The sequence below is a fragment of the Plectropomus leopardus genome, chromosome 8, assembly GCF_008729295.1.
Source record: "Plectropomus leopardus isolate mb chromosome 8, YSFRI_Pleo_2.0, whole genome shotgun sequence".
Taxonomy (NCBI): Eukaryota; Metazoa; Chordata; class Actinopteri; order Perciformes; family Serranidae; genus Plectropomus; species Plectropomus leopardus.
This window is the reverse complement of record NC_056470.1, coordinates 850,290-994,468: the sequence shown is the minus strand read 5'-3', so window position 1 is coordinate 994,468 and position 144,179 is coordinate 850,290. Positions and strand designations below refer to the sequence as shown.

The following is a 144,179-nucleotide window of genomic DNA, read 5'->3' as shown; positions in this document are numbered from 1 at the left end:
CTGACTCTTTAATGCCGCCATTAAATGTTGACTCTTCACTTTTCTTAACTGACCAGTTTGGGCTGCGTGTTTTCCAGAAATTGGCAGAGATAAAAATGGCAATTTTGAAGTGGGGGCATCTGCAGATTAATTCCATACCTTAAATTGCCTATTATGATCTACCAAAGTTAGGCATATGATATGAAATGAATAATGCCCCATTTTTGTTACATGTGCCACCATCTTTTCTGTTAGGGAGCGGATCGAGATAATTACACTGCTGCAGACTGGTGGTATTTCAGAAGTGCATTTTGCCTAGGAGATTTTGTAGACTAAATTTGTGCTTCTGCCACAAGTATGGAAAATAAGTCGACAGCTGATTAATTTTTTTTTTGGTCTGTTTTAATTGTGTTATTTCTTACTTTGTTGTGCTGTAGCCTACAGACAGTTAATACTGTTGAAGTCATATTATGAATATTTTTCATAATATATTTTTTACAGATTACACCTTTTTGTTTATTGACAGCATTCTTTTATAGGGACAAAGTCTTTTTGATTTTATTTATTTATTTATTTATTACTGTGATTAAAGCTTCAACGGTTAAACAAATCAACATGGAAATATAGTTTTTCACAGAAAATCCACCTTTCTGCTGGGTTAGGCCTAATTTAGTTTAGTTCAGTTCAGTTTAGTTTAGCTTAGTTTAGTGTACTTTAGTTTGTTTTATTTCATTCTATTTCTTTCTATTATTTATTTTTTTGTTGTTGTCTTTTTTTTAATACAAAAGTGTCTTAATCCTACTAAACTCTTTTGAACAGCACATACCAAATGTTTTATCCAGATCAAAACCAAGACTGGATTATATGATCTCATCTGATTTCAGAGTGCTTTTTTATTTTTTAAACAACCAGTTTTCAAGATCTGATCCAAACCAATCAGATTACTTCTGAATAACGGGGCCTTGACACTTCATTATGCTTGCCTATTTACCCTTCTCTACTCTGCTTTATAGGCAAAAGAGTTAAAAATAATTTATGTCAGACTTTTGACTTTAATATTATTCTAATCATGCCCTTTTGTTAACAGAAGTGGGCTCTCATATTGATCCCTTGGATGTTAACAAGGCAGTTTCTACATCCTGACAGCTCATGCATCACTGTGCTGGTCATTTGACATGATGAATCCAAACCACTGCTGCTTCACTTGAATGAATTAAAGACTATCATGAATCCATGAGGAGCAGACAGAAAACATCTGTGTACGTGTGTGTATTCAAGCACATACAATATTACTTGACAGACAATGTGAAAACAAAGCAGCTCACACAGCTTCCCATCCTGAGAGCTTCAATCCATCCATAGTCAACTGAGTGGAAGGGTCACTTCAGCCTCATGGAACACAAATAGCTCATTTCTCTCGTCATTTTCACCACTTTATTCTTGTCTGTTTTCTGTCACCTTTGGTAAATTGAGGAAAAACTAGCAAATCTCTCTTGAGGGTAATCACGGGGTCTTTACTATTTCTCGGTACATTGATTGTTTATGCCACACAGCAATTCAAACAAATTTTTAGCCATGAAATTGGATGATCATAGACAGGTCAAGTTCTCCCTCCAGCGTAACATTTATCAGTTTATCAGCCTGCATGTCGTTTAATTTATGCTCCGCTCCAGCTGCCAGGTAAACACCAGAGACGCTTTTCAGACTTGCCAACCAAATGTCACCGTTTTTTTTCCAAGTGGATGCAGCATTGAGGCGAGATTAGAGGGTATGAGAAATGGAGATCTCTCAAGAGTGAAAGCGAAGAAGTCAGAGAAACTTGTCAATCTGTTCATTGTACTGCTAACCAATGCTGACAGCCTGGTGGTAGCACTTATTTAAAGTATGATTGGAAGCCCAGTATTTGGACTGATGCGTGAACAGAACCAGGTAGAAAATAAAAAAACAAAACAGGAACTGTCAAAAACTGCAAGTAGACTTAGATTAACCATATCCACCTGCATCAGGCTTTTAAAACTTTTTTTTTGTCTCAGTGCCTCTGCTTCTGCACTGTAAAATCTGAAAACTTTATGCTGCTTTTAAAAAAATACAAGTTAACAGAACTATTCATTTCAATTTATGGTTACTTTATATAAACATCTTTAAAGTTTATATATATATGTATTCTGCTGGCTGCAAACTTGTATATTCTTCAGCATGTTCAGAAAAAATCTCTGTGATGATCAAGTTAAGTCAGACAGACTTGGTTCACTGAAGTTGCTAACACTTAGAAAGAACAATTTCATTTCACCTGTCAATTTTAAGTTGCAACAACTTCACAGAACTAAGAAAAAATAAGTTAATTAGCTACAAGTTAAGTAAAATTAATTAGATAGAAAGTAAACATAAATTCAGATATATAGTTATATATACTTTGCTGGGTCAAATTACGAAGCGATATTGGCTCTGGGATACCCCGCTAACTCACCCTTTGCTTTTAAAGGGATACTGTGCCACTTTTCAACCAGCTTTGTATGAAAACACTATGAGTAATGTGTGTAGATGAACCCCACAAACACAGACCAAAATATGATCAAACTGCAAAACTAAGCAGTGCTGATCAAATAAAAGCCAAGATTCTGTTACTAAGTGGCTTTTCGTCTGGCCTCAAATATTTTCAGAAATATATTTTAGCTTACTGTTTAATTGTAATTCAAAATCTTTTCTTGCTGGCCGGCTGTTGTTCTTAAACAGGTGTGAGTATACGTTTCATCACCCACCAGTGGGAGCGTTTATTGGTCAGGTGCAGTGCAGTGCATTCTGGTAGTTGTGGGATTTTTTTGTTTTCTCTGGTCATGTTGCAAAAGTTTCAAAACTAATAGCATCTTTCCACTGCATAGACATCCTAGTTTTATTAAATATATTTATATAGCTGGCTGGTTTTTAACCTGGCTAGATTGCCATGGTAACTTGTACTGCAGAGCATACTTGCTCCACAACAAGTCATGCTCAGAGTTCCAAATTGAAATCACCTTCATATAATCACATGCTTTGGAAATAGGGTCACTGTATTATCAATAGTCAATCTATGAGCAATACACAGTCTCATAAGGGAACACATTTTATGCTTGTTAAGCTGCATTGTTATATTAGAAATGTTGGCAGAATGTGGCTGGAGACCAGGCTGGTCAACCCAAAACCCACAGGTCAGGCAGGTTCGGGTATGCTTAAGAGACAAAACTTATGGGTTTTTTGTGGATGGATTAAACACTGACAAAGCACTGTTCCCAGTAAGACATTGGTAACTTATAGAAACATTTACCCCTTTTCCACCAAAATTGCATGTACATGGGCTTTTTAAATGTGGATGTAGACAAATGTGGATGTTTGTTTGTCACACTTAATTAAATAAGAATCTTAGATTATGACTTGAGCATGTATGGCCTCATTTGCATATAAAATGTGATTTGATACGTTCAAACCAAACTATGCTCTTACCACTTTGGATTATGTTAAATACTTGCTCCTGAATTGCTGGTCAGTTTTACACTGCTGGTATATTACTGCCAATAGAAGACCGAAATAAAGATGATAGATAAATAATTCAGTGTAACAGTATTCGGAATAGCCAAAGCAAGATGATAACTGTCATGGTTCCTGCATCTCCTCCCCCTCACTGCCAGTAAAATTCCACTCACCTTCCTCCGACCTGCTCTACCTGCAAGCCCCACCCACTGCTGCAGCCTGCTCTCCCCACAGCTGCAGCTCATCAGCAATCAACCCGGTATTTAAGACACTCCAGCCCACACACACATTGCCAGATCGTCCTCTGCAGCATGCATGTCTTTCCAGCACTCTCCAAACAGATCATCTGTTGCCGACTCTGCCTGTCCCCGACCTGCTCTCCTCGCCTGACTCCTTGTGAACCTACCTGCCTTCTGTCCCCGACCACGTGCTCAGTTTCGGCATTCCGGAAATCTGACGGATTCCCTGGTAAGGACCTCTCTGCTCTGCTTCGACGATTCTCCTGCCTGATCCCTGCTGGTACTCTTGTTTCCGTGGACGGACTTCCTGGTAACCGAACCCCTGCCTGCCCTCAACCACTCCTCCGCTCGTTCCCCGACAACGCTCACACACGTGTTGTCGGCTCGCGGAGCTACAGGGTTTCCTTGTCACCAGCCACCCAGGGTACAAGCTTCGCGTCTTCGCTTCGTGTGATTCCCAGAGACATTGCTACGAACTCTCAGTCTGTATCCTGTTTACCATTCGTGTTTGTATTAATAAAGGTTATTACCAACTGCCAGTGAAGCGTACTGTACTACATCTGGGTCCTCCATACACCCGTTACAGATAACCACCAGTCGTGACACCACTTATCTCTGAATGAGTTTTTAGGCTCTGTCGATCCCGTTTGACAAAGAAAGCTTGACACGGTCAAACTGGCTTCGTAGTACAGCTCTTAGCTGTCTATCAGTGGGATATTTTGATATTCTGACCACACTTCAACACAGCTAAGAGAGGCAGAAGAGATGCTTGATGGTTATGAGAGGTCAAAAAAATGTCAGGTGAAAAATACCAGAAAGGACAAAAATACAACAAGATGAAATTACAGGTTTGGAGCAGGCAGGCATGCCAAAGATTGAATGTGGCCTTATACTTAGAGACTGATGTAAGAATAGCAGAGGAATTGAATCGAATGTCAAGTGATTCTTTCTGGAGACGGTGGACACTGAGCTGTTCAAGACCATCCTGGAGATGCAGTTATATAAGCTCTGACAATAAGGCTCAAGTATGCGGGAGACGCTGCTCTGTATTTATGGCAAGAGAACAGTTTATCAAGACAAGTGAAGTGTGTCGTCTGAGCTCAGAGCCATTAGTGGAAAGTTGCAATTTATCAAAATGTACAGATGCGCTACAATATGTGGAAATCTCCAGGAAGGCTGGAATGAATCTAATATAAACTGTGTGTGTGTGTGTGTAGGGAGAGATATTTAGTAAAGCTGTGCAACACGGTACAAGCTAGGATGAAAAAACACATGGACAGAAAACAGAGACATAAACATAAACACGGAGAGAGGTTGGGATGAAAAGAACACTATGAACATAAGTCAGCTAGTTATATTTCATATTAACAAAGCCTATATCTCACACATAATAATAATTACAATAAAAATAACAAATTTATTATATAGCACCTTTAACAGCACCAAAGTAGGGTAGTGTTAGGATAAAATAAAAACAAAAGGAATAATAATACAAGATGCAGGATGCATAATGTCAATATATAATTAACATTATGATTAATTAACATTAACAAATAGACCAAAACCAACAAAAGCAATAAAAACAATGAAACCACAAATACGAGGAAATGAAATAAACCTGATTAAAATAGGTAAAATAAATGAAAATAAACAAAAGGAAAGAAATAAAAAGACAACATCACAAGCACCTCTATAAAAATGGGTTTTTGAAGAAGTCATAGTCACAAAGACTGTTTAAAATAATGGACTTAGCTACCGTGATGTTACCCATTGCTTTGTGAATTCCCGTTTTCAAGCCTTGAGTTTGGCATTTTGAAGATAATGCTTATGCTAGGTGCAGACAGTGCATTTATAACAGTGGTTAACTGCAAGACACCATGAAGCTTGAAGCCAAGCTTTTCATAGTGGCTAAACAGTGGTACTGGAATTTCCGGGGTCCATCACATGATGCCATTGAGCCCAAAAAGACCTCTACCCATTGACTCACATTGGGAGAGAGACGTCTATAAATCAGTGAATACTTTTTTTTTAGCATGACAAGCTACGAAAAATGACTCTTTTCACTATCAGGCTGAAATGCATTCAGTATGATAACCTTTTCAAAAGTCTTAAGGAGCTGCAAGATTAAATGATTTTAACTGTTTTTAAGTTAGCTGAGCGGTAAACCAGAAGTCAGCAGCTCTGCTGAGTGGCCAACATCCACCAGCAGAGCTGCTGACTTCTGGTTTTGGTCACACTTGGCTATGTTTGGCCATGCTCAAAGTTTCTGTTATATGTGCCCAATGATGCGGAAACAGCTGCAATCATACTGGTAGTTTTATACACACCATTTGAACCATTTTGTTTCATAAAAAGGAGCAATAAAAGAATGAAAAATTGTTCTTTATTAGTCTCTCTTGGGGAAATTAAAATTTTAATGTTTTGGTTATTTGTCATTTTACATACGCAGAAAAAAGAAACATGCATGCACTTTGGAGAGATGCAAGAGTGTTGGGGACACAAAATAGTTCCAAGCGGTGAGGGGTTTGGTGCTTTGCTCAAAAGCACCTAGGCAGTGCCCTGGTGGTTAGCTGGCACCAGCTACAACGCCACCCTCTTTACTGTGGTCCATGCTGTACTTGAACTAGGCAGCATCCCTATTGACTGATCTTCTGTTACTTCCTCCATAGAATTAAGGGTAGATAAGTTAATGCACTCTTGTTTAAAGTAAAGAAAAGAAAGATGCTGTAAAATATCTACTCACAAATCGTTAATAGGTGATCCCTCTAATAAACAGACTGCACAGCATCAGACAGATACAAGGCCCAGAGGTAAGACAACAAGTTTTTGACATCCACAGAAAATCTGCCAGAGAACAAGGACGGCTCACACACACACGCACACACGCACACACACCCACACGCTTCAGGAAACAATGCAGCAGAGTACTTTACATGCACTCAGCAAGTCAAGCCTCAAAATGAAAGTGCGAACTTCAAAGATAGGGACAACTTCAAAGTACAAAAAATGCTGTTTTTCTCTTATGTTGCAAAAGTCGTAAATTGTGCCTCTTACAGTTACAATTCTTTGTAGTGGTAACAACTGAGGTTGTCACAAGTCCACATTTTACTGTCCCCAGAGCTACAAAAAATATTCGTAGCTTTTGGGACAGTACAATGTTTGCTTGCGCCTCCCTGAGAGACTCTGTGAAAATGCATGAGGTGTTTGTTGCACATGATGTGTTCAAGAACTGTCAAGAAATTGAAAATCCAAGGATAATTTCTGCTTTTAAAGTTTCTGGCTGTGATAATTGGTGTCATTTCTGTGTTTCTTTTATTTCAGCGGGCCTGTGGTTTGGAAGGTGTATTTCCCTTAAAAATCACAAAACATTTTTAGAGGAAAAAACTGCCAAAAAAATTTAGAGAAAAGGAGAATGGACCCAAATTTTTAGAAATATTGGGCAAAAAGAATTGAAATTTTTTTTTAAAAATCGCCAATAGTTTATAAAGAAAAAAGACACATGCCAATTTTTTTAAAAATTACCCCAACATTTAAAGGGAAAAAAAACACCAACAGTTGAAAGAAACAAAACAAAAAAAAAACACACACACACATCAGTAATGTTAGAAGATAACATGCCTTCCAAACAGGTATTCTTTAAAACATTTTGGCAATTTGTTTTTCCAACAGAGGTCCAGACTAAGCTCCTGATGTCTTTAGATCCTTTAAACGCCCCTGGTTTTAACCACTTGTACCTTATTCTTGCAATATGTTTTATTTCATTGTGTTTTAAGCTCACGTGTTATTTACTTTTTGTCAAATAAAATTAAATAGATGGTAATTCCTCTTATGTGTGGTCCTTGAACTAATGACTAAGGAGGAATCTAGACCCCGCAGGTAAACCAGTTCAGAACCATTCATCTACAGCTACTGTATGAGCCAAATGAAATATTCTGCTATAGCTGCACATTGATTGGCTCATTAATACAGTGCTGTCTTTCCTACTATTAAGCAGGCAGTGATGCATCTCTGGCAGTTTTTGAGCAGCGGCAACAGGCATCACTGTCACTGTTAGGCACAGTGATGCTCAACAGTTGGTGAATGTGCCACTACAACAAGCTGTACTGTACTTATCTGTGAGAGACATCCTTGAACAAGGCAAAACCCAATCACTGCACACATCTCTGCTGCCACAGAGGAGGATGAAGAAAGAATTGAAAGAAAGAATTGGTAGAACACATATCAGGTCTAAATCCTGCAGGAATACTGAGAATAATAAGCAGTGTGTACCATAACAATTACAAGAAGAGAGGTCAAATATTGGAATTAGCTTTGTGTAAACTGAGGCATGTTTTCATTTTCCATCACTGTGCAAGGCATCCATTTCCAAGATGGCACAATTCTTAGATAAAAGCATCATAGGTTCTGGTCTGATTAATATAATTTTAATCATATGTTACTATAACAGTATTTTATCTAACTGTAAACCTAATTAAATATTTTGGGTTTTGAATATAGAAAAACATATGCTTAAATCAGTATATAAAACAGTTCAATACACACAATACAAACCCCCAGGCCTACAATACACCAAGCAAAACATAGCCCAGCTAGAGGATAAATGAAGTTTAACTGTATAATTTAATTAATTTAATGTTATAGTTGTATTTTATTAAACTTTGTAATGTTACTACTTTATGTAACTTTGTTTTATGACAGTAGATACTGTATTTGTAACTGTAGTTCTCTTAATAATTGTGTATTTTAGTAGTTTAAACTAGTTTAAAGGAGATTTTAAATTATCGAGATATTTTGTATTGCGATATGGCCTAAACATATTGTGATATTTTAGAAAATCACCCAGTCTTTGTTGTTATTGTGCTAACTGGCTAACTAGCTTCATGGCAGTTTTGGTTTTCTGTTTTGAATGACTACAAATGACCACCATCTGTTGGTATGGAGGGGTATTACCTCTCACGTAGGCTCAAAACATACATGCTCGTTGGCAGTCAGTTTGGTGTGTTCATATGCAACTTTCTGGCCGATACATGACAAGGTAAAGGCAATGTCATTTGGTGTCTGGGCCCTGAGGGACTGCTTCCTTCTTCCTTCTGCTTGACACATTGGTCGTGATTTATGCTTTTCCAAATATGTGACTTGTATACACATTTCTGGCTCGTGTTTATGTGCAATATGTACTAATTTCAGTGCAAAATATAATCACATTACACCCTGGGTGCAGATAGCATTGTTGGCTACAGACACCTGGGTGCTGATAGCATCTACCTAAATGATAAAAAATTAAAATACTGGAAATGTACATAGCATCCATTGAGGAATTCATATGTGAAAGTTTGCCGTGAATGCACTGTTTGAGAAGCATATGCTGTGCACGTCAAGGGTGAAGTTGGAGGCTTTACAACAGACAGATATCAAATCCTGCATAAAGCTTTTCCTTTGTTTTGTCCCTTGGAGAGGATGTTCTGTACCCGAGAACGAGTCACAGTCTGACAGGGATCTCAATGGCAGATATAAGCATCACAGACAAAGTGGGTTTTTTTGCAAACATTTATCTACTGCTGTATTTGAGGTGTGCCCACATCTCAGGGTATATGCTGCCACTGATGAGAATTACACAGAATTACAGTGTGGTAAAAGATGCAGCTTCATTATCAATTATCTGTATGTTTGATTGGTATTACTGCCTTCAGTTTGGGTGGGAAGCACTTGTGTGTGGATTTCTATTGCACTGATTGCAAGTGGCTGTGAATAACAAAAGTGAATGACGCTGAATAAGCTACAGACCAATGTATTATCATGGCGTACTCTCACATTTTACACAGAAGGGTGTTCTCTATGAGTGTTTTTGGAGCTCTTTCTTTATTAAAAGATAAGACAGAAAATAATATTCTAAGTGTTTGTGTGGGGTGGGAGCGACGGAGGCAGAACATTCAGGATCTAAATATTCAAATAAAGCGGAACATTTCATTCGTAGGTGCCAAAGTAAATGTAAGATGTCTGCTTTCAATAGTCATTATTCCTCATAGCATTAGTTACAGATTGTTTCAGAGTAAAAAGTATTTAAAATTTTATACATAAATATATGACTTGAGTCTTTTATACGACACAAATCAGCAGTTGACCCTGCACTTGATCTGATACACATGGGACATATTTACTGTAGCCACAAAAGAAGCGCAATTTAGAATATTGGAATCAATAATCCCTCTGAGTGGACAGACGGGACAGTCTGCCAGTCCTGGCCTTATTTGTCTTGAAAGGATGCCACGAATACAAATAGACTCATAATGTAATCTATTCAATGATTCAATATTGCCTTTGCTTTTTACAATATATCGCTTTCCCACACTTGATACAGAATGACAAAACATTTTTTTTGTCATCTTCATTCTTTGGGGAAGTTATTTTGAGGTCAGTCTTTTCCTGTAGGCTGTATGGACATAAATACAACATCACAATGCTTTTTTTCATACTAGATAAAATTAATTTTTTTTTTTTTTTTTCATCTTCAATTGATTTCTTCTTTGTCTGATTTCATTCATAGTACGTGGTTATGTTTAAGCAACAATAGCACTAGTCAATGACAGGACGTCAACAAACGCACATGTTGGGATGGATGCAAAGGGCACATGGTGATAAGATAGTTATAAAAAAAAATGACACTTCTGAGAAGAAGCGAACACCAGATTCCCGCATGAAAGTCCAGAGTTTGTTGGACCCATACACTGACTCTCCTGCCCTTGCACTCTGTAGATAAAGTCGTTACCAGCAGCATTTTCTTGTGTAAAACTTTGGTGAGTTTCTGTAAGTGATAAATGCACAAAGTTTGATGAGTCATGCAGCCTATGCAATGGAGACTATGATAATAATAATAATCATACACAGTTCGTGTTAAACCATATTCTGAGTCATTATGTGACTCATCCTGCTTGTTTAATCATTTGGAATCGTTTGTCGCTTTTTTAAACACCCAATAGAAAGTCCATGATCTACCGGAGGCAGATAAGCCCAGGCTTGGAAAAGTGTTTGAACGTCCCTAGAAATCCAGTTTTTGTCAGATATTGGTAGAATCTGTGCTGGTGGATTAGTCAAGAAGAGGAGACTCCAAGAAAACAATGCAAAGTGTGGGGGGTATGGGGCCCCTGGTAGCTCACCTGGTAGAGCTGGCTGCCCTTATACTGAGGCTGTGTCGTCACCACAGCCAGTTCAACTCCAATCTTTGTTGCATGGTAACCCCCGTCACACTTTAGCTTTCTGATACATCATAAAGGCAAAGAACACTCTTTAAAAAAATATGTGTGTGTGGTTTTAATGAATTTTGTTGCTAGGAATATCAAGCATTTAAAATTGAAACTTAGTTACTTAATAATACATTGAAACTATGTAATTACATTGAATTTCTGTAGCAGGAAGATTTTTAGTTATAGGTTCTAGCAGGTTATGACCAACCAAAGCAATCACAGCAGTGCCTCAGTCAGGACTTATGTTCTTCTTTTCTTGATCTTAACTTAGACTTTGCATTCAGGCTGAGTCTCCCTTTGTTAATACAATGTTGCCCTTTCATTCATTTGAATGCAGCCGGTCTGGTGGTGCAGCTGGAGTGCCAACGCAGAAGGCTGCAAAAAGAAAGAAAGAAAAAAATTCACAGGGTCATCCAGCCAAAGTAAATTACACTGTTACCTTCTAATTGCTGTGATCCTGGCTCAAAGTGTTAGAAACCAATATGTCACATATTGGCATGTGGAAATGTTTGGCTTTGAGTGTAATACTGTGTCCAGCTGTTGGATTGACTTGCTGAGAACTTTGCTACCTTTATTCAAGGTCATCTTAAGCTTTGCCAGGTTATAAAGCTGATGTTGGCCTTGTTAAATTTCCTAAACATCCAATATATAATATAGTATACATAGCTGTAGATGGCTGTTGGGAACTTTTACTCAGAGCCTTGTGGTGGCACAAGAAAAATGTCCGAAGGTCACCAAAGTCATTATGAGTCTGTTTGTACCAGGTATTAACAAGTGTCTTGGGAAATCCAACACATTCTCATCCCAACCTGTCACATGGTACTGCTTTGTCAGTGACCCTTTGCATCTCCTCATGACATTTACAGTATCCTTCTGTGTCAGCGGTTTATGCTCTGGGATGCCATTACCATAATGTCAACAAATGCACGTGGTGGGATGACATTGCAAGGCCCTTTTGTTTACTCAACAGCACATGGCAGCCAGTGTAGACAAGGTAGAATTACTGTCATTTGTCTTTAAAGTAGTTTAAGAAGAAATGAAATTAAAGTTTATCCTAAATCCTGCTACATCTTTTTGGCATTGAAGGAGGAGTTGAGGAGTCTCACAGCCTGGAAAAAGAAGCTGCTCTGTAGTCTGGTGGTTCGGTAGCAGATATTTCTGCATCTTTTTCCAGCAACCAACACGGACTGTCACGATGGTTGGTATTAGGTAGCAAAGTCATGGATGGTTAAGTTTAGGCCAAAGAGGCACATAGTAAGGTGTAGAAAAAAAACACATCTACACGAGAAGCGAACTGCACACTCTTGCACGAAAGTCAGTTGTTTGTAGGATCCACCCACCCTATTAACACAGTCACACTCCTTACATTACGTTATTACAAGCTTTATTATTACCTGACGCCATCCTTCTGCATTTTATGCACACACAACCAGTCCTGTTCGGCCACTGACAGAGCGGCACTTTATGAGTACGAGTGTGCGAGTGAGAACGGGCTTGGTGATCCCATTACAAGTGTAAACGACCACCAAGATCTGGTCACTCAAAACATTTGTGGGGTTTGTGAGATGCATTTGATCACAAATCTTTTGTAGTGTCGACGTAAATGCGACCTGATGCGTCCAAAACAAGGATTTTGTCATTAATGCAGCATGCAGTGGTTTGGCCTTTTTCTAACTGAAGCCGAAGACTCACAGCAGCCTCAGTTCCCATTTTATGTTGCCAAATTCACTGAAAGCCTTAAATCACAGTGTCCTGCGCCTCACTCCCCATTGCTGCAGACCACCTCGCCAGGAGGAGAGCGGGCAGCAGCTTTAGACACGGACTCCCAATCAGCATCTGCAGCAGCATGAATCCAATCAGCACAAACCCCAGCTCTGGGGGACTGGGCAGCCGCGAGTCGCCGCAGGATCTGCAAACTTTCCCTAGCTGCTCACACACTGGCTAGACCACTATCCTGCTGTGACACCAAGCACTGGGGGTTTGCGCTTGCATAATTACAGCCACCAAAAGAAGGTCTGACTCCAGAGCTGCTGTTCACTCTCCTCCTGGTGAAGCAGTCCACAGTGGCGGCGAGCGAGGCGGAGGGACCATGTTGGGCCAGCAGCAAATCCATGTCTCATTTTTGGACCGATTAACAGAAGGAGAGAGTGATGCAAAGAGGGGCAGAGCACATGTGCATGAAATAAATCAGTATTTGGGAAACATTAGGTTACTGTATGAATAAAGCATTTGCAGATGTCCATGGTTGTCTAATCGAAGGACCAAGGACAGGGAGGGGGAATCTGAGGAGGGAGCTAAAGGGAGACATTGTCTTTTTTTTTTTTTTTTTCAAATTCTGCCCTTTTTTGGTCACACATTCTCATCCCAACTCGTCACATGGTGCCGTTGTCACTGGCCTTCTGTGTCTATTCATGACATTTTAGGCATCCTTCTGCGTCAGCTGTTTACACTCCAGAATGTCAACAAATGTGCATGGTGGGATAATGCGGCACGGATCTAATGTGTGCACAACAGCACATGGCAACCAACATGGACTGTCATCATTGTTGGGATTAGGCAACAAAGTCATGCAAAATGAGAAAATGAGTTGTTTGTGGGAACCATTCACCTCCTGAAAGTGCACTAGTGCAACTAAAATTAAGTTGTTACAAGCAGCATTACTTGTCTTTCAGCGTTTCATGCACATGTGACCCATTCCATCTGACTGTATTCTCAAGTGAAACCGCCCTTGCGAATTGCATATGGATGTGCCTAGTGCCGTCTGGGCGTCTGTGGGCATACAATGAAAACACCAGTGGTTCTGTCCGAGCGCATTCACATCTGATGCCCTCCAGCTGTGTTCTGGTTGGACGTGGAAGGTGCCCTTTGGGGTCATGCTCGTACGTCGAAAGCACTGACAGAGTGGACGTATTGTTTTTTGCCTTTTCCATAATCCTGCCGGCTGCAGTTTTATTGCTGTGATAAAAATATTCACACAGTCTCCTTTCATTTATGACATTAAGTTGTGATATAATTGTGGTACAAATATATAAAAATATAATGTAATTATTATTTGATGTGGGCAGGTCTCTAAAGCCCTTTGTGTTGTTTTATTTTTTTTGACTGACTGACTGTTGCTAATTAACGTACTGCAAGAAAAACAACAAAAGTAAATACATCAAGGCAATGCAGCGATTTTGTTCTGATGTCAAATCCATATTGTTTAATATTTTAAATAAAAAATCAAAGATTTATGATTGTCATGCTGCTGCCCCATATAAAGGGTGCTGTAATTGCTCAGCACTGGAAAACATTAAAAGGGATGTTGAAGAAGCAGGTCAGTGGGCAGGAGTAGGTGCAGGAATTATACAATTATATGAACCCCTTTGAAACCTGAGTAAATTAGCTTGATTTCTTTCAAAGGCATGAGAGGAAGAAGGCAACGAGTAATGTAACAAGATATGGCCAAAAAAGTGGCAAATTTATAAAAAAAAAATTATAAAAAGTTACCAAAGAAAATTACCTAAAAAGCAACAAAAAAGAAAAGTTTAAAAAAAAAAAGAACAAAAAAAAAAAAAAACAACAAAGAAAACAAGAAAATAATAATAATAATACTTTTTTTTCTGTTTTAAAAAGATGTAATGATAAGAAAAAAACTTTTCTGGACATTTCCCCAAGTTTTAATGTACATTCCCCTCATTTTCTTGTCAATATTTAATAAGTATAACCAATTCCCTCATGTTTCCTCATGCATCATTTTATTATGGCCAGTGTCATATAATATTAGTTGGTTAGGCGTCTACTTTACACTAACTCTAATGTTATTGGTTGAGGCTGTGAGTTCACGGGTCAAAGTTCACTACAGTTGAACTTAATGTGATGCAAAGGTGCAAATTTGCCTTGCAGCTGGAGGGTAATCATTTATTTTCCCCTTTGCTCTCATTAAATTGAACGAGAGTTGAATATTCGTCGGTATTTATTTTGCTCGTGTGACAGCACCCTAAGGCAGACACTGACCGTTTACCTTCTCAGCTTGACGAGCTGGAAACTCCCATCTGTTCAGGTTAACATGGGGTGAGCTAAACCTGTATAATGCTTTCAAAGAATACAGAAAAAAATAATATTGAAGATTATCTGTTACTGCTAAAAATCATAATTTATCATTTACCCTCCTGACTACTTGGCAGTGCCCAGTCATTCACTGATTACAGCATCTCATTATGCCACCTGTTTCAAATATCATTGATAAAGTAAATGATATGCCCTAATATCACACATGCAAACAAAACAAATTCAAGAAGTTTATTGTCATATGTATTGTAAAAACACAGCTATTTACACCATACAATGATATTCTTAATTGCCAGTCTTCCTTTATGCAAAACACAATAATAACGCAAAAATAAATAAATAATGATAATAATGATTCCGAAAACCCCCCCAATAATAATCAGAAAACATACACTATCCTATACCCCTTTGTTGCTTTTTTTCTTCAATATTATTCCATTATATATTTGGTGAATTAAAAATTACATCAGCATGATTTTTTTCATTTTTTTTCCTGAGACATTTTCAGAGTCCTGCAATGGTAAATGTGTGTGGAAATAATATAAGTACTGGCAATACTAGAAATTCCATGGTCATACATTAATATATGTTGGTATACTGGCATTTTTTAAGCATTTTAACAGTAAACATTTTGTAATTTTGTTTTATCATTACCATGAATGGCCATCTCAGCTGTTTGGTAGAGGCCGATATTTAAAAAAAAATATGGGGTACGTTAAAAAAAACAAAACAAAAAAAACATATTGATTTGTTATTATAGCCTTAAGGACATAAAAAAGGCAAAAACATTTTTTATCCATTGCTTTTTATCCTTGAAGACTTAAAAAGGTTAAAAAGCAAGATGTAAGCTGGGCTTCTTTATGCAGTGGAAATAATGCTCCAGTATCATGTGGCCAAGCTACTTAGGTGTTTTCATTGTTTTCATTATTTAGATTTTCTGTTTTATTTTGTTATTCATCTCTCCTCTTGTTTCAGAACCCCACTTCCTGCCCTCATGTGTTTCAAGCCTCTGTGATTGTCCACCTTGCCCTGATGTGCTTCACCTGTGTCCAATTAACCCCACCCCCACTTGTGTATTTAATCTGTGTGCTTCCTGAGGGCTGTGCCAGTTTGTCTTTGTCTGTTGGACACAGCATTTCAGCATCAGTGTTAGTGTCTCTGGTTTGCTACATTTTATTTAAACCTTTTTAAGTCTTTTGCCTTTGTCTTTAATATTGTCTGCCCACCTGCCTGCCTGTGTAACACACCCTTTTGAGAAAGTAAAGACTTTGATTTCTCCTCTGAACTGTCTCCTGCATTTGATCCCAACACCTCTGTGAAACATTCTTGTCACCTAGCAGGGCTGAGGCACCTCAAAAAAATTCAGGGCATCAAATTTATGTGCAGCATTTTACTGAGAAAAGACACATTCTCTATTTGTAACACAGTAAAATATGCACCAGTCACAGTTAATTTATGTTCTATCTTCTGCCAGCGTAGTTCTCTACTTGGCAGTGTTGCCTCTGGTTGAATCTAAATTTTGGAACTAATAGCTCTGAATTATGAGCTGCTGCTCTGCTGCTGTAAAGAATTGGGCTCTTTCTTTGTCTGTTTCTACAGACATATGATCTTAGTTGAGCATGGTGCTCAGTGATCTGGTATAAATCAGTCCAGGTTAGTCTAATCAATCCTGTACGTGCATTCACAGAGCTGAAATAGCCAGAGGCAAAATATTAAGGTGAACAAAGATGAAGGACATACCTTTATCTTGGATTGGTGTGCAACATACAGATCATGGGGCCCAATATTGCAGTCTCTTAATGGTGATCACAAACTATTACATTAATATTTTAATCTATGAAGCACATCAATAAGTATTTTTTTTTTTTTTTTATTACATTCCTTGCTTCTCTCTTATATTATGGTTGGTTAGAGACCAACTGACAACACAACTTGCTCAAGAGTGTGGCTAGGGGGAGGCTTGAATAAATGCTTCTGTGAGTCCTGGTTAGACAAGAGATGTTGCCAGAGCACTGTTACAGTTCCAGGTGGATGACTCAGAAGTTTGGGGGGTGTTTTGTTTCGTCATTGTCCACTTCAATAGGTGGGTTGTCATTACATATTCACACAAAACTTTAGAGATATTTTCAAAATTTCGATAAAATTAAACAATTGCGAGATGACTGCGTTTCAACTGAGTGATGTTCTGCGACGTCTCCTCTTGCGATACCATTCCAAGAAGCATGGTGATGGAGGTTCAAAACATTCAAAGGTTTATTTCTTTTGCAGCTGATGCACGAGCCGTCAATATTTCCATCTGAAGGCAATACCCCTACGTATGAGGTATTTCTGGGAGGTGATAGTGATTCACAGAGGAGTTATGCAATGAGATAACACCTCTTGCATTGTGCCCGAGGGAGCCAGTTCCTACTGAAAAGCACATAGCCATAGCATCATGTGACCAAGAAAAGCCAAAAATTTCAATTGCAGTTTTGCAAAATATGGCTTTTTAGAATCGCCTGAAATACCACCTCATGTTAGTGTATAAACTTTTTGTGAGTTGTTTCAAAGTCACAGTTCAAGTCAAAAGAACATGAAAAATTGCAAATGACTATGACACTTCAACTCACTTCTATTGTTGATTCTGCCAAATTATTTTGTAATTTTGTCATCATTTTTATAACCCTAATCAACTAAATCACCTTTACTGATTAAAAGATATTTTTTCATCACGCAATCAAAACATGAATCCCTCCCAACCTTTAGCGTACTCTGATTTTACTGATTATTCCCAACCATTACTTGCTTCAACTATCATCTTTAGAAATTGTTTCTCTGGTGAACATGTTCTCTGCTGTTGTCACTCCTCGGCTGTTGATGGATTGGATATTAACAATGTGCATGAGGTCTATATCTAATCCCACTTGATCCAGTTCAGCCTGTAAAGCCTCTTGTTCTTTGCAGACCTGTAAATTCCTCACTGCTGCATCAGGGAGTCTGTTGTGGTCCTGTAGGTTCATCGGTGCCGAATTTCCTGAGATCACAGAATCAATAGCACTACGACAGCCCTCAATGCTTCAGCAAGGCGGACTCTGATGGAGATGGAGTGTATTTGTGGCAGTGTTCCACCATGTCTGTGAAATACAAAGACCTCTTGAGTTAATGAAAACATAATGACAGCCCTCAAGCATCCTCTCAGCGCTCTGTTGATTGTTTTTATTGACTATTGGCTCATGCATTTCGATTTAACCAAGTATCCTCTTGCTCAGGTGTAGAAATAAAAGCATTCATTATTCCAAACAGTTCATATTACTGGTTGCAGCCAAAAGACAAAGAGGATCAATCAGTAGACGCTGCTGCTCATATCTGGGGATCTGGGTTTGTTATTTTCCAGTCTCTAATTAGGTTCTCCTCGTTTAATTAGGAAGAAATCATTACCCATAAAGGAATGCTTATTTTTCATATATAATTTGTTCACTGATAGTGTGAGCAGTGTCTAAATTAACTGCATCACCTTTGTAACGTCCCTCTCTGCACCTCTCAAGGTTTTATGTCTGCGCAGATTACAGATCCAAGCACAGGCGGAGGTGCATCCAAGACATTAGTACACACACAGGTGGTAATTTACGCAGCATGGTGACGGATATAATCTTCTACCATCTCCACGACACACAAACACAAGCAGCCTGAAAGGTCCATTTAATTAGTTACATGGTATAGATTCAAATATGAGTCTTGACTCATGCCGGTTAGCATAATTACTCTTGGCTTGGGGGCAAAGTGTTACAAATTTGAGCACTGAGCAAACAACAGAGACCATGAACTCATTAACACACACCGTGAGTAACAAGAGTTGCAGATAGGTGTGTGGATATGAAAGTGATCAGCCTGAGATTTACCCACAGCTCCGGCTCAGCCAAAAGACGCCTGGAGCATAAAAATCAGTGTGGGTCAGGGGGTGATTTCTTGCAGACTTGTGGAAGAATTTGGCTAATTTTGTCAAAACTCTGCAAGCAAATCCTTTCTCAAAATGGCATTTATTTTTGGCAACAAAAAGATACGGACAGACACACACACACACGAGGTGGGTTTCCATTAACTCTCAAATTGCGCAAATGGAAATTGCAAATATAAAATATGCCTTATGGAGACACAGAAAAACTCCCTCTAACGCAAAAACTTTTTTATACTCGTATGAGGTGGTATTTTGGACAATTTGAAAAACCCATATTTCATATATCTGCAATGGAAATATTTTTGGGCTTTTATAGGTCACAAAATATGCTCCCTCATGATGCAGCAGAAATCCCTCCTATGTGGTCGCTGCCATGTATAAGGGGCTTGCCTTTTCATTATCGCTTGCATAGCCTACGTCACCTTCACATTTTGGTTTTGTTGTAATGCTTCATGTTTTTATAGCAGCAACATGCACATTACTGAAACGAATGAAAATATGAAGGTTCCTTCTAGGACTTACATCCTTGTGCAATTACACTGAATTTGGCAGAAGTAACAAATTACAACTGAGCCTATGGGCCAGGTCAGATGTAACAGACAGAGGGTTAACTGTAAGACTTAACTGTAAAGTTTTGGATCATCTGATTCAAGATCCCGCAACTGCCACTGGCTTTGTGATATCTCTGACCACAGTAGACTCATGTCACTTGTGACTTGGACTCACTGTGTTCCCCAAGAAGGACCGAGATGAGATCAGTCACCTGCTTATAGCTCATTAGCAACGAGCAGATGAGATGAGGTGTAATGCAATGGTCAGGACAAGAGAGTAGAGATGGCACAAAGTGAGACATATCATTCTGTTCTCATTCTGAAGTCATCAAATACTGCTGCCTTGACAGTACTTTTGCTGTTCCCCAAACCAAAAGCCACCTCTCACATCCACTTTATATATGCAGCTGAGCGGCATCTGCTGAGAATGTGGCAATAATCCACTCTGTATAATACATTATACATGAAAACATGATTCACCTTTTAACAGTCCCTCTAGGAATTTGGGATGTTGTGATTGTAACAGTTTGTAACAGCCAAATGCCATGAAGTCTAACGACCTTGCAATTTTGTCCAATCACTCCCACTTTACTGCAAATTTGACTAAATTCATTGTACAGCTGTGCACAGCGTGTTGATCCACTCAACCCCTCTCTTTGTCTATCTCATGAGAATACTGCTGCACCTGTGACAGGATGATCATTTCTGATGCTTTTTATTATGCATGTAAGACCCTAAATTACATATAGTGCATAAGTTGTCTGTGATTTGGGTTCCCAGAGGCTTTAAAGGCCTTATGGGATATTATTTTGCAGCAGTACAGGTATACATAAAGGCATTTTTTTCATGAATACAGTATATACAGTATGATAGTGTACAGCACTTAAATTTTTGAGTAAGACTCAACTTTGGGATGAAATGAATATTGTATTATCATTATTATTATTATTATTGGTTTCTTAAAAAACATAAATAGTAAGTATTTTTTCTATTGCTCTTTTTTGTGTGCTTATTTTATGTATATTCTTTACTGGCATATTATTCTACTAAATTCTCTCATGAATTTTGTTTAACGCTTCTAGGAACCCAGATCACCAAAACGTTCTCAATATGTAATTTAGGCTCTTACATGCATAATAAAAACATGAAAAATGATAGACATTAGCCTCGATCAAAAACTGAAATATTACTATTTCAGTGGTTTTTTTTTATTGTTTTTTTTTTTTTTTTTGATTTTTTACTGTTTTCTGAAGCTGGGTTGATCTGGGTTTGGTTATCCCCGATCCATATTACGTAATATGGACAAAGCCAATTTAAAGTCAGGTGTCACTTGATACTAATAAACGCCTACTGGGAATCCCTCAAAACTCCTTTCATTGTGGTAGATTTTATGTTGCCAGATGTGGCAATGTCATTCTCGAAGTCTTCAACTAATGTAATGTTATATGTGCAGCACACAGTGTGTATGTTTCCTGGCTTTTACCAACATTACATAGATGGACACCAGTGAGTAGGTTGCAAATGGTAAAGCAATAAAATAATATGAACAAATCAATAATATGGTACTAGTGATAGCTAATCTTACAGTGCCTTCATTAATCACTGCATTCATAGTTTTGACAACAAATAGGTGCATCTCAGCTCGCAGGTGCTTCATTATGCTTACTGTATGCTACATTAATATAGGGAACAAAGCATTTTATAAACTCACCATTCAGTGAAATGCATTATTTTGAGAATGACGGTACATTTGGAAACACTCACTCTGAGTGCCAGACCACACTCTGGCCCAAACAAACTGGACTGTGCGTAAATGCAGAGCACTGATAGAATATACCATTGGGTTAGACCATTGGATTTAGGAACGCAGCCACAGTCAGAGGCTGGAACGGATAGAGCTGCAGAGTCTTCTTTGCTCATGGCTGTCATTGTGGAGGAGAGAGACCGTTGACAAAGGTGGAATCCAAGGAGGTGTCAATCAAAACATGCTCTGCCACGCCCACACAGTCTGGAGAAATGCTGTCCACAAAATGAGCTGTTGTCAAACTCGCTTTTATAATAGTTAAGAAGCTTTAATGTTATTATGCTGAATTGTTTTATCTTGACTATGTGGACCACTGTTTTATTATTTATTTGTATTATTCCTTGTTCTGTCTAACTCAGTTAGCTTTATTTGTTCATTTCAGAAACCCATCCGTCAGTCCCAGTCTTTGTGTGCTGGTGAGCAGGAGTATGTTGACGAGAGAAAACAAGTAGTCCTGGAGTCACTCAACAGGCTGGGAATCAACTGTTCTGCAGTAAGAAAAAAAAACTTATTTCACTTTAGGAAAGACTATATAATTTAGTCTGTCTCTCTTTGTTTTTTTCCTGTAAAAAAAAAAAAAAAAAAGATTTGGAAAGTTTCAAGTCTGCACAAATGTCCTACACATGAATATTACATGATAACCTCTCTTCACAGAACACTAATATCTGCATAAATATACCTGCATAATGACTATGACCATCGCACAAACTCATGGTAACATAGTAGATCTCAGCACATCCTTATGTCATGTGATTTGACTCTTTGACAGTAACCTAAATAATAATCTGTACTGTTGAGGCTGCATTGATGTAGGTAGCAGATACTGTGGCTTGCAACTAAAAGACTGAAACTATATGTCATAAGATATGTTTGCTATATAATATGGGATGTTATCATACAATCAAAAAAGATATTTGAGCATGCCTAGATTAATCTGTTGGGATTACCCAATACATTTACATTTTTTTCAAGCCTTATTCTGTTATTGTTCTGTTACTTTGCCAAAATGATGGTTTTGCTATGGCTGCTGTATAAATCTACATATACTAAAATTAAAGTGGTAAAATGTTGCTTACTTAAAATATGATCAAACATGCAGCGGTTATCAAGGGTTCAAGGATACTTTATTATTATTCTGACCATGAAAATCAAGTACTCAATTCCATGTTTAATAAATAAATAAATAGATACCTATAAAAAGGCAATATAAAACCAATAAAATGCATTAGAATAATGGCAATAACTGAGCAACAGGAGGCAACAGCAGCATTAAAAAGTGCAGCAGCTTGATAAAGTGCAGTATGTGATAATCGTCAATTGTCCATATTTTTGAGTTTTTTAGTGATAAAGCTCTCATAAAATTAGTGTACACTACCTGCTCAGCACCAAACAGCAGACACACAAAGCTAGCTTGTGGACACAGAGGAGTGTGTAACGGCTAAAGTGCGATAAATGTTTCTCAGGAGTTGATGGAGACCAAAACAGAGCTAAAAACTGGACATAAACTGGACTTTAAATTCATCAGGTAGCAGGTACAACTATTGATAATGCTTATATTTTTGTTTTGGATAGTGATGAGATGCCAAGACAAAAAGAAGCTAATTATCAGGTAATTTTCTTGTAGCTTTTCTCAAAATGCAAATTGCAAATTTTTGGTCCATGTGTTGTTGTATACTGCCTTCCTTTTGTGTTTTGAAAGGAATCAAGCCCATTCGCTCAAGTTTGAAAGGGTTGATGCCCATATTTAAAAATAAAACAAAACAAAACAAAACAAAACAAAACAAACAAAAAAAAACACTGAACAAAACTTGACAGAGAAAAAGAACATTTAACGCTCATTCAACAAAATATAACTCTTGAACTAATTTGAACCAGTAAATAAATCTAATGCTTGAACAGGTTTTTGTCTTCTCCAGTCTAACTTTAGCGCCCCACTGACCCCTGAGGGAAGTGGATGAGATAAGAGACATCCTGTCCTGCCGCAAACATCATATTTAGGGAATACTGTACATCCACTCATCCTGACGTGGAAACAGGCCAAACTGTGACCAGCTGACAGTTATAATTAGTGATGCTTTATGTTCAGCTCCTCTGTGACAGCCTGTCAGACCAAACAGATTGAACTCTGTAAGAGACATTGGCCCCGGGGCCAGAAACATAGAGACATTTCCTATGTTTAAGAAGAAGGACACGTCCTCCTTTTGGTTATATATATTTGGTTATAAGTGGGGTTACATGAGGTACTTATACACCGACAGTATATCACAAACAGTTCATGTCAGTCTGCAGTTTGGAGAGGCATGCTTGAGTCCAACACAGAAGCTAAGCAATGTACTGCTGCGGATGGGGGACAGCAGCTAAGTTTTTTTTAGCCACCCCCCAAAAATATCCATCATAAAAAAAACAATTTGACTTTAAGTGTATGCTATTAGTCATTTTATATCATCTCACCAATCTACAGAGGTTGCTCATGTTAAGATCCAACAACGAGGATCATAGACGAAAATTTAATTTCAAAAGTCAGTAGGCTGGCACTACATTACAGCAGATGTGTGTTTCAATATATGGAGTCAAACTGAGGAATTCTCTGGATAATGACTTCAAATGCAGCTCAGATATTCAGTTTACAAGATGGTGTGAAGAAAAAATAATGGGGCTTTACGAACTTTCTGAGTAATGTCAAGAGGACTGTAATAGATTGTTTCTGTTGTTATTGCTAAATTTAATATAATATGTGAAAAGGAATGGTAAATACAAAAAGGTTGGCCATTTGTAGCTTCTGTTATTAGAAAGAAAGAGGCAGGTATTATAAGACTTTCTTCCTCCTGCTCCTGTTTGTTCATGGAATGTGTTGAAGTGTTGAGCAAGTAAACCAGATATGAATGAATGAATGGATCAAATGAGAATATTTTCATAGCTTTGCCTCTCCGCAGATGGCCCGTTCCAACAGAACGAGACTGGAGAATACTGGCTTGATGTCTTTCAAAAACATAGGAAAAATGCAATGAGCATCTTAAGAAGAAATAACCCAAAAAATGGCAAAAAATAGAAAAGTACAAGAAAATTCTCTGAAAATGAGAAAAAAAACCCCAAAGACAAATAATGTAAAGGAAAAACAAATCAAAACAACAAAAACCAAGGTAATAACCTGATGAAAGTGCTTAAAAATAATTCTCTAAAATAATTTTATGGTAATTAGAAATGTAGTTTCTTGACCTTTTTCCCCTAGCATTTTAATAATAATTTTCCATATCTAAAATTACTTGCAATTTGCAGAACAGTTCTTACTAAGTTGCCTGTTGCTGTCTCTGTCTGTGCCCATAACTAGCTTTTTTGTACAATTAAAAAATAAAAATGACAAAGACATGCCCATAGACAAAGACAAACCCACTGGGCTTATTTGGAGCCTCCACCTAAAAATGTTTTTACAAATTTAAAAAAGTTATTTACGGACTATACAGAACACATCATACATTAAATAATATGACTAGATGGCACGTACAAAAAATAAAAATAGTAAAATATAACATAAAATAAAAGCAAAAAAATCAAATTAAGCTTGTTAAAATGTACAGTTTGGTGTGCATGCATTGCACTATATTGGGTACAGAGAGATTAAAGAGTTTGGAATCTGGCAGGCAAAATGACCTCTCAAAGACTTTCTTGTAGGAAATTCTGGCCCTTTGAGTGTTAATTCGGTGGTCCCTTGAATTACGTTTTAGGGTGTGCTTCAAAAATGATTTGAATGCCTCCCTCAGTTTCCACCACTCTCTCTCTTTTATAAATAATGAACAGTCCCCAAGAGTGTTCTTCTTTTGTACCACTGGGTGCTGAGAGATGCTCTCTCTCTCTCTCTCTTTCTCTCTCTCTGTGTGTGTGTGTGTGTGTGTGTGTGTGTGTGTCACAGAGAGGAGGACCTGCTTTGCTCCATTGGTCCCAGCAGTGGCGGCTGTAGCGAAGTTCCCATTAGAGGAACATTTCCTTTCTGCCCATCCACTGATAATATCCTCCACACTGAGACTGCATCATTAACACTGAAGACACAATCTGATACACTTTAGTGAGGTCTCCAGCTGTTGCCCAACATTGTTTCCTCTGTGACTGAGTGAGAAAGGGGGGAAAAGGGCCATGCGCGCGTGCCCACACACTCACACACACACACACACACACACACACACACACACACACACACACACACACACACACAGGACAGCTACATGAAAACCAAAAAAATGAGAAAGGATGTCTCTTAATTGTACTTGAATTAAATGATTTTCTTTTTGTTTACGTTATTTTTTGGTTTCCAAGGTGAAACATGAACTCCATTCAGTGAATGGCTGTGCGTCATCGCGGCAGGTCCAATGGGGAGCGCGCCTCCTGTCGTGCCGGATATAAAAAAGCTGCTCTCCTCTGACTTTCTGCGGCTGAATCAGTTTACTCCGAGACGTGAAAACCAACGAAAGTCCACTCACTTTCACCACTTTCTGTTTCCATGTTTCCACATTTAAAGGTGTCATGGATTTAAACTTTACGCTCCTAGGGGGCGACTTGTCAAGCTTTGGCGCACTGGCGCAGAGACTGTTTGGGAATAACTCGGTGTTTCCGTTTGAGAACGCCACCGCCGCTTCCAAAACGGATGAGGAAGACTTGGAAGTCAACACGGATGTTTATTCCAGGGTGATCGTCACTGTCATCTACGCCGCTCTGTTTGCTGTGGGCTCCCTAGGCAACTCCATCACCCTGTACACCCTGCTGACCAAAAAGACCCTGCAGAACCTCCAGAGCACCGTGCACTACCACCTGGCCAGCCTCGCCATCTCCGATCTGCTCATCCTCGTCCTTTCCATGCCCATTGAGCTCTACAACTTCATCTGGTTCCACCACCCGTGGGTGTTCGGGGACGCCGTGTGCAGGGGTTACTACTTCCTCCGGGACAGCTGCTCATACGCCACCGCACTCAACATCGCGAGCCTGAGCGTGGAGCGCTACATGGCCATCTGCCACCCGTTCAAAGCCAAGAGCATCATGTCCCGCAGCCGCACCAAGAAGCTCATCAGCGCCATGTGGATCGCGTCCTTCGCGCTCGCGGCGCCGATGCTCTTCGTCATGGGCCAGGTGACGCGTCAAGGGGAGAAGATCTGCACCGCCATCGTGTCCCCCGTCAGCATCAAGACCGTGCTTCAGGTGGGTGTTTGAGAAAGTGTCTCATGAGGTTGCCTGTTGGTTTTACGCACAGATATGTCCACAGTTGCTTTTTAAACACCGGGGAAATTAAAAGGGGAAACACTTAAATCACCCAGGACTGCCCATCATCACATATAGTACATGAGGTGCTGGTTGTTACTTTCTTTACAGTGTACATAGATATGTGCCATTGCGCACGGCTTTACGCCTGAATGTGTTTCCAAAATTCCACTTTGTGCGCACCCAAATTGTTGATTTTCCCTGGAAACAGCAAAAAGAAACGTTATCATAGCGCACGCTGGATGAAAACTAATACATGTATTTAACTACTTTAGGCTATAATAAAAAATAATTTAGCTCCATGGTTGTGAGCAATTTCACCTCACTGCAGGTTAATTTGTGCCACGAGCGAGGCAGCCTCTCAAACACCAACAACATGATGCTTATTTCTGCCAAATGAATCCATCATGATGCTGAGCGCACGGGAAACGATCAGATCCTCAATGATAAATATCTAAAAATAATATTTGATGATGAGCACAAACAGCTACTAATGATGCGCAAACTTAACCCTTTGAAACCTGGGCAAATTGACTTTAAGAAATGAAATTTAGCAAAACATTTAATTAAAGTACCTTAAAATTACCTGAAAATAAAAAATAAAAAAATAAAAAATAAAAATCTTGATAATTATCACTAAAGTTATCTGGACATTTTTTCCCTGACAGTGAAGAATATTTTTCAAAATCTACTATTTTTGTTTTGTTTTTCAGTTTGCAGGGAATCTCCTGCCAAGTTGCTCATTGTCCTTTCCCCCATGTTTTTGAAAGAAGTCAAAGCAATGTGCTCAGGGTCCAAAGGGTTAAATACGTAATACAATAAAATTGATGTGAGTCCAGGTGTCAGAGGGTTAAAGCAGCATCCAGGTGTCAGAGGGTTAAAGCAGCATACAGGGTGCTACAGGTGTGATATTTTCTGTCCTGTTGGCTCAGTTACTGTGGTTCATTTTTTATGATTTGTGCATGAAATGATTGGTGGTTCATGCATTGATGGAGGTCTCCTCTGTAACTATTTTGGTCATTGACCAAAAATACCAAAGATCAGCTTCTCAGTTTGACAATATGTTTCTGTATCTTCCCTTGCATTATAGCAAAGTGAATATGTTTAGGTGGATATGTATCATGGTGATGTAATCCATATGGATTCTTCTGTCTCTACTCTGATGCCGCTTGATGTAGTCACTCTGCCCTTAGAGTTATTACTAGAGATAGCTTTAGGATGCATCATTGTATATTGTATTGGGAAAATTGGTTGGTAGTCACTGGCAGCAAGAAGAGAGAAGCACTGCATTATTTCAATTTATAAAGCACTTCTCAGTAAACTACCTGGATGTCTTGCTGGTCTTTTACAGTGTAGAGCAACGTCTGACTTCACTGGGTCTCAAGACTATTTAGTCCTTGAAAATCATTATGTCAGCATTGAAATCGGAAAAAATGGCTTTTAAATATTATGCTGCCTAATGTAATCAGGATGTCTGTATAAAAGAGAGCTTGCTCACAAAAACTTAAAAAATTTAAGGCACCCTGAACACTAACTTTTAGAAGTAAAGAAAAAAAGTCTATCTTTTACAACAGAGATGCAGCTTTGTTTTGTAATCAAAAATTGAAATGACACACCTCCTTGCTAAATTTGTAAAATTTGAACCAAGCTTAAAACCTGTATCATTAGTTATGAGTTTGTATTTCCAATTTATTGTATATAGTTAATATAGTTAAGTATATACACTTAAAACATTTTAAATGTAATGAATTCCATCTATTTTTATGTTAAAATTACTATTTTATTGCATTTTCAGTTTTTACTATAGCATCTTACTACTGTATCTCATGCGATTGTTAAAAATCTGTCTCGTCACGCGGCACTAATGATACATGAAATCTATGAAAAAATTCATATTCCTCTGCCTACTCTATTGCTTTATAATGCTTCTAATAGCCTTACCGTACATGAAAGAAAACAACAAAACAGAGCGGAGGAGTCTCTCATGCAGCTGTCAGTCAAGTTAATCACCTGCTCCTGAACTGCAGCCAAATTGAGAAACTAGGCAGCGCTGATTAAATATGAATCAAGATTCTCTTACTGCATTAACTAAGCTATGTCTCACTTCAGACAGCTCCAGAAACATCTTTTAGTGTACTGTTAAGCTGTAAAATGAGAACTGGTGTTGGTGACATGATCATTTCTCCCGAAATTTGAATCATTATGCTGCTGGACAACATCCAGTAAACAAATTTTTTACGTAGCTTCACGCTTATGTCAGCGAAGCTGAAAAGTGTCACACAGTCAATAGATGCAAGTACACTGCTACATGTAGCCACATGCTTAGGTCAGGAAAATATGTAGGCTCATCTTGGTAAATAATGTTTTTGATTTTCCCTCGATATCAGTTCCTTTTTTTTGCTGGAACATGTGCGGTTTTGTTTTGTAGCAGTACATTTTCACAGTAGAAAGTGTTGCTATACACAGTCCTTCCCAAGCTGCAAGTACACTGCTACATGTAGCTTCATGCTAACATCAGGGATACGTAAACTTGGTTGCCAGTATTTTTAATTTCTCCCTGATTTTGGATCATATTCCTACTCGAACATGTCCAGTTTTATTTTGAAGCTTTGCTTGGTGATTTTGCATGATAGAAATAAATAATAATCTCTGTCATTCCCGGGGAGACCTTGGAATTACCATCCATTGAGAGCAGACAGTTTTTTCTGGAGGGGGGTTTAAAGAGACAGGTGCTACAACAGGGCATTTCTGAAAGAGGGTGAATACAGGTGTTTTAGGACAAATGACAATAGTTGTTACCGGAAAAGCATGTATACATGTTCTAGTAGAACCCCAAAATGTAAGCAGGAAATTTTAAATAAGCATGATAGGTTCAACCTAATGTATAGTGAGTCATAAGCAAGTGGAAGTGAGAAACAAAGACACACACACGCACGCACACACACACACACACACACACACACACACACACACACACTTTTTCCATACTCTGAGCACAGCAGCCCCCTCAAACAAAAAAGGCCATTTCTCATGTCTGTCCCCAGTGCTCCCTGAGACAAATGGTTTTGCCTCGCAGGTCGAATAGGTTATATAAATGATGAAGACAATCTGCCCGACTTTGTTTACAGTACACATACTTGGCATTGACTCAGAACCTCATGTGTGATTAGGGTTGTGTGAGAATTGGAAATGATTAGGTGAGGCGCTCTGTCATTCCGGTGTAGCTTCGGAATGAGACAAACGGAAACGTTACATCAGCTGGAGTGTATCTAATGTCTGTCTTCAGTGTTTGTGTAATCATCACAATCATCATCATCATCATCGCTTTCATCTGCTGCAGTGTCTGCTGCGTCTGGCTTTACTCTTTCCTGCTTTCCTATGCCACGCTGATATTTTCCCATCAGTTCGACTTGTCTTTGGTTCGTCCCTCTGTGTCTCGTCTTTATTTGGTGTTTTTTTTTGCCTCCTCTATTCATCACTCCTGCACGACAGTCACTATCTGAAGCAGTGCCAAGGCTAACAATTGTTATCCTCTGATGCTTTCATTGAGGTTATTGGCATTCGTGAGCCAGGCTTCAACAAGTGCTCTCTGTCAGCGAGGAGACATTTTCCCACACAGAAGTCTTACCCTATAGAAATCACACAAGAATTTGTTATTTTTTCCACTTGATGGAACAATAAATAAGTAGGGGCATATGAGTCTGGGAACAATATACGGACAAGGGAGGAAAAGATCAAGTTGCTCCCATAACAGTTCAGAAATGTGTGTGTTTGTGAATATACTGTGCAGTGAATGTATATGAAAGATGCACTCTGCCTGTTTGGACAACAGGGGGTGGCACTGTGGGGAGAGAAGGTGTGTGTGTATGTGTGTGTGTGTGGGTGTGTGTTTGAAAAATGAAGTGAAAGGGAAAGATGAAGAGGTCAGAGAGCAAGCGTGCAGTAAGAGGGGGACCTCATAATGTGTAGATTAACAGCAGGAGCATGCACAGCTGGGGTTAGAGGTTCAATTCCCCCTTGCAATTAGCCTAAAGGCTAATATTCAACTGCAGTGCTTTAAAACTAGACTTTTAAAGGCCAATTTAAATAATGCAGAACATCTGAAAACTGTTTGAACTTTTTGAAACTGTCAAAGGAAGGCTCTCAAAAATGTTACTTTTTTATCCATTAATGAGTTCTTTCATTTTAAGCCTGAAACCAGAGCAAATTGGCTTGATTTCTTAGAGGGGCATGGAACAAAGGCAATGACTAAATAAAAAAAACCCAAATATTATCAAGATATTAGTTTTGAAAAAATTACAAGAAAATTTGCCAAAAAATAAAGACCAAAAACAAGGAAATTACATGAAAAAAAGTGTTAACCAAGTGTTAACCAAGTTGCTCATGTTTCGAAGCTTTAAGTACTTGTAAAAGGCATCTAAAATATTCCAAGAAAACTGATGTCGATCCACATTTCAAAGGGTTAAATTTGTAACTCTTAAAGGGACAATTCACTCTCAAATCAAAAATCCATATTTTTACCTCTTCCCAGTGCTTTATAAAGCATCAGCCTAGATTGTTTTGTTATGAGTTGTGTTGCTGTGTGTAGTGCACAGCACGCACCACCAGAGCTCAGTCCCCGTGGAACAGGCAGCTGTGCTGAAAGTAGGGCTGCACCTAATGATTATTTTTTTATTGATTAATCCATCGATTATTTTTTCGATTAACAGATTAATCTATCAATTATTTTTGTTATTGATTGAACTATTATTTTTTTATTACTCGAATTAATATAACAACAAATTTACCAAAAATATCATTTTAAAATGCTGCAGGGCATTATCCCCCCCCCCCCCCCCCCCCAAAAAAAAAAAAACAATTAATGCAAGAGCTTGTTCCCCTCAAGTAAAAGGAATGTAGTGCAATTTACATTTAACAGTCCAAGTGAAATAAATAAAACAATGTAAAAGTCAAGTCACTTAACAAAACACTTACTTTTTGGTACAGTAACAAAACTCAAACCAGCAGTCCAATAAAACATCTTACAGTGAAATTAATGCAATTTGAATAACACTATAACTTTTCTCTAACAGAAATAATCATAACTGGTACATTCTTTCTGCAATAGTCCAGTCTTAACTGAGCCTTAAGGCATATTGCTGCCTGCTGATATGAGTGCTGTAATTTCATATTTATAAGCACATATTCCTCTCATTTATGAAGTTATACAAGCTCCTGCACTGCTGGCAATCCCATCCTGTAAATGTTTCAAAATAAAATGCATTGTATCAGCATTGTGTCCACAGAGACACAGTCAGATAGCTTTTGTTTTGAAAGGGAACCAAGGAAGTTAAGGTAAAACAAATATCTTTGTATTTCCTCATCTCTGTGACAGTGAGACACTTTAAACTGCAGTATAAAGAGATATAGAGTCAACAAACAGGAGCGTCACGTCTACATGTGCTGCAGCTGACACGCAGCTCAGACGCGCCAGTCTGGCGCTGCTCAAGCGAGCAGTGTGTATGCTTTAACATGATACACGAGTGCCGAAACAAATAACAACACGATCGGCACTGCTCACGCTCCCAATACGTGCGCTGTGTGAAACGTTACGTGAATCGACGTATTTACGTAATTGATTATGTTGACCCGTCACCTCGGCCCTAGCTGAAAGACACAGTGACACCTAGTGGTGGAAGGAGAAGTTACAGGACTGAAAAAGCCGGCGGCCAGCAGGCAGAGAGAGACTGTGGGGAATAACAGCATGTTTTTTACATCTAACTTGGTGAATTACGGATTTATTTCGACCAAACAGGAGCTGGTGATTGTTGGAACAGTGGACTTATTAACTAGATTACTAACAAGAGCAACCAAGACACTTAGGGTGAGCTTTGTGTAATGTATTTTCTAATGTGTTAACGTGGCAGTTAAGCTTCATCAGTCTTCTATGGCCAAGAGAAAGCTGAATTAAAAAGGTGTACATCTGTATTTCTCTGTTAGGTGTGTGAATATTACTTTTCTTAACAGGTTGTAGGTTTCTATTAACCATTTGTTAGTTTGAAGACCTTAAAGTTGTTTGTCCGGGGTTTGCACACTATACTGTATACTCAAGTGAAATTACAGGTAGGTATCCATCAAGGACAAACCTTAATTTGACTTTTTAAACTTTTTTTTTTAAAGACTAATAAATACACCTTGTACCTTGAATTACATGCAGTTTTTCCTCATGTTGTAAGCGTGATATGTTATTTCAAGGCTTTTTACACTGATTTCTAAATGTATTGAGTTTCTTCCACCACAGATAAAAACAGAACTAGTAAACATAATGTTAGTGCGTTAACAGACACAGGAAGAATGTGTGAGGGAGGAAGAGAGAATATGAATTAGAGAGAGGCTGAAGGACTCGATGAGCAAGAAAGGATCTGTATTTAACTTCTTCAAGGCTGCAGCATGTGGGGAAACTGGAAGTGAGGTTAACTCACTGAAGTTAGACGGTAAGATGAGATGTTTCCAGCCAATTTGGATTTGACATGCTGTGCGTTTAGCCTGCTGCGGGTGTGTGCACTTACCTTGGCCCGTGTACCTGCAAGCTTGTTTGCTGTGGTTGCACTGAGTGGTTTCCTGCTGTTCAGGAGTCTCTGCTGGGGTTGGACAGGGTCATGTTGTTTGTGCAGCAGTTTGAGTCAGAACCGCAGAAACTGACTCATTCATCCAGAGAACTGTTGGGAAGTTTATATTTCTTAGAGGTTGAAAGTTGCTTTCATTATGTTTTGAAAATGTCTGACCCTTCCTGCTGGCAAACACATTTTCTCTTTGCATGGATCAACTAATGGAACAATTAAAAATTAATAGCATAAAGTTAAAAGCAATCCATGTATCATTAAGGGTCAAGGAATGTTTGTATTGCAATTTGAATAGTAGTTAGGGCTGTCAAATGATTATTATTATTATTATTATCTGGAGGTTAGATGTCAAGGGACCCCTGTGAAAGGCAATGCCATTTTTTCATTGCCAAAATTTTAGACTAACTTTGAAGTGTTATTTAGTTCCTTTACTGAGAAGCTAGCAAATACATTTTCTGTTTTTGGAGCCTGACTGTTCATTAGGAGCGTTGTTGAAATATGTAAAATGTTTTGTTATTAATTGCATCCTTCGGTCATAAATGGAGCAGCAGAATGTCAGATGCAGTTAAAGTCATATTTAACCATTCATTCTGCTGGGTCTAAAAAATTGCTTTCACTTGCAGCAGCTGCTCCTCTCATCCATCGATCTGATCTGATCGGCTCTGAATGTATTGGCGGATTAATCATCCACCCCACGAATTACAAATGGCTGAGGAAAAAATAATTCAAAGAGCTCCTCCTGTGCTGTGTTCACAGACCAGCAAAAACCTCCGTATTCAGAGAGGGGACACAGAATGATACAAATACATTTAACAGAAAAGAAATGTTTGCTGTTTGTCCTATTCATTCATAAACATTTATTTTGTTGGCTGGGTTGCACACACACTATACATTAGGCAACATGCCCCCTAACTTTACTTCAGGACTCCAAATTATAACCATTAAAATGCATACAGGTATCTTCAGTGCTTCAGACTGTCTCCAGGAATGGGCTCACAAACATTTCCTGCTGACAGAAACTTCAAATATTCTTGCTGAGAAATTTAGAATTCAGTCTGAAGATTGCACCAGCTGCCTCCAGCATCTCAGCAGGTGAAATGACAACTGAAGTGCCTTATGTTGAAGTGTATGTCAGGCTAGTATGAGGAGAACTTTATGTTTGTGTGTGCAAGAATGTCACATGCATGTCAATGCAAGTGCTCACCTACAGTATGTCTAAGCCAAATTGTTTAATCTGGTCCTTGCAGACACTTGTGCACATGGCAGGTCACATTTAAGAAAGTCTAGCTGGGAGTTTTATGACAACACTGCACATTCCCACTTTCAATTCCTCAAATACTGACACACTTAGTCAGTGGCCCTATTCATCAAGTATGACACTCCAGTGTCAGTTTTGGACACTCATGGATGACATGTCGATTTATACTCATCAAATGCATTGAGTCTTGTCAAAATAAACTTGTATTCCCAAAAAATGTACAGTTTCCACTTGTTTGATGCATTCAGGTTCTTTAGAAAAAATAAACTTAAAATGTTGGTTCAAAAACCCCTTTGTTTTAAGGTTTACTTCTTTACGTATAAGCAATATAAGTACATGGTTAGGTTCAGAAAAAAATCATGGTTTGGCTTTAAACAAGTGCATTTTTCAACAACATAATGTAACCTAAAGACAAACTTCACATACCTCCTTGATTGACTTTTAGTTTCAAATCGTACATGAACAACAATTTGTGTCTTTCATCCCACCCACACCTATACAGACTTTCTTGCTTTTTATACTATGGCAGTTGCTTGGAGTGTCATAAAATGCCACAGCCTGATGCATCTCATAGCACCTGAAAGGGTGCCTCAGTATGTCGGAATCTGACACCAAGGGCCAAACACCTATTACTTCTATTTTCTATTACTCAAACTGCACAAATTAATATTGCGAATATAAAATATGCCTAATGGAAAGATGTCAGTATCAAAAAAACTAAAAACTAAAACGTTTTTACACTCACATGAGGAGGTATTTCAGGTGATTTGAAAAAGGCATATTTTGCAGAACTGCAATGGAAACACTTTTTGGCTTTTCCAGGTCACATGATGCTTTGGTTGTGCTATGAATGTTGGTAGGGACTGGCTCCCTCTGGCATGAGGCAGCAGGTACTACAAGAGGTGTTATTGCATTGCATAACTCTTCAAAAGATGAGCGGATCATCTGGAAGTTTTGAATCCACAATTCCTCCCAGTAGTCCCTAATACATGGCCGCTCCCATGTATAAGGGGCTTGCCTTTTCATTATCGCTCGCATAGCACACCTTTGCCACATTCAGTTGGAAATAATGACTGCTAGTGCTGTGGCTGCAATAAAAATAAACCTGCTAATGTTCTGAACATTCATCACCATGCTTCTTGCAATGCTATCGTCAGAGAAGTCGCATAGCATCACTAAATGGAAATGCAGTCAATTGTTTTATATACATTTTGAAAATATTGTTTAAGTTTTGTGCAAATCTGCAACGGAAACCGGCTTTTTAACATGCATCCGTCTCATTGTTGTGAACATGATATCACACAAACGCCCTGAGGGAATTTCTTCAAATTTCCACTTAATCTTAACCATGAACTAATTAGAATTTGGTGGTTAAAGTTCAAGGTCACCTTCCATCTGTCTCATTCTCATGTATGCAATATCTGCAGAAGGCCTTGAAGGAGTTATGTCAAATATGCCACCAATGGCCAACTTGGACCCAAGAATGAACTGATTAGAACTTGGTGGTTGAAACAATGCAGTTGCTTGTTGCTGAGAATCTACAGGCCTGTTGTTTTTCTTTCAGTCAGAGATAAAGTAATGCAGGAAAGTTAATTTGTTTATAGAAAAATTGACAAGTTTTGCTCATTTGTTAAGATAATACAACAACAGTATACTTAGCATTAATTAACAATATTTAAATAGGATGGTATTCAAACATGGCATATTAATACAGTAAACAGTTCTCCTTCTTACAGAGCTGAAAAGAATGTGAGACACTAAAAACTATTATTCATTGTTAAGCCTTAACATCAGACAGGATTTGATAGATTTTAAATTAAGATAAAAACAGATGTAATTCCATGATGGTACATACTGACACCACTGTGGGCTATAACAAACTTTTCATCAGATACATCATATGCATTCAGAGAGTATTGAGACCTTCCACTTTTCTCACATTTTGATGAAAACTCAAACACTTTGTAGACACACTTTGGTAGACACTGAAATGTAAGATAAGGCTGTAATATAACAAAATGTAAAAATAGGAGATGGAGGATACTTTCTGACTGTCTGTATAACAAAATGTGTTCAAGTTAATTTTCTTAAATTGGAGGGATTTTAATCAAATTCATCTTGGCTTTATCAGATGAATCTGCTCTGGATGCAGCAAGTGAGCCTGCAGCTGGAAAACAAGCAAAATGCTCTTTAAAAAAAAAAAAAAATCAGATTTCCATCCAGAGACAGTGATAAGACTCCCCACATGATCCACCCAAAATATTTTTTTGCCATATTCTGCAATCTTCATAGGGGCATCTTGCCTCAATTATTTTAATTTTAATCAGACAAAGTTGCCATTAATCCACATTCTCTTGAGTCTGAGTTTTAATGAAATGCAATGTGGACTTTTTTCAGCAGTTTAAATCCTTATTAGTAATGCAACTCTCAAATTAATTCAAATAACCCAATGAGTAAAAAAATCCACAGAGGCAGAATTAAAAAAAAACAGGGTTGAGGGAATTTTTCCATCAACCTGTGACTCATTTTAACACCAACTATTAGAATACATTTTAGGAACTAGGGCACAAATTGAACTGGAAGAGGAGCTCAATCTTTCTGGTTTGAGCCAAACCTATCCCTCTTTTTTGTCATGAGGTAATACAACACATTTCCCACACAATTCAATTGCAAACAATGCATACTGCAGAATTTGGGCCAGAAAAGGCTGCAGATATTGCTTCCAGTAATTACACAGCTCCAGTGTACTCATGAAATGAACATGGGATTGATTTATTGCTCACATTTTTTATGAAGTATTACATGTTAGACATGCTTTCTGACAAAAAGTTCAAGCACGAGACTGAACATCAAGGAAACGGGTAGTGGTTGAAAAGCTCCCCTGAATCAATTGAAGTGTTATTCAGATCACCTGAGGACTGACTCTTCAGTCAGAATTGACAGCAGCTTGGTGCATTTCGCCTTTGGGCCAATCAATTTGTGGCAGCGCCTTCTCTGAGGGCTTAAGAGCAGTGAGAAAACGCACTCTCAGGACATTCTGATCCTCCCTCAGTCTCATGCAGACCTCATGTTAGCAGATATTGTAAGACAGAAGCTTTTTGTTGTTTTGTTTTTTTGTTGTTCTGGTTTAGGGAGATTTTGTGCACTCAGAAACCTTAGTGTATATTAAAGAACATCCTTCCATTAAGTCTCTTGCATCAGGGCAGTTTGTGTTAAAATTATTTTCATGAAAACCCCCTATTTTCATGAAATATCTACGTATATTAATAGGGAAGAGTTATTAATGGAAAAGACATTTGGCCAATATTGAAAACACAGTTGTTTATTAGTAGAGAGCCACTACTTTATTATTGAAAAGGCATTACTTAATTATAATTCAACTGTCTTTGTGGCTTGAAGGTCTCCCTGCAGCAGGCATGAGAGGTTACGTCAGCCTGTGTGGTCCTACTACCAGGAGAGAGAGGCCCCCTCATGCACCCCTGGTGGCACCAGACATTGTTGATCCCATCACCCTGGATCACCCCACTGGCACAGCCATCAGGCGGGCAGTCACTAAGCAGCATTTTAGTTAACCAAAATGAGAAATTAATCAAATATGCTTTTCAAAAATGTTTTTTTTTTTTTTAAAGATTCCTGTTTCAAATTTTGTGATTTTCTTATTATACATATTTTATGAGAATCGTTACAGGGAGCCTATCTAAGATTTTCATTGCCGATGGCAGCTTGTGCACATGATAAAATAATAATAAAACTTTAAATGTATTTATTTAAAGTCTGCCTTTCAATACTTTTTTTGAAAGTTATTTTATATTGAGTTTCTTTTTCATGTTGACAAGCTTGAGGTTCCTCACATCCTCCAGCCTGTAAAAACAGGGTTAGTGGATAGGACGTCAAAGTGTTCACAAGCAACAGAGATGACTGAATCAGTCATGTTGGTGCATGATTCACTTAGAATTGGAAAGACTCATTTTAAAGCCCGATAAACATTGTGCAATTTTGGGCTGTCTCAGATGAAAGATGACCATTGTGACAGTAACATGGTGATATTTTTAGCCGTGGCTCTAAAACGCTGGCTCTATGTCGCACACTGAGAGAGGTTCAAGGATGGCTGGTGTCATGGTTGTGCGATCAAAGACAGCCTGGGATAAAGTTATGACAGAGTCAGAAAGTTGGGATGACCATCTCACTGTGACTGCCTTTACAACCTATGTCTACTAAGTCAGTTACAGCTTTACTAACCAACTAACAGAAATGCAGCATGTGCGACTCTGTTTGTGAATGCTAAATACTAATAGATGCTAAAACTCCAAGCTCTGACTTGTGTGCCTAGTTGGCCTCTTTTCCTCAGCAACGACACATTCTCCGCCTCCTCTTCTTAAGACTTTTTTTTGACACACATAAATGCCATGATGGTGGGGGCTCGATTTGTTTGTTTACATTTGCTTGTCTACAGTGTAGCTGCACTAAACTTAACAGATTGTAAAAGGCTCCATCTGCAGCAGGCTTAAAAAATGTTACAGTTAGAGTTCTTGAAGACCTAGAGGTGGAGGTGGAGGTGTTGCATATGTTCCTCTCTGTGAAATTAATTTAGAAGGCAAAGTTCTGTAACTACTTGAAATGTTTTTGCTCATCTAAAGCAGTTGTAGTTAAGCTTATCTGCAGACCAACCCCATGTCATTTATAATATTTATATTTATGTGCTCTGGCCTTTTTGGGTCCAAAACTTCACCATATTGTATGATAAAGACAAATTTACCCCAGTCCTCCAGCAAGTGTACTGGGCTTTGAAGCCAAGTTTTGTAGTAGCCAAACCCTGGTACTGCAGTTTCAAGGGTCCATCATGTGATGTCATTGCACCCAAAAAGACATTTTCCTGGTTATTTACACTGGTAAAGAGACTTCTAAAATCAGGGGATACATTTGTTTTTTGAGCATCACAGCCCCTCAAAAATCTATTCAGCCAGAGGGAAAGTCTATATTCGGCCATGCACAGTGGCTGCAAGTCCCCAAAGCACCTCCTCTATGGCCCAATGATACGGAAGCAGTAATTTTATACACAGCAATTGAATCGTTTTTGCTTCTGAGCAACTCTCAAAGGAATGAACAAGGCCCGGCTGCCAATGCTGTATCCAGGTCCCTTCATACATCCACGATTTACTCCCAACACCAACTCCGAACACACAATGTCTCCTCATCATCGTCCATGTCCACCTGCAGAATGATTTAAGAGAACTGCATTAAGTGGATTCAACACACCAGCAAACACTGATAAGGCCTGTATTATATTGCAGGTAGAAGGGTGAGTGTCGCTAAACCTGGGTTTTTGTTGGCGCCCATGTTAACAAGAGCATTCAGACTGCCTGCCTGAGCTGTGCTGCTCAGGTGCGTCTCAGCTGCATGTCAGGCACGGCATATCAAGAGAAACTGTGGCTCGCCGTTTCTGTTTTTTTCGTGTGCCATACACGGTTGTCAGTAGGAATAGACAGTGAAAATGGTGTTTTGATAATTATATGTCGATAACACTTTACAATAAGGTACACACAAGATGAGCAGATACTGAGTAACTAATGAGCAACGAATGACGAACTTTTTGAGTAACTCCCAATCAAATGTCATACAGTGACTAATCATGAGTTAATAATTTGTTAACTGATAATAACTGAGGGAACTGATGAAGAATGAATGAGAAACTAATCATTAGTTAATGGTCAGTTCTTGAGTAACTCCCATTCAGATACCAGACAGTGGCTAATCTTTAGTTAATGATGAGTTAATTTAGAAATGAGTAATCTAACTAATAAGAGATGAATGAGGAGCTAACTATTAGTTAGCTAATGATCAGTTCTCTGGTAACTCCTAAAATTAGTTGATGAGTAAAATGATTGACGGAACAAAGGAACAACCTAATAACCAATCAATCAATCTTTATTGACCATATGTAATCACAGTGAAATGTAATCCTGCCAGCTCCTGCATATTGTGCAATAAAGAAGCCCAATAAGTAACACACAGAAATAATGAACAAATTAGCAACAATATATGCATGGAGGGGGGCAGTGATCCTATTCGGGATCCCAGTGGCCCGAGACTAGAAGCTACTCCTGAGCTCCTCAGCACCAGCTTGGTGCACGGAGCAGCATGGCAGAGAAAGAAATTTGAAATCCCAAGAAGATCCAGAACCACAGCCAGTGTTTAGTCCTTCTCTGTCCACGTCAGCATTTCCCCAGAAGCAGAGATGAATGCAGAGATGGTCTTGTCCATTCATGTGGTCTGGATCAAAGATGGTGTTCATCCTCTTTACCTAGCTGTTTGCACTGATGTTAAAGTTTGACAAACCTCAAATGTTCAACAAAAAACTAAAAAGTAAAAAACAGAACTACACAACAACAAACAACACATCACAACTCAATCATAACTACTTGAACATTCCCCTTTTAGCTCTATGTGTAGGTTGTTACTGAGTACTGAAACATTAATTAATTATTTCCTGACCATTAGTTGTTGTATTTTGTGTAGGACTGCATTACACAAGTAGTTAATAAGTACTGTATCATTACCTAAGTATTACCTGAACATTAGTTACCCTTTTTATGTCCCCGGAAGTAAAGTGTTGTCATAATGAGTAGTTAATGAGTACTGAATCATTACTTAATTATTAATTGACTATTAGTTACCCTTTTTGCGTCCCCTAAAGCAAAATGTAGCATTATACTGAGTAGTTAGTGAGTAATGAATGATTACTTGATTATTACTTGACCATTAGTTACCCATTTTGTGTCCCCAGAAGTAAAGTAAAGCATCGTACTGAATAGTTAATAAGTATTTAATAAGTCATGGCTAAACTTCATAATTATCAGATATTATTCCCATAGCAAAAGTATTAAATTGAAATACATACAGGAACAGTTAGTTCCTCATTTGTTCCTCATCAGTGCCTTAGTCATTATTAATTAATAAATTAATGATTAGTTACTGTATGACATTTCATTGGGAGTTACTCAAGAACTGACCTTTAACTAATGATTAGTTCCTCATTCGTTCCCCATTAGTTCCTCAGTAACTACACATTTTTTGTGTACTTTAATATGGTTAGTTCCTCATTTGTTCCTCATTAATATCGTATGAAGTAATGATTAGCTACTGTATGACATTTGATTGGGAGTTACTCAAAAACTGACCATTAACTAATGATTTGTTCCTCAGTTGTTCCTCAGTAACGCTCCTTTTTTGTGTACCTTGTTGTGTGTGTTACCGAGTCTTTTACTGTAGTTTCACTGTCTTGTTTAACTCATTCTTCTCTGCCTCAGTTTCAAAATAAAACTCCTCTGACAACATTTCTGTCGACAGAATGGCATCAGTTGTTGGCACGAGGCATTTTATTGTGAAACATTTGCAGGACCGTGTTGTTGACAGTGCAGAAGCGGCACAACTGGATAAATGAGTAGAATTTGTGCTTATAAACGTGGAAATACAACACTCATAGCAGCAGGCCGCCCTGCAAAAGCATTGCAGCCAAGACTCTGTCAATGTGAAGGCTCATTTTTATTTGTAACTCTACTTTTTATTCGATTTGTATTTTTTGTACAGTATATTGATCTTTTATCTATTTATGTTATTCTATGTGACTTACCCTTTACCTTTTACCCTGTACTGCTGCAAAATTTGAATTTCCCCTCTGGGGATCCACAAAGGATTATTTTATCCTATCTTATTAGCATGAAACACGCAGCAGTTCGGCAAGGTTGTTGTTACGCTTTGCTTCTGCTGTGCTATGTGAATCAGGCCTAAGAGTAGATGACAACTTTATTTCAGTCACCTCTGTGTGTGGCTCAAGAAGGGTGTGCTGATGGCTCAGGTAATACATAGATATCTCTGAAATTATGTTACAGAATACATATTCTTCCCACCCCTCAAAACTTCTCCCTTTTCTATTTGGCTCTTTGATGCGCACTCCATGACTATCAAACCAGACCATTTTTGGTAACCCTTTGAAATTTGGATTGTCAGAACTTATCTTGATCTGCATTCACACACATTTCGCAAGTTTTTAAACCTTTGAATCCTGGGAAAATTGGTTTGATTTCTTTCAGAAACATGGGGAAAATGCATTGAGCAACATGGCAACAAATGTTGCACAAATTGCAAGACATTTTTCAGATTTTGAAAATGATGTTTTTATAAGCTAGAGTAATATGTCAAGATAATTATATTTAGAATCATCACAATTGAATACTTAAAATTATTTAACAGAATCATTTTAATTTAAAGCACTTTTTTCAGGTAATTTCCTTGCTTTTTGTTGTTGTTTTTGGTTTTTTTTTAACTTCCCCATAGTTTTTGTTTTTGGTGTGTTTTTGAGGTTTTACACTTGTACTTTGTTTTACTAATTTTTTGCTTATTTCTGGGTCATTTCTTCTTGCCGTCTGTTCATGTTTATGAAGGAAATCAAGCCAATAACCCCTGGTTTAAAGGGTTAAGACACTTGAAATCTTCCTCAGGTGTCTCCAATTTCTCTTAATTTTCTTTGGGATGTTGCTGCACCTTGATTGGAGTCCACCTGTGGTAAATTCAATTGATTGGACATGATGTGGAAACTTCCACCACTTCTTTATAAAAGGTCTCACAGCAGACACTGCATATCAGAGCAAAAATCAAGCCATTAAGTAAAAAGGGAGGTGCATTGCAACATATTGTAAAACAAAGTTAAGGGATTTGAGCATTGTCTGAATACACTTTCTGTGTAACAAATGTGTTTAGGTGAGTTTTCTTGAATTTGAGGGATTTTAATCAGAAACGCCTCGGCCCAACACAGCTTGCTCCCTCTTGGTTTCCTATTAGATTCATCTGCTCTGTGGGTGAAGAGCCTGCAGCTGGAAAACAAGAGCTCTTGTTCATTAGGTTCACATCCAGGGGCAGTGATAGAGTCCCCACATAGTCCATTCAAATAAGCCTGCATTGTCGTAATTTTCACAGGGGCTTCTTGGTTCAGTTATTTTTCATTTTAGTTGGAAAAAGTTGCCATTAATACACATTCTCATGAGTTTTAATGAACTGCAATGTGCAACCTTTTCTTCAATATCTTAACTCCTCATTAGGAATGCAACTCCCATATTAATTCAAACTAACTGATGAGACAAAAATCTCACAAAGGTGGAATCGGAAGAACATGTTAGGGGCATTTTTCCATCAACCTGTGACTCATTTCAACACCAACCACTAGCATACATTTTAGGAACTTTGGCACAAATTGAACTGGAGGAGAAGCTCAATCTTTCTGGTTTGAGCCAAAACAATCCCTCTTTTTATCGTGCGGTAATACAACACATTTCCCACACAAGTCAATCCGGTGGCACACATAGCATACTGCAGTATTTGGGCCAGAAAAGGCAGCAGATGTTGCTTCCAGTAATTTTACAGCTCCAATGTACTCATGAAATGAACATGGGATTGATTTATTACTCACATTTTTATGAAGTATTACATGTGGGACCTGCTTTGTGACAAAAAGTTGAGGTACTAGACTAGACCTCAAGGAAACAGGTGGTTGATAAGCTCAGAGGAGGCCTTAGGCAGTCACTTAACCTCCTGAACCTTCATCAATCCACAGCAGATGACATTTCTTGATCACACTCTCTCACAACAGCCTAGTGAGTAATAAAAAACATCATGTAAACTCTAAAGCACACCTTTGGACTTCTGCTGGAACTCAATGTTGTCTTAGCCTATATGTAAATCTATGAAGAGATTGTTGGTACTATTCTTTAAACATCCTTCCTGCCTACAGTGTATCCGCTCACCAGCTGTTTTCTTCTTCAAGAGAAACCAGTCCACACCTCACTGGATCACTGGAAGAACAGAGACCCTGTTATGTATACATCCTTACAGCAGCAGTAGCAGAACTTAAAGTGACAAATGGAGCTTGGCCTCAAACACAAAATTGTATATGCATTTACTCAGTAATGTGCTGCCTAACAACCACCTGCATGTATTAGATATTTGATCATGTCGGTGGCATTGTGTGTAAGGGTTGTCCAAACGCCTTGAGGGAATTTCTTCAAATTTGATGAAATGTCCATGTGGACTAAGCAATGAATTGACTAGATGTTGGTGGTCATATGTCAAGCTCACTGTGACTCATTCTCAAAAGTGTGTCTCATTCTCGTGAACACGATATCTCAACAGCGCCTTGAATGTTTCTTTTTTTCTTTAAATTGGAACAAATATCCACTTGGACTCAAGGATGAACAGATTAAATTTTGGTGGTCAAAGGTCACCATGACGTTGCATCTGGCTCATTTTCAGGAATAAAACATCTTAATATCACCTCGAGGGGCATTTCCTCAATTTTGGCAATTTGGTCAAAAGACAAGGTCATAAAAATGTATATTATTTTAACCGGTTTTCGGGTACATTTCTTGTCATTTTTAGAAATGTCTTGCAAATTTTGGGTTCATTTCTTTTTTGCCTTCTTCCCATTGTTTTTGAAAGAAATCAAGGCATTTTTTCAGGTTTCAAAGGGTTAAAGGGTTAACAAATAGTTTTATAAGTACATGAGGAAATATGTGCACACTGCAGGTCACTGTGAAATCATGTTTGGGTTTTCTGCTCTGCAGCTGTCACAGATGACAGAGAGAGGAGCCAGATGCGTTAACTCCAGTGATTGTTTCTGTGTGCGATTATAGAATAGCACGTGGCATTAAGCCTGTGCAGAAGCCTCTGTCTAAACAATGTCACAGTGATGCAAATATTTGGATTATCCCCTGCTGAAAGTGGGAAAGATGTTTATTTAGATATGAACAAACAGGGTCATGGCAATTATGAGAGCAGTGCGCCTCAGGAGAAGATAAATAGGCCCTCGACTGGTTGTAAACAGCATGCAAACTCTCACTAAACGGAAGTTAGTTATTTAAGGGCAATAAATATTTTATGAAAGAGCACTACATCTTTTTTTTCTATTTTATAGAGAGAAGGCTAACAAGGATATGCAAGAGGCCCAAATGACAAATGACAAATTCTCTTATATTTTATGTTGTGAGAAAAAATAAGTTCTTAACCATCTAAATCATCTCTTACCCAAGTGTGCTGAAAGATCAAGGTGTTGTGCAAATACTGCAGTGCATGCCAAATATTTGGAGAGGTTCCACCAAAACAGGCTGCAAGAAGAAGAACTTTGGTGGTAGTAAAATGGGATTGCTGATAAACAAAGTCTCTCTTGAATCTTTTATATTAACATCATATTTGTTCAGAAAACCAACAACAAATGTCAGTGCAGGTGTTTTAGAAATTGTTTTTAATGAGAAAACCATTGCTGTTGTGTATATTTTCATTGAGAGAGAAAGAGAGACATCCCTCTGTTACTTAACTTACCTGGTCTGTCAATGTGAACACAGCAGAATTTCTAAGGCAATAAGTGAGAGAAAGGTTTGAGTAAAGATGTCGCTGGTACTGTAGATAATTGAATGTGGTTCCTCGGCCATTAGGGGGTAAATTGGCTTTGTGTTTTCCCTTCTGTTCCTATTTGATAGAAAGGTGCAGAGTACAGCAGAGTCATTTTCTCGCCATGGCCATTCCAGTAATGGAAAGTGTGCTAGGAAAACTGAAAAAAGAAGGATGACAAAAAAGTAAATGTTTAATAACCGAGGGGATGTTGTATAAAAATGATCAGGTATTAGGATGTAAGCAATGATATTAAATATTTCTGAGTAATGCACAGCAGGTCCATTTGACTAAATGACTGGCAACACTGAAATTATATTATTTGGCAACGAAAATGAGTCTGGAAACCATGTGACAGAATGACAAAAGATGGAGTTACAGACAAAACAAAAAAGTTTCTTCTTGTAAACAACATCAGTCATTTGCAAAATAATTTAATGTGGCTGTAGAGGTAGAAAAAAAGTAAAATATACTTTTGGACTGAGCTTCCTGCCAATGCTATTTTTCTGTGGCAAAAAACTTTTTTTAAGACCATTACCGACAGAGTTCTTGGGAGTGTGTGTGTGTACTTACACTTGCTACGTAAATTTTATTCTTGCTACAACATTTTTGGAAAGTAAGATAATTTTAGCCAGTCCTTTGTGCTTCTTTTTTGAGGTTTAAGATTGGTTTTAGGGTTCAAGTTAGGGTTAGGCATTCAATTGTCATGGTTAATTAAGATGCAGGAGAGGGACTAGGAAATGTTTTATGTCAGTAAGGGCCCTCACAAAGATGGAAGTACATGAGTGTGTGTGTGTGTGTGTTTTAAAAATATTGGTTACTTTGTCTCATTTGTGGAAACACATATAAATGGCACTGTGCTGCCAACAAATTAGTTCTTTGTCTCTAAAATAAGGAATACAATGAGGAATTGACTCCACTCATTTGAATGTAATTAGGAAATTGGCACACTTTCTCAGGGGGACAACAATACTCTCATCTGCACTATCATTACTGCCAGCATGTTGCTGGAACACATTTGCAAGTGCTTTTCTGTGTAGTTGTTTCCCAATAGAAAGTCAATACAATTCTGTCAATACAACTGTCTTTTTCTGCAAGCGACATAGGCTATAAATGATAATGTTCAACATCGTATCACCTTACACCATCCTGGGGCGTTTTTGGCTCAGGAATTGAAGCCATTCATCTTGTAATCGGAGGGTTGGCAGGTGGAACCCCGTCTCCTCCAGTCTGCATGTCTAAATATCCTTGGGCAGGATCCTGGACACCAAAAAAATCTACAACTGAGCAGCAGGTGGCACATTGTACGATAGTCTTGGCCCACCAGTGTATGAATGTGTGTGTGTGAATAGGTGAATGTGACAAGTAGTGTGAAGCACTTTGAGTTCTTACGTTTATTTTAGTATTTATGGTAAATTTTGTAGGCACGTTCTTTTCATATGCAGCACTTAAAATACCTTTTGAATATTTTTTTCTTAAATTGTCCATCCCTGTACGGGACTGCCTCATTAACTCATCATAAAACACACATCATTCAAATTCAGCAGAAATAAAATAGAACTCACCCAAACCATATTGGTTACTCTTGCCAGCAATCTAGTTAGAAACTCCACTGTTCCAACAATCAACAGCTCAAATTTGGTCAAAATAAATCTTTAATTAACCAAATTAGATGTAAAAAAAAAAAAAAGCTCTCTCTCTCTCTCTGCCTGCTGGCCACCGGCTGTTTACAGTCCTGTAACTTCTCCCTCTAACACTAGGCAATACGGTCTCTTTCAGCTCAGCTGCCTGTTCCACCAGTAAATACTGGAGAATGAGTTCTGGTGGTTCATGCTGTGGACTACAAACAGTGAGTCTCTGTATTTATGATAGCACTGAAAATCATACCTTTGGGATTTCTAAATACTCTGGTATACTGTGATACTGTCCAAGCATACATCGCAACAAGATCTGTGTCCTCCTAAATAACGAGGGCAAAGACAAAGGTTGGACGTTATGGAGGGAGAAGTGAATCTGGACTGAGGTGGGCAAAGTCGGGATCCCAGACCTGATAGTGGTTACAGTACAAAGGCATTGGTCCATCAAAAAGCCATAGTATTTGATTTCTTGGGGTCCACAACCAGAGAAGCAGAAAGAGGTAAATTGACAATTACCATTGAATGGCTGATATAATAAATCAACTTAACCTGAGTGTGACCATAGTGTTTGTCAATGGTCTGCCTGTTGGAGTGCAAGGCAAATGGCACAGAAGGAATAGCAAAGTTTCAGAGATGATTGGTGATAACAAAGACCAAATCAGGAGATTTTTGTAATGCCCACTGAATTATTATAGGCCCTATGGCGTTCTGATGGACTCTTATTAATCTGCTCCTGTGGAGCTTCAATGTAAATAGGTGCAAGTCACCCTGTGCACAGATTAATATCCATTGTATGTTCCTGTGTCATATTGTTTGTGCTTTATGTGTTTTTTTGCTGTTTTTACATTTACTGCAATACAAATTTCCCTCTGAGACAGATAGCAGGTAGAAGGTTGATTTATTTGTCATTTTGTAAACAAAGTTTAAAGAATGAAATTACACTTGTCCTTGATCTAATTGAAATAATTCAACTGTATTGACTTGAATTGAATCTCCACTCTGCTAAACATAAGAACCATGTTGCAATCCACCAATCTCTAAAAATGTTCAGAAACCTTGCTGGGGGCTGAAGTGAGAGAAACTGGTACTAATAATTTCATACGATCCATTCTATGAGAACACGTAGCATCTGCATTTTACAAGTTGGGCATTAGATCATGTGCCTGATGGATTCAACATTTATTTTACTTTCATTCGTACGTTTACCAAAATCACTATGATAGTTACATTCACATTAAATAGACGGCACATCTATCATGTTGGGTGTACGAGTTTTTCTGGGAAAGGCCAGCTCTATGGCCTGCTCCCATGCCTCAACAAGAACTCACAAACCAATCAAGACAAACTGGAGCTGGTGGCTAAATATTAACACTGCGTTTCCCAAATGGACAGCTCACAGGCATGGAAGCAACACCAACAAAACATCCAACATCTCCCATTAGAATTGCCGAACTGATAGAAGGTGATAGCTGAGCTGGGACAGCATCCAAAAGGTGTGAATCATAGTGATCAAAACACACTGTATGAGGGGCCGGCAGTGCTTTCGCCTTGTACTGCTTTTGTTTGTGTGTGTGTATAGTCTTGTCTCTGCTTGTCCCTTTTCTCACTCTATATGATATATATATAGCATACAAGGTACCAATTGAGATGTCAGCTAATAAAAACAAGGCAAAGAAAATAAACAAGCACACAAACTTGTCTCTCCTCTGACAAACTAACAGGCTGAAACTGTTATACAAGACACTTAACAGTGATTGAAAAATCAGTAGGGCATGAAGGCTAAGGTAAGAGATTGTTGCAAACATTTAGAGGTGGGTTTGCCTTCATCTCCAATAATTGTTAAGTCTTGTGCTGCACCATTAAGTGACATCTTATCAAAATAGCTACGTTGGCTGGCATGCTGTGACCCATTGTGTGCATCATTATTTATTCAAGACGTGTATATGTACGTCTTTGTTTGAATAGTGCATACCGGTGTTGTGTCCAGGTCATCCAGTTTGTGAAAGTGGTGATGCTATGGAAACAAAACAGAACCATTTAATTGCTTCCATTGTGTCAATTTGTGGAACACGTTGCTGCTTTTATTATTGAATTAATAGAGGGTCTGTTTACATTTCCCATTCCTTGCATTAATGGATATTCCAGGTGAACATTTGGGCTGGAAGGCAGACAATGTAAGCTGCTCAACGTGCAAGTTAGATAGAAAAGCATTATTCCTTTTGTTTATTGCTGTAGCTCCCTCACACCCCCGTTCACCAGTCGAATCACGTCTCCGCTTGCAGGCTCTCAGGATTTACACCCACACATTAAAAATGTGAGGGGAGCATATTATAGCTTCTGCTGTGAAGATAAGACATTGTAAAACACATTTTGCGTCAGGGCATGATCACATCAGCTGTTTGATACAAAGATTGCTGTTAGTAAGGTAGTGAGCTCAGCCATTGTACTGTCATGGCAGACAATATTGTTATTGTTCATTGTTATGCAATGTGTTGTCTAAAGAATTACTCATTATATATTACTGCACTGACCCTTTGCACTGGGGGTGTTCAACTCATTTCAGTTCATGGGCCATATACCCTCAAAAGTGGGCCGGACCGGTAACTCCATAATTACCGACACGCCTCCAAGTTGTACTCTTTCTTTCACTGATATAATGATAATATTATGGCATAAAAAGTACACCCTTTTAAGAGCAATAAGCTTTTGATTCTCTAGAAAATTCAGACATTGGAACTGCAATATGAAAGATATATACATTTTTTCTAAGTACCACAAGAATGTATGTATAAAAATTTAAGTACCTTTATAGAGTTGTCCAGGGATTACGTTTTTCTGTAGGCCACCTCAGAAGTTGGCTTCACCCTGGTTCCCTACTCAAAAAGCCTATGGGATTTTTTCATTGGATTTTGGATAATTGAAGAAAATAAGCTTTGTTGCAAACAAACGTTTATGATACTTATGGTTTGTACAAGATAATCTTCACAAATTAAAGCTACTTTTTGCATTTTGAAACCTAAATGCAATCGCCAGAAGTAAAAAACTAATGTTAAACTATAAACAAACTACACCACGGTCGCATGATTTAATGTCACCACCACATTAAGGCTTTAAAGTTGTGTTGAGCATGGCTTAGCTTGCTTATGCTCTGTAGTCTCTTTTAGCCACTTGTTAGCAACCGCCTTCTTTGAGACACAAAAGTCCATGAGTGGAGTGTTTGAATTTCTCATCAGCTTGTGTTAACCACAGACCTTATTTTAGGCCTCTAACCAAAAATTAATTTAAAAAACCCACTGACTTCAAGACAAGGAAATTTGAGGTGCTAATGAGTGTCCATGTTGCAGGACTCATTACTGGATTTCACTGTAAGAATAGCCCAAATTTACATTTTGTGATACCTAATACAAAATTTGACCACCTTTATCAAACCAACTCCAGAGGTGGTCAGAACTGCATTGTGACCACATAGAACACAAATGTTAATGCTAAAATCCACAAACAATAAGTATGTAGGCAGAAATGCAAAAACATGTGCAACTGCTTCAAACCAGTGAGGTGACATCCAGTTACCAAGTTACTAGCAAGACAGCTTATGGATAATCAAGAATCTCGTGGACGGAGTCAAGACAAAACCAAGTGCCTGCTTTCAGTTTGGTCTGAAATACTGTATACAAGCTCCATGATTGAGCCAGATGAGATTTAAGAGCCTGCCTTGTTGATGTCCTTGATTTTGAGGGACTGCAGGAGTGTATGCCCAGGAATTTCAATTTCAACAGATCATCCTGTTGATTGAAATGGGAACATGATTCCTCCTTGTCTTTCTGCAGTCAACAATGATTTCTTTGTCTTATTGACATTAAGAGAAAGATTGTCATTATGAGATCCTCCACTTTGCTCTTATTGGCCTTATCATCACAGGAGCTTATCATTCCAATAACTGTGGTATTTATGATAATGTCATATATGGCAACACAATAGGCTGTGCGGGGGGGATTGTGCGATTGTATTTATAGTAGAGCTTTTAATCAGTTACCATTTTTGTATAAGTGTTCCTTTTCAAGGTGGAATATATCATTATGCAAAGCAAATGAGATAGCATTATCTCCAGATCTACTGGAACAGAACTGTGAATGGGTCATGAGTAGCCCGAATGTTACATGTAATATAGGACGTTACCAGTCTTTCCAGGCACTTCTTTATAACAGAAGTTAAAGCCATAGGACAAAAGACATTCAAGTCTAGCGGCAAGTGTTTAAAATGGCAATCTATTCAAGTTCTTTCAAGAGTCTCTACTTTAGTTAATCCTGAGGAAACACGGTAAAGAGTGAAGAAGTGTATACTTGGCAGCTTAAGCCAATGTTTTTTTCATGTTTCAAATACCAGTGGGCATGTGATAATAGCTTGATAATTTTCACATTTTCAGTGGTTATTTTAGCCCTGCACCCTAGAGACAACAATGATCCACCACTTTGATCTGGACTGAAACATTTCAAACTATTTGATGAAATGGAATTTTTTGCAACTATTCATGTTACCCAGAGGGCCTAACCTAACGAGGTATAAGGTAGATATATTTGTCATCTGACTCAAAGAAGAGGAGTTGCACCCATAAATATGTTTAACCTTAGGCCTTAATGAAATGTAAATGAGTGAGTTATAAAGAAAAAAAAATTGACCAGACAGGGTCCTGTTTAATCCTATAAAAAGCTGGCACATGAAGCCCAAAAGTTTGACTTCTTAAGTATTCTTAAGTAAATATTCTTCTTAAGCAAGTATTTTTGGCCAAATAGAGCACTGCAGACTTTAACTGGCCACGTGGCTAAATTCTGCTTTAGCGCTCTGCTAACAGGAATCGGAATGAATACAGCTTGTCTAGACTCTCCAATAGTTATTAAATTAAACAGATCAACTCCTGATAGTGAGAGAGTTCAGTGTTTCCTCTAGGATTTTTTTCAGCAGCGGGGGCAGGCTCTCTCCGGGGAGCCGTGGCGGCGTAAACAAATGACGCTTTTTAAAGGCTGAATGTAAAAATAAAAAATAATAACAAAAATTCAACAATAAAATAATAAAAACAATAAATAATAATTTCTTGATGGGGCTGTAATCAGTGGCAAAGTTTGCACCCAGGCTCAGAACAATGGATTTTTCTTGGTTTTTTTTGTAGAACAGCTCTAAGGCTCTGTTGTACGGAAATTCCCCAGGAGGTGGCCCGTTGATGCTCAGCAGCATACATGCTGCAAGGTGATCCCCCTGCAGCCTGTTTCTCAAGTCAGTCTTCACCTACAAATAGAAACAATAATTTTTATTTATTTTTTTATTTATTTTTTTCAACCCATTTAGGGTCCCAGCCTGATAGCCTGTGTTTCCCTTTATGTTTTTTCTCCTCTACTCTCATCTCTCTCTCCTGCACCATCACTTTGCTCTCCTGCTCCTTCCTTCACTCGGCACTCCCCCTCCTGTAATCTGCTCTCCTTCACTTTGTTCCACTGCTCCTCCCTGTCTGTTACTTGTCTTATACGATTACATAAAACATTAACGTTAGATAATTTACACTCACGTCACATTTGATTACAAGTGTGAACATAATTTTTTACCTAACCATCATAATTTGAGTCAGTAAAAAGGCTAATGATACCTGACTAGCGCCATCCTCATCAGGTGTCTTTCTCTTCTTTGAAAAATATTTGAACAAGCTCATCTGAAAATGCTGTCAGCAGTTACATCATGGTGTGTATATCGCTTAATGCTATCAATTAGTTTACTCACGTTAGCGACACTGAGTTGAGTTAGCACCGGGCCCAATTAACTTAAGCTACGTAACCTTAGCTTTTTAATTAATAATTAATAAAATCTATTATAAGTTTTCTTAAGCTAATAAGTCTACCTTTTCTCCGGTAAGTTGCACGCTATTTTCAAGCCGACACTCCTCTGACTCTCCGACCTGATGCCTGGATGCGAGTAGCTAATTAACGTCGGCACCAATTAGTTCTGCTGGGGGGTGGGAGGGGGCGGTGGTATCTACCCCAAAGAGTAGATATGGAGCAAGATAGTTATCTGCCTCAGCACTCGCGACACCCAACGCAGTGCAGGACTGTGCTGTGATGCGGCGGTGGTGTATTTGCAATTAAAAAAAAAAAAAAAAAACAACCAAAAAAAAACGACATTTGAAGGAGCGGCGGGTAGGATTTAGGAGTGGCGGGCCGCCACTCCTAAATGAGTGTAGAGGAAACACTGGAGTTGTTTCATGGAAACTGTGAAATGCACAAAAAACTTTGATTTATGTAAGTCTATTGGGAAAGTTCTTTTTTGGGCCCCATGGTATCACTTGTAGTTGTTGTAGTGTTACATGGCTGGCCATAATGTCAAAAGTCCTCTCTGTCCTACAGCCAACCATGCATATTTAAAGGAACTTGTTTTGTCATTGAGGTCTTGTAAAGTTCTATATGGTGAAATTATAGCAGATTTTAGTAAATTGTGTCTCGTTTTTCTGCGTTGGGTTCCTTCTTTGGCTGCATTTAGTCTTATTGGTGTTATATCCCAGAACCCCGACAATCTAGACAGGAAAACCAAACAAAAAAATACAGATACAAACATGCACATCTCTAGCACACAAGTTCCTGGAAAATTTAGTGCAAGTGATGTGACACTCTTGTGACCCAACAACTGTGTCCACAGACGTAGTAAAATGGGATTTTTACCTTTGAAACCCAAAAGAAAAACAGCATTTGATGAAAAATACATGGGTATCCTTATCAGGATGGGAAGCCACCAGACTTGTGTTATAACAGTTAGTCGTAAATCTTTAGTGACAAGGAGGTGAATTAGAAAGATTGGTTCCTCAACACTTGATAAGAGTTATATATTGTACACAGCTGAAGCTCTGGCAGCAGTTAGTGCCAGAGACACCAAAGTCCTCTTTGTACACCTACAACATATTAATTTAAAGATTGTGTAACCTTACACCTCAATTATGCTGTATGCATCAAAATGTCAAAACTTCGCTAGAGTAATAATTTTCACGGTGTTTCACCCTTTCCCTTCCAATCACTTCTGCCTAATATCTCAATTTCCTTGCTCTTCAGCCCCAATTATCAGAATTAGCCGTGCCAGTTTTTGGCTGCTTCTCATATTTTTTTTCTGCCCAGGTTTCGTCTCACTCTGAAGAGACTAGGGTTTGCCTTGTTGCTTTTTTCTGCTGTCCTTTTCAACTCTAATCAGTCAACACTGTCAAGGAGGCAGGGGACCCTCAGAAGTCAGCCAGCCTGTTCATTAAAGCCATTAACATTTTTCGTCGGTGATTATCCCTCGGAAAAACAACAGCACTGCATCTTTGTGTATGTGTACGTGCGTGTGTGTGTGTATGTGTGTGGTAGTAGTAGGTGTTAAGGGAATGCTATCGGGAAATACTAATATAGAAGCTGTTTGGTACATTGATTAAGCAAATATCTACACAAATGAACACCTCACACATCCATTCACGTTTCCTCTCTTCAACAATATCTCCTGACAGCTCCTCACAGTTTTACAGGAACTCTAGTAAGAAGTCAGCTGTCATAATCAACGTCTGGCAGCACCTCCTCGCTCCATTCTTTTCTCTTATTAATCCTCACTGCTCACCTTATTCTCCCTCTTTTATGTTCTAGCAACGGCGAGGCAGCACAGTGTGAAGAAAATGATTTGTGCAAAACTTTCCATTCCAAATTTGATCAAAGTTGGCACTCATAAAATGTAATTTCATTGAGTGTTTTTGAGTGTTTCTTGACGGAAGTTTTGAATTGCTTAAAAAAGAAATGTCAATATGTTTTCATCATTCCTTTGCCAGGGAAATCAAAGAAACTATTGATGTATTCATATGTCAAATTTATTTGATCAAAAGGACTTAATTACAGTAGATACAAAAAGGTTTTGAAAAGCACGAAAAGTGGCCAAATCCATTTGTTTTGGTGCAGTTTTCTCTTGTATGTATTCTCAGTGTAACCCACTGTACATTCACCTCTTGTAAGCTCTCCTCCTACCTATTTTGCTCAAACACTTTTTTTTATCCTGCCCTTCATCCCTCTTCCTCTCACTCGGCATGTGTTCAACATTTCTTAATGGATTTTCCATGATTCAACACACTGATTGCTTTTTAATTAGTTATCAACACTATTTGCATATCAAATGTTTGCTTTTGTATGCATGTTGTATCTACGTAAAATCCAGGGCACCATTGTTAAATGAGCCACCAGGACAAAACCATATTACCGCCACCATGGAGGTTCTGTGTTCAGTTTTTGTTTGATTACTTCATCAGCAGGATTACAGAAAAAAACTACTGGCCCAGTTTTCAAAATTCAGAAAACAGGATGACACCCACTTCCTGTTCACAAGCTCTCCAATTACAGCAAAGCATGCAGGATGTAAAATGGGGGGGGCAGTGACCCCTTCTGTACTTCATATCCCCCATCTTCCTGCACCCTTGCTCGGACCACACACACACACACACACCTTTGAACATAAAATGTTATTTCATTTAGTGTTTGAGTGTTTCTCGATGGAACTTTTGAATTGCTTAAAAAATGGCAGGGAAGTCACACACTCAAGTGGGCCGTACCAGTAATACCATTGTATAACAACCTTTAAGCAAAAAACATCTCCAGATTATTCCCTTTTTTTCATTGAATTAATGATAATATAACAGCATGATAATGCAAGTACTTCCTTTCATAGTGCAGTCAGCTTTTATTCTTAGCATATAAAGTATATTCAGACATTGGAAATGGACTAAAGAAAAAAAATCTAGTATATTTTATGTAAGTAGCATTTGTTAACATATACAAGAATGAATATATAAAAAATAGAGTAACTTTAAAGTGCTCCAGTGATGATGCTCCTGGTTCCCTTGTCAAAAAGCCATAAAGCCGATGGCATTTCTTCCAGCATGAAATGTAATTAACAAGGTACAAGGGACAAGGTAGAATAATTTGACATTTTATAAACAGTTTAAATTTTTTGTGTAAAAATTGAAATTAAAATTTTATTGAGTGTGAGTGTTTTTTGTCAGTGAATTCAGTGTGTTTTTATCATTACTTTGCCAGGGCAAACAAAGCAAGGAAGCTTCTTATATATTCATAATCAAAAGGAATGAATTTCGGTCGCTGCAAAAAGGTTTTTAAAAGCACCAAAAGTGGCCAACTCAATTTGTTCTGCTGCAATTATTCTTCCTGTTATGTATGAATCATCTTACTGTCACTCAGTTTTCTGTCACCTCTCGTGCCCTCCCCTCCTACGTGTTTTCCTCAACAACTATTTTATACCTATTAAGTTCCAGAACAGATACACAAATTCATTTCACTTTTGCTAACATTATGAAAGGGGACATTTTGCTTTGGCAGAATAAATGCGGATAGTAGTGGAAGGGTTGACTTGAGTCACATGACCCCCATTTGGACTTCTTTACTCTTTATACTATAGAAGTTCCCTGGAGCGTCAAAAAACGCTCATACCTCCGTGTCGCTTGATGCAGGGGGGCACTGACAAAGCATCGTTCTTTGACGAGATGCACGAGAGACCAGGCTCGTGCATTGCATCCTTCAAGCCTGAAAAAATGAAAAATATGGCATGAATGGTGAGGAATAGGCAGCAAAGATTAGGAGAAAGAGGCACGTGGTAAGGTGTGGAAAGGTGGCTTTTGGCTTTGCGATGCAATGCCAAAAGCATTGTTAAAGCAGCGGTGTTTCATGAGTTTAGAATGAGATTGTACTGGATTATCTGGTTTATGCTTTTGGGTTGCCCCAACAAGGATTCATTTTAAAACTGTTGCTTTCCACCACTGTTAAACATAATTTAATCGAAGAACATTAATTCAAGCATTGTACCTGTACCTGTAAGTATCTCAGAAATGTACTTGGGTTCTGTAATTTAATGCTAGTTTCTTCTATTATATTGCATTTCTGAGGGAAAATTGTTCTTTTTACTTCAATTCATTTATTTTCTGACTTCATCTACAAGTTACTATGAACATTTTAAAAACTTAAGTGTATAAAAATACAATTCATTGTTACAGAGTAAATTAAACCACCTAACAATGTAAGAAATGACTGAAGCACCAGTAAGAATAACTAATCCTTTATTAGTCCCAGAGCGGGAAGATGTGCAACGTTACAGCAGCAAAGGTGTGATGCAAACCAAAAAGCATCAATATAGAAGAAAAAACAAAAAAATTACAAGCAAAATATAAATGGCTGAACAGGCCTGGATGTTGCGGAGTTTGATAAACATACTGATATTGCATCTTGTGATGATTGATGATTGTAAAAAGAAAAAGAAAAAAGCAAAATATAATAAAAGGGCTGAATGGTTGAAATCACAACATTGCAGGTAGTGTAGATATTGCTCACTTCAGTATACTGGTATTGCATCTGGGTGATGATTGATGATAGTCAGTTTTGGTATGTGGACTACTGGGAGCAGTGCTAGTTGTTTGGACAAACAACAGCAGGAAGAAAAGACCTGTAATTTTTCTACTTTACACATTGGTGTTGTCAAAGTGTCCTGGATGGGGTGGGACATGTTTTTATAGTTTAGCCATCGTTCTCCTTTCTCCTGCCACCTCCACTGGGTCTAGGAATGCTCTCAAATCCCTTTACATTGTTCTTTTATTTATGGTATAAACAGTCAATATATATGTATATTTGTTACATGCATTTGTATTATGTATATTTCCTTTAAGACCATCGCCTTCAGTTACGGTATGGGACCCTCCACAGCTTTGGGGCATTGTTAAAATAAGTGTGAAGCCATATGGGATAACCTTGTAGATGAATTAATGCCACCACCCAACAAGGAATGCTGGCGAGAAATTGTGATTAATTTCCAAGGGATATGGAGTTGCTGTGCAGGCATATAGTGATCCAGGCTCCCCGCAGAGAAAAAAAGCTCTATGAAAACAAATTCACTATTTTTAACACAATGGTAGCTGTACAGGAAAGCAATGTGAGTGACCCCAGAACATTCATCAGTCCCATTCTTGTGAAATTGATATTTCAAGAAAGCCTTGAGCCTTAATGAGTACTTTTACTTTAATTGTTAAAAAATTTCTATGCCTCCTTGCCAGTGATAGCCATGGCCAGAGGCATAATGTTTTCGGGTTGTCGATATGTCCATACGTCTCATTCTCATGAACGCAATATCTCAAGAAAGCCTTAAGGCCTCAGCAATGAACTGATTGGATTTGGATGATCAAAAGTCAAAGGGCAGTGTCACAGTGACCTTGCATCCGTCTTATTCTTGTGATGTTTCAAGAACACCTTGAGGGACCTTTCTCAAATTTGGCAAAGACATCCACTTGGACACAGTGATGAACTGATTAGATTATAGTGTCAAAGGTCAAGATCACTGTGACCTCCCATCTGTCTCAGTCTTGTAAACGCAACATCTCACGATGGCCTCAAGGGAATTTATCCAAAGTTGGCGCCAACGTCCACTTGGATTAAGACCAAGGTCAAAGTAACTCAAGAATTTATCCACTAATTATGACTATATTTCACATAAATATCCAATTCTGTCTTGATTATACTTACTTAAATACGCTTTTGTTACAAGTCCAAGTCCTGCATTCAAGTGTTTTCTAAATCGTAGTATTAGAACCTAAGTAAAAGATCTGAATCCTTCTTCCACCATTGTGTAAATTCTTGATCTGCCCCACCAAGCAATGGCTAGGCTGTTTGTTTTAACATGTAAATAATCTTAGATCTAAATGAATCCCTGGTGGTATAAGCAAGCCCCAGCCAGTTACTCACATTCCAAATGTAGAAATGCCATTAAATTCTTCTATTTTGTGTTCTATTAGATAGAGTATATCATTCAATAAATATGTTTATTTGTTACAGGTAGCTGTAACAAATATACATACTTTTTGGGCCACTCCACAGTTTGGGGCATTGTTTAAATGAGTGTAAAGCTATATAGGATAGCCTGGTAGAAGAATACATGACACCACCCAACAGGGAAGGCTGGAGAATTTCCAACTGACTTCCAGTGGAAGTGCAATTTCCCAACTTTGCTGCGGCAATGGATGGCAATCATAGAGTGATCCTGGCTCCCCACAGAGAAAAAAGGCTCTAGGAATGCATTCAGTATATTTTTAACACAATGGCAATAGCTGTACAGGAAAGTAGTGTGAGTGACCCCAGAAATGGCAGAGAAAGCATCAAAAGCCACCTGTATCCTCGGCAACCTTTAGAGGACAGATCTGACAGAGGACCATCCACGTGTAGCGTCAGAGTGCAGTGTCAGGGCATTGTGGCATCTCACCCAAATGAGCAACAACAAAGCATTACAAGAGGCTATCACCATCGAGGAAGGTACAGAAAGTGTTTCTCATCTGCAGTATTATTATAGAAATCTGACAAAAGCAATTTAGGAATAGTTATGACACTCATTCATTGTAAACAGTTTATGATTTTAACAAACATACCTCGTTACCTCATTCAGAAGATTAGCTCATTAACACCCCCCCCCCCCCCCCAAAAAAAAGAAAAACAATCTAAATGTGTAAGAATAAAAGTAAAAGTACTCATTATGCAGCAAAATCAATATTCCCATCCAGTGATAGCCATGGCCAGAGGCATTATGTTTTTGGAATGTTGTATGTGATTTCTCAAAAGAGCCTTGTGTGAATTTCTTTAAATTTGGCACAAATGCCCACTTGGAATCATTTATGTACTGATTAGATTTTGATGATCAGAGTTCAAAGGGTAAGGTCACTGCAACCTTGCATCTGTTTCATTCTTTTAAATTCTACTGATATATCAAGACTGTTTTAAGGGAACTTTAAAATTTTGGCACAAATGTTCAGTTGGACTCAATAATGAACTGATTAGATTATAGTAGTCAAAGGTCAAGGTCACTGTGATCTTGCCTCTGTCTTACTTTAGTAAACACAATACGTCAAGAAGGCCTTGAGGGTCTTTTTTTCAAATTTGGCCCCAATGTCCACTTGGACACAAGGATTAAGTGATAAGAACTCAACAGACAAAGATCAAGGTCACTGTGACCTTACAAAACATGTTTTGGACCATAACTCAGAAATACATCCACTAATTATGACTAAATTTCACATAACTGTCTAATTCTAGCCTTGATTATAATTACAAACTTAAGTAAGCTTTTGTTATGAGTTAAGCCTCTTTGAATTTCTTGAAAAGCGCGCTATAAATAAAATGAATTAATATTATTATCATTATAAGTCCTGCATCCAAAGTGTTTCTACCTCATGGTATCACTACTTTTACCAGCGCAGAAGATCTGAATCCCTCTTTCACCACTGATGAAACTTTTAATCTGCTCTGCCAAGAAAATACTTGTTTTACGATTAAATTACATTAGATTAATGACGGTTGGTACAACCCGAGCCTCAAACAGATACTCAGATGCCAAATTTAGGAATGCCCTTGATTATTTTTATGTTATATTCTGTAACATACAGTATATACACACTCAATGTATATGTACACTCACCGTCCGCTTTATTTGGTTCACCCGTTTAACTGCTCGTTAATGCAAATATCTTATCAACCAATCACATGGCAGCAAGTCACTGCATTTAGGCATGTGGACAGGGTCAAGACGATTTGCTGAAGTTCAAACCGAGCATCGTAACAGGGGAAGAAAGGTGATTTCAGTGACTTTAAACATGGCACGGTTGTTGGTGCCAGATGAGCTACTCTGAGTATTTCAGCAACTGCTGATCTACTGGCCTTCAATTATAGTTGCCAGCAATGGTGAAAATGTATGTGAAATCGTATGAGATAACCTGATAGGAGAATACATGCCACCACTCACTAGGGAATGCTGCAGAGAAGTTGAAGCAGATTTCCCAAGGAGGTAAAATTTCCCCAGCAGTACTAGAGCAGTGGATAGCAAGCACGATCCAGACCCCTGGCTTCAGCATTAGACATAAGTGGTCTTTGTCAGTCTTGTTTATTGCTGTTGTGGACAGTATCACTTCTGGTTGATGGAATTCAGGGTTTATGGCTTAAGCAGCTAAGGTGCTACCATGGCTGTTTCAGCATTTGGAAGAGCTCTTTGTCAGGGCAGGTTCAGATGACATGTTTCCCTGTCACACATCTGGGACCTATGCCAAACGTGTTTGTTGCTGATGAAGCATTTCCCCTCCAACAACATATGATGAGTCTATATCCTGGCCAAAACATAAGGAGAGATAAAAGGCTTTACAATCACAGTATCTAGGTCCTTACAAATGGTGTAATGCGCATATAGTATATTTTCAACTCAGTGGCAGCTGTACAGAAAAGTAGTGTTAGTGACCCCAGAAATGGCAGAGGAAGCATCAAAAGCCATCTGTATCCTCCACAACCTTTAGAGGACAGATGTGCAGTGTCTGGGCATCATGGAATCTCAGCTGAATGAGCAGAACAAAAAGTATATTGTTGTTGTTGTAGATTCAACCAATCTTTCAAAATACTATCTCCAAATAATATGTTTGCATTGTATTTGATTCAATTTCTGATGAAACATGGAGATAAAAGACAGCAATGGCAGTTTTCTACTAAGTTGATTTTTTTTGGCTGTTCTTGGCTGTACATATGTATGCTTTATAAAAGCCCTGTAGTTGAGGTGGCATCATTCCCAAATACAAAACGTTAAAACAAAAATCAATCTTGTGAGAATTTTTTTTCAGTGATTTTAATGTGTCTCTCACCAGGCTTTGCTCTTACCCTTTCTCTCGCTGTCATCATGCACCGATTTCTGATAAACCTCCCAACCCCACCGTCACCGTTTCAGAGCAGTCGTCAATGTAGGAGAGCTGTACAATGTCTGAAGTCACTACTCTTTGAACCAGTGCCTCTTAAAGCTGCTGCCTCACAGCCCAGTTGCCCTAACACCACACCTCATGATCCCATTACAGCATGCACTACGCCCCAAAGCAGTGATTGCGGTGCCGCGGTGACTGATAATTGCAATGGTTTGTACAGCTCAGCCCACTACACTCATTTTTCCTAAGCAACACCACTGCATCTCGCCATCATTTGAAGAGTGCTGTAGCCTGGTCATAAATTCAACAAAGAAAGACAAATGGGGAAACTATTGCAAACTTTCTGGGGCCAACCTAATTGAAAAAAGTAGATGTTATGTCAAAAGCCTTGGAGTAGTGGTGAATTTATATGCGATTAATGAGCTTCCTCTCTGTGGTAGCCTGCAAGGAGCACATAAAGATGATGTTGATGAACAGGATTTCCCTGCTGGCCTCTTTCCAAAACTTATTGAAAACTCTCCCGTGAAGAACTCCAAACTGAATGATATTACAAAAAGTTTTTGTCTTAATAATTGAAAAAAATGACACACTGGCTAATTTAGTATTAAATAAGACCAAAAAGAATTACAATAGTAGAGATCATGTACGGTTTATCATTAAGAGTGATGGAACGAGAGATGCAATGTGTAAGATCTTTCAATCATAATTAGGTTCGTGTGTGATGGATGGGATTCCTAAGAACACCTGATTGGACCACTTGATCTAATTCAGCTGGATGTAGAATTTATAACCACCTAAATTTAAAACATCTCTCTGACTCCAGGCTACAGTGCAGACCAAAATCATTAATCAAAGCCATGATGGAGCCTCAACCCTATAACCCTATATCCATAGCTAAAATCACCAGCCGCAGTGGTCCATGCAACGCAGGCAGAGCCATGTGCAGAAACATGTTTTCACCACACTGCTTTTCCCATCGTCATTATGTGTTACAAAAGCAGCAGTGGATATCTGCGTTAGGGATGTTGATGGTTTAGAGGGAGTATAATTTCTTTGACATAAGAAGATTTCTCCCGAAAGTGCTACAGGCTCATTTTATCGACCTGTACCGTGTTAGGGAGGCAGTCATTGTGTCTGTGCAGACTCTGAGGGAGAAAAGAGATGATAGCTCATTGACTAATTTTTTTCGATAGATAACCTTGCTCAAGTAGCTCAAAGAAAAAGAACAATAAGTTCAAAGGCAGTGTTGTTGTATCCACCGCAGGCCACACCAGAACTCCAGGGACTCCTGGCCGGGCTCTAAGGGGGGCTCCTTTTAATATTCTGGACAGAGCCATTGTGTAGATGGAGATCAGGTTCCCCTGGGACCAATCTTAATCTCAGGAAGGCAGTGAATTGCCTTCTCCCTCAATCTCTATCCTTTCTTGGTGTCGCCATGTTGAGCCCCCCATGCAGAAGCTGCAGTGACAGCCTCTCTAATGAAATTTGTGTTGCAAAAGTCCTGCCGGAAAAGAAGTTCACCTCTGCTGTCGCTGACCTCAAACATCTCCAAGAGGTTAACGATACCTCCATTTTCTCTGTGTAAATGCACCAATCTTTGGAGTACCCTCTGCAGCATTCAAGAGATCTGTCTCCACTTGCGTCCTAACCCCCATTAATTGTGTTTGAACCTTGTCTTACACTTTGCATGGTAGAGTCTTAACTTGCATTTGTAAATTCATTGACAAACTGTGTTTACTAACAATGGTTTTCCAAAGTGCTTTTTACTGGGTGTTTGTGGGCTGACGCGGTCTTGTGCATCTTGGAGTAAGACACATTTCTCCCACTCGACCGCATGCCTCTGTTTGAGATGATCAAATGAATCGGTCGTGCTGCTGCCTTTAGTTGCAACAGCTTCTAAACAAACTTTGGGGCAGACTGTATTTTGTTCGAGATCTGGCGCCGCAAAACCGAACCAGTTCCAAACGGCTTAGGAGACTGCCTTTTTTGGGAACATTCTCTTCATTGTAATTAAGTCTTGCTGTCATGTTGTTTTGTGTGTGTGTCTCTGAGGTAAACGCAGGGGGGAGGGCACAGCCCCCTATGAACTACAGAAGCCCAAAGGGACTAAGAGAAAATCTAGATATTGCTTTTAAAAATAGTCCTAAACCACAAATTTGCATTAATTAATACAATTAATTTATGGTGCAGCCCTAAAAGAACTTCCTTTTTTTTTTTCTTGTGAACCGGTGCCTTTTTCTGGCATAGGTCAAACACTGACACAGTCTTTCTAGCAAGACTCATCAAAAATGCATCTTATAATAGTCTTGTAATATGCTCAGAATGCTCTTCTGGAATCCAGAGAGGTCTGGCTCTATGCTGCTTTTCCTCTTTCCCATGGTGGCATGTCCAGTGGAGACAGGGGTGACAGGCCGAAGAGGCACAGTCTGGCTCCTTGCTGCCCACTGCATGGGGGCCTAGCTCCACTGGTAACAGGAGCAGATTAAAAGTCTCTCACCATAGCTCTCCTGTGAGGATAAGAAAGACTTTGTTTAAGCAGGAATAATAGATCCCCAGACCTCCTAGCAGGTAAATTCTTATGCATTTAATAAATATGTATATTTTACACAGGCAAATATATTTTCTTTATTCAAACTGTAACTTCACCTTAAATCTATCAAAACACTCTCTATATAACAGTCACCTCTTGCTTACTTGCCAAATAATGAGGTACTTTAGTTTTCTATTAAACTAAGTGTATTTCTGTAACTCAAGTCTGCAACTTAGGGAATAGAAATTAGATCCGTGGATAGTTAAATTCTTATATTCTACTTTAGTAAGTTCTGATGGGGGCCGTAGGGCATGTTTGATGTGGTCTGCATTTTGATGCACTAATATAGAAGCTCATTTGTTGAAAGAAATTCTAAGATTTGTTTTACCTTACTTTTACCAGAGTTTCAGCTCTAAATTCTGACTCATGTTTACGACCTTCTGCTTTCCTCCCGAAACAGATCAATGCATTTCTGTCCTTTGTGATACCCATGGTGGCCATATCTGCACTGAATGGGGTCATAGCCAATCAGCTGCTGAGAATGTTCCGCGAAGCAGAGCAAGAAAACCGTGTCTGCATCGTTGGGGGGAATCCCACCATGCTGAATGTCACTGTGGAGCCAAACCGTGCTCAGTCACTTCGACATGGAGTTCTTGTTCTCCGTAAGTAAACATCTTCCCACTTTACACACACACACACACACACACACACACACACACACACACAAAGGAAAGATGTCTTTTTTTGTGGGGGTTCCTCTAACTGGCTGTGTGTCTTCCAGCTATGTGACAGTTTGTCTGACTTTCTTCCTGTTGCTAACTCTAAAGCCTAACTCAGACCCAAATGTTTTACATCAAAATTCATCCCAAAACAAATGCTACCAAAAACCCTATGGCTCATGCTGCCTTCATGTGCTCCTCAGAAATATTGGGTTTACGAGTTACAAGCACATGAACAGCCCTCCAAAGTCATAATTACAAGTGGGAAATTTTGATGATACCTGAGCTGCTGAGTTGTGACGTTTGTGTGAGGTTTCAGGGCAGCAGAAAGTATGGAAACAGTGTCAAAAATTAACGGTAAAAATTACAGGTTTTGTTTTTTTTGTTCCTAGTAGCTTTCATTTACTTTAGTCATTGCCCATTTTAGTATTTGCATCTCTGCGGCAAAAAGCAAAATTTTAACTATAAAGCCTGCCCACTTTATTAATAACACGAGTTGCCGACTTGATGTCATAAATACATAAACATGGCGGGAAAAAGTCAACGGTGAGAAAGTTTTTATCAGTTCATGTATTAAATATCAATTTTTTCACATGTAAAGTTTAATATTGCATTAATGTTTAACTGCTTTCCATGCAGAGTGACCCAGATTAAATATAAAAATGTATTTTAAAAATAATATGTATCAATAAAGTGGAAAAAGCTATCAGCTTGTTGTTGAAATGCTCTTAGCATTAAAATGCAATTCATCTTCCACTTTAGGAGCATAAAAATGTTTTTGCGATAAATGGGAGTGCTTTCAAAATTGACACATTTCTTTAGCCGTGTCTTATATTCACAATTTCATTTTGAGGGTTAATGGAAACCTTCCTAGAGACAGTCCCAAACATGGTTTTGTGTCTGTCAGACAGTCTGCAAGGGATACTGCCATATCATCAGAGAGAAGAGTAATGATGTGATTTACAGCAGACAGTAAATTTAAACTGCTTTTCACATTATATACATAAAGTACAACGTGCTTGAAACATTTCCAGTGCCATGACTGTGCTCTTGTCTCAGCTGTCTGGAAAACCAGTTCCCTGATATATCTCAGCAGCTGCTGCTTCATACACTTAAATCACACACACACACAAAAGATATCAAGACTTTGAAACATTTATTTAGTTTCTCCATCAAGTTGTCAGTGATCTGCATTTCGCTCACTCCAACTGAGCAAATGCTCCAAAACCCCCATATTCATCATTGTTATCTTGTCAGTGATTAAGTGGCAAATCAAATGTGAATGAGCCAAGCTGCCAACGCTATCATTTAACACATTGATTTATTTTCCATTTTTTTGGCACACAAAATGCCTTTTAACAACCTACCTCTTAACTTGACTCATACCTTATACTGCTACAATTTCATTTAAAATTTACTTTTTGTGTAAAATAACAAGATTTTAATGCAATCCCAAGCCCACTGACATGCAAAAATTTAGAGTTAATGAGTTGTCTGGACACGGATGTCAATGTAGAGGTCACTGAGCCAGCGGCTAGCAGTTAACTGCTAGCCAGGAGGGAACTGACGGGTGGGTCCATCCTTTTGTGATGTCTTGTTATCAGCGGTGCAAGGGGGTGGATCTATCTCATAGACTGTGGTGACGCCACACAGACAGCCTGTAGAAGTGGCCCCTCCCTTAATGATGTATGTACTGTACACTTCAAACTGAGCATACTATTGTGATTAACATTGAAATGAACCATAGAGTGTGCTTGGGTGGTATTGCAGTGTATTTAAAAATCCTGAAGGTTTGTTTTTCAATAACATTATAAGTTCATATTAAACTAATTGTACGTATGTAGTGCACAGCACACACCACAAGAGCTCTGTCTCCGGTCTCTATTGGTGAAACAGCAGCTAAGATTAAAGAAACCATGACACCTAGTGATGGAGGCAGAAGTTACAGAACTGTAAACCACAGGTGGCCAGCAACCACAGAGAGAGGCTGTGGGAATTAAAGGTCTTATATATAAATGTTGTATACATCTGACTTGGTGAATTAAGGATTTATTTTGACCAAACTGAAGCTGGTGATTGTTGGGCCAGGTGATGTACTAACTAGATTGCTAGCAAGAGTAAACAAGAAGGTGTGTGAGTTTTATTTTGTTTCTGTCGAGGTTGAATGAAGTGTGCTTTATGATTTTATGATGAGTAAATGTGGCAATTGAGTCTTCTCAGTCTTCTGTGATCGAGAGAAACTTGAATTCAGAAGGGGTACAGCTGTATTTTTCTGTTTAATAAGGAAAATAGGTGTGACAATATTCATTTTCTTGACATTTTTGTGTGTCCATTGTGTATTTATTAGTCCGAAAAGTAAGTAGCGCATTTTATGCTGTAAAGTTGGTTATTTCATTGGTTATGTCATTTCAATGGCCTCCAGTAGCCATTACATGAATTGCAGCTTTTTGGCACAACTGCGTTTTCAGCCCAGGTTGCCCCTTGGTGTGGCCTACATTTCTTCTTCTACAAACCAACTTTAAAGGTGCATACCTCCACCTACTGTGTCCCTGTGTCTACTATCATTGCATTAAATGATTTGAATACTGATTGGTCTAAAAGAAAGAAAGAAGAAAGAAAGAAAATCACATTCTTCCATATCCTGCCTGTATTATATCCCCCTTCTGATTTCCCTGGAGGCCTGTGCTGCTCAGTAATGATTTTCAACTCAATTTCTGCCCTATCTCAACTACTAAATTCCTTTAAGTCTCCCTCTCTGAATTCATTTACTATATTGCATTATTATATTTTCTGCATCTTCCAGAGTGTTTCTGACACAGATTTGATTGACCTTTCCCCATTACATATAATGTGTGTTTAAAACCTGCATTCCGAGCCTTAAGTGTGTTATGATAACCTCCTATCGGTGGTTACTACATCTACCTTTAAACTATTTATGATAATATACAAAAGTGAGTTCATGCTAATGTCTCCTTTTACTATCAGTATCCCATTCATTCTGCCAGGTGTTCATTCTTACCATTCTGATTAATGATTTGGCCTCACCCCTACCATAAACTGCTTTTATCGCTCACTTTAAGAGCCTTTGCCAATTTATCAGCCTTTTCATTACCTTTAAGACCCGTATAAGCAAGGAGCCAACAAAATCTTTATCCATCTTTTGTAATCTTAAGATAAACATATGCATTTCTGTCTTACTCTTCTGGCCATTTGCAAATGTTTGTTTTTAATACTTGCTCTATCCAGATTTAAAGCTTTCTTACATTTTGTTTTTATGTGCTGGATTATGCTGTATGAGGATTTAATGTATTATTTTAATTAAACCATGATCTTAAATATTTTAATTCTGGCACTCTCCAACAGTTTTCCATTTAGGCATAGATTGTAGTTAATTGGGGCTTTCTTTTGTGTAAAGTTGAGGGCTGACAGGGGAAAGTGGAACAGGTGAGCATGAGGGAGGGGAAGGTCAGGTGACTTAGACTGGAGGAGAGGGGTTACTGCATCGCAGATAAAGAAAAGTGGGAGCAGGTGACCATGTGGAGGATGAGGGGTTGCAAGTGCCTCAGTACAGCTTCATAGAGTCAGTGCGTCTGCTCCATTTCAGTGCTATGGTGCACCGCTTAACACGTAATTGAAAGCGCTGGGAAAGCTGTTTACATGGAGTGTAATCTGTCAGTTTGTGGCAGCAACCATGTAATTATCAGCTGTAAAAACAAACAGCGAAGCCAGCCTAAAAGGCAACAGCCGTGGTAGCTTTCCTGGTTGATAAATAATTGCCCGCATGATAGTGATAGTGAACATGATTTTTATGTGAGCCTGAATCATCACTTCACTGTATCAGTCTCTCTTGACTTGTTTGTGTTTGTATGACCTGATGTGATCGTGATGGCATAAACACTCTCGCTGCTGAAATTAAACAGCAGATTGAGTGTATCAGCCGCCTACAATAACTGTCAGATGGTGTGCAGACCCCGCCTACTCGCTGCACTAAAGTCATACGCCAGCATGCTAATTTTGCAGATTCAGAATCACATGGACGGCTGTGGCCAAATACCAAAATTCATACTTTATAGCAATTAGTTTACACTGAAAAAGTGACTTAATAAAATATGCTCAAACCTGTGAGAATACATACTCAATACAGGGGATTGCTGAGTGTGCTGTTGATGGATACTGTTCTTTCACACCACAAAGGAAATGCGGGAGCTCTGACAGCTGGAAAAGAAATTTTAAAAAATATAGTAGGTGGTAAAATCTACAGAAAGGAAAACACATATGTATTGAATCTTAAGAATTACTATTACTTAAATAACTACAACTATAACTATATATAAAGAAACTCAAAAGTTAAATGGATGGCAGAGTCAAAACTAAAACTATATCGATAACAAAAGTGGCAACCGATCTTGTTAGGATCACTCCTTGAACGATTTCATGAACTATATATTTAGAGCCAATCAGAATCTGTCTTATTTAGATGCCGTAGCCAACATAGATTCTAACAGCTAATTTGGAAACACAAAATGTATGTTTTTATGGAGAAGATGTATGAAGCTGTGGACTATTTTACTATTTGGTTTTCTTTTTGTTTTTATTCCTATGAATTTATTCAACAATAATTGATCATTCTCCCTGACTATGGCAGAATTTGGCCAGTAGATGTTGCTCTTGACACCTATCAGGATGAAAAAAATTCCCCAGTGTTGATTATAAAGCATCACCTTAATCTTATAATTTATAGGGTGCATAACAAATTCTGTATTTAGATCTACATCCTGTAAATTTAAAGTGTTCAATCTGGGTGTCATTTGCACATTTTAGGGCCATTTTTCTACAAAATAAAGTTTCAGGAGTGCTTAAAATATCGGATTCATAACTACAGCTTCTCTCTTACATTTAGGATTTACGGACAACTTTTACGATGGTATATCACTCCACCACGGCTATTAATTTATTTATTTAACTATTATTGGGCTGCAGATTACGCAAAAAAGTAATTTGGTCATAGCCATATGGTCTCTGGCACTAATGGGCTCTCTGAAGTTGCTTTTATCTTTACTAATGTCCTCTTTTACCATCGCCACAATGTCAGCAAACTGAGTCATCTCAAAATATGAATGAACTTTTTCTTCAAGAGACGACAGCTCTTGTAATAGTGTTTGATTTTCCCATTCCTGTTGTCTTTGAAGAATTTAGGGAAGCCATATTCCTCTTGTTTTCTGTTTGTTTGGCGCGCGTATCGCAGGCTCTGTGCTGCCGTTTACAGAACGTTATTGTTCATCAGTGTGGATGCTCACATCCTTATCGTCATAGTTGTAGTTATAGTTATAGTGTTTGCTGTGGACGGCCCTTAATATCCTGTCATGTTTTTTACTGTACAAAAATGTATATTTCCATGGGGAATTTGCACCATAGGAGTCACTGCAAATATATCTCTCAGTATTTTAGCTCTGGTCTCGTGTTCAGTCAAGGGCATGTGTGGAAAAACTCACAAAGTTCAGCTTGACGTGGTTGGAATCATGGTTCATCACGGATTTGTAATAAAAATGTATAATGTATTTCTCTAATGGCTCCACTGTCATTGTTCTGACCTATGTCATCATATAACAGATTAAATGTAAAGATTAATAGGATCAAAGTGAATGTGATGATCAGTTTTGTCTCGTATACTCCCAATAACAGTCTCCTTTGTTTAAATGTGTCCTGATGTGTGAAGATTGGTGTTGCACTTTACTGACAGTCTAATTAGATTGATAATGCCATGCAATTTCAATTACAGAAAAGGGATTCTTCACTGTAATGTATCTCTGTACTCATCTATTATAAAAGCTGAACGAGACATTGACCAGAACGGAGTGCAGATTCATTTCTCCTGTCGACCCCCGACCCATCTCCCTCTTTCTCCGTCCTTCTTTAACTGAATTAAACCTGCACTTTATGCCGATGTGTGTGCACCAATGCAGGCCTGCTGTGGTCCTCAGCATTGTCACACATCCAAACAGCAATGGACCAATTTGCCTTCAGGGAACATTTAGAGATAAACTATTGATCATACTTTAAACAATGCTGAAATTATGTCTAAAACTCCAAGGTGATTTGATTTCAGTTTTTAGCCAAAAACACATTGGTCATATTTATCAAATGCATTTCCTTCTTTGTAGGTCAATTATATAACTTTTCAAAAAAAGTAATAATAATAATTCAGTGTTTACATCCACATTTGCTAACTTGCTGTTTTTTTCTTTGCTTTCAGTAACACATTTCTATCTATGTCATGTTCTGGTAATCATTAGACATCCTTGGTTAAGCTAAATGGAGCCATTTATTTCAAGAGCTGTTACAGCTCGGTGGTGTGCCAGGATTTCGGAATTACTGTTTCTGATAAATGGCTGTGTGTGAATCCATGTATGTGTGCGATGATGATCGTCTGACCAAATGGGACCAACTGACAATGACAAATAGCGATGTGCAGAGTGCTGGGGGCCAAGCCACTATGCTGGAATAGACTTCCGGGCAAATGAGATCCCTGACTTATTGATGGACTGAGTGGGTGTCGTGCAACCACACACACACACAGACACACACACACACACATTAACACTCAAGGAACCCATGCTGGCTCTGTTCTCTCCCACTGTTTTTTCAGCTTGAATGTGTCTCTGTATTTAAGCATTCCTTTCCCTTGTTGATGTTCTTTAACAGTTTTAGGTAAGCTTTGAAGATGTGTTGACATTTCAGCAAACAGTGCATGTTCTTACATCCACCGTGGAATGGAAAACAGTGCAAAGTGTTGGCGACGTTGTGAGCTGAGAATGTTTCTTGGCTGCATTTAAAGTGTCGCCTAAAGAAATCCATCTGTAGAGAATCCCACCACAGAGCCACAGGAAAAAAGAAGAGGAAATGTATGTTAGACTCTGATGCTACCTTTCCTGACAGGCTAATAAATTGACACTCAAATATCAGTAAGATCTCTGTCATGTAGCTGGCTTATCGGGCTTAGTGCCCCTTGAAACGGATGAATTTCCTGCAATGTCTAAGATTAGACCTGACTCCAAAATAACAACATCCAAGTGATCTGAGAGTAGTTTCTCAGAATAGCCCTGTGGTGACAGGAACATACAGTAGAGATATACATTTAATAGGTTTCTGTAGTGTACTTTCAAGGAAGGTTTCCTTGTAGCCGGGAGTTTGTTGCTGTGAATTCTGGGGATGACTGCAAAGTTCTTGTAAAAAGCTGCAAAGAAACCTTTAGGTTACCACCAAGGATTCTCCTTGTCTATTCAAACACCTGGCTGAAATACATGGCCATGTACCACCACAAGTTATGTGACAAGGCATATAGTTTGCCATTAGGGCCCCTCGGCTTTGTAATTACCTACCTGAGGAGATAAGGCTGCAAAATCAGTGACTTCTTTTTAATCACTTCTTAAAACCCATTTTTATAGACTTGCTCATATGTAATGTCGTCTTTTTATTTCTTTGTATGTACTTTACTTTCTTTAATTAAAAATGTTTTATTTTTTTTTTATTTGTGCTTTTATTTGCCGCTGTTGCCACTGGAGGGGGCATCCAGCAGCATATCAATACACCTTGAAATATTCCGGCTGATTACAGACTGAGACCCCCTGGTATCATACCTCCACGAAAGATGGCTTTTTGTGACAGTATCTGATGCCAAAATCATTGACAAAGTGGCAGTATGTGAAAACTCGGAATGAGAACGAGCTGAAATATTAGAATACATATGTAGACATGTGATGCTCACCTTCACAAATAACCACAGACATCACCAACTCCAAAAATCTTTGTTCTAACTTTCCAAACCATCTGTGTTCTCGATCCATCTCTGTCCACTCTAGCTGGTTCCATCCAAACTAGACAGAAGTTATTCCCCGTATTTAAACTTCTATAACATATCCTGTGGTTTTAATGACATTATGGATTTCCTTTGGATATAGCAGTTGATTTATTTAAAGCCTCTGTCTTCATTAGATTTGAGCCTACGGCGATGGAGATAAATAGTCTACGTTTACTTGATGACTGACTCTCCAACCTCAAAGAGTGTTTTTCAGTTCAAGTTTCAGTTTGCACAGCCCCGAACCAATTTACCTTTGCAGTGGCTGCAGTTCAGTTACAGACACTGCCAAAGATACAGTCCAAAACAGACGACACATGGGGGAGTTGATTCATATATGCATGTATTCGGGCAGAGAATACATGCTGTTTTGCAGTCAGAACTTTTACACTTTGGCAAAACACCCAACCTATAACCTCTACAGTGTTTCCAAAGAGCATTTTGTCAATGCTTTCACAGAGGACAGTGATGCTGACTTTACAGCTGAGATATTTGCAGCTGTTATGGGGATTTTAACAATCAGTATATTCGTACTGGCTTCAAGGTGTTGTGTGGCCACACTCCACTGCAGAGATTTCAAACAAATTATGAATCTTTTTAATCTGAGTTGAGTTGTTTGGATTCCAAGTGCCACAGGAAGAACGGACTAAATTTTGCTTGAAAAATACTTTGAATGTTGTGACAAGCAACAGTTGTGTAGTATTGTATTGTAATTGTATTGACAGAGGTTTACTGACAGTGAGACAATTATAAAACCTGTCCTCTGATGCAGTTTCCCACCTTGTCATCCAATCACAGGAGTATGGATAAAAATGTAGATGAAAGAGAAAAAAATAAAGAAGAACCAAGAGCAGCTGAATAAATCTTGTTAAAGAAATACAATGCTGCTGTTTGAATAAACCATTGATTTCTTTTGCCAACTCATTTATGAATCTTTTGAAATGGGTTAATTTCCTCTCGAATGCTTATTTGGTGCTATTTTTGACATGTGGTTGAGTTCTTGTGTAAATTGTGTTCCATTTAGATAAGAAATGCGGTCACACGTGGTTATGTGCTTGGAATGTAAGCAAACACCAATGAATTATTCAGATATGAACAGAAAACAGCATCTAAATTCCATGTCAGCTGATTGACATACTACTTTCTCAGAGTTTTAACTCAAATTGAAAAAAAAGACGTCATACACATTCTGCTTTCATCAGCTGAGCTCAAGATGTTTGTTTTATTCGCTTTTTTATTGGCAGCCAGAGGATTTACAAAAAAATCACATCATAATGTCCTGAACCAGTGCACACAATTTGCAAATCAGTTCTATGGTGATTTGTGTGTGTGTGTGTGTGTATGTTGTATCTGACACTGTCTCTCTCTCCCTTGTGCACAGGAGCGGTGGTCATAGCCTTCGTGGTGTGCTGGCTGCCCTATCACGCTCGTCGCCTCATGTTTTGCTACATCTCTGACTGGTCCGAGTGAGTAACGATTCTTTTCAGCCTCGCATGCAACCAACCTGTAGTATTTTGTTTTACTTGATCTCTGCAGAAACACACCGATGCTGCATATACGGCGCACTCACACACACATAGACCTTTACATGCATGAGCATTGACATGCATGAGCATTTTAACACGCATACACACATAAATTGGCTCTAGCTATCATTTAGAGCATCACTTAAGAGCGTCTAACAAAGAGGAGAAGGACAGATACATCATCCTGATTGGATTGCCTTCATTTAACATTCTCAGCCTCTTTCTCACTTGCTGTCTCATCTTTTTTTCCTATCTCTCCATTAACAATTAGTCTTTCAATAGTTTCCCTAATTAAATCAAACAGGCACATATTTAGTAAATAGTTTTATTGCAGGGAAAGCCTCATACCGCTACACTAAATGGAGGATGGACAAATGGTATGTATCTTGTTTCTAGGGTGTCCTCGGTTCCACTCCGTTGCTGCCAGAAGAGAGGCACTGAGCCTAAAACATATTGCTTATCTGCCTGCTACTGCTACTTTTTTAATGTGCTTCTGAGTATTTGTGCACAGCTTAACACCTACACTTTCCTCTTTCTGCGAAGAAGACGCAAGTACACTTTGTTTTGTTGTTATGTCTCTGCAACCTGTGACAGCTGTGGTATTATGTTTCCGGGTTGTCATTTACATTCTCCTGAACACGATATCTGAGGAACACTTTAAGGGATTTCTCCAAATTTGAACATAAACGTCCACCTTCACTGACGTATTAATTGATTAGATTTTGCTGGTCAAGGGTCAAGCTTGGTTATTGTGGCCTTGCCTGTGTCCTATTATTTGTAGCATTATAGCTTTAGAAGGCCTTGAGGGAATTTTCTCAATTTTGGCACAAATGTTCACTCGGACTCAACAATGAACTGATTACATTTGTTGATCAAGGGTCAAAGTCATTGTGACCTTGCATCTGTCCCATTGTCATAAGCCTGATATCTTAAGAAGGCCTTGAGGGCATTTCCTCAAATTTGGCTTTAACATTCACCTGGAAACAAGTATCAACAATCAACAGTGAACAAATTACATTTTGCTGGTCAAAGGTCAAGGTTATGGTGACCTTGCATTTGTCCCATTATCATTAGTGTGATATCTCAAGAAGGCCTTGAAGGAATTTCCTCAAATTTGGTACAAACATCCATTTGAACTCAATGATAACCTGATTAGATTTTGTTGGTCAAGGGTCAAGGTTATTATGACCTTGCATCTGTCCCATCTGTCCCATTGTAAGAGACAATAAAATAAGGTCACTCAGTCAAAATCTGTCCCAAAATTTCAGATCTAAAGGGGTGCTATTTTGGAAATTTTTTTTGTTCTACCTGGTAAGAGGCAGCAACAAAATGAGGTTGCACAGTCAAAGTCAGTCGGAAAGGACAACCAGAAAAAAAAGAAAAAAATGTCTTCCATTCATTTTGTCTGATATGTCCTTCACTTTAAATGTGGTTAGACAAGTGTGGAGACAGAAGACAGACAGACAGACAGTGAAGGACAGGATGGGGTGGTGACTAAAGCGCTATCCTGTTAGCCTTCACTTGCTTTTTAACATTGAGTAAAGACTTTGCACTGGACACTAGTTTTATCATGATACTTTCTAACTTAACTTACAGTACCTTGGAAATTATTTATTTTTTAATATCATTTTCAATACCTCAGGGAAAAATGATATTGAGGTTATAAAATTTTCAATTTTTTATTATACAAAATCTGACAAGGCAATAACATGACAACTCAACTTTTCTTGTTTAGTAGCAGGGGACAGCAGACAGCAGAATGATTGCAATAAACATTAACAAAAGGAGAGAGCTATAAAGCACAGCTGGTACTGGTGTATTGATACTAGCGCTACAACAATTAATTGATTCATCAATTAGTTATCAACCAATATATTAAAAAGAAATTTCTGATTTCATCTTTTTAACCTTTTGAAACCTGGAGCCACATCCACTTTTTTGGGGTGAACTGAACACTGAGCAAACTGATGCAATTTCTTTAAAAAAAAATTAAATTAAATTAAAAAACACGGGGGAAAAGGCTAAAAGCAACTTGAAAAGAAATGTTTCACAACTTTAATGAAATTGGTATATGTAGAAATTTTTTTTATAAAAGCTCGGGAAAATGTGTGGGTAAAACAGAAAAAAGCCAGGTAGAGAAGCAATGTTTATTATTATCATAATTATATATCTAAAAGTATTACAAAAAAAGATTGTTTTCTTTTTTTAAAGATGTTTGGGTCATTCACTCATACTCTTTACTTATTTCTTGCTTATTTTTGTCAGTATTCTTTCGTTGCTCATTGCCTTCTTTCCATGTTTTTGAAAACTGTTTCATATACACCGTGTGTGACTTACGTATTGTGGGGTTTTTTTGTTGTCGGTGGAGGTTTTTGAAATAAAGTGGTATCTTAATACAAACCTGGCATTTAATGGGTTACAATTCTAAAAAAAACATTGAATATTTAATATTTATGATTAGGACTGATTTGGATGAGATTAAAAAGTCAATAAAAAAAGGAAATAACATTAATATATAAAGTTTTTTTAAAGCTTGATTTTGAAACATGCATTTTGTGCACAGAGTGTTCCAAGTGGCTTTTAGGCCTATTCTAACCAGATTAGTACGCTCAATATAAATGTGCCTATTTTTCTGGTCCAAAATCCAGGTGCCAGGTGTCCGTGCTAATTAGGATCTATTGGGTGCAGCTGTGATGTTCTCCTCATCTGCTGGTAATCAACCTGCTGGGAGGTTTTATAGGGAGGTCGGGTTTTCCTGCTCAGTGGGTTGTGAGTCTCCAGAGAGTCAACACCTTCAGTTGGCTTTCTGTGTTTTTTGTTTTGAGTGGAGTTGAGTGTGTGTTGGAAGTGTGATTCTTATTTTGGCCATTTCTTTTGTTTCCCTCATTTTCAGTGACTCCCACTTTACTTTTGTTTTGGGGCCAGTTCTTTCATTTGTCTGTCATTTTGATGGTGGGGTGGCTGTGGGGAGTTTTATTTCCATGCCACCTTTTGGAAACCAAAGGGCCCAATTTTGCTTTCACCCTTTTGTACATGTGCAGTGTTTTCCCAAACTACGACCTATGTTCTTCAAGTTTTGTTTTCTGGAGAAACCTAACAAAACGGATCAATTAACAAATACTTATGACAACAATACCACACATTAGAGAGCAAAATGTCTGTACATTTCCTGAATAGAATATCGGAGGTATTACCTATCAATTGTCAATCAATCAGTAAAAAATAACACAAAGTACATATTTTTTATACAACAACATGGTTTTTAAACCACTGGCATATGTCATAATCACTGTAAAATCAATGTATATCCTTTTTATTTGAGAAATAAATCAGGAAAAAAATCTACATTTTCACAACAACTGCATGGCTTCAGTAAAATGCACAATGCTCCAATTCTTATCTTTTTCAAAGGGCCAGACATCACTGCGCAACATCACTCTGAAATGCCTTTTGTTTTGTCAGTGCTGGAAAGCACTGCAAAAATGACACCAAAGTTAGCATGATCTGCAACAGTGCTTTTGCCTGGCTGACATGCAGACATTAAAAGAAAAAAAAATTGACATAGGCAGAGTAATTTAGGTGAAAATGTTCTTTTACGCCTGAAAAATGCAGCTGGAACACGTCCTGTGTAGAAAAGCTATTATGTTTTGTTGCAGGCCGTCGTCTTTGACAGGTACCAATTTGTTACTCAGTCAGGGGAGTTTCCCTGAAGTATTATTATTAAGTTGCCAGCTAGTGCCAGCATTTTTGGTCATATTTACTAATTTTTCAAGACTTTCAATTTTATTCTAGCTTCTTCCATTCCTTTTTTATCAATACCTGAATTTGTGCATTTTCATTTAAAAAAATGAAATTTTAAATTGCATGTTTGTCTAAGAAAGTCGTTTTTCACGAGCAAAATCAATTTCAAGTTTACCTTTCTTTCTTTTATTTTGTTATGTCTACTTGAAGTAGAAAATAATATTCTGTTTGAGATGGAGTAGAGCCATAGATTGGAACTTTCCCCAAAATGTCAGGAAGCACCACAGCCTTCAGAACAGTCCCTAAGCAACGGCTTTTTTGCAAACTCTGCGTATTTATATATTGTTCTGCTTGTTGGAATTGGCAGGAATCACACATTCAGATATCAATTTATCCTTTTAAACATAACCACAGAAACCCACTACAACTGAACTCACACTGCGAGCAGCGTCTCCTCTCATCCTGCCTGTCTCAACATGTCAAACACACACAGCGCTGGCCTGATGGCTGACTGCTCTGTACTGCTGTAACTCTGAACATTGAGCATAGGAATAAATGATAATATATTTTTCCTTGTTGATCTGAATAAGTTGCTAAATGTGTCTCTGGTTGCTGTTTGAAAATAAAGTTGCTGAGAGGCTCTGAAAAGCCACTAAATAGCAATAAAGTTGTTAAGTTAGTGGTCCTCTCTTCCTGTTACCCTGAGATCATCTTGTTGGTTTGTTTTTGGACACGGAAATGTTCCATTACACAACATCCAATGGCTGGGAAAGTGTTAAATTGTCAGGGAGTTTCAAGCAAACTTTTGAAATGTTGCAAAAAATACATGCAAATTACATGTGTTTCCATTGACTGGCTTGGAGTGAATAAACTACCAAGCTAGCACGGAATGTTCCCACAACATTGGCTAACATCACCTACAAGTTGCAATAATGTTTTATAGAAAACATTTTAATCTAATGTTCAAAGAACTTTTTAAGAATGTTTATCATTTTAAATAACGTCCCTATCAGGTTAAATGCTGAAGAAGACGTAACGTTATAACTGCAGCATGCAGAGGATGTTTTGTTGATGCTGAGAGGTGACATATAAAAAAAAAAAAAAAACATATTTTGATGTTTATAGAGAATGTTGCCCAAACTTTAAGAACATTCTGGGAACATAAAGAAACTTGTCACTGAAAACGTTATGAAAACATTCAGCAGTTACATTCTACATTCTCAGAATGTTTCTAAAATCAAAAATTGCTAGCTGGGAAGGCTCCTTAAAGCAAAGTTTTGTCAGAAGTTTGCAGTATATGCTTTACACATGGTTGTCGTCCGCCAGTAAAGATAGTGTAAGAAGTAGAGAGAAAAACAAAGATGTCTTCAGGACTTTGTTTCAGTCGGGCAAGTTTCAACTGTTCTAACAAACCAGTGATTGACTTGTAGACTTTTCTTTCCCTTCAAAGTTTGCTGTCCTCAAGCTTAGAGGCACCTGATTTGGTGGGGTTTTTGTATGTTTGACAATGACGTACACAGAGCTCAGTTCTCCTGCAATGCACAAATAGCAGAAAATGATGCATTTTGTGGGGGGCTCGGAGCATGTTGACAGAATTAAGTGGATATCATGCTCAGAAGCCCCCAGTGCAGACAGATGTGGGTTAGGAGTAGCAGGATTCAGAAAGTGCTATAGAAACTGGTAGCATTCACAGCCAGTAAAACACTCTACTTCCCTGCGGACCCCTCTGATAAATTCATGACAGCGAGATCTGTCCTGAGTGAATGTGCCACAAGAGGGAAGCGACTGATGTGCATGAAGCACAGAATCACCACATCTGAAAATGCTCCCCCCTGTGGTTCACAGCACATCCAGCATCGTGTGTAATTATAGTGAAAACTATCTGAAGCTTAAGGGACTCTAATCAAAGTTCTACCTGAACAAAGCGTCATCTGTCATTCTCCATTACATAGGCCAAGCACACAGATTTACCTGAGTATATGAAACGAAAAGGTCAACTATCCGTGTTGTCCCCTTCAATCTAAGCCTCATTCATCTTTAATGGTGTCCCTGTATGCAGACAGACACGAACATCATTGACTGCCTGCACACTTCAGTGACCTTTGTCCCTTGCAGGAGCAGGACAGATCAATACATCATATTCTAGTAACTGAGATGACGCTTGGGAGTATCTCCACTATGTGTGAGGACATTGATGTGTTATGACTTCTAACCTTTTGCTTTCCCTTTACTCCCTGCTGTTTGCGTGTGTTAAGATGTCTTATTTAATCCCCTTGGTTCGTATTAAATATTCTCCTATTTATTTATCCTTTGCTTTGTCTGTTCATATAAAGAAATACAATACTGTTTGTCTCATGTGAGACATCTTGGTGGATAATTTATATAGCATATTCAGTATGTTTCCTAGGAAATCAAATGCGTTGCATTGGTGGATGCTCCACCTATGCAACACTAAATAAAATGTGTCTTTGCGATGAAATCAGTATCTACTGTATATCATGTATTCCAAAGCAGTCAGCCACCTCGAAGCCAACGTACTGGTTGCTATGAGTTACTATGGGTCTACTTTTAGTGATGGCTTCGGACCACAATGAGTCGGGCCCTTTACTTGATGTTAGAAAAAGTTGAATTATTGTACTGTATTAGTGCAACTAAAACTGGACTTTCACATACATGTACACATGTTGGTCTGACTGAAGTTGTGCCAAGTTGATACTGTTTCATGTAAACGCCTCAGTCAGACATGAACTGGCCTAGGTGTTATGCACATGCTCCATAGTCACCAGGCCAGGCTTTGACCTGTGAGTCTAACAGCATGAATTTGTAGAAAAAAATGGGACAACAAAAGAAGGGAAGAAAACAAGATGAAGGTAAAAAGTAAAGGGTAGAGGATGTAAAAAATGTACAGCACAGGACGGTTATCCATGTTCTCTCTGTTCGACATGCAACCGGTTTGCGGCTAGCTAGCTTGTGATGTAATGGGTCAACCAGAAGAAAGTCAAAATAAAAAGTTAAAGTTACAATTTTCTTCATATGGATGAGATAAGACTATGTATATATGATTTGTTATGATGCTATTTGTTATTATACTCTGCACAAAACTAAATACAAATTTGATTACAGAAAAAGAAGATCCAATAGCAACTAGCTGAAAGGGGGCATATCTCCATCTACCATGGCCAAGTCAAACATATATCTGTCAATAAACTGATTCTCCCCGGGTGCTTTGTAAACTGCGACAAGGACAGTAGTCTAATTAAATTGCCTAATCTAGCTATAACCATAGCTTGACTTAACTGCATTTTAAGGTACTGAGTGTGCACAAGCTGCCAGTAGTCAGGTACCCGCTCAAATGTGAAAATAAGCAAAAAAAATAATTTAATGTGCATTTCCACCAACTTTTGTCATACAAATACTTCCACACAATGCAATAAACAGTAGATGGCTCTCAACTTATTCTGTGTTCAACTGTTGGAGAATAAGCAGGCTCAAAAAGATGATTTGTGTAGGATATAGCAGTATCGCTTTGGGCTACTTTAGAAACAACATAGCAGATTCTGTGGAAAAGAACCCTTTTAGGTGAAGATATCAATGGCTTATTCCAAGGTAACAAAAACTCAGAGATTCTGAGTCACATGAATGAATGTTCATTTATAGGCTAATGTTAGTTTATTAATTCTGGTGATTGCATTTAGGCTTAAAAAAGTCATGAAAATCATAAAGTAGTGTTCATCAGTGAAGATTATCTGAACAACTTTTGTAAGAATCATAACGATTAGTTTGCCACAGAGCTTATTTTCTGCCATAATCCAAAAACTAATGGAAAATATCTGATTGGCTTTTTTGATGAGGTAGCCAGTGTGAGGCTAACTTTACGTCTGCCTACAGAAAATAACATCACCAGGGCACTCCATATGCTGTGATTGTCAACCCCTGCCTTGGGAAACACTCACTCTGAGGCTTGAAGCTTCGACAGTGTTTCCACAAGTGCATCTCAAACTGCTTTAATCATCTTTTGAAAAATGTAAAAGCAAAAAATTTTTTAAAAAAGACAACTGCAAACGTTAAACATGTACTTTGTATGCGTTTTAAAATGTGTTTTTCCACCTCAGTAGTTCCATTAAACTTACTTGATTATATATTTTCATGTTGAAGTCTCTTTAATTCTCCCCTCGTCTTCCATTTGTTTCTTTCCTTACCATCTCTGTACCCTTCCCCTCTCCAGTCCCATGTTATGTAATCTCTATATCCTTAATGTTCTTCTCCTCGCCTGCGAAGCTTAATCTCCCTCTTCCTCCTCCTCTCCAGCAGCAATCAGAGGGACTGAATTAGAGCACTCTTCTATAAGTTTAAACTTCACTTGTGCATCGCATATGATAACCTCTCAAAGATAAAAGACTAAAAGACTGTGTTAAAAATGAAGAGGATACACTCTATTTTACAACACATTTATCACAACTCTTTCGTACTCTTCATTATGTGTCTATTGAATTCCATCATGAAAAAATGTTTACTCTTCCCTTCCTCTTACTCAAGCGTATACAGCAATAATAAAGCCCAGAGGCTGTTGGGAAGCCTACACTGTAAACTTGGAAACATTTCTACAGTAGCTGATCTGTTAATGACGTCGGAGGCATTTCTCATAGTGGACCAGCAGAGCCAAAATGAGCAGTGACATCTAAAGAGAAGATTATTGGGTTGGTGTAATACATGCTCATCTGGTAACACTCTCTGGTTGCCCAAAAAAATCCTCTTAGCCTGATTCTTAACACAAAAAGTCTTAGCAACATATGATTTCCACTTGCATTAGATAGTGAAGACATTAAGAGGCCTTTTAGAAACCCAAGCTGGGACCTCTGGGAGGTTTCCTGTGCCATCTAGCACCAAGGTGTTGGGGTCTTTGTGTCCTGTAGATTTATTGGTGAGGTACCAACACATATCATTGATATTTAATCAGTTTGGGATTTGAGGAATTCAGAAGCCAGGTCAATGCCTTGCGGTCTTTGTCACATTCCTTGGGTCACTCCGTAGCAGTTTTTATGATGTGGTGTGGAACATCGCCCAGCTGGTTTGGGTGGGTGGAGCATGTCAGGTGACATCAATATGAAAGCCAGGACCCAAGGTTCCCCAACAGCATTCTAGTGAAACGATCAATATTATTAACTTCACCAGCCAGTGTTTTTAGTCTTTGGCTGATCAGTGTATATGTCCATGTATATCTGTGTATATGATTTTATAATCATGCATAACTGAATATGCCAGATTTTTATTTGTCTCTTGTTTTCTGTTTTCTCACAGTGACTTGTATGACTTCTACCACTATTTCTACATGCTTACCAACGTCCTATTTTACGTCAGCTCGGCCATCAATCCGATCCTCTACAACCTGGTGTCAGCCACCTACCGCCAGATCTTCTTCTCCACGCTGCGCTACTTCTGCATGCCCTGCCGCCATACTCCCAGGAGGCACACCCGTCCCTTAACCCGCCACTCAATCAGCATCTCCAGCAACCCTACCCTCTCCAGCCACATCATCAAAGAGACAGCCTACTGATTGGACTGCAGTGGAATACACTTTCACACTCTAATCCCATCTGCTGCCACCTTGTGATTACTGCTCTAGCTACATCAAGGAAATTTGTGAACTGGTTTGGAGACTGTTGGCACAGGCTGATCCAGTACTGGGATCACCATCATTGTCAAGTGGGGTCAAATTCCCTTATTGAGACCACTGTAATTTCATTTGAGATGCATGCATCATTATGTGTTATTATGTGTTTTGACTATTCATTTAAAATTAGTTTGTGAAATTAAAAAAAAAATGACACAGGACGATGAAAGAATGAAGAAAGGCAGAGAGGATGGACTCCAACGAAGAGAAAGACCATCCTTTAAAATGGAAACTTGTGTAAATGTTTTATACAGTATATTACCATGTCCATGTTTTTATTGGACCAATCATTCACATTTGCTTGGTGTTGTACAGTGTACATTACTCTATTGTTTCTGTGTTTTTTAAGAATCAACCTCTTGCAAGTACTTTCTCTGTAAAAAAAAAAGACCTCTGGCAATAGTACAAAACTTCTGACGTAACCCTCCTTTGTGCTATTTTAGGTAAGGATCTGTAGATAAACTGCCTTTGATGTTAGGGAAAAAAAGGGTCAAAGAGTTTGTATTTCTCTTTTCTGAATCCAAGTTGCATTGACAGGAGGGAAGAATGTTGCATCATTACCTCTACCCTCTCTTGTCTTTTGGCTTTGTCCCAAGCAGCTTTAGAGTCCAGGTAAAGCAAAATCAGTGATGTCTTTCTGAACACTGTGCATGTTGAAAACATGAAAAGACTGTGAACTATACAGTACTGCATTATGGAGTTATACCATAAACAGTTTTTCACCATTTCTGTGTCCAGGATTTTTTGGGCGGGCTTGGGATAATCATGGATGTATTAAACCTGGATACAGCGTGGGAGCAGGGCTTTTTTCATTCTAATGAGAGGTGCTTAGAGGGGCATTAAGCAGAAATAAGCAAAATTCGGTCATCTAAAAGTAATTGACTCCTTTGCATTATAGGGCCCATAGAGCAGGTGCAGTAGAGACTTTCAGAGTGGCTGACTTCCGGTTTTGCACTCTGCTTGCTCAAATGGTGATAAAATCATTTAATCATGACGTTCTTTTACACTTACCCAACGTTATCAAACTGAATGGATTGAATCTTGATGCTGTAATAAGTCATTGAGAAATTAGACGTTTTGACAGGTCTCTTTCCAGATAAAAGTCCATGGAAAAAGTCTTTTTGGGGCCCATGGCTTCACATATGGGACCAAACGGTGTAATTCCACCTTTGGCCACTATTTAAATATTACTTCATTTATTGAGGCACCCCATGCTGGAGCCATCCTTAACATAATCCCCTCCTCTCCTAAATAAAAATATTTGTGCAGATAGCATCAGTCTCATCTCCTTCATCACCTGTGTGTGAGTGGGGAGTTTGCTAGGTTCATGTGCTCTGAGACACCCAGTACCCTCGTATTGAAGTTAATGTGGGGGTTTTTTTAATGGGTCTTTGGGGACTTTCACATTGTATGATATAAAAATTGTCAGTAGAAACCCCACTCATGAACTTTGCAGATCTTTAATAAGGCAGTTGCTAACAAGTGTTCATTTGTGAAGATTATCTTGTTGAGGAAAATGATTATGTATCCTCAGCACTTGTTTACCATGGAGCTAATTTTCTACAATAATCCAAAATCCAATGGAAAAATCCCATTGGCTGTTTGACAAGGGAACCAGGTCTCCAGAAAAAGATCATCCTGTGGCACTCCACATACTTGTTTTTTCCTCATGTTTTAAAACCTAATTGATATGCTTGTCACATTTTTTAATTTAGGAAATTTGGCTGGGTGATAACAAAACTTTTTTTTGGTTCAATAACCTCACATTTTAATTTTTTGCTTTACCCTGACTCTAAGCAAAAATTAATAAACAGGGAGAGTACAGATAACAACAGGTCCTTAGAGATTATGATTATTTCTGGTAAAAAGTGTGAAGTAGGTGTGCAGACAGACAAGATGTGGCTTTAAGTGATTATTTGAAGTACTTTGTACATTAGTAACCGTGTGGACCAAATAACACAGGTTGGAAATTAATTGATGCATAGAGACACAAGCATGCTTACCTGGAACATAATGTTGCCTGTGGGGGAAGAGAAAAGAGCACTTCAACAGGCACAGAGCATGCACACTAGTGCCTCCCACCAGCTGCTGCTTGAGCAGTCAAAGGCAGGGAACTTTCCTTTGGGAGCAACACCAAGATGTGAAACAATCTGGACTCTCCATCAGTTTAAGCCCTCAAGAAGTGCTACGGAGAATTAGATAAATGTTATCATTTATCCATGATTTAGCAAAAGCATTTTGAAAAGCCAATAGAGTGGAGCTTGTATGATGGACCCCTGTTCTTCTGAGCGCTGGTTGGTTGCATAAGATGCTTTGATTGCATCTACAGATCTTCATCCAGAATAAAACTTTGACCAGAAGGGTTATTGTTTACCAAGTACACCGGAGCAGTATCGCTGGGAATTACATAGATATTGGGCGATTCCACACAGCAGAAATTTAGGAGGTGGAGGTGCTCAATAACCTGCAGTCAATGTTTGCTATTTTTATTCACTGTCATCATGATTTTGCCCTAACCCTAACCTAGTGCTGTTCAGGTTACCCTTAGCAAAACCTAACCATAACCATGACTCAAACCTTAGCACTGCCTTTTTTAGTTGCCTAAAGGCTGAAGTATGCTTCAAATGAACTTGTTCATACTGTTATCATAATTTGTCTGACTGCAAATATGTTTACAGCTGTTCCAAATAGCGACATATAGAGTTTGGGGTGAAAATCCCACTGAAAAGGGAGAGGCTCAATTATCCATTAAAAAAAAAAAAGACGTCTGAAGTGACAAATCAATGTGTAAAGAATGACAAGCAAGAGCTTGTGAGAGAAGTTCGAGAGAAGTGGGCATCATTGTCAGACAGTTGGTTTTGGAATGTTATAGCAGTCCCTTTTGTCCCAAAAGTTACAATAAGGTGCAACAGCTGGGGTTTCATACAGTACATTTTCCAACAATCCAACTGGTAAAATAGTTCAAAAGGGGAAAAAAACATCTTGATTAAGAATTCCAATATTTCCATGGTCAAGGGAAGTTCAATCAATATTTATGAATATGAGCTGCACTCTCTCAAAGCCAGAAAGCAGAGAGGAAAGTCTTAAACTCGAGATGTCATCAAGTGTAAATCTGGAGCAGCTCCATTATCATTGACAATAAATGGGAGGCTGATTTTGTTCACCCTAGTACTTTTTGTTTTCTTTCTAATGTCCAATTTAGCATTATTATATTGTGTTCTTACTTCTGAAACAGAAAGTGTACCCATATAGACGGAATCACCTTTATTTTTTTTTTTCAAAACAACTTCAGGGAAGAAAATTCTTGCAGCACGTATGTGAAATCAAAAGGCTCCAAAATAAGGCTGCCTCATTACTTAGTTTTTAGCTAACGAAAAAAAAGAACTGCACTTTAAAGAAAATCAAAATATCAGAAGTATGAAATACTTAAAATATTTTTACTGCTTTGCCTTGCCATCAGACAGCCTTTTGTGACAGGGAAATAAAGTTGTTATATCAAAGACACCAGACTCCATTTGACAAAAACAGTCATTTGACTAAAAGCATAACACTTGAGTTGCTGGTCCACCACGGCATTGATTGGTTATTGGTACAGTGGAGCAAATATTCAAACACTTACAGGTGACTATAATATGTTTAGTTTTGCTGCACCCCTGTCCACAGGAGCTCACTGCTTAGCTTCCATGCCAAGTGACACAGTAAACAGGATAAGCACAGCAGAAACATCGCCAGTGTTTAACTATATATTCTTGAACATTACTGCAAAAGCTGAAAATAACAGAAATAAAAAGTTTGTTTTCAGTATCTCTGCAATTGTATTCAACTACCAGTTTATTAGACAGTAGTGGACATTCCTCCGGGTCCTCCAAGTGTCATTTAAACCATCTTTCAATTCATTTTTTTATAGAGCAGCTCCAAAGTTTATATCCTATGCCATCATAAATTTGAGTTTTAGCGCTCAATTTTTCCAATGTGGAAGCGTACATTTTTTGGACTGTCTTAGGTAACCACCAACCACGTGTATGTTTAATTTGCCGCACCCTCAAAATTCAGAAAAAAATTAACAATATGCCTCAAACATCACTGAAGTAATTAGGGAATTTGTAAAAATGTCCAGTATTGGCATTGTTGTTTGGCAATGGCTTGATTGTACATATAAAATGCCTCATAGAACGAGGTATTATCATTCTTGTCAAGTCATTTTCTATCAAGATAAATTCAAAATTAATTCAGGACCCTGAACAAAAGGCTGTTGATGGATCATCATATTCGTGTTATTTGAAATCTGTGTAATTACTACAGGCTTTTATACAAGCCACTGGCGGTCCATGGGAAATGAATGGACCGCCAGTGGCTTGTCGCTGATGTTGTCATTCTGAGGCTTATGTGTAGAGTTTGTGTGTAATGCTTTTTCCATGCATCCACTTGTATGTTCCCCATAGAGAGAATGTTTATTACAATTGATACCTACCATACAGATATTGGTACCTTTGATTGTGCTTCTAAACAAATAAGATTTCCTTTTGTTATAACATAAAAAAGGTGCTTGAAATGGCAGCACTTGAACATTCACAAGAGGTTATTTTCAGCTGATAGCAAGATAACCCTGCCTGTACACTCATTTCAGTTCTCTAACAAATGGAGATCCATGGATTTCAATATAAAAGCCTGTAGTAATTACACAGTACCGCATATTTCTATGTTGACACTGTTAATGTTACTGAAGTCCTAGTTATTTTATTTATTTATTTTTATCTTGCAGTCAGTTGTTATGTTTGCCAGGTAAAAAAAAACAAAGGTTGAGATAATGTGTCATGATTGTTTGCAAAATCCCATGAGAGTATTGCTAATTTTGCAGTCTTGTCATTATAAAAAAACTCTACTGCAATATAAGCTGCGCAGCAGGGCTGAAAAATGCAATCAAATAAAATAAAATGCTTATTTTTAAATTCAACATTGATTTCACCTCTGTGTAGTGATGTATTACACTTACTTTTGCCAACTAAACATACAATTTTACCTTAAAAGTACTTGACACTGTTGCCACTTTCAAGGCATCCCGCAGCAGTAAAAAAGCTCAACCTCTGTGTATTATTTTTTATTTTACCATTACTGGTTGTTTTAATATAATGTACTTTGTTATTATTACTGACAGTTATTAGCTGTGCTTTGCATTGGTTGATATGACTCTGTGTTCTTGTACAGTATCTGTGCTCTTGTTGAGTCTGTGGAGTCACTTTATAACTGCTCCACAGAAAACTGTGATTCAACCAAACATCAGATTTCCAAACCCAAAGATAAACCAGACATACTGAATTAGGTATTTGTAAAAACAATCCTGTATATCCCTTTAATTTTGCAGACAGTTTAACCTGGCTCAGCATCAGTTTTCTTTTGCTACAATCATATGATTTTCACAAGCATTTAAACCTTTAAAACCTTGGAAAATTGACTGATTTCTTTGAAAACATGAAAAGGCAACAAGAAAGAAATTGGTGAAATGTGAAAAGAAAATGACCTGAAAATTAGATTTTCAAAAAGACAGAGAGAAAATTATAGATAAATATATGGGAAAGATCTCCAGAAAACTACATTAATGAGTATGATAAATATATATTTCAAATTATGTTACAGAATATATATAAAAGTTTGAGGTCATTTACTTGTTTGTTGTGTTTTACTTCTCCTTTCTTGCAAATTTTCAGTTAATTATTTTGTAACATTTTACTTTTTTTAAAATAACAAAGTTTGGGGTAATTCATTTCTAAGTTGTTCATTGTCTCCTGTTTTTTTTGTTTTGTTTTGCATTTTTTTTTTTAAAAGAAATCTAGCCTATTGCCCTGGTTTCAAAGGGTTAAAAAACTGATGCCTGTACTCTTCTGCACAGACCTGTACATGAATATTATGACCTCAGTGCGTCTCGGCCGGTGTTCATTGTATTTAAATCAAAGAAATGTTTTGCTTATTTTAACTGATGATGCTGTTTAAGTATATATGACATGTTTCTCTAACAGAATGTTGTTTCATTTCATTTCAAAAGAAATAAAAAGGAACGATGATATCTAATATGCTCATGTACTGACTTCACTGTTTACAGATTGATTCTCCTCTGTCTTATTCCTGCCACACAGGCTCTCTCACATGTACACACACACACAGAAACACACACTCATCACTTAGCAGTGTTTGACCTTTTCTAAAGTACACTCATGACAATTAACAGCTGTGGGCTTGAAAAAACAGAAATGTCACTGGAAGTGCATGCATGTTGGCACAGAAGGCTGTTGCCTTATCAAACCAGCCATATGTCTTACTTAAGATGTTAACTGAGCAATAACATGGGACATTACCATGTTCCCTCTGTTCTCTCTGTAAGGGATGAAACCCATTATAGAGTGTCCAGTAAATATCAATTGATGTGGCCATTTTTGTGTTTACAGCAGCCGGCCTGCCCGACAAAACCTGAAAATACGGAGAAATGTTGAGTAGTTCCTGATTTGTTCTCACAGTCAGCTCGGAAGAGTATTAGCTGGAAGCCTGGATTAGGTCGGTTTATTATGTTATTACTGATTTTTATCACGTGAACTGAGCTGCTGTTGAAAATAATGTGTGTCAAAAGTGATTGAAAGCTGAGTACATGTTTTCTAGCAACAGCACAACACCTGTCACTGGTAAAAAAAAATGTTTCGGTTTGCTAGGGATCCAAGCCACAGGGGAGGAAAGCAACACACTGTGCTTCACTTTAGGTGTCTTCTGTCACCTTAGGCAAAAAAATGAGTCAATTTTTTTACTAAACACATGGCTCCAGGGCTGAATACAGTATGCTAATATCATTTCATTTGTTCCTAACTCTGTCAAGCTTTAAAAAAATGCTGCTTTCAGGCTTCAGGGATTGTGCAATAGTCCCATGATGTTTTTACAGCTGGTTGTGTGCAATATGTCTTTGTGCAATTCAAATTATGTTCAGTTAATTGGTGTGATTTGGTACAGCTATTGTGCTGTTTTGTTTATATGTGGTTCTTTTATTGTAACTGTAAAGGCATTTCAGGGCGCAGCATCTGATTCCAAGACAAATTTCCCCTCAAGGAAATTAAAGTGTATCATATTGTATCGTATCATATCCTATTGTATTGTGTCGTATCATATTAATTGACTTTAAACCAAGATATGTTGAAATAAATACATTGTATTCAATCCTGGTATGTGTGATACTGTGAGGTATTCACAAGTAATTGAAACAAAATTTTAAAAAATTAACAAAAAAAAGTTGGGGGCAATGATAGTAAAGTGGGGGCAATGACATTTTCCTAATTTCCTACCCTCCTTCTAGTGCCCTCATTTGACTTTAATAGAGTATCTCAGGGATCAGTCCTAAATCGTGGAAATGAGTTAGAGTTTCAGCTCCTCCAGTTCCATTGTCTCGAAGTCAGTGGGTTTTTTTGAATGGGGTTTTGGCTAGATGCCTGAAATAAGGTCTGTGGTAAACACAAGCTAAATAGACTTTCACAGGGTTTTTTTTTTCTATAACATAAAATGCACCAGTGAATACCAAACCTGCAAACTTTGCTTTTTTTATGTTTTTATGCGGCTTAAAAAGGGGTGTTTCTAACAAGTGGCTAAAGAGATAGATTTACAGCCTTGTTGTGGTGGCAACATGAAGGCATGCAACTGTTTTGTAGTTTGTAAATAGCCTAACATTAGCTATTTACTTCTGGTGATTGCATTTAGGCTTATTTAGGAAATATCCTGATCATTTGTAAAAAGAAATATCTCTATAACAAAATGTGTAAGTATCAGAAATATTTGCTTGCCAAAGAGCTTATTTTCTGCATTTCTGCATGAGGGAACCAGGGCAAAGCATTCGCTTATAGAAAAACTGTCAACTTTAATTTCATTTCTTCCTTAACCACATTTAAGAAAAATGACAAAATAAATCTACCTTGTACGTTGTACCTCTTTTTTTGTGGCTGAAATGCAATGTTGAGACCATACGCTTGCTTGACAGTGAGTTGCCTTTAAAATTTGCTTTAAGAGAAAAATCTGCATTCATCTAGAGATTAGCTGTAATCACCAGTGCATGGGGGAGGAAGTCTGCCTGGATATCTGCTGTCTGCACCGGATCAGATTAAAATATTGACCCTGACCTTCAGAGGCTTGTTGTCGTCAAAAGATAACCTGTGGGACCTGAGATTGCTTTTACGTCTCAAGAGGAAACTCTAACTATTGTGTTTAGTAACAAAACATTATTTCAGATAACAATGGCTGGGATTGCTAGAGTTTAATCTTCTGTTCTGAACCATTTATTACATTTTACACATTCACTCACATTTTTAAGAAATCTTTATTCATTTATTTTTTTAATCTGCATCCGTACAACAGACACTTAATATTGGTGACCATTTTTGGTTCGCTCCTCCAGTTAATCAAAGAATCCTTGGGCAAGATACTGAATCCTAAATTGCTCCACATGCTTCACCATTGGAGTGTGAGTGTGTATGCATGGTTACTGAGTAACAGCTGGCACTTTGTATGGTAGTCTTGGCCACAGTGTATGAATCTGTGTATGAATGGGTGAATATGATATGTAGTGTTTAAGTGCTTTGAGTGGTTGGAAGACAAGAATAAGACTATACAAGTGCAGTCCATTTATCATCCCCACACCAGTTAAGAGCAGTACATTAGCCTACTGCTAATTGCACAATAAACTGTTGTAGCTCAAACCCTAGTTTTCACACAGAATACTATACAGTGTATACTTGCAAATAGGGATGTTTTAATGTAACTTGTAACTATGCAAAAAAACTTAACTGATGATATACTCAGTTTTTTTTGTTGTTTGTATCTTTTTCGAAAGTAATACTTTTACTCTCTTATTTCTCTCATTACTGTAAGTAGCATTCTATTTAGTCAGGTATGCTGACCTTTAAATGCATCTTCACCAGTTCGTATGAATACTAAGAATTAGCGTCCCATGAGTGAATGACATCACATAATCAATGTAAAAATGATAAAAGTTAGGTTTAGGCAACTATTGATACCTGGTTAAGGTCAAAAATTAGGAAACATGGTTGGGCCACTTTAGGTTTAGCCAAGTAAAGTTGTTGTGGTTAGGTTCAGAAAAAGAACCAAGGTGACACCATGATGTAAAAAAAATAAAGTTTGCATGGCTCTGGACAGTGATTTCCTAAGGAAGGTCCTGGGTCTTGTGATTCATCCACCACAAACTACCTCTGTACTTGAACGCTTTCCTCTTTACACCCTTTTTACTCCTTTAATTAACCAGTTATAAGACTCATTGAGATTTAAAATCTTTTTTTTCCAGGAGTGACCTGGCCAAGAGGGCAGCTTAAAAAACAAAGTTACAACAATACATACAGACAGACAAATACAAGTATCAAACAAATACAAATATCACACAATATAAAGAGTGTGCACAATCTCCACTTAAAATGTGAAAAAAGTGCAATCATCAAATTACAGTAATCATTGGAGTGGCAGTCACATTGACCAATAGTGCTATTTTCTTGATGTTTCAAAAGTGACTTAAATTCCCCCATAGTGATCAGCTTTAAGCCCCTTTGCAGCAGTGGCGGATTCAGGCTGTCTGAAGGGCAGGGGCAAAAAAATAAATACATACAAAGAGCACCCGCTGCATGCGTTGGGGCACCAGCACAAAGGAAGCCAATATGGCAGTCATTCTCAATTTATGGCCCGCAATCCATATCCGCTGGGTTGCCCCCAAACCATTATCTAATTTAAAAATAAAAAATAAAGTGATTCACACTGGGAATTGTTTTTGAACTTTTATATAGTATACATAAGGTGTCTGAGTGCATAAAACAGCATCAAAATAGGGCTTTAAAAAAATGCCAGTGAAAGATCCCCCGCATTCCCTGACAGAGGTCCCAGCTAAGCCCCTACTGTATTAAAACCCTAAAAATGTACTAAAATCCTTGAAACATGTATGGGGCTGCTGTGACTGGCCTCTGGCCTCCTGATATTTTGCAACAGTGGCCCTCAAGCAAAGCAAGTTGAGTATCCCTTCTATACAACAATACACAGCACAGTCTCAACACTAGAGGGGCCCCTAGAGAGCCATTAGCCCAATGTAATGTATTTTATATATAATGGGGCATCAAAAAGATCATTTTGCTTAATTTTTTCGAACATGGCTGAATAAGACAGGACCAAGAATTGAACCCTGTTGAACCCCCACATTAAGTGATGAACTGTATTTTTTACCTGGACTATCCAAAAGAGACAAAAAGGTTTCTGTTTCTATAAATATCATTTAAATCACTTGACTGGCCTGGTGCTCCAGCCTTCCTTCATACTTGGTTGCCAGTCAGCTTTTCTGCCAAGCCTCAGCCAGCATTTCTAGTTCAGGGATTTGTCATTGCTTTTTGTAAAACATAGCAACCTGAGTGCGATATAAGTTCTTTATTCACAATTATTCTAAATAAGATTATTTATCTTTTTAATACATGAGGAAAGTGAAGTGAAATGGTGATATATTTGTCCACCTGACAGCTAAACAAGGCTAATTTTTTTGTTTGTCACTTTAACTTTATTTTTAACTTATAAGGGACAGGTGATTTAAGAGGTCTATTTATATTTTAAATTGCACCCATTTTACCATCAGATTCCTATTCTCCCTTATTCCAGAGCATTACTCCATCCAGTTTGATAAATTTGTTTTCCCCTTTTTGCCATAAGGAGCTGGAAGTGGGTATGAAATTACAATTCTATCCCCTGTCCCTTCCTGTTTACTCTGTTGCATTCTGCCAAATGGAAATTTAAGCACATGGCAGAACACAGCTAACCAGTCCATATATCACGTCTGAGTGGGAGAATGCTTTCTTTAATGACCGGCTGTGGAATACAAGTGGCAGCACTTGAATTGGTTTATCACAGCGGGCTGACATTCATACCCACGCCCTTACTGGATGTTTTGAGAAAGCAGGAGGAGAGTTTTCTATTACACCCATCGCGAAAACTATCAAAACTACCAAACTACAGAAAAAAACACCCCAAAAATCTAACCTTTATGTTGTTGTTTTTTTTTCTTTCCCCTTTCCATCTCTGATACACTTGCTTTGAAACAGATCTCCATTTGAGGCAATTAAATGTGCCCCGGAGTTTTCACTGCAAACAAACAAGGTTTGGTTCACATTCTGAAATGGGTGTGGTTAGGACCCAAATGCAGTACACCAACACTCAGCAACAGTTGGTAATAACTTGTATTAGTACCAACGCAGATAATGTTCAACATACAAAGAGTTAGTTGCGTGTAAAGTCCGTTCTTCAGGTAGAGAGCCCTAGCACAGTCTCTGGGGTTCACGCGAGGAGAAGAGACGAAGCTTACAGCAACTGTGGCTGGTGAGCAGGAAGCCCCGTAGCCTGTCGAGCCGACAACACGTGTGGAGGTGTCGTCGTGGATAGAGCTGAGGGATGGTCGGGGGCAGGCAGGAGTTCCGTCACCAGATAAGCAGTCCGCGATGGCAGCAGTACCGACGAGGAGCAGGCAGGAGGATTGGCATATATAAAATTTCTATTAGAAAAAAAGAAAAGAGCAAGGGAAAAAACATATTTCTAATTATCATAAATACAAATTTATTCATTTTTTTTAGAGAACTACTATATTTTTAGCACTTTTTCCAAGTCTTGTTTGCCTTGTTTTCATGATTTTCTTGTGCATTTTTTAAACCATTTTTTGGGTCATTTCTTCTTTCATTGCTTATTGCCCTCTTTCCATACTTTTTGAAAAAAAATCATTAAAACATTTAAAGCTGGATATAAATTAACTAATAGCCCTGTATTGAGACGATTTGAATGGAAGGTGAAATGCACTATTTTGAAACTCCAGTAAGTACTTCAAAATATAGCCATGGCCAAAAGTTTTGAGAATGACACAAATAAAATTTTTCACAAAGTCTGCTGCCTCCGTTTTTATGATGGCAATTTGCATATACTCCAGAATGTTATGAAGAGTGATCAAATGAATTGCAATTAATTGCAAAGTCCCTCTTTGCCATGAAAATGATCTTAATCCTGAAAAAAAAAAAACATTTCCACTGCATTTCAGCCCTGCCACAAAGGACCAGCTGGCATTATGTCAGTGATTCTCTCGTTAACACAGGTGAGAGTGTTGACGAGGACTGTCGTGATAATTGAGTTAGAATAACAGACTGGAAGCTTTTAAAGAGATTGGTGCTTTAAATCATTGTTCTTCCACTCTTAACCACGGTTACCTGCAAGGACACACGTTCAGTCATCATTGCTTTGCGCAAAAAGGGCTTCACAGGAAAGGATATCGCTGCTATTAAGACTGCACCTAAATCAACCATTTATCAGATCATCAAGAACTTCAAGGAGAGAGATTCAGTTGTTGTGAAGAAGGCTTCAGGGCAGCCAAGAAAGTGCGCACCAGGACTGTCTCCTAAAGTTGATTCAGCTGCAGGATCGGGGCACCACCAGTGCAGAGCTTACACAGCAATGGCAGCAGGCAGGTGTGAGTGCATCTGCACGCATAGTGAGGCGAAGATTTTCGGAGGATGGCCTGGTGTCAAGAAGGGCAGCACATAAGCCACTTCTCTCCAGGAAAAACATCAGGGACAGACTGATATTCTACAGAAGGTACAGGGATTGGACTGCTGAGGACTGGGGTAAAGTCATTTTCTCTGATGAATCCTCTTTCCGATTGTTTGGTGCATCCGGAAAAAAGCTTGTCCGGAAGAAGAAAAGGTGAGCGCTACCATCAGTCCTGTGTCGTGCCAACACTAAAGCATCCTGAGACCATTCATGTGTGGGGTTGCTTCTCAACCAAGGGAGTAGGCTCACTCAAGATTTTGCCTAAAAACACAGCCATGAATCAAGAATGGTACCAAAACATCCTCCGAGAGCAACTTCTCCTAACCATCCAAGAACAGTTTGGTGACGAACAACGCCTTTTCCAGCATGATGGAGCACCTTGCCATAAGACAAAAGTGATAACTGAGTGGCTGGGGGAACAAAACATCAAACATCATCTGGGTCCATGGCCAAGAAACTCCCCAGACCTTAATCCCATTGACAACTTGTGGTCAGTCCTCAAGAGGTGGGTGGACAAACAAAAGCTCACAAATTCTGGCAAACTCCAAGCATTGATTATGCAAGAACGGGCTGCCATCAGTCAGGATGTGGCCCAGAAGTTGATTGACAGCATGCCAGGACAAACTGCAGAGGTCTTGAAAAAGAGGGTTAACACTGCAAATATTGACTCTTTGCATAAACTTAATGTAATTGTCAATAAAAGCCTTTAAAATGCTTGTAATAAAACTTAGTATACCATAGTAACATCTGACAAAAAGGTCTGAAATCACAGAAGCAGCAAATTTTGTGAAAACCAACACTAACCAACTTTTGGCCATGGCTGTACAGTAACACACATGAGATATGCTGGAGGGGCTTTGAACTGGTAGGGGACTCCACACACATCTTCTTAGACTGCCCAAAAATACAGAAATATTTGAAAATGAATACTGTAAAAATGATAAATCTACTAAGGATTCTGCTCTTGACAGCAAAAAATAGTAATGGCCTTCTGGCTAAAGCCACACCCTGCCAGTATAAACCAGTGGAGAGACAGAATGAAGATTGTATTTAATATGGAAAAAAAATACAGCAAAAATAAAGCTGAAAATGGACAGATTTAATAAATAATGGTCCCCTTAATAGGAGCGATGCCAGAAATTTAGTTACGTCTTCTTTTTTTCCTTTGCTTTTGCTTAGTTTCTCTTTCTGTGTTTTTTTTATTTACTTTTTACTTTGTCTATATTATATTATATTATATTATATTATATTATATTATATTATATATATTATTATCATTACTGTTTTGTCATACTTGTTTATTTTTTGTTCTCTTCATCAGCCTGTGAATGACAAGGTGGGTGGTATATGCCAAGCTAGTGAGTGCTTTCTGAGAAATGGTATTACCATTGAATAAGTACTTAGTAGTGCTGAAAATGGACATGAAAAGAACAAAAATATGATTAGTATGCCAACCTAATGTGAACATCTCCACTGTGTTACATGTTGTATGTATTGTCTTTATGTTGAATAAATCTAAAGTAAAAAAAAAGAAATCAAGCCAATTTGCTCAAGATTCAAAGGATTAACCAGCTCTTCTCATATCTGACCTGCAGTAAAAAATCCACCTGGCGCTGTGGAAATCATCAGTATGGAGGGAAAGTATAAAGTTCCGCAAATAAGGTGGAATGGATCAAAGCGCTGGGCCACTGGGAAGAAGCTGCTTATTAGTAAGATAGGAGAAAGCATAATTCCTCCTTTCTCAGTCTGTCACTCGCATGGCTGGTCCTCCTCAGCCTGCTCTGGGGAACACCTTAACTCATTCCTGCACAGTTAAGCTGCTGCACAGTAGCGACTAGTGTCAGGCCTGCTGTTCAGAATGAATGGCATGACACTTTGTAAAGCAGCCCTGCAGCCAGCCCACAGTGATGTACTGGACGACACTGAGGCGTGACGCTCATGATGATGCATCGCAGCCTGCGAGTGTTTGCTCAGAGATACTAATCCATCCACCCACCACAGAGAATTCATATTGAATAAAAGAGATCTGTAGTGCAAGCTTTTATTTCCCCAGTCTCATTTCATTAATCCCCTGCTGTGGATCAGTAAATGTTTTAATACTTATCATGTATTTTTCAACAATATATGCATTCATTGAAGTTGCAAAAATAAATGCTGCATCTTCTGAAGACAGTCTATGTGTGTTGCTTTCTCTGAATAATGCAAGTCCAGGTAAAATGTTAATTCTCTGCATGTGAATGTCTGGGAAATGTCTGGGAGAGGCAGTGTAACCCTCTGAAACCTGGAGCGACAAGTATTTAACCCTTAGAAACCCGAACACATTTCTTTCAAAAACATGGGGGAAAGGGCAAGAAGCAGCTTGGTCAGGAATGTTACACAAATGGCAAGAAATTAGTAGATTTAGGATTTTTTTTTAAAGCTAAGGAAAAATGTCTAGGGAAAAAAGAAAAAAGCTGAGGAAAAAAATATGTGCATAATTACAATAATTGCATATTTTAAAATGGCTTCCAAGTCTTTTTGTTGCCTGTTTATTTTTTATTTTTTTAGTTCTAGGTTCTATTATAAATAGTTGTGAAGTTGGTAGCAGTGGCAGCTGTTAAAATGTCAGCTCGAGTGTAAAATTTGAACGAGGCTGTGTGTGATATTCTGTCCAGTTTATGTTTATATGTTTGTGTCCAGTTTCTGTTTTATTTTGAAATGTCTTCTCATTGTGTTTGGTGCTACTTTTACTTCCTGAGTTTTCGATCCTTGGTGATGACCTCCTGTGTTTCACCTGTGTTGTTTCACTCACCTGTGTGCACTTTTAATCAGTCCTTGTGTATTTTTTTGGACTGGTGTTTTCTCCATTCACTTACCAGATTGTCATTGTTGCTCATGCTCTCCAGTCTTTTCTTTCTGATTTTTTTTAAATTCACCATTGATCTATGGATTAGTTTGATTTCCCTTAACCAATTTTTCTGCCTTTTTCCCATTTTCTGCTGACTGCCTTCAAATGCACGTCCCCTTATCACAAAAGTAAAGATTTGAATCTGATGAACTGATCTTGGTGTTTGGTGCTGTTCTCTGCAACTGAGTCCCAGTTTTGTACTAAATCGTTACAGTAGCTGTTAAGTCATCCATCCATCCATCCATTTTTTTCCGCTTATCAAGGGCCGGATCGCAGGGCCAACAGGTGGAGTAAAGCATTCCAGACATCCTCTCCCCAGCAACGCTGTCCAGCTCCTCCTGGAGGACCCCAAGGCCTTACTAAGCCAGACAAGATACTGTATGTTATCCCTCCAGCGTGTTCTGGAACTGCCCCGGGGCCTCCTACCAGTAGAGTGTGCCTGGAACACGTCCAACGGGAGGTGCCCAAGAGGCATCCTGATCAGATGCCCAAACCACCTCAACTGGCTCCTTTTGACAGGAAGGAGCTGCGGCTCTACTCCTAGCTTCTCCTGGATGTCTGAGCTCCTCACCCTATCTCTAAGGCTGAGCACAGCCACCCTGCGGAGGAAACTCATTTCGGCCGCTTGTATCCGCGATCTCATTCCTTTGACTCATGACCATAGGTGAGGGATGGAACATAGGTGGACTGGTAAATCAAGAGCTTTGCCTTCCGGCTCAACTGCTTCTTCACCACAATGGTCAGGTGAAACACCCGCATTACTTTAGATGCTGCACCAAACCGCCTGTCCATCTCACACTCTATTCTACCCTCTCTCATGAACAAGACCCCGAGATACATGAACTCCTTCGCTTCGGGCAACAACTCTCCCTCCACCCAGAGGAGACGCTCCACCATTTTCCAACAGAGAGCCATGGCCTCAGATTTGGAGGTGCTGACTCTCATCCCAACTGCTTCACACTCAACCGCAAACTGCCCCAGTGCATGCTGAAGGCATGAGAGTCACAGAGGTTCTGTGATGAAGCCAGCAGAACCACATAATCTGCAAAATGCAGAGATACATTTCTGAGGTCCCCAAACCGGACCCCTTCCTCCCCCCAGCTGCGCCTTGAGATCTTGTACATGAAAATCACAAACAGGATCGGAGACAAGGGGAAACCCTGGCGGAGGCCAACACCCACTGGGAACGTGTTTGACTTCACGCCAACTATGCAGACACAGTTCACACTTTGGTTATTCAGGGCACACAGCAATGACCCCAGTATCCCGTACTCCCACAGTGCCCCCCACATCACTCCCCGGGGACACTGTCATAAGCCTTCTCCAAATCCACAAAACACATGTTGACCGGATAAGCAAAATCCCACCCCCCTTCCAGCAGCCCTGCAGGGGTCAGGCTGTTAAGTCAGTTAACTGAAAGTCCAAATTAATATAAAAAAAATACTAAAAGCATTTGTTAAGACTGAAATATTTTGTTCACATTCCAAGCTGTTACATGTCCATCCCACCCATTCCAAATGTTATAACTGTGAAAGTCAAAGTGGTTGGTTTTCAAACGGCTTGGTATCAAAGCTATGTGGTTAGTAGGCTATTCGAAGTTGAACTGCGGTAAACTTCCCTCCAACTAACAAGTGCCTAGCTATTCTGCCTTCCCCCCAGAAAAAAAACGTGCAAAACATGTCATCCATGAGTTTCTCCTGCTCTCACAACTGTTATTTAAACTACAAGCTGTACTTCTGCATTTTCACGCCATTCATATCGCCACCGTGGACTCAAGGACACTGTTTAGACCTGCATGTGTTCTGAACACAAGTGGACAGCCCAGACACATCACTGGTTATCCAGGTTCCAATCATGCATCTCCAGCTGCTCTTTTGAACTTGAGTGAGCACAGATCAAAGTCAGTAAAAATTTTATCCAAATCTTTCCTTGGTTTTGCTTAAAGTATCAAGTAGATTGCCAGAATAAATGGTGATATTGTAAATTTTTGCAAACCACAGATATTTAATATTTGTATTGTAACATGCCAGGCAGGGGCACAATGCTGTGTGTGTTTTTCTCCCCTGTTTTCTCCCTCCTCCCTTGTGTTTTTGCAGGTGCTAATGTTCTGAGTGTTTCCACCTGTGCATTCCGACTGATTACCACCTGTGCAGAGGGTCAGGATGCTCATTGGTTCCCTCCACTCCAACCCGTCCAATCATCCGTTGGCACGTCTTCAAAATGGAAAATGCCACCAAAGTCTCCCATAACAGCACATCTTTTGGTGGTACAATTGCAGCTGAAAATGCAGCTGATGTCTTACTAAAAATATTTGCTTTAAGTAGCAATGCCTTGCCTAAAAACAACCAGCTGTGTTGTTTGCTGGTCTTGAACAGTGACAATGTCAGCTCATTTAGAAATGAACTTAGTCACTTGAAACATTGATATAATATGTATGAAACCTATAAATGTAACATATACATGGTTTAAAAAAAAAGACATACATACATTTTCTTTGGGCAACTGGGCTGTAAGAATCCCTTGATGTCAGTGCAGCAAACACCTGAGGCCGTATTCACAAAGCTTCGTGGTACAAAGAGTTGCTCCTAGTGATGAAATTCTAAGAAAATTCATTAAGATGTTTTTCAAAAATGTGTCCTTAAAGATAGTTATTCACAAAGCATCTTAGTTCTTAAGACAGCTCCTAAGATGGAGAACTGGAGTAGGGAGGAGGGCTTTTAAAAGGGTTAGGAGCTTATTAAGCAGAGGAGAAAATGGAAGAAATACAAAGAGAAAGACGAAATATTCTCTATATAGAATAAAAATATAACAATAAATGACCGTAAATTGATTAAAGGCTACAGATTCAAAGTTGCAGGGAAACTGTTTGCAATCAGTCCTATCAGATATGCCTCAGATCTCTCACCCAACACAAGAATAATAAAGCACCAGAAATAAAGTAAACACTGAAATATTTGGCATCTCGAACAATGTGACAGTGCAGCATTGTGATCACAAAATCAGTGCTTTCAGTCTCATTTTCTGAAGCATTTCATTTTATTTCTACTGGGTGTCCATACTTTGTAGGCTCACAAAATGGTGGGTCTGTGACAACCAATCACACCTGTTAAAAGAATGCATCATACAAAAAGGGTCGACCACACCTCCTCACTTCAACAAGTTTTTGGCCCTTCCTCATTTAGAGTTGCTCTGTGAATTTTCTTACACCTCGCCTATCATAGGACTCCTTTCTAGAAATGTTTGCTAAGTTAGGAGCTCTCTAAGAAATTCTCAGAAATTATGTGAATACAGTCCCTGGTCTTTAACATTTTTGAACTTAGTTGTTTTTCTCCAACCCTGGGGTTTATTAAGAAAGTCCTGAATCCTGAATCAAAGAAAATGTTTTTTATCTAAGGGACTGTGTCCTTCACAGGTTGTTCCTCCTATCCACAATATGTTACCTCTTTTAATAGTGTATTACATCGCCAAAAAGTAATATATCATCAGTCAAGAGTAATTACTTGGTGTTTCCAAAAACAAATATACTCCTATTTTATAAGAAGTGGGAAAGTTTGGGGATTCGATCGAGGTGTTGAGGGGAGTAAATTGATGATCGTGCCATGCAGGGTACTTAAAACATCATAGTCATGGATCCAAGCCAACCAGGCTGAATAGTTTGTAATGAATTGCATTAGGGGTGAGGAGAGTGAACCACATGCTATATTTCTTGATTTCCTTTTCACTTGCCTCACTAGCTTAGCGAATGAGCCATTACTCTCCTCTCCTCCTGAGTAAAGTTCCTCAAAGTAAAGAAAACACCACAGCCCTGCATAACACTGCTGCGACACACCGAAAGAAAAACGTTTAATGAATGCAGAAAAACAAAATAAATAGTTTAAAAGGAAGATGCCAGAGAAATAAAAAGACATGAGGTAGTATATAGAGGAACAGGGAAAAGATAGACTTACAGTGAGCGAAAGAAAAGCAGATGAGAGATTTGGTGAAGCGTATGAACAGCATGTTACTGCCCAGTCACTGGAGGTAAGTAAACCAACACAGGAGGTATCCAAATCCAATCTCTGGGAATTTGCACAACAAATTGTTTTTAGAGCCAACACAGGAGCTTAGAGATGGCTTTCCCACAGGTTGTCATGAGGGAGCCGTCGCTCTCATTAGCTGCAGTCAGACAGAGGAAGGAAAGCAGTCAGATAGAAAGGCCGGGTCATGGACAAAACACTCAGTAACATTCCTTACTGCATGTTCTCTTTTTTCTTTTTCCTTCTTTTGTCCATCCATTACTGAATATTAAGAATATACAGAATAATGTTGCAAAATAACAGAACATATATAAAATATCTTTATATTTAACATATAATTATGTTAAAGCAGTTAATGCAATGCGCAAGATTTGGGGGGATTTGTAGCAGTGAGACTGCAACCAGTTTGAACTTCTCCTGGTTAGAATTCCTTCTGTGTTCACTGGTCAGAGGTTCTTACTGGGAATGTAATTATCTTGTCTCTTTCTCCAGTTAAAAAAAAAATCTGACCAAGTGATTTAAAGAGCTAAAAACACGGAATAAAGCAGTTTTACGTCACAAACCATATACTCTTTTCTGATTCCAATGTTAAGAAGGTTTTTACCACAAGCCAAATTATCCGCAGAGGCCTCTTCATCTTCAAAACAAACAGCCTATGTGATGTAAACCAGTAAAAACACAGAATAAAGCTCCATAAAGTCCCATATCTGAAAAATCTTCATTGCCAAGAGGCTGCTTACTGCCTTGGCTAAAAGCTCATTTTAAGATTCTGGACACTATGATTTTTATTTTCAGGTGATTATACACTAATAATTTAATGTAGCATTTTTACTGTGTAGCATTAATAGTTTTACAATGAATAGTTTATATTTTTACTTCAACCTTTTTGAGCCCTTTTTCTACCACTGCAAAAACCAACATTTCCATTAGGATAAAGGGTGGAAGTAAAGCAAAACAGCATATCCCCAGGGCCCCAAAATCACTAAATCTGCCCCTGAAAAACACACTCAAGTCATGATTACTCCTGGTTAGAAATACACATAGCTAAGGTATTAATTCCTAAATAATCATAGGCCTACTTGCTTAGACCTTACCACCACAGTTATAAAGGAGAGCATGGATTTAACTTACAAAAGTATTTAGCTGCCAGTAACATTACTAGTGTGAAAAGTTGGAGGGCCTTCAAAAAATGTGCACCATTTGAGTTGCAATGGCAGAGTAACTCTGTTTAAGAAGGCTATCCACTTTTTGACTACGAAGAAGCGAAGAGATCGGTGGTAACATTTATATATCCTGCATTCAGCAGTTTAAGTGTGTTGCAGTCAATGAGCCTTTAAAGACCCACTGCAGACAACGTGCTCAACTCAGTCTGCAGAGACCTGATGTGTGTCCCAGCTGCTGCACTGAGTGATATTTGCTTGTTTATTCAAAGTTTATTAATACTGAACGTGTTGTATGTTGTGTCATGCAGATTGACTCGACACCACACGTCTTTTGGTCCCACGACATACACCCACAGATGTAGATGTGAACCAAAAGAACAGTTGTCAAGATGATGATGAGATCAAGATGAAATGATCTTGTACACACACGGACACGTAAGACTCCCACACATGCTTTTCCTGAAATTCTTAGTGATAGCCATATTTCACGTGTGTGTGTGTGCATAGTTTAAATAATGTATTTAAGAGTTTGAATTTCAAGTGCATACACAGCCTCTTTTATTTATGTAACAACCCATAAAAACTCCTAATAGAACTTTATTTTCAATCTGTCACCCTGTTTGATGGGGTTATTCACAGGTTCAATAACAACCCTCAAAGAAGCAGGAGTACAGCAGCACGCCTTATACAGTCTGCACTTCATTTTTGTTCTTTGAACATGATAATAGCTACACAGACATGTAAGGCAACATCAGAGACATTAAAAAGTGTTAATCGGTTTGGTGCGACAGATCTTTCACCAAATATTTAAATGTAATGGTGACAATATAATCTTGTTCCTTAAATTCCATAATATTTTACCATTACAGGTTCAAATCATTTCCATCTAATAACCTGCAAAAGCAGTATTTTGAAGGTACGTTTGCTAGTGATGCCCTCAAAGAAGTGCTCATGCTACTGCTACTCTTGCCAAAAATAATTGGAGGCTACAAACCAGTGGGTGATGTGACATGAAGAAGCTGTGGCATGCATGTTTCTGAAGCTAGCGTTAAGGTCATGTTCTTTTGTGAAATTAACACAACCTAGGGTATCCACTTGTACCAACTGTCAACTGTGTCAGCAGAACTGGTTAGGAAGGGGGTGAATTATGCTGCAAATTTAAGCAAAGTTTAGGCATAATAACAAGTGACACTGGCATAAAAAAATAGGTAAATACCTTAAACAGGTACCCACAAGTCTCCCCTAAACTTGAGAAGACTTGCTCCCAGTGAATGTTTTATAATGTTTTATATCCTTATAATCACTGTACTCCCTCAAAATAATTCAAAAATACAGCTGTAAATTTATTGTTTGAAGGTGAAGGACAACCAGTCTATTTGAAGAACAATGAATTACCTAGAAAAACAGAATTTAAACAGGATTGTTGTTGAACTCAAAATGTTAACAATACTGGTATTAGTCTATGCACACCAAAAAATTGTAACATTGTAACAACTGCAAAATATCAGTATGCAGTATGTATTCTTTGTTGTACAATTCCATATTGACATGGTTTTTCAACTTGCTTATATACTACTAAAGCATGATAGAATTCAAAAATTTTAGTTTTGGCTTTGCACCACCCCGCAATTTTTATTTACCCATCTGGCCACTCCAATGCAAAATTTCCAGAGGCACCACTGAAGAAATATATCTCTGAATAAGCATGACAATGACAATAAAACTGAATTGGTGGCTCAGTGAATATTCAACATAAAACCATGTTTGTGGATAACATGTTTGGTACATTGTAAGGTACCATTTCCCTTTATTTTAACACACAAAGTTATCATGGAATTCAATGTCTTTCACTGAAATGTGTTGTCAGAGGCTGTCCTTGAAGCTAAATAAACTCATTGATTGCACTGGAATTTTGTGTTTTTCTTGTTTGCATGTGTCGGCTCACAGACTCACTTTGACACATTACTGCCACCAACTGTCATCCATCAGTGGAATAATGTGAAACCAGCAGCAGCACTGTATATTGCATCATCATTCTCATTCTTGTGCACAAGATACCAACAATATGGGGACTAAAGCTCTCTGGGCCCTATTTAAATGATCTATAGCCCTATGGTGTTAAGTGCATATTACAAGTGTGTTTAATGCATGCCCAACTCCAATTTAGCTGGTTAAATGGTGCATAGTCAGGGCACAGAGTAAGGCGCAAGGGGCAAGGGGGTTGCATTTACTTCCTGAATTAACCATAGGTGTATTTTGGGTATTACAAAATTCTACCATTGAGTGTCATTTCTAAAAGCCAGGTGTGCCTGCATCTGGTGCATTGCTATTTACATGGTGGATTGGGGAAGTTGGAGAGGCGAGCATTTTTCTGCTGCTGAATGAGACGTTGGATGGCAGCTCTGCTCCGCTCTCTGCTATGTTCACATTTTAGATAATGTCTATATTTTCTTCATTAATGATATATTACTTCACCTACCCACAACCCATCCATGTGTTTCTGTGCATGTCACATGCAGAGTGTATGGCCATTGTGAGCCTGGCTATGTAGGTGCATCTTACTATCTGAGTAATGAAACCTTTAAATAGCAGTGAAATGATGCACAATTCTGACTTAAGATCAGGTTTTTGTGGGTCATTTGCAAAATAGCTTTCTGCTACCTAAAAATAGCAATGCACCTGACCACACTTCATTTTAAGACCTACATGCCCATGGGTGCAGATATGGTGTTAGTACTTGGGTGCATGTACTTGAATATAAAAAGTGGGTCAGTTTGAAACTAGCAATGGCAGTTGGGGCTGTGCTGTGCACCAGTTTGTGCAACGTGTAAGATAGGGCCCAAAGACTACACAGGATACCTCTGATGACTTCTAAAGTCTTAAAACAGCCACAGAACTTTTTACGATTTGGCTTTTTGGTGTCCATTAGTCAGTACTCAGCACCTTTTTTCCCAAGAATGTCTAGTACAATTTGGAAGATCTTATTAAAACGCACTTGGCACATTTATCTCCACACTTTTTAGTTACTTTAGTCACTTCAAACACCTGTTTTATATGGTCACTGGATTTTCATTATATTTATGAATAGTACATAATAATACTGCAGTAATGGATTGATGCATAACCGACATTAGAGAAACATGAACATGAGTCCAGGATTCATGCTGTTTTAGGCTCAGTTTTATTCACCAACTCCTGAGGGACATATCTGGCTGTTTAGCTGCCAGATGCTCCACTATGGTCACCAGCTAGTCCGTCCATCTGCCGTTTGGTGCTGAGCAGGTAGTGCACTGTGGCCTTATCAGAGCAGTTTATGTGAAAACAGCTGCCTGTTGTTGCTGGCAACAACTCTGAGTGGTGAGAGTGAACCAAAACAGTTAGGTGGCAAGACAACCAAAAGAAAAAACCCTATAAAGTTCTGTAGGGCTGAGGGGAGCTGCAGGGTCTTGTGATAATTCTGTGGGTTCGTCAGTAAGAGTGATCCTTTCCCCATTACACATGGCCATTTAATTTATTGTTAATATTAAAATAAAAGTGCATCTTTAAGTTCCACAAGACCACAAGCAAAATTCCAAATAATTACAAACCAGCTTCATTTGTGGAAGTACCTTTCAATTGCCCACTTTGACATGAAACACCAAAATATCTGTACATTATTAAATTTCTTGGGAGACATAATCTGGTTTTGAAAAGAATGTCACTGGTTTAATATATCCTGAACTGTTAAACAAGAGAATTTCTCAATGGAGTCAAAGAGGGCAGCATATCAATGGAAGAGAGCTAAAGCGTCACATCCTCCAAGGTCTTCAACATTCACTTGTTCATTGCCATTTGTTTTACAATCTCTGGGTCTAACAGAACACTGTCAACACAAAACCAATGTCACTGCACACATGAAAACATTGAGTTAAGTATATTGTGTAAGAGATTTTGTTTTGTCTCTTCCCTCTCTCTTGGTTCTTGTTTTTTTTTTGTATTTACCTTGAAATAAACACCAAGAGACTGGATCTCAGCAAGATGTCATGCTGATCATTGTTTCACAACAAGGTTTTAGGAAGGGTTTACAACAATACAAGACACAGCAAGCTCAACTCTGAGGACTAATTGATGTCTTTGTTGGGATCACTGTAGAAGTCATTTTATTGATGCATGCATTAAACCTCTCTCTCAGACAAATTAACAAAACACACTCTTCCATACACACTCAAATTCTTGTACTTCTGTCTCTCTGAGGAACCTCACTGACATGATGCATTCCCTAGTCCCTTGCCCTAACCTCAACTACTCCAACTAAATGCCTAACCCCGACACTTTCCCTAATCCAGACATAATTGTAACCTTTAAAACTTTAAAACCAAGTCTTAACCCTAGAATAGGCCTTTAACAAAGTGGACCAGCCAAAATGTCTTTCTAAAAATGTCCTCACTGTTGGTTAAAAATACGTTGTAGTCCTTACTTCATAGCAAGTATAGTATAAGAACACACACGGCCAATTAATTCTCAAATGGAAGCTACCTTTTGTCCGCACAGGCAGCAATACAATCATGGACATCAACATCAGCAGTTACTGTATGCATCACACAGCAATGTAATCAGAACATATTTGATCTGAAGTCCACAGACCACAATCTACGTAACCTTCCAGATCTCTTGGCACCAGTAATCATCGTGAAGTTTCAGTTAAATGCACTTGTGTCTTTGGCTTAGATGACATGGTCCTCATTTGGCAACCACTATGTCAAGCCCAGACAACAGTCAATGTATCCTCATACACCAGTTAATCTGATATCATATGAATTAACATGGTAAATTAAGACACAGTCTGAATAAGCAGCTCAGGCGCAGCACATCTAGAGAAAAGGTTGCTCGCCAATTTTTTTCAGTGTGCTGCGCGTGATTGTCATCATAAATGTGAAATGTGAAAATGGTGTTTTGATAATTATATTGACTATACCACTTTTTAATACAGTTTCGATGTCACAGACGTGAGAAAATGCAAAGATATCTGCTTTATTCAAAGTTTCCTACTTCTGTTTCAAAATAAAAGCCCTCAGACATCATTTCTGTTGACTTAATTCCATCAGTTGTTGATGCTAGGCATTTTATTCTGAAACATTTGCAGGACCATGTTGTTGACAACGCAGTTGATGCTAGGCATTTTATTCTGAAACATTTGCAGGACCATGTTGTTGACAACGCAGGAGCTTGCACGCCTTCATATTACTGTGGAAATGTAGTACTTCTTGCTGCAGGCAGCTTTGCAGAAGTGCCTCCACAACAATTTTGCCAGTGTGCGCTGCTCACTCGTGCAGTGTGTTCCAGGTGTAAACTTAACAACAGTAACTTAACATGCCTTAACATAACCACTGTAAGTTTACGTTAATTATATAACTGCAATTTAAGGACATAACGTCATTCATGGGGCGCTAATTCACAGGATATACAAACCATTCTATGAGGATATGTTGCCATGAATAGTGTAATAATAAGTAAGTTTTTTATGTTTTACCTCACATTTTAGAGTTTGCAATTTGCAGTTGTTATGTGCTTCGATGTTAATTTATGTTTTGTTTTCACCAACCATCAACCTGCAAAACTTTTCAAACTTTTCCTCTCTCTCTTACAACAGTGTTTCTGTTTCCAAGATGGTAAACTCACTGGAAAAACTGAGGAAAATAGAATTTGCTGCTAGAGAAACTATCCTCCATGCCTCATTCCGAGGAGGTTAGAAGAGCTCACCCCAGCAATCGATCTCCCTACATTCAACCTAAACAACTATAATCCAGCCACAAAAGCCAAACACTGTGGTATTTCCTTAATTGCAATTCAAATGTCAGTATTTTAAATGAATGGATTTATCATTGTAATGTTCCACAATATACAGCAACAATATACTGTAAACCTGATGAATAGGATACTATTTGGCTTTATTTAAACAATCTATAGCCTGTAGTAATGGATATTTTCTTTAATAATAATGTATGTTTTCAACCATCCACACATCCCCGGAGTGTGAATTGTGAATTGCAAGTTGTGCATGTGGTTGCATCATACTTTCTGAATAATACACCCTTTCAATAGCAGAAAAATCCATTGACTTAAGACCTAGTGTCCTTCCATAGCATGATGTCATTCATTTCTGCTGGAGGGAGATTATCAGTTGGAAAATGTCAAAGGAAGCCAAACGGCCTTGAGGCAAACCAATCATAGACACATAAAATAATCTATACATATGACATTTTTCTATAGAACCAGCAATATTAAAAATCTGAATATGACAACATTCTTTATATAAATATCTAATGATGTCAAAATGACCTAGTGAAAAAGGTTAATTTCAACCCTGAACCCAAACAGAAATTAATTAGTTCCAAGGCTCAGGTATAATTAGGAGTGAAAAAAAATGTACCTTGAAGATATGGAATAAGCCATGATGCAATAAAAGCAAGGTTACATATTTAAAAAGTCAACTGGGTAGGTTATTTCAGTCAAATCTTGTTAAGCTTAAATTTAAAGGCACATAACCCCATTTCCTCAAAAATTCTGCAGGCAAAGATAAGAAGAGACTCAGTATGCCTTAAACTATTCAATGAAGTATATGAGATTAAACATGGTTTTAAGTGAGCATAAATGAAATGCATTAAAAAAATTTAATGAAAAATAATATCAAGTTTATATATTTCTGCTGCTGTAAAAGTGTGCTGGGCAACATGAAACTGCCAGACTTTATTTCCATGCACTTGTCAAAATATTCAATAATTAACCCTTTTCAACTTGGAACCACATCACCTTCCTTGTGCTGTTTGTGGATGTCTCTTACAAGTTGTTAAAGCTTTAAATGTAATGCACATTGGTGCAACTTATTTCAAAATCACAGGGAACAAAAGGGCAATAAGCAACTTAAAAAATTATTAAAAAATAGGGGGGAAAAATCTTAGAGAAAAAAAGAAAAAAGCGATGGAAAGCTTTCATAATCACATATTTAAAATTATGTTACAGAATTTAACTTCAAAGCACTTTTTCCAGGGCATTTCCTTGTTGTCTTAATATTTTTCTGATTGTTCAATTTTTTTTAAAAATTATTATTAATTTTCAAGCATTTCTTGTGCTTTTTACCAGTTTCTTGCTCATTTCTGGATAATTTCTTCTTCCACTGCTCATTGCCTTCTTCCCATTATTTAAAAGAAATCAAGCCAATTTGCTCATGTTTCAAAAGGTTAAACCAATTAATGGATAGTGGATCTCTTAAATGTTCTATTTGTAACAGTCTAAGAAATATCAAATGTGCAAATGTGCCTTGGGAGAAAGAAAGAGAAAGAAACGGGGGGGGAGTGTGTGTGTTGTAGAACATGATTACACAGTTGGTTATAATTAATTATTGCAGTGGAACAATATCCAGCATGGCATTTGAGGAGCACAGAATAGCCTGTCGTGTAATGTGACATTTATGGCACTGTCTGAAATGTTTTCTTCTAAATACATCAAGTTCACTCATAAAACATAAAAGACAAAGAAAGACCCGCTGTGGTTTGCCACACTTGTTGTCACAGCTCTCCTGCCAGCTCCATTTATAAAGCACAATTACGGGTAATTGTTGCAACAGAACTTATCAGTCAGTTAGTCTCTACAAATGTACACAGACGGGAAATCAATGGACACGATCTGTGATGTTAACATAGCAGGAGTGAGAGCTGTCACCACAGGTCTCTGTGATCTGACAACTGGTCAATAGCAACTTCCACCACCTGCCAGGACGTGTTTGTTTGTGCTTTTGCTTGTGTGCTGTCGCCGTGTGCAGGGGGGAAGACAAGAACAAGGATTACAAATGTTGAAACTGAAGGAAGGGACCTAAGAGATTGTTATCAATTTTGAAAATGCAGGATACAGAAAAAAAGTCAGTATATGATTTTAGCTCCTTCTTAAAGTTGTGCATTCTCCAGAGTACGTAAGACTATAGAAGGTAGATCAAGGTAGCTTTTATATAAATTGACAGCACTGAGTCCTTTAAAATTTCAAACAAAGGCTTGGTAATTCCACATATAAACAACTGTAGCATGCATGTACTTGAATAATTTAGTGCTTGCTAATTCCATTCATGTATAAGCAGTATTACACGTTGTCCTTGATCCTTCTACATCTTTGGAGTTGAAGGATGAGTTGATTAAAATCACCAGCTACTATGAAAATTCCATCTGGTTACTCAGGCATGTTGCTGCTGATGGCATCCGTCAATTCCTGCATTTTTTGAATTTCCATCAGAGTCTTATGTCCTGTCGGCTCTAAACAAGGCCTGTCCATCCAGTGCAATAGCTTGATCCAGGCTTTTAGGCGTAAACTATGTCTCTGTGAAAATGTGCGCAGAGCAGTCTTTAAATTCCCGTTGCTGAGTGAGCCTCAATCACATCTCATCCATGTTATTCTCATGTGACCTGACATTAGCCAGAAGAAGGCTAGGTAGAGGAACAGCTCTCCTTCCTCTCTTTGTCTGGCACTTTCAGTTTGCTTTCTCTCCTCTGGTCTGACTAGCCTGGTGTATGCCGTTTGTTCATGATCAAGGCAGCTCTTATACAAATTAACAGCCCTGAGTCCTTTTAATTCTGAAACAAAGGCTTGGTAATTGCACATGTGAATATCTGTAGCATGCATGTACTCAAATAATTTGGTGCTTGCTAATTCTGTTTTTGTATGAGTAGTATTTGAGACTCAATTAGATTCATCTACTCAGAACAGCCAGCTATTGGTTAATGGTTTCTCTCTCTTTAGGGAGCAACAGAAATATACACATTGCAAGGTAGCAATTTATGCAGAGTGCTCATAACCTGGCGGGTTGCTATTACAGACCTCTTGATGCTGACTATTTTACATAATTTGGTGAAATAGGTCTTGAATATGACCAGTGAAATGTATTGCTTGGGGATGGGGATATAGTTTGGACAACTGGTAACTGCCCAAAAAAGAAAAAAAAATAGCATTAATTACTATATATTCATGTAATTAATAAACTAATGTCAATTAGTTGGTAATCTAATTGACATTTGTTAATTAATTTCTAGTCAGCATTTATGTAATAATCATGATGCAAGGTTTATAAGGTTTATATAGGACATGTTTTTTTTTGTGTTTTGTTTTTTTTTTAATCAAGGGCAATCCCAGCTGACATTTCCGTCTTTAGGATTCTATACAAGGCTGACTCAGCTAGCAGGGAACGTTCCCACAACATGGGCCTATGTTACCTACAAGTTGCAATCATTTTTTTAAAGAAAACATTTTAGTCTATTGTTTAGAGAACCTTTTAAGGATGTTATTAAATTATGAAAGGTTACCACAATGTTAAATAAGAACAAAGGAATAACATTTTCAATGTGCATAGATTCTGTTTTTACCTAAGAACAGATCCCGAATAAGAAAACATTGGTGAATGTCAGAATCTAGGTAAAAAGTGCGCAAGTGGGTTTTAAGAATAAATTTCTTGTAAATTCTTTCTAAATTTCTAAATTTCTTTAGAATGGTTGGTAAATGCGGCTCATTGACTTTGAAACAAGGGAACCGGAGGTGCTGAACAGGGTTACAGGGTTTCAAGATTTATTCCCGCGGAACTGTGAATAAATAATAAAATACATAAACCCAGACATTACTATCCTTAAAATGACAATGAGAGCTGGCTTCCATCTTTTTCCATACAAAAGTAACACCAACTGCAGTTGGGCGTCAAAGTGGCCTAAGTCTGACCTCTTATTCTGTATTGATTTGACCTCAGCACCTCATTTAATTTTAAATTGCTCTGGGAAATCCTGGGTGTGCACTATACCCCTAGCATGATCTTGTCCTCATGACCGTTATAAATATATAAACTGAAACTCTCTGCACAGTTGATGCACCACACTAACACTTAAATGCACACCATGACTCATGCACATATCCATTCCTCAGGTAACCTTTATATAACCCCTACAGTCTGGGTCAGAGCAGGGTCAGCACTGTTATGATGATGGGCTGTGTGAGGCATTAGTGGCTGTTTTGGCTTTGTTCTTCACATTTTCTGGCAGTTGTTCAACCCTCACCGGTTTGTTAGGCAGATGTGAACCTGAAAGGCATGTAGTCAAAGAAACATGTTGATACTTTCAACATTTTTCCAGGATTTTTTCAAGTTATTTTCCAGGAATTCCTTTTTTTTCTGTTTCTTTAATTCTCTCCAGGTGGCTGTCATGCAGGCTGTTTCTTTCCTTATTTATGCTCTGCCCGTAAATTTTTTTGTTATATTAGATTAGACCTTTACGACACTGTGGGAAGAATCCTGATTCATGCTTGTTTTGACATAAATTGTATAGGCTGTGCAAACACTTTAAGATAACACGTGCCGTTTGAGCCTTCAATCCAAGCCAGACAGAGGGAGAGTGAGGTGAAACATTCCTTTGTCATTTTAGAACAGGACACAAGGTCAACAACAGCTTTGAGAGTGAACCCAAAATGCACAGGATTCTTACAGCTTAAGGCAAATTATATCTAATACTTTAACACTTTTTTTAAATGCCAATTGGGATGGAATTTAAGACCAATTTTAACTGAAAAAAGGACCATACTTATTTACAGGGTTAAGAACAATTTTGCCCAAACATTTTTTTTAAGCGATATTACACAAGAGGGTGTGCTGTAATGTCATTTGAGCATGACAGTGATGCGGTAAGGACCAGGGTACCAACAAAATAAAAATGTATAATCAAAATATATACATGTTTCAAGTCAATTAGCTCGCAAAATAAAAAGCTTTTAGCAGCTGTTATCTCCGTTCCCATGGAAACACAGTCTTCTGACTAATTCCTGGAAAACAATCAGTCACGTCAGTAGAATCCTACATGAAATGAAACGTGGTTTACTACTCCAGCAAGTAGGTCTGACCTTAGCAACAACATAGCAACAGACACATTTTTTAGTCCCTCTTCAGTCCGCTGGCCAACTTGTGCTGATACTTTTAAGAGATTGCAGGGTTTCCCAAACTAAATAAATACAGCATTTATAAACACAGAAATGCTTAGCTTGCTCAGTTTTATTACGACTAACATGAAAAACATTTTCTATATACAGATTTAGCGATTAAACCCCCAAACTTTACCTGTGTTTTTAAGCTAGTAGCTCCGTGTCTGGGCCTGCTGATGAGGGATGCCAAAGGATGACAAACATTTCCAATAACTCAAGAGCAAGTCTTAAAGTCGAAATTAATGGAAAAAGACGGAGGTATCATAATTTCCAAAAGGTACCAACCAATTAGCCTATATTTCCCACCATGCCTAGATTTGGACTGAGTGGTTTTAAGTTTGCAGATAAGTACTTTTCGTTCAGTATGGATAAAGACAATCAAAAATTCAAAGTCAGGTGTAACTTGACACCAATGTAATATGTCAAATTGAAATCCTTTAACAATCTTTTCAATAGGATGTGTTCAGAAGTGCTGGAGCGCACTCTGGTACAAGCTGGATCATTGGTAAATTCGGAGCACTGTTGGAATGTATTGTTATCCAGAGCACCACAGTCTGGGAGTGTCAGAGCACACTTTGGGCACTCTGTCTGGGGAGACGGAGCAGCAAAGCATCAAATGGAGTGAATGTGTAATGAACTTCCATTAGTTAATTTATGGAGAAACAGAGCACTCCATGACTTCAAACAGTAGCTCTCACGTTTTAGTGTAGAGCATCAGATTGGAATTACAAACACAGCCAGAGTCAGAGGGCTAAAACAGATAGAGCTGTACCACGCCGACTCTCCTTTGCTCCATGGCTGTCATGGGGACACGAGACATTCAAGAAAGGTGGGATACAAAGAGTTGTTAATCAAAATATGATCTACCATGCCCAAACAGTCTGGAGGAATGCTGTTATCCACAAAATGAACTGTTTTCAACTCAATTTTCTAATAGTTGGGAACATTTATTTTTACTAAGAATTTTGTCAATACTTCGTGAGACACTTAACTTTGATATAATATGTGCATTCTTACTATTTCAAGTCACGTTCCAGAGGCTTTAAGAATTTGTCGAGCCTTTTTGATAAAGCTCTTACTATGAATATCCTGCAGCTGGGCTTGCTGCACCCTGATCACCTCATCACCACTTTGATCAGCCACAATGCGATGTGTGAAGACGGATTCTATGCAGCACTAATAAAACAAAGTCATTACAACATTGCCCACTCTGAACGAGTTAATCTTTCCTAACCCTTTAACACCTGGATTGTCATCAGTTTTCTTTTGATGCGTTCAGACGCCCTTTGCAAGCATTAAAACTTCTGAAATCTGAAAAAAAAAATTGGTTTCTTTTTAAAAAAAACTTGGGGGGAAAAGGCAATGAGAATCTTGGCATGAGGTGTTTGGGAAACTGCAAGAAGAAACAGATGACAAGAAAATTGCCTGAATATCTGCTGTTTGTTTGTTTTTTAAAAGGAGAGATAAAATTATTATGAGTGTATTAAAAAGGAGGAAATTTTCAGGAAACATAATTATAATATTTACATGCTTAAAAATTTGTCACAGAAATATGGACACGTGTTTGTATATTAGCACTTTTTTCAAGTCATTCCTTTTTTATTTGTTATGTTGATATGTTTGTTTTTACAAATTTTGAGCTAATTTTGAGTAATTTCATGTCAAGTTGCTCATTACTTTTGCTGAGGTTTTAAAAGGTTAAAAACCTTTTTACACACAGGGTTGGGTTCAAAACCAAAAAGGGTTTTTTTTTATCAGTGATGGTTCCCAAGTATTTGTAATGAGAACCAATCTCAACATCCATAACTTCAATGACTGTATGAGTAACCCTGGGCTGTGACCTATAAAAATCCTACCTAAAAAAATAATTTCTTAAATCTTAGACACATTTATTTGTAGTTGAAAATCTCTGCACCAAGTACTGAAATCATCGACCACAGGACTATGTTTAATGTCATCATCAATTAAAAGACTCACAATGACTGTATCGTTGGCAAATGTCTCAAGATGTCTATTATCATAAGTACTCAGTTCTAAAATATAAAGCAATGGTTGAGGGACACAGCCCTGTGGGGACCCGCGGAAGATAATAATCAAAAGGATAAGACACCATTAAGCCTAACACACTGTGACCTGTCTAACAAGAAATTCACTATCCAGCCAACAAGATTTAAATTCAAGTTAAAATGACAAAGGAGTTCCTCTGCAGTAAGGAAGGCCGAATAGTATTTTGAAAAAGTAAATGATAAAAGGCTAGCATGCGTTCTTGAGGCCTGCAGATGTTGAATTTAAAAATTTAGCAGTTAGTGTTGCATCTTCAAATTTGCCTGCCCTGTAGGCGAACTGAAGTGGGTATAACTGGCCTTTCACCGGCTTTAGTATCTTCTGCTCAAACAGTTTCTCAAAGCTTTTCATCAACAATGAGATGAGAGCTACTGGCCTGAAATCATTCAAGGGTTTGGAATTATTACATTTAGCTACAGGGGCAATTCTGGCATGTTACTTTAGGAACTGTCTGTACCAGAAGAGACTGGTTGAAAATCACTTGAAAACTTTTACTCAGTTGCAAAGCAAAGGACCAGGGCTCTGACTGACCTCAGTTTGTTTAAAAAGCTTTGCAACTGTGGGAACAGCCTCTTAAAAGTAAAGGTGTCCTTGACGAGTTTGCAAATGTGAAAGCTTTATAGCTAGTTTTATCATAAAAATAATCAGAGTTACATCTCAAATGAAAACTAATCAGTTAATTTACCAGATGCTCATTTACAAACATAACCATTCAAGGAGGAAAGGAGTTGTTACTTTGTCAATTTCATACCATTCTAGACAGATTTAAGGTCAGTCTCATAGAATTTATTTTCCTTACATTTGAGTTTTGCTTTTGCAACTACAGCCCGAATAACTTTTATAATTTTAGCATAAGCATTTTTATTCCTATTACTAAAACTGGCCTTTTTCTCTTGAAGCAGACTTTTCAATTCCTTGGTGATCCGAGGGTTGTTATTAAGATTGGAAACTGCATACTACATCTGTCGATTTGTTGATGCTGTTGGATGCTTCCTGAAGGACGGACCAGTTCTTACAGTCAAAGCACCCCTGAAAGGCCAGAGAGCTATTTCCATCTGTAGTCCCACTCCAATCAGACGCAAGATCCACAACAAAACACCAAGATATCAAGGACAACACAACTGACAATACAAGGCACATAAACTACACTATTAAATACAATAAACTCTATAAAACAGTAGATATATCCAACTCAATGCAAATTGTAAAAGTCATTTAAAATATACAATAAATACATTTTTAAATTGATCAGTTACAGGTGCTAAGGAATCAATGGAAAGGAAAACCATACCACCACAGAAAGAAAAGTAAAACATTCATAGAAATGTACAGACAGACACAAAGGCAGTGAGCATGAAATAAATCTGCATCAAGTGCCGTCAAGCTGAGGAACAACGAGCATACTAAACTGTGCAGAGCTTGGAACGATGCAAAGGTTGTATACTCCGGGAAACAGATGGAAGAAGACCGATGGAGCAATGACCCATCACTCAATTATATAGGCCCATTCATGCCAGGTCTTGTATAACCCTTGGATATGAAATGCGTGGTTGACCTTCACCATGGCAGTCTATCTCACATTCATATGGCACTAATAAGACAGCAACTGCATGTGATGAATGGTGCACTTTGGCATTGTGTTCACAAACCAGGCTACATGAAAGACAAACAAAAGATAAAATGCCCCCCTGAGTCAAAAAATGCAATAACAAACAACAAAATTATATTCACAAATGAGAGAATTGAGGAAGATAAACAGCGTACAGGGTGGCATGTGTCAATGAAAAATTAATGTAGGTATGATATCTGTGTACACAGGCAGCAGAGAGTCAATAATGGGACTGAAATTCCTGAGGATGCAGTGTCACATTTTCCCTTCAGGTTAAATGAGAAACAAACAGTCGCTGGTGCAAAGAAAATCTGTTGCGTGATGTAGACTGCTGAGCTGTGATGCCTGCAGTTACAACGGGGAGAAGTCATTAAAGTTATCAGCCATAACATGGTCACAGGCCTTCTGAATAAAATACTTGTTATTTGGTTTTAATGAAAGTAGAAATCATTATCATGGGAATTTACGCCTTTTAGGTTCCCCACTTATTAAAGCTCAACTCTTATCCTATATTGAAGGAGTCCATCCACAAGCAGAGCTGTGCTATTCTTTATGAATTTTTCACTGATATAGACAATGACTTAGGATCATGAGTGGAAACCTTTCCATTTGGCCTGACAGGTGGTAATTTCCACCTTGAAGAGAAACGACTTATCACAAATGGATGGTCATTGATAGGACAAGATTACATTTAAATGTTATAGTAAGATGGCAATCTTATTAAGAGGTTTTTTTTTAAATAAAATAACGGTGTGACCTACAGAGTAATGGTTTTTTAAATCAAGTTAAAGCCAAAGAAAACAGATGGGTTTAAATGTTTATGGATTTGGATTCTCTGGTACTTGGTGGAAGGCTGTTTAAGGAACAGCCAGTGGTCGGTCCCTGCTCTGAAGGCCTGAGGCTTCTTCCAGCACAATAACTCTGTGTGCATTTTTTTCTTACTAAACCCCACACTTTTTGTTTGAATGCCTCCTCCCTGGAATGTGAAAAAAGTCTCAAAATTAGGCATGGCTAGGAGGAGGGCTCTGACAAGCCCAACTGTGCAGTCTCTTGATCCACAGCTCCTCCCTGCCCCCTTCCCTGTTTTTGCTGTAGACTTGAAGCTTCCAGTCAACAGTTGGATGTTAGCAACAGCAGAAACTCAAACCGTAAACCACAATATGAGGATACATCCACTGTGAGCTGGAAACAAACCAACAACTTTCCAGTTCATATTTACATGGTTTCAAAATGTGACTAAATAGTTGCAATAGACGCTCTGCAGAAACAAAACACAAAGCCTCACCTGCTCATACAGCAGCCACTACCACTCATTAAGTTAGATTGTTAACGTGTTAATTTATTCAGTGTATGCTTGAAACAAACTATCAGCTCTCCAGTCCATATATTAATAGTATTTGTAAGTCATAGTGATGCTCCATGGTCACAAAATACGACTAAATAGTCACACTCTGGAGCTCTGCAAAAGCCCAGCTTTTTGGGTGTGTGTCTGTGAGAGGCAGAGAGCCGTAAATGCAAACTCACACAAATAGCATGTATATTTTTGTATACATTTACCCTGCTTATTTGCATCTATTCAAGGTGGTGCAACAATGCACCTTGAATAGATGCAAATTTGCGCCTCAAAACGCTTGCTTCGCTATGCTATTGGTGTGAACAAACATTTAGACTAAAGCTTTTGTTATTTTCTCAATATTCCGTATTGCGAAGAACATGAATGAACTAGAAATTTCAAATGGTTAGTTTGGGTTAGGATCAAAAATATGCATCTGATTTTTTGTCACACTAAATTCAACATTCTGGGCAAGCAGTGTTAAATCAGAATAATTGTACATAAGAGGAACTTATGTGTTATCACACTCACATAATTGAAAATATTGATATATCCACATTAAAGCAATGGTTACATCACGAAGAAACACTAGCTCATTTGTGTGAAAAATTATTCAGATAATCTGGGGAAAGGTACACAATTATGTACAATGGTTTATTCTCTGTCATGCTGTAATTTAAGTTAGCGTCTTTTCTTCTCCCGCTTCTGATTTCTCGCTTTGCATGCAAGCATGCCGGTAAGTGAGTTACTATGGTAACGGGACACTTTCTGAGGGGCTATCTTCCTCTGACCGGCACTGTAGCTGGCCGCAGCATGTTGTGTTGCTGGCCTGATGAAAGAGGGTTGCCAGGTGGCTATCCAGCATGTCCGCATTTAGAGTTGCAACGACTGGTTGCTGTCCGACTGTTGTTGCATTTGTCAATGTTCTTATGGTATCAGCAAGGCCAAAATGATGTTGAGTAAATTCGCTGCCTGTAGGTTGTTGGGAAGACATCCGTGTGGTTTCCTCCCATTTACACTTCCTGGTTTAACTCCGCCTTCCGGTTTCTACTGAAATGTGTTCCGTTTTAACTGAAATTGTCCGCTGTTTTTATGGGAGCATTTTACCAGTGTGTGTGTATGTGTGTGTAAGGTTTTCAGTTGTGTGTGTGTGTGGTTTTCACTTGTGTTTGTGAAAGCATTTCAGTTGTGTGTGTGTGTGTGTGTGTGTGTGTGTGTGTGTGTGTGCGTGTGGTTTTTCACTTGGGTGTGTGAATGATATTGGTTTCATATGTGAATGTAAGAGGTAATTCTGAATAATGTCCTACATGGCCCCTCATACTCACACCTTCATTGTACAGATCTGGGCAAATGAGGACTTACGCAAAACAGAAGAAATTAAGAGCAAACTGTGAACGTCTCCCATAGCTTTTCAAACAAATGTTCCAGCACTTGTCCCTGAATCCAAGGAAGGAAAGTCTCTGCCACACTACATCTAGGCCATTAGGGGGTATATTCAAAGGAAAACAGTATCTAACTGTTTGATAGATGACTGCTCACAAGACAATACATTATTTTTATCTCTGGATATCATTCATCTGAGGCTTCAACACAGTCATGACTTTTTCCTCCCAGATACCATCATAAATTTGTACATTGGAACACAACATATGATATCAAGAGATTATTTTTATCCCTTTTCCTTAATCTCATTCACTTTCCTCACTTCCTTTTTCGCTTTTTCTCAAAGTTACCTAATTATGTGGTTGTGAGAAAGAATAGGAGGAAATGAGCATAAAGGGAAGACAAACAGAGCACATCCAGGGAGCAGTGAGCTAATCCCTACAGTTAATGGACGTCTGGAGTCGTCGCTTCTCCTGCCCTCCACCCAAAAATGACCTAAAGCTTTCATTGAACTAGCAAAATAAAATCCCCTTCTTGGCTCTCAGCCAAGACAAATGCATACATTCCCACACCTCCCAAGCAATACTGTTTATTTTACAGAGAAGGTCTAGTACATTTTGTCAGCCCATTCTGATTCTGTAGTTAATTAATAACTGAATTAATGAATTATATATTTTCACAGAGACATCAACCAGCGGTACCAGTGGCATGCACAATCAATACAAAATGCAGGTCTATGCATGAATTCACACACACACACACACACACACACACACACACACACACACAAAACTGTTCTATCTCAGTTATTTCCCATAGTGTGTCAATCATGCAGACAATTTAATTATCTTTATCAGCAAGCCTGTAGCTATAATCGCTCTCAAAGACTCGGATAGTATGCCCAGATTTTTTCACATATTAATGATAAGGAGAACTAATTATTTATTGTCACAGTCACAGCAGTGCTCTCTCATGTGTCCTTGTGTTCCCCACTCCTCTCATGTCTTCCATGTCTCCTGTTTTTCTGCATGTGTGTGTGTGAGAGACAGAGAGAGAGAGATAGAGAGAGTGAGGGAGGTGGAGGAGGAAAAGACCAAGGGGTACCCATGGCTTTATAAAAGAAGGCATGCGTATTTCTACCCTTATGTGTTCACATAGTTTTGTGCATGAATCTTTACATAGTTTTATGTCTTCAGCCTCTGGGCTGTTTTTTCCCTCTGTATAAGAGGTACCACAAGGTAAAGAGCTGCTGGACAGCCAAAATGTTCTGACTGGTATTCTTCTTTACTGCAATCCACATTACGATAGGGTTCTGTAGAGCATGGGGGAATATGGAGGTAGACTTGTAATAGTCACTGATTGCCAAAAGAAAAACTTCATGAGGAAATTATAATAATAATGAGTAAAAGAAGAAATGTGATTTAAAAAATGAACAGACAAGTGCTTTTCAGTCCATAGTTAGACATACTTGAAAACAAAACAGTAAGGTTGGGGTTAGGTTTGGATTGATGTTAGGATGAGAAGTGGGTATGGTTAGGATTACAGTTATGGCAAGTCTCCAGGAAATTAATATAGCTCGATATAATGTCCCCAAAAGTGACATAAGTAAACATAAGTGTGTGTAAGTCTTGCTCATGCGCTGTCTCTAACCTGGATGTAGTCTTTCAACACACCTGCTGGCAATCAGCTAATCACCTCTCAGCACCCGACTCACCACACACCTGTCTACAATCAGTTCATCAGCACACAGTATATCACCCCCGGCTTTCTTTCCACTCACTGCCAATCGGTTGTTTCAGTCTCTGCAGAGGCTACTTTCAGCCCACTACTCTAGTGACTCTGCTCAGAGATATGTGTATTTTATTACTTCTCTTAACACTTTTGTTGTTCCCTGAGCTCTAGGAATCAATCCTGTTTGCTTGTCAACTCATTGTCTCTGCTTCCTGCTGTTCTCCTGCTATTCACTCCCCTTTGTCCTCTCCTGGCTCAGTAACTCCTGCAAATAAACCTGTTGAAATTTTATCTGCCTCCTGCTCTGTGTTCTTTATTTGGGTCCACTGGCATCAGGAGCAATTCAGGGTTCAGTATCTTGCCCAAGGATGTTGCCTGGAGGAGCTGGGTATCAAACAGCTGACCTTCCAATTAGAGGACAACCTGCTCTACTTCTGAGCCACAGCCGCCCCAGAGGGCAGAGTCAAAAGTTTCAGCCATTATATATATCCAGACAGTGGTGAATGTACCTGAAGGCCGTACTTGAGTAAAAGTACACATTTCTTACCAGAGACAGACTTTGGTAGAAGTTAAACTCACCTATTAGAATATTACTAAAACAAAACTAATATATCCTGTACTTCAGTACCAAAAGTATTTTATATTAAATGTACTCAAGTATTGTAAAAGTAAGTAGTAAAAGTACAAAATGCTAGTCACAGAAAAAAAAGCTAGCAGGTCGAGTTTGAGAATTATGAGAATTATGTTTACACAACAGCACGAAACTGTCACAATCATTAGGACCACGAACCTAAGTCACGAATGGTTAGGTTTCGGTAAAAGAGGCACATGGTAAGGTATAGAGAAAAGCACACACACACACAGGAAGCGGACTCTGAACTCCTGCACGAAAGTCGGTTGTTTGTGGGACCCATCCACCTCCCAAACCACCCACCTTATTAGCACACCAGTTCTGTCTGGCCAGGTTCTCAAATGACGCCATCAGTCTGTGCGCATTGCATGTGGCCGTGGCCGCTGTCATCTGGCTGTCTGCTAGCATATGATAACAACGCAACCGGTTCTGTCTGTCCGTGTTCTGGCTTTTAAAGCCACCCTGACGCCTCTGTGCTTGTGAGTGGGGACGCTGAAGGTGGCTTTTGGCTTCACACCTGTATACTGAAAGCACTGACAGAGCTGCACTATTTGATGTCATCTGAATGAAGGCCTTGGCTTTGTCTGTCTCACTATCTGAGGTTAAGCCTAAATGAGCCCTTACCAGGCCTACATTGCTATTGTAACTCATTCTGCATATCTAACCTGCTCTGAGGAAAATTACATTCAAAATAATAGATCAATGCATGAGGACCTGATTACCAATTAGGTCTCTTAGAAAATAATATCACCATTTGTAACAAATCCCATACAGCTGAGGAAACAGATCACGAGAAAGTCTGTCAGGAGTGAAACCAGCAAAAGCTTTTGGTGTTCCCTGACAATTTTTTAATATGTGATGTATTCAGTATGGAGCTGCCACATCCACCAGCATCTGATGAAACATACCTTTCAAAGTATTTTAATATCTCAGAGAGCCATATGCTCAGCAGGAGTATATTCCTGTGTAGGAGGGCCCCCTCCTGTCTTTCTTTAATTATATATTATTTCCTGTTGGAAGCAAGCAATTTTAAAGCCATTTCATGCGGTAGTCTTGCATACTGATATCATCCTACACCAGACACTGATTGAAGCACTAGAACCTTGTACTATAAGACTTGAAAGTAAGCCTACTTACTGCTTTAAATTATATTTTTGTATTTAGTTTTTTATTTGCTTCTATTGGACACCATGGGTTTGCAGCTGAAAGAATGAAGCTAAAATTGTCATGCATACCATAAGAATACATCTAAGCCAAACATTAATTTGACTGAACATCCCTTCCTGCATTGGTGTTGCTTTTAGCCTGGATTATGTGTTTAACTTTGTATTTGTCCATCACAGTTGGCTCTCTGTTGATAAATATGCCACTCAGCTGCCAGTAGACTTGTTGATGTGTGCGATTGGTCAAGTCCTTCAAACACTATTTTTTATGTGAACATGCTCACGGCTTGCTTGGAAAATCCTGTTTGACTTACCATGCCAGGCTGTTCTTGTTAACAGCTCACACACTTTCCTACGAAAAGTAATACCCCCAATATTGTACATATCCCATTATGATAACCCAGTAATTATATTCCTAAACCTAACCATTCATTAGTTCATTCATTGGCTGTGTGCGCTTATCCTCTCAAGGGTCACAGGGGGGCTGGAGCCTATTGCTGTTGTCATTGTGCGAGAGGTGGGGTACACCATGGAAAAGTGCAATAAAGTGACAACTGCATCCTCTACACCTCTGCCAGTTCTGTATGAAAACTGCAGTGGATCGAGGTGTTGTTCAGCATGCAATAAAATTTCATTTTTGATGATCTTCTCAAAAGTCTTCATCACAAGAGAAGTAAGAGCTACAGGCCTGAAATCATTGAGTGCTTTGGGGGAGCCACTCTTAGCTATTGGAACAATAACTGAATGTTTCCAAAGCTTGGGTACTTTATGCAACTCAAGAAACTGTGTAAAAATATAATGGAAAATGCTGCTAAGTTGATCCACACAGGTTTTTAGTACTCTGCCACAGATATTGTGAGGTCCAGGGCTTTTAGACTTAGTTTTCTTAAAAAGATTTGCCACATCATCCACATCAATAGAGAATGCTGGAGACATAGGCAACAAATCATCACCTGTCTGTGCAATAAAACCCTGATTTTCAAATCGGAGGTAAAGACTGTTTAAGTCATCTGCTAAATCTTTGTCTGAAGTAAAACTATCCTATGAAATTTTGTCATTCCCCTTCCTCTGTACTCCTGTCATTGTTTTCATTCCATTCCAGGCTTTCCTCAGATTATTACTGCTCAGCTCTGCCTCAATTTTATTCTTATACCTTAGTTTAGCCTTACTTATTTCAGACCTCACTTCGTTCTTTAATCTCTTTGCTGCAAAGACATCACCTTCATTAAAAGCAGTTTTCCTTTTATGAATAAGTCGGCTAATACCTTTAGAGAGCTGAGGTTTGTTGTTAGGATAAACTTTTACATCCATAGCAGGAATCACAGAGTCTCTGCAAAATGAGATGTAGCTGCACACAACATCAGTGAGTCCATCAATATCAGAGCAGTCCTCCTGAAATACAGACCAGTCTGTGCAATCAAAACACAGGGCAAGTGAGCTGCAGTTGCTCCAGATTTTCACCTGCTTAGTTCTATATGTGGGAAGGAGGTGAACAGTGTTGTGATCTGAAGATCCCAGTGGAGGTCCTGCCTCAGATTTGTAAACCCCTTTAATAAATCCATAACATAGATCTAAAGTTTTGTTGCGCCTAGTGGGACAGGTGACGTTCTGAAAAAATTGTTCAGTGATTTCTTGACAATGGTTAAAACCACCTAAAATAAAATTAGGAGCATTGGGAGAACTAGTTTGCAGGTCATGCGTCACTTTTAAGATTGTGTCAGTAGCAGATCTGACAAGCTTTGGGGTGGATGTAAACAACTGTGACAAATATTTGAGGAAATTCCCTTGGGAGGTAGAACGGCCTCAGTGACACAGACAAAAGCTCAATATCAGGTAGGCACAACCGCTCATGCACAGTCACTTGACTGCACCATCTGCAGTTTATATACAAGCACACTCCTCCTGCCTGAGTTTCACGCACCGCTTCACTATCCCAATCCAGACGCACATGAACAACAAAGCCGCTGATTTCCAGGGAAGAGTCATAGTCTGAATCAGACAGCCATGTCTCAGTAAACGCCAAGACACCAGCATCCCTGAATTCCCGTAGGTGAAGAACCTTTCCCTGTAGTTCATCAGTCTTATTTCTCAGAGACTGGACATTTGCCATGATCATAGATGACAAAGGAATACAGTTCTTACTCTGAAGCCTCCTGATGCGCTGGCGCATGCCGCCTCTCCTCCCGCGTTTCCGACAACGCAGCTTTCCAAAGTTCTCCCAAGTTGCAAAAGATAAATCCTTTATAAGGCTTTTGTCCAGCCAAGAGTGTGTAGGATCATTCCCAGCAAGGTAGCTCCATCTAAATCCCAAGAGAGCCTCCCATGTGTACGTGATTGTTTGTGAGTGCAGGTGACTCCATGTAAAGTTCACAATAAATAATGAAAATAAAAGGTAAATAATCTCCATTTCGACAGAGACTCTCTTTTAAAACAAGTCACAAGATGTACAGGTTTCAGATCAGACGCTTAAAATGGACATAAAACAGATAAAAACACAACACAAAAACAGGAGAGAAGCAGAGCAACAAACACCTGCTGCATGTCGCCACAAGAGCAACGCCACCCGCCCCAAGGAACGACTCTCTAACCAAAGTTAATGACCATGGGTGAGGGTCTGCTAAATCAAGTCCTTTGCCTTCTGGCTAAGCTGCCTCCTCACAACAAGGTCTGGCACGACATCCACATCACTGCGCTGTGCCAAATTTGAAAAACCAAAAACTGTTGGTAGATCTTCTCATGCACAATTTGCATTAGACACAGGGCAGGGAGAGAGCACTGACCCCTACAAAGGAATACAGGCCTTGAGCTGCTGGCTCATTCCGGGCTGGCATGAGAGGTCTGCAATGACAGCAGGCATAATCTAATGCGTCATATTTTTGGCTTCCTTGTTTGACTCCTACCTGTTAGTGTTTTCTCCCTACAAAATGTATTGATTGGTATAATAGTTTCATATGGGGGAGTTGAAAAGGCCTCTCCATTTCTTTGAGACTGCTGGTCCTGTTGCTGGAAGCCCAGTGGAACTAGAAAAATTTTCCAACCGTCCTGGCATATTTTATGAGGTATGGTACCCCCCGCTGCCCCTTAATGCAGTCAAATATGGCCAGATTGAGGCAATGTGCAACACAGTGCATGCATATGCATACTCATGCATATCAATACAGGCAATGATTCCTGGAGTCTATTTCCAACTCCAGTTTTTCTTCCTGAAATGAATTCAAAATAATGATAATACTATAGGCTAAGTTACAAAAAAAAGAAAGAAAATGGAGTAAGGCTTTGGTTAAAGTGCTACCTTTATTTCTCCTTTTCTTCTGCTGCTTAATGGATAGCCGTCATGCCTTCCTCATGATGTCTGAGCTAGGTAAAGTTGTTAAGCCATGCATGTCAAAACCACCGGCTCTTTGTTTCACAGAAAATCTGAAGGAGATCTAAATCTGCATAATGCTGATTATGATACAGTGTGCCACCATCATGAAGGCAATAAGCTGTAATTGCAGTCAAAAATGATCTAAATCCGCAGTGCAGAAAATAATGTTTTCCATGAAGACAACCATCCAGACTATTGTTGAGAGCTGGAGGTGGCTGCCTCATCATTTTATATGCAGGGAAAATCCTTCAAATGGGACATGCAAGAACAATTTCAGTTCTGCTTTGATGATATGTTCAATTTAAGCATGCTCTTTGTTCAACACCCACATCACCCTCCTTGTACCATTTGTGAACACAGTTCCATGAGCCTGTGAAGTCATACCCAGCTACTGTGGCTGTCTTCTTGGTTTAGCTATAGCAAGAACCGCAAAGCAGCATGGTCCATGTCTGCCATTTTGCCCTCCAGCTCTGATAATCCCCAGGTGCCCTTTTAAGGGCCACTAATGAAGTTAAGTTATTATGATATTCACAACTCAGCTGTGCAGGAGTGTTTGGCCCTTAATTAACTGATGGTAATGTCTTTGGGGAATGAGTTACTTTGTCACATTACAAATCCACAGCCTGTATGAGCTCTAATAGGGGTTTACTAAGTTGTGTGGTGATTCTTTAGCTTTTACATGCATAGATTAATAAGGTTAAGATTGCTTTTTCAGTATAGTACAATTGTACATTTAAATGTACTTTTTTGTCTCCATGTAATAAATGTCCACAATGAACTTAATTTTGGGTCTCAGTCCATGTCTCTGTCCTTAGTTCTCACAATTGTGTTACCAAAGCCCTGTTCACACAAGACTAGTATTGCCTAGGGACCTCTGATAATTTGTTAAGGAAAATAAAAAAGTGCATGCCATCTGTGATCTGGATCCCATGCAAATTTGCCTTTCACCCAGTTTATTTACCATATTTCACAAAACACAGAGGTCCTTTGATGTTCGGTTCGTTTTTTTGATGTGTATTTGCCTAATTTGTGCCTCTTTGCTGTTTGAGAATTTTAGATAGATCGCTACTGCACAGACTTTGGCTTCAAATTAAGCGGCCAATTGCCCCCTTTACTCTGCCTCTAATTGGCTTACCTTGACATTCTTATCCTAACCCTGACCAATTCAACTCCGATCCAATCCAACAAGCACAGGCAATGAGTACGAGCCAATCATAGAAGCAGTGGGGTTGGTCATTCTTTCACTATTCTAGGATTCACAAATTTGCATTTTGGCATTCATTTTGGCTTCATCTTTGCATAGTGGGGATAAGTGGAGACACATTGTCCATCTTTATTGTATTTTATGGACTCAACCCAAAACATTGTGCATGGCCAGTGGACGACTAACAAGACAAAAACTGTTTTCAACACAGAAAAATTGACAAATAATTTCAGAAGACATTCAGTGTCAGATTTCAGATTTATCATTTCATATTATATCAGATTTCTTGTACGCAGTCTCTAAAAAAAGAGTTCAAGGGTTGGGTTATACAGCTTCTGACTGCAGTTCATTAAGTGCAACTAATGTAGATTTTTTAAGGCAACTTGGGATAAGCAGGTCTTAAGGTTTTAGAAAGATAAATGTGTTTTTCTACTTTTTTGTTTGTTTTTCTTCTTTTACCAGCAAACTATATGAGTGCTTTGTACTGAAAGTTGCTTATTTGTCTGGCATCCCTACTGACTAATTCAGCTGAGACCTGTCTGCCGCTGGTCTACAGCGGCAGACAGGTTAATACTGTGACACATACTCAACTTTTATTTTCAATACGATCACTTTCCTCCCATTTAATTTGTTTGGCGACTTTGGGTCTGCGTTGCAGTCAGCAGAGAGTAAATTCACAAGAGAGTTTGACTTTTGTGTTTGTTCAGGTATAGATCTAAACTTTTTCCATTTCTCTCTTAATACCAGTAACGTGCTTTCAGGTCAGTAAGAGGGTGGGAATTTTGCTATGAAAGCCAAATTAAACCTAATAAAATGTTTCTTCATTCACTTTATGCATGCACACACTGGTCAACATTAAGTAAGTTTGCATTAGGATTCACATACTGTACAAGAGTGGCATACAAAATAACTATATCTTTAATTATGGCACAACAACCAGCTATGTTTCTGTCCTATGTTTATTCAGCAGAAATAAAACACTGATCAGATATTAAACCAAACCAACATCTGTCCATCTGTTCTGGAGAAAACACCAACTACGGAGTTATAACATCAAAACTCGTCCTTAGAGCCCAGATAGCAGTTAAGTTATTAGCTGCTAACACAGCCAGATACAGTATAGCCAATCCCTTCTTTTGTTCAAGTTGGCTTAAAAACACTCTGTTTTGTGTTGATGTATAATATTTAAGGCTCAGGTTTCACTTCCTCTCACTATAATTTCCTTTTTGCCTTTTTAGCAAAATCAAAATTTGCTAAATTGCTCAGCTATTCCGAGAATTTTTTGTAAAAGACGATGCGCAATCGCTACATTTCTCATTGTTATGTTAAAACTGATGAATTAATACACAAATGAAAGGTATCTTTCTGCATCTGCTCTTTCATTCTGGGATGCTGCTGTGATGTCAACACAAGCACATTGTGGGATGATGCTGCATGTGGTTATGTTTAGGAAACAAAGGCACATGGCAACCAATGCCGGGATATCAACAAACACAAATGCTAGCACAGGATTAGGGGAGGGAGACACATGGTAGGTACAGGAAAAAGGAAAAAAGGAATCACATTTAGATGTGAAGCAAACACCAGACTAAAATGAAAGTCTGGGGTTTGTTGGACCCATCCAACACCCCTCCCACCCACCCTATAGACGCCGTCATGCACCTTTAATTATGTCCCTACCAGCAGCCTTTCAATCTAACACTGTCAAAGTGGCAGCATTTTACAAGTTCAAAATGAGAATGGGCTGAAAATAGTGGTTAGGAACATGTAATTTACAAGGGAGACAGGATAGGCACTGCCTACCTTGTCTACCCTGACCACATGTCACTGCTAAATACAGTACTTAAAAACAGAACCCATATACACTTTGAAAGGCTTTTTGGCCTCTGTAATTGTTCTACCTTTTCTCATTAGCTATCAAGAGATCCTAACATGATTGCAATGTGAGTAAAAAATGATAATGGTATCCTGGCTGCATGCTGGAGGAATTTAAGAGGCCCAAAGATATCCATGCTGACAAGACTGTGGATGTTGTTAAAGCCTGAGTTGCCCTGCAGAACATGCTGGCCTTCACTGACGCTGCAGCCTCTCCTACAGCCAGACACATCCCCCCTGAATATGATGTTGGGACAGAAGCACCAGCTGAAAGGAGGAGGCTGTTTGGCGAGGACAACAACCTGCTGAAGCCAGATTGACTCTCAACTGTGAGGGCATCACAGGCTGCAAGTCCTATTTCCAGACACCGCAGGGTCCTGTGCCCTGGCAGTGCACAGTCATTACGTGTTTGATTTATTGTCTGCCTCAAAAAAAAAAAAACAAATAAGCAGTGACCGATGTTTTTGGTGAAACAAGCCACACACACATTTTAAAATCCACTTTTCTTTCTATAGTTTTCTACAGTTTACAAAGGGCATCTGTCTCTGTTTTTCTTTTCACTCAGGGTGAATTTAAAAAGTTCCCAAAGTTTGCAAAACCCCTTCCTCCACAATATGGTGATGAGGACATTTTCCTAATCCTGCAGTATAGACAATCTTGTAATTGCAGCAGCACGGGGAGTTTTTAACTATGCATATGCTCTGAGCCGTTAATTCCATTTACCATTAAAGAGCCTACATTAAGGGTGATCATGACAAACTTTGTTTTGCAAAAAAGGAACATATTTCAATCAATGACAAAAGGGTCACAAATCAGCTTTCATCAGTCATCAGAGAGATTTTTTTTTCTCTGCAATTCATGATTTCCCTTTTTTCAGTCAGTCAACAGCTGGCTGCCTCAGCTGTCTGGAAGAAACCAAGCCACCTGCTGTGCTGCCTCCAAACACAACAGGCCTGGCATTAGAAAGTGTTTAAAACTCAGTGGGCTTTCTGAGAATGAAAGAAAAGACAGACAGAATCTGCTCTGCATTACAATATCGCTCTGATGGAATGGAAGAGTCCCTTTCAGACTGACGCAGTGAAACAACCGCCTAATCGACCCCTAAAGCTCTGTTCGTGGCTGTATGCTGCTTTTTTTATAAGGAGTGTTCATCCTTCAGCCTGTGCAACCCAAACAAACTGCTGAAAAAGCTTTGAGATAAGGGAAAAATCTCAAATTTAAGATAGGGATCTTACCTTTGAGATAGGGATAAATCCCTTTTTTGTGATATTCTCCACACAAATTTTAACCTCCCCTCTACCAAAGTTCAGCATACAGTGGCTTCTTTCTTTTCAATGCAAAGCATCCAGGTTTGCAGGAAACAGTCCAAAATGGATTAAGGTGCCTGTTTTCAGACAGAGCTTAGTCAGTGTTAAAAAGCCAAGCATGACGGAGGACCAGAGGTGACAGAGGAAAGCAAACCAGAGCTGTTTAAGCTTACCAGTTTTTAGAAACTTTTATATTTATTCTATTTCATTTCTATGTGAAATAGAGGATACATATTACCAGGAAGTCAGAATCTGAAAGTTAACTGGTGATTTGGTTGGAAATGAGAGATATAACAAACAGAAAAAAAAAAAGAAAGAAAATGTTTTGAGGGCCACATGGAGAGGTAACGCTAAAATGTCTACCAGTCACACCACGCTCCATCTCACCCTCTCTAATCTCATTACTCTCAGACAGGGAGGGGGATTAAGACTTTATCCTGTTGTGGAATCGTTGATGTTAAAATCTGCCGTCTACTTTACTCCCTGCAGATAGATCTCATTCTCTGGCTATCAACTTCTATCAAATGTGCTGAGCTCCACTGCTCCAAAGAGTGCCTTTTTACGCAGAGTCAATGAGCCATACATATTGCAACACAAGTTGTCAGAAGACAAAGTCAAATTGAAGTGTCTTTGTATTAAAATGTCTGTGCCTCCCTGGACTGAAATGACATTTCATATATGACATAACACAATGACTGCCTTTAGCACCTTGAGGAGTTGTTCAATAAAGCTGATTGAATAAAAGGTCTCACCACTGGGTGCTGGTTTAGCCATACACTCTGATTGGTTGAAGACACGTTATAACCACATTTATAGTCGTGTAGAATATAGAAATCTTATCTTTATGCTGCATTCATATGGAATCAGGAAGAGGGGTGATATCATTTTAGTTGAAGAGAGAGGGATGGTAATATTAAGTAAGGCTGGTAGAGATTCCCAATAAAGGCATAACCTTTGAAAATTAAAATATTTAAATTTTTACCATCCTCTGTGATGGAATTTACAACTGTATGTTATGACAAGGCGAAAATGTGGACAGTTACCAGACATCAATACAACCCTAGTTTCGAATAAGTTGTGATGCTGTGTAAAACTTAATAAATACAGAATGCCATGATTTGTAAACCCTTTGCAACCCAAATTTAATTAACTATAGTACAAAACAAAACGACCTGGCCCAATATTGGCCTAAATTTGGCACGCCAGCAGACATTAGTCAGGTCACATCCATTTGCCAGACCCGGCTGAGACCTGGGATGAATGAAAGCCCAGAATCAGGCCAAATAAACTTGCCCATTTTCAATGGGAAACAGGTCTGGACTGCAGGGAGGCCAGCCTCATACCGTCACTCTTTTACAAAGCCATGCTGTGGGAACACGTGCAGAATAAACAACACAGGCTTCGTGCCGGCTGTAGTAATGGATATTTTTTCTGTAATTCATCATTTTTGAATCATAATTCATCATTTAACACATCCATACGCTGTTGGCTGTAAAGCCTGTAATATGGACGTCTTACTGTGTCTGTATCAGAGACCGTATATACAGTCTACAGTCTGTACCGGTTATCAGAGCACTAATGACAGCTATTAAATGGTATTGAAAGTAGTATTTACTTAAAGTTGAGCTGAGCTTTTTTTGGGCTTTTATTGCCTTTAATTGCAATAAAAGGGGAGAGAGAGAGGGGGGACATGCAGCAAAGGGCCATGGCCGAACTTGAACCCACGGCCGCGGCCGCGGCAGCTGGGACACAGCAATTGTACATGGGGCATCGCTCTATCCACTGAGCCACCGGGCACCCAAGGTTGAGCTGTTTAATAATACACAAAGCAATGTTACAAGGCATCACCTTTTACTATATTATACACTTTTTGATTCTATTAATTTCATTTCTCTGGTCATGATTAGGATATGATTCCCTGTTAAGTTGTATATTTGTGTGTGTGTGTGTGTGTGTGCGCGCGCGCGTGTGTGTGTGTGTAGAGGGATAGATATACCATTATCTGATTATCAAGTAAATATCAAAACTGACGCAGCACCGCTGTCATTATACCGTTGAGCTGCTGTTGCTAATAAGCTACGTTACTACAGGACGGATTGGTCGTGAATGAGCGCTGTTCACTTCAGGGACTCAATAGGTTTATTCAACCCTACCCTGTTCTGCGCAGAACCGATCACCGGCAATCTAAGAGCAGTGCATGCCAGTTAGATTTGTGTTGACCCCGACTTGCTCTGACGTCATGAAAAAGTGGACAGCGATAATCTTGTGACATCGAGGAGGCCACAGATTTTAGAGCAGGGAAACGCAGTTGCTCTCCACCAACTGCTAATGCCTCGCACTCAGCTGATTGAACAGCTGATTGGTTCAGATGTTGACTCACCAATATGACGTGTCAGATAAACTTTTTTTTTGTTGAATTTCAGAGATTTGGAATTGATTTGTTTTATTTGAAAGTTTTTCTGTTAACAGAGTACATGTTGTGACTTATGATGATGTTTTGCAGTCATAAAGACTAAATACATTCATTATAAACTATACAGAATCTATTCTGTAGTATTTTAATAATTTTGAAGGAAGGAAAAGAAGGATTAAGGATTAAACAACACAACTTGTGGTCAGTAGTCTAAATGTGATGTGAGGATTCTTAAAATAACATCTGTACAGATGTGATGATTTGAGGATGACAGAATCGCTCAGCAGTAAAATGATATAATGCTGATATACATTAGAATTCATGTAAAAAAAAATAAATAAATAATTTTCCCTACTTTTGATTTGATATTTCAAAACAGTGTCTTCCATTAGGCTCCTGTGACTCATACTGGCTTTATTTCCATGTACAGCTGGTGGTTGTGGATAGTGACGAGCCATAGAGAGCAGAAGCTCAGCAGCAGCCTGCTGCTGTATCCAAGTCTCAAAGGAAGCACAATGTTACAACTGGACACAAGTGTCCCATTTGTGCACTACATTACACTGATCCAGCATTTAAGAGTCAGAACAGAACAGGTTGTGAATAAAACCAAGTTGACTCTTTAGAGCAGACTTTCTCATCAACAGTATGTATCTTGTTTAACTCTCAGGGAGACTAAATTTCTAAAGTGTTGGACTATGTCAGCTCCTTTAGAAAACTACTTCACTGTGCCTGTGAGATGGCAAATGAGGCACTGACAATCTCCCAGTATAAAATGAAAGCTCACTTTGACAAACATGCTGTCCAACAAGGTTTTCAACCACGGGACTCTGCGTTGGTTTTTCTTCCTGTTCCTGGCTCTGTACTGCAAGCTAGGTTTGCAGGTCCCTATGTGGTTGAACGAAAACTGAGTGAGACAGATTATGTCATTCGCACTCCTGATAGTAGATGTAAAACCTGTGTGTGTCATGTGAATATGCTGAAGCTTTATGTTGCCAGGACTGGTGACTCGATAAACTCCACCTCTGCTAAAGTGTTGCCTGTTGCACTGGCCTCAGTGTTGCCTCCCTACTCTCCTCAGGAGGCTGAATTGGTGATTCAAGATGCTCCAGTTCTGTGTGCACGACTACAGAATTCCGAAGTGATGAGTAACCAGTCTCATCTGTCAGGGTCCCATAAAAGTGATGTTATGGGGTTGACTGAAAATCATTGTGCACTTTTCTCAGATTTCCCTACTCCAACCACAATGTTGCAGCATCACATTGATGTTGGTGTTTGTCATCCTATTAAGCAGCATGCTTACCACATGAATCAAATGAAAAGAGCACAAATGCAGAAAGAGGTTGAGAATTTGCAAAAGCACGGTCTTGCTGTCCCTTGTTCCAGCTCCTGGAGCTCTCCATGCTTGTTAGTTCCTAAGTCTGATGGAACACCATGCTTTTGTACTGACTTTAGGAAAGTGAACAGCGTTACCAAACCAGACGCCTTCCCTCCTCCTCATGTGGAAGATTGCATAGACAGGGTTGGAGCTGCTCGCTATGCCACAAAGTTGGACTTACTCAAGGGTTACTGGCATGTGCCCTAGACAGCCCGAGCATCTGAGATCTCTGCCTTTGTAACTCCTGACAGCTTTATGCTGTACATAGTCATGGCATTTGGGATGTGTAATGTGCCACCCATCTTTCAATGCCTGATGCAGAGGGTGTTGTCTGGAGTGAAGAACTGCGAAGCATATCTTGATGATGTAGTGGTCTATTCCACTGATTGGAAGTCTCATGTTGAAACCATGTCCTCTGTGTTTCAGTGTTTGCAAGAGGCATCTCTCATGGCTACTACCGAGGGTTTTGCCGTAACTTTGCGTCTGTTGTGTCCCCTTTAACGGACCTCCTTAGTCTCACTAAAAGCTTGGTCTGAGATGAGCAATGTCAAAATGCTTTTCAGACCGCGAAAGGTCTTCTTTGTAGCTCTCAAGTGCGGTCCGCTCCCGACTTCGCTGTGTCATTCAAACTGGAGGTTGACGCGAGTGGTACCAGAGCTGGTGCTGTACTGCTGCAAGAGGATTCTTTTGGCATGGACCACCCGGTCTGTTACTTCTCTAAGTCGTAGTCAATTCTGATTGTACCTGTCAGAAGGACCTACCCGCCTGTTTATCCTAGTTGTAGTCCATTCTGATTCTGAAGTTATTTGTACTCAACAGAATGACCCACACCCCTATTTGTACTGGTAGTAATTTATTTCATTTTTTTTCCTGTCAGAATGACCCCACCTATTTATTCCAGTAGTAGTCCACTCTGATAGATATTTGTACCTCACTGAATGACCTATGCCTCTATTTTTAATCCATTCCCATATTTGTACCTGACAGAATGACCTATCCCCCTTTTTATACTGGCAGTAGTCTATTGCATTGGATATTTTAGCCTGTCAGAATGACCTATGCTCTTATTCATATTGGTAGTGGTCCATTCTAATAAATATTTTTGCGTGCCAGAATGACCTATGCTCTTATCTATACTAGTCACACTCAATTCTGACAGATATTTTTAACTGACAGAATGACCTACGTCCCTATTTATACTTGTAGTAGTCCTTTCTGATAGATATTTGTACCTGACAGAATTATCTATGCCCCTCTTTATGAGTCAGTCAAATGCTTGTTATGACATGACATGCATTTGTGTGTGGTTGCATTATTTCCTTACATTTACATTTACTTTACTCATTGCTGTAAAACATATTTGGTTTGAACACATTTTAATTACAATCAAATAATATATATTTTTTTATGTTTTGGCATCTCAAACCCCCAAAATGTCAGGTGGTACAACTGTCCATACACATGAATAGACTAAGAAAACTAATGGAAATAGTATTTTATAAATTCAAATAAAATACTATGGCATGATCTTATGTTTTAAACCTTTAGAATTTACTGATAGTTTAAAGGTATTTTTTTTGGTTCAACAATGTTCTCAAATGTGAGGGTGGCACAACCGTAAACATGAGACTTTTATTATGAATTGGAGAGGGAAAAAAAGCCAACAGGATTTTGCATCACCATGGGGACCCTAAGTGACCTTTATGGCTGAGTGAAAATGTTTGTAGATGTATCTCAAATATTGAAAGAAAAAAGATACTTAAAACTCATAGGTAGGCAGGTACACTTTCCACGTCAGGTGGTACAACCAATGGAAAACAAGTAAAATGTTATTTTACCATAAAACTCTTTATTTCATTTAAAAATAACACTATGAACTTGCTAGCACAGGCAAAACCTAATTTAGGTGTCCAAGTGGAAGCCTATTTAATTTGAAACTAGTTGTAAGTGTCAGGTGGTGCAACCAGTATGTCAGTTGGCACAACTGCAAGCAATGTCACTATATGAAATATTAAAAAATGTCTAAGATTATGACTTTTCTAAAATATTAAGATTTTATACACTTTTAACCCTTTCTTGGTTAATATTTTAATACTTTCACTTGCCACTGCCAGTGCTACAATACTGCAATGGTCAACTTGCAAAACAATCAGTACCCAGGGCAGTGCCCAAGATGACAATCAGAATCAGAAGTTAGAAGTAAAATATGAAGGTCGGCCAGTTCGTAGGACAGGTTCTTCAGGATATTGGTGGTGAGATTGAAGTTAGCTGCATGCAGCAATTGGGAAGAAAAAAAAAAGTTTTCTAGGCTCCAACCTACTGACATCATTTTTTACTATACAACCAATGTGCTCAAAGCGATCTCAGAGACGGAGCCTCTTTATTTACGCCACACACAGCTAACTCATGCAGACTCGGACTACTTTAGTATGCACACCTGAAATAGGATGTTAGCCCATCTCAATTAAAATTTTGAATGGACTTAAGCTGATGTTTTTTGAGCTGAAATGTATCAAACTAAAACATGACTTTGTTGTTGTTCAGTCACAGAACATTAAAGATTATCTAGTAAATCAATTGCAATGTAGCCTTTTTTAGTTGCTATACCAAATGTGGTGATGTATCTGCTTTTTGTTCATTTTACAACTTTTACTTAAATATAGACTGTTGAATAAAACAGTTTTTTGTATTTTGAATTTTGTATTTTGAATATTTCCAGTCATTAATGGTGTCTTCGGTGGGTACAACAGATAATCGTGTGACCAGCTAAAATATTCATTCAAACAAAAATATAAAAGGTTAAAAGGAAGAAAAGGTAGCCATTGTAATGAGTGCATTAATTATTATTTTTGGTCATTAAATGTAAAATCAGATGCTAAAGATATTAAATACCAGGCCAGTAGTAGCAATATTCTTGAATTATTAACAATTATTAACAATTATTGACAAAGTGAACCAAACCAACTTAAATTGCAACAATCTTGCAAAAACGACCTAAGACTCAAAGTATTTACATGGAAAGCTACAGCATGGTGCTGCGTGTGTTTGGAATTCAGACACGGCATTTAGATACAGACAAATATCGAATAATTGTTTTGTTTTGTTTTGTTTTTTTACATACCTTCCTTCAAGGCAGAGGCTTCAGTCCACATAAATATTTAACAGCAGAAAGCTATTATACAGATGTCAACTTTGGTAGATGTATTAGGAGCTTTTTCTTGACAGAGCGTCTTGCTAGATATACTTCTGTGTGGATTCATTGTATAGTTGCCTCATGGAGCCCCTATAGATCATGATTACCTCCAGTGCTATCAAATGGGAGTATGTGTGGGGGTAGAGGGCTCATGTTAAGGGTTTTTATTCTCCTTTTTGTCTTATATTCATGCAGCCACATACCTCAAGAAATCTGTGATTCAAGCCGATGTGGTCGGAATAAAACACGTGCTTGCTTCCATGTCTACTGAGATCACCAAACAGTGAGAAACCATATCGTTTGGGGCCCAAATATTCACTTTTTTTTACTTTTCCTCTATTTTGATTAGGCTTTGATCTGACTATTGCAGCATCAGCAACATTTTCTTCTGTGCTGACAGCCTGCATTATCGGCCCGCATCAGAAAATGAGCAAGCTGAGCAAATTGTTTCTTCTTTTCTTCTTTAGTTTTTCAAAGCTGTTTTATAATTATTTCAATTTAAATCACTGCAGTGGCAGATCACATTACTGGTTATGAGAGAATTATTTTTTTCATTCTATGACAAAAAAATGAAAAAGGGCAGCAATATTTAAAAAAGATTTTTGTCTTCATCAAATGATTTACATTGGGCTAGGTCAGGACAAAACCCTTTTTAAGCCCTGCATATTTTATGATATATGCATTGTTTCAAATCCATAGATGCTGCAGCACAAATAAGTTTTATTGTGTAATTTAATTGGCAAGGTGAGGTCATTTATTTGTTACGGTAGATTTCATACACAGTGGCATTTCAAAGTGCTTTAGAAGTTGCATACAACAAGTTAGACAAATCTAAAAGTAATAATGATAAAAAATAAAAATTAGGTTATTTGAAAATGGCAAAATGAAAGCACAGACAAAGGTCTGTGTGATAAATAAATGTGTTTGCATCCACCTGTTTTTATGCATAAAAAAATACAATAAAATAAATAATAATTTGGACATCAACCCTCTTACTAAAGTAAAATTCTTTAGGCCTACATGACAAAAGGCTAAAGCTGTAACTTATCTAACATGACAGCTGAGACTAAGACGTGAAAAAAAGATTTCGAGCCTAACTTGCAACTAGTGCAGATAAAGAGTGAAGGTGTGCATTGAATTTCTGCATTTTGTTGCATACTGCAAAGACAGTGGACCTCACTTACCAATGTTTTCCTAAGGGCTTTTAACAGAATGTCCATGCCAGGTGATCCAAACAGTGAAGGCAAACACCCTACAAATCCCTGTAACAGGGCAGTAACTTCCCGCAGCAGCAAGCGCGGAATACGCGTGGGACATGTCCCCCTCACTTCCCGTATCTGTGCCCTCTGCCCCCCACACTTTTTACAACCATTTAATTCATTTATAACATGTCGGACTCGTAATACGTTTTTTCCGAGCGGTCCTGAAATGCACCATGAATGTTGTGATCACGTGACACATTTGAGAAGTGCGTGGGCAGTGCTGCTCTGAACTGTCGGCTTAAACTAAAGTACCATAAATAATATACAACAAATCAACCAGCAGGAGGCAAAAAGAACCTGCACTCCTTCAAAACAAACCGTGTAAGTACTGTAATACCGTTGCCTGTTGAGAATGTTAGCTAAATTATGTCAAATTAATTAAATGCCAACATAGGTCTTTGAACAAGAATGCTAACGTTATTGTTACCTATGGCTGGCTAGCTAGCTTCATGCTAAGAACAGACCCACTCCTCCTTCATTTCTGCTCACAATTTGTGCTCAGTATTGCTTTAAACATATATATTTTTTTTATCTTTAATACTACAATAGAAAGAGCAGGGAGGAGAAGGTGGACCAGAAGGCAACACTGATGGCCATGCAGGGGCTTCACAGGTGAGGGGAGATTATTATATAAAATATATTTGTAGCTTAAAAGTGACTTTGAGATTAATTTCCAAGGCTATTCCACAACTACTATTCTTATTTTTTTTTTTAAAGCTGTATTATTGCAATAGACAGCACATGGAGAAAGCAGCACATGGAGAAAGCAGCACACGGCAGTCAGGACAGAGACCAGGCTGCAGCACTGATCATCAGCCTGAGGCTTCACAGGTTAGGACAGATAATAAATGACTAAGGACATGTTGTCTGTAGGACAAGAGAGTGAAATGATGTACCTGTGCAGCAGCAATCACATGCGTGCACCCTGGACCCTTTCAACTGCTGCATATGTAATCTCAGATGTGGTCCTGAATAACCAAGTATTACAAACCAAAGCACTATCATATATGGCCTCAACATTAACTTCAGCTTAAAGAGATACTTTGTGGATTTTCAACCAGCTCTGCATCATAGTAATGTTGGTAATATGTGTAGGTGAACTGTGGTAAACTTTCCTCCAACTCCACCGCTCCATATGCACTCAAACCTGAGTTATTTCAGTAATGCATTTCTTTCATTCTTTATTTCTTTTTTGAGTGTATTGCTTTTTTTCAAACAAACAAAAAAAAGTTTGCCTTTGACTTGTTTTCTTTTAACACATATTATGTCAACAAATTCCCAAATTTATTGATAACTAGTGTACACACAAAAATCCCTAGTTTACCCACCACCAAATTAAATAAATAAATAACCTTCCCAGGTTTAAGGTTAATGTGGACTAGTAGTGATCACACTTTAAAAGCCAAATTTATTTTAAAATAATTTATTTACATTTCATCATTTGCTACTGAACATGGAAAGCAAGTCTGTTGTCTAGTTCCAGGAGTGAGTCAGAGGGCGCATCCTCTTGTTGTGGTGGCTGAGGGTGGGAGGTGTTACACTATGTTTCATGGCTATGTGGTGTAAGACAAACCAGGCTAAAATTATTCTAATGAGTAATGACAATATGTCCAATGTTCATTAAATGCAAAAAATGCGATTGACATAGACTTCCTTAGCCAAATATTTGTCAGCCGTTCTCATTATACACATCATCTGTAGTTTATGACTTGCTTCCCGTAGTGTTCAAACACATCCAGTGGCCTTTTGAGATGCCTGTGGTGTGCTTGAAGGTGGAGTGAGTATGTGCGTGCCGTTGATGTAGGACACCTCCTGGGGAGTCTGAGGGTGGGTGAGTGGTGTCATTAACAGGAGGCCAGGCCATACCCTTAATCTCGTAATAGAACAGGTCGTTATATCAATAGAAGTGCACTTTGATGTGACTTATAGTTATATAGGAGAAACCAAGTATGAACACATCCAGGTAAAAATACTCAAGCGCAAGGAAATAAAGATTCTTAAATGTTAAAAAGTAGGCTTTGGCGGTGTAATATATTTGATACCATTACACCTTCCTGAAATTTCACTGGGGTATAAAGTATATGTCGTTGCAAGTGTGCAGCACTAACACCCCACCACCATAACCACCCCGTGATGGTGAGAGCATTACTTACTTCCAGTTTTTCAGATAAATAAATGCCAAAAGAAACCCTTAAGAAAAGTATATTAAACTGAGAAATGCAACTGTTAGTAAGTCCGACACTCCAACAATTACCAGCTCCTGTTTGGTCAAAATAAATCTTTTATTCACCAACTTAGATGTACAAAATAAACATGCAGCTATTCCTCACAGTCTCTCTGCCTCCTGGTTGCCAGCTGC

General features: G+C 38.6%; 1 protein-coding gene across 1 annotated transcript; it reads left to right on the top strand.

The window, feature by feature from the left end:
- The first annotated feature begins 25,749 nt into the window (after window positions 1–25,749).
- On the top strand, window positions 25,750–84,349 carry ntsr1 (neurotensin receptor 1 (high affinity)). Its single transcript, XM_042492503.1, has 4 exons — window positions 25,750–26,486; window positions 65,228–65,429; window positions 74,723–74,807; window positions 83,907–84,349. Exons 1-4 carry the CDS (start codon window positions 25,818–25,820, stop codon window positions 84,160–84,162), a joined length of 1,212 nt encoding a protein of 403 aa, XP_042348437.1. The 5' UTR covers window positions 25,750–25,817; the 3' UTR covers window positions 84,163–84,349.
- Window positions 84,350–144,179: the final 59,830 nt, after the last annotated feature.

What these genes read in the sequence shown, in the direction of transcription:
- ntsr1 (XM_042492503.1), top strand. Translation starts at nt 25,818, where the DNA reads ATGGATTTAAACTTTACGCTCCTAGGGGGCGACTTGTCAAGCTTTGGC. An exon ending in GCATCAAGACCGTGCTTCAG is followed by an intron (nt 26,487 to 65,227) that starts GTGGGTGTTTGA and finishes CTCCCGAAACAG; the next exon opens with ATCAATGCATTTCTGTCCTT. An exon ending in TACATCTCTGACTGGTCCGA is followed by an intron (nt 74,808 to 83,906) that starts GTGAGTAACGAT and finishes GTTTTCTCACAG; the next exon opens with TGACTTGTATGACTTCTACC.